Raw genomic sequence first — 144,179 nt, forward strand, 5'->3', positions numbered from 1 at the left:
GGGGAAAAGGAACCACACATAGGGCAATTCCAAGCTAAAGCAGTATTTCATTTCAAGTAACGTTACTGGCCCATTCTGAATTGTAAGTGTTCCAGATACATTAATAAATGGTCTTTTAAAATAATTATCAATGTAATGTCTTCTTGCTAAAGTGTCCGAGTATCACAACTTTCAAAGACATATTTTTCAGAAATTGTCTGCGGTGGTGACATGTCCAGTCCCCATTAGAGTTACCACCACCATGGAACTATAGACTCCATTTGGTGAGGCAGGGACAAAAAGGCAGCCAGAACCCACAAAGAAAACTTATGAGAAATAAGCATTTGTTTTTGCTGGCGAACTGCCTTCTCTGGTAGTACTGCAAAATGCATCTAAACCTTACACTAGGCTATGGCTATATCCTTCTTTTAGGGACCCTAATTGACATATCAAATTCCACATTAGCGAGCCAATGGAACTGGAGCAAAGTACTGTCTCACCCCCCCCCCTCCCAGATGTCAGCCGGTATTTGCATTCTATCAATTAGAAAAAGCAAATGTGGCTACTTGGGTAAGGAATGGTGTCCCTAGCCTGTTTGTCAGAGGGTGGAGATGGATGGCAGGAGAGAGATCACTTGATCATTACCTATTAGGTTCATTCCCTCTGGGACACCTGGCATTGGCCACTGTTGGCAGACAAGATACTGGGCTAGATGGACCTTTGGTCTGACCCAGTATGGCCATTCTTATGTTGCTCATGGGGTGAGCATTTTCACTTAGTCATGCTGTGAAATAGGGGCCCTCTGCTGCAGATATGTGCCCACTGGCTAGCTCCCTCCGTTCCTGGGTCAAACAGGAATAGTTGGAGTGGGAGGGTAAACACTCCAATCTGATACTGTGTTGACCACTGCTTTGTCTTACATTCCCACCCCACTACCAGCTTGCTCTGTGTCACCAGAATCGCAGCAGCTCATTCTGCCCTGTCTTTCTCTGATTCTTCTCTGAAAAGTCTTTAAAGTTCTACTCTTCTGCTAGTGTTCTGAGCCACAATTTTTTGTGCTCTTAATCCCAGTGCAAAACATGCCTGGGTGTCAACAGAATTGTGTAGATCAGACGTCGTATGACCCTTCACTTTCACTGTGGAGACTTGCGTTCATGAATCACGGGTAGTTTAAACTTGGGCCATCAACCTCAGCAATTTGCAGTGGCTCAGTGAAAACTCAACCAAATAACCTCAGAGCTGTTTCTTGCTGCCCCCTGCAAGCTGTTGTCTGAAACACTTCCATGTTTCCACTCTAAAGTGCTGTTTCAGAAAAAGGTCTCTGCCAATGTGTGACAACACACCTGTCTGCTTAGACAGATTGAAATAGTGATGGGTATTTCTAAAAACCATATTAAAACTGAGATTATTTAACTAACACTTAAACCTGTAACAAATTGGTTCCTTTCAAAATTTCATCTTTCATTTCCCAATATTAAAATAATTTAAAAAAACACCACCCGTCTCATCAGAAGCCAAGCGCCTATTCTCCCCTGCTGGATCTTCCAGCAAATTGCAACAGCCTCTACTTTTGGAATTGCAATCAGGTATCGGCCTAGTTTTTCAGCTGTGATATGACATAGTCTGGGTGACTTGCTGTCATAGGCCCAATCAAGCACCCCCACTTGGCCATTCACCAGGCTGCTTATCCCCATGTGTTAAGCATCTGGAATCTGAATAGAGTCCAGGCACTGTCCACTGACTTGGAGCTCCTAGGCAGGCCCTTATGGTGCAGTTCCTCTATCTGGCACCCCCTCAGGCCCTCCCTTCCATCTTAAATACAACCTTTCCCAGAATCCCATTGCAGGTATGAGCCTTCTGGTTTACCTCTTCAAGGGGGCATGTGTTAAGTGTAACTTTTAAAATGCAGATACTTTGCACAGGCTTCTAACACCACTGCTCGTGCTTTAACAAATAAAGCACAGAGTGTACAGATCACATAGAAAACATCCTGAGTGCAGTCTCGCTCATCCTTTCCTTGAGACATGGGCTGAGTTCAGCTAGGAAAGATTTCCCCTACCTCCAACTCCTGCAACAACTTCTCTCTGAGCTGGTGAAAATGGGCAAAGACCTCAAATAGATCAGCAGCTCCTGCCCTTTTATAACCTTTCAGTCTGTCAGGTGACTCCTGGATTAGCCTCAAGTGATCAGACCTTTGCCACATGACCCACCTCTTCTGACCAACCAATTCTTCTGTGTGGAATCCAGCCTGTTGTCTCGGAGGCTTGTATTTGGCTAGAAAACCATCCTGAGTTAATGTCCTCTATTGTCAGCCCTGTATTGCTACCCCTTGGAGTTTCAGTCCAACAGGAAGGCAAATAGACACTAGAGATGATAACTAGTCCCAGCATACATAAGAGTTTGCAGTCTGAAAGATGCAGAGTTCATACTCTCACACCCAGAACTCAAATTGTGCACAGGTTCCCTACATTATCACACATGCCACAACTGGAAAACAAATGATACCGTATATCTTCCGTTCTGAGCCAGGTCACAAAATGCTGCAAACCATCCTTTTTCTCCACCACCACCCCCTGCACTTTTGTTATAAACATTTTCCTTCTTTTCTAGGTTCATGCTGCTAGAAAAATTCTCTGGGTTTGCTCACGAATGCCTCCGCTGTGATTCCCAAACTCTCCTGGGGCACTAAGCCACAGCATAGAGGCTGCAATAAGTCTTGTTTACTAACAGGACCTACAAAGCCAAACTATCATGCAGATCAGCCAAAATGGCTTTTGCTGATTGATGGGCTGCCTCTCACCCCAGGGAGTGTGTGTGGGGGGGGAGGGGTTTCAGAAGATCCGAAGGATGCTTTTACCATTTTGTTTGGAATCTCACCATCAACAGTTTAATTTGTTTTTCAAACAAGAGTTAAAAACCACTGTCATACTTTTACCACACAAAAAAAAGTTATCTCCATGTGTTCTGTGCTCGATGGCCTGATTTCTGTGCAACTGTCATCACTGCCAAACCTTTATATGGTGAAATAGGGCAGGAGCCTCTTAGTCCACTCAATCGTCATTCAGGGATCGTCTGCGACTGATAGTGAGAGGTGGGGCACCGGATGCAAGAGGGCTGGAAAGCAAGTCACTTAATTCCTGATTTAACAGGCCCAGGAAGTCACAGCTTTCTGGTGGACCTGCAAGAGGAGATTACAACTGCTGTAGTTGAAGATGTGTTGCATTCTCCCTTAGCGTACCTATTAAAGCTGGACAGCATTTGACAATGAACTGCTACAATCTAGGTCAGCTTTGGCCTATTAACCCAGCTACGGCCATAAAAGAAGTTTTGTGGGCCCCCATGCTGAGGAAGACTAAAATGAAACATTGCCCTTGGTCTCTTAGTATTCTGCAAGAGAAGAGTTTGCAGTGGTGAAAGTGCTTTTGTTCTTGTATTGATAGTAGCTGGTCATTTATCTGAACGAGCAGGAGAGCCACTATCTTTGTGTTGTTGTTTTGTGGGATGAGGGGGGAGGACCCCATGCCACAGTGTGACTGATTCTAAAATACAAATGTCTTTACCACCCAAGTTCTTCTGGGACTGTGCCTGCTCTGTGAACACACACTACTCAATATCCGATGTCACATTCTCTGTTTTAATCATAGGTAGAGGCTGTGTTAACTTTTATCATTACTGAGTCCTTGTTCCTACCCCAAAGTTACGCTGCAGGAAGAAATTATGAAGTTATTTCATTGTCTGAAAGTTTTGTTTAAAAAAAAAAAAAAAAAAAAGCCTGCTGCAAGTTCATCTTTCAACACACACAGAGCTTAAACAAAGTAATGTCACATACCCACCCCTCATCTCCCCCCCCCCCCAAAAAAAAACTTAATACCCACTAACTATTATGGCATACACTGAATTTAGCTTGTTCTGTCTATGATCATCTTTTTGCTTGAAATAGACATCTACATTCAACCAACTTCCAATGAGTAAGGACTGAGATGCCAGTCCCGCAATACAGTAAATTTACTTTTCCTTAATATTTAAGTTGATATATGACTGTCTTATCTACTAACTGTACCATACCCTTAATCAATCTCTGCTGTTATTCACCAAGCAGAAGAAGTGACAAAGAATGTAATTTTTGTTGGGAGGGATTTTTCCTCCAAACCAGCTTTTCAATACTGTTGAAGTTCTTGGATCAGTCTAGTAACAAGTGACTCCTCTCCCTTTACTCAAAGCTAAGTGTAAGATGCTGGCAACTATCTGCTAGAAAAATGCAAACTCTTGTTCCGGACTGTTTCATGCTAAGAAGGTGGACTTCATCAAACTGAGAAAATAGGATAGGTAACATGACAACTGATTGTCTATTTCACAATTTGCAGCAGTTGCCTTGGGAACAGACAGTTTTGAGCAGATGGCATAGGATTCCGGTTTTGTAATTGATAGACCAAGGCCCCTGCCACAACAGGCATTAATAGTCTGATATTCAGCTCTCTATTCAAGGTCACAACACAGGAAAGGCAGCCCTTTGTTGCCACTCATGTTTGACCTCACTCTGGTAGTCTGGCTTACACAGAAATAGAATATCCTTGCTGTAAAATGCAGCTCTCGTTTGAGAAGTGACTTTGAACTAATGACATTGTGGGATTCCAGGTCCGTGTCTCAATGGCTTCTGTATCAAATGTGCTCATTTTACAACTAAAGACATTATTTTGAACAGCACAGGCAGCCCGGGCTCTGAGTCAAGCCTAGATTCTTTCCACCTCATGCAGCAGCAGGCTCAAGAAGTTCTGCTGGCCAAACCAGGACTGCTGTTACACAGAGCCAAAGGTATTTAGAGATCTAAAGACGCAGATAAGCACCAGGATCTTCAAAGGGGTCTAGGTGCCTAATTGCCATAGCTGCTTTTGAAAATCTCATTAGGCACTTTTATGCATGTTTAGACACCTAAATAACTTTGAAAATCTGACCTAAACTCCCTTGTCTTCAAATCATGCCCTCAACAACCTCTTCCTTTCCTCCAGTGACGTTGTACAGGTGTCATTAACTACAATTTACTAAGTAATATGCTGGAGAGTGGGGAAGGAGAACTGTAGAAGTAGCAAACTTTGAGCTTCAGTTAGGGTTGAGAATTTCTTTCCTTCAAGCATTATCTGTAAAAACCATCATTGAGAGGTTGCTGTTGCTCTCGTCTCTCAGGGGTTTAAGTGTTAGGGCCAGCCTCAGCTACCAAACTGAGCAGAGTACTGGGAGGTGCTCTGAGGACCAACTTTCTTAATTTCAGGGTAGCTAAAGAGATCTTCCTGCCGTAGCTCTCAGATATACAGTACCTTGATAGTGACCAAAGCCTGCCTACCCTTCTAAGAAGCTAGTGTAAAAAGAACTAGACAAAGGGACTGGATGTTTGAAGTGCACAGTAAGCATCCCTTCCATTTCAGCCATAGCATATTCATGGAGGCTTTCAGATTCTAACGGCACTTGCTGTGCTTCTGATGAGTGATCTGCAGCAGCATTCACAAGTGTGGCACGCTCACTGCTGGAAAGAGGGGACAGCCAAGATAGTGGCCGCTCAGAACTTAACTTTAGGCTGTTGGGCTTAGAAGTACAACTTCCATCTGCCCTCCATCCTTTTATTTTTATGATTGCATGAGGAAGAGGTAGAGGAAGTCCTGACTGCAGTCTAGTAAGTGTCAAGTCTGGATCTTTACTTGTGAACAGAAACGTCACTCTAACTGGAGTTGTATATTAGGTGGAAGGGAGTTCCTCTGAACTGTAACAGCTCCATGTATTCAAAGGTTCATAAAGTTTCATGCTGTGGGCCATATCTTAAGTGTCTGAGTGATGTCAACTTTTCTCAGGCATGGTCATGCAACATCCCTTTGGTTAGCGATTGCTTATATGGAAGACTTATAAAAGTGTTCTTTAAAAAATATGACAAACTCTCCTTTTGCTTTTCATCTTCCCCTCTCCTATCTTCTCTGTTCTTTCTCCATTGCACGTTATCTGGTTCTCTCACTGGTGGTTCTAGGCAACTCCAACCCTACAGGCTCCAGTTGGCCAGGGTAGCTCTTGGTTTTCACTCCTCTCCTCCATAGTGGCAAGGTACACACGACGTAGCTACTTTAGGCTGGGAGCCTTTCTTCCAATCCCTTCCACGCACCTTCAGGTTCTTGAAACAGGAGTCTGTGGAAGTGGCCAAGAAGAGGATACAGTCCCACTTGACATGGCAGCTCCTCAGGGACTAGTTGGTGAGCCTGTCAACCACCTACCCAATCCCCTTCACACACATAAGCTGATCAAGGGCATTGTATACAACGTGAGGATGCTGTCGTTTTTTTTATTCCTGCCTCCTCTCTGGTACTGCAGCACTTCAACACAGTTTCTTCTTTCTCTCCTGGACTGCTGCAGTCAGTCTTCAACTTCTTTCTCAACGTGTCTCCCTGGCTCACGAGCAGCAGGGTTCAGCTTCTTCTTCCTATAGAAACCTCTGATTCTAAGGGTTAACCATTAGGACAAAGGATGCCCAACATCCACACTGGATGCTGCTCCCACCTTTCCCTGAGTCAGTTTTCTGCCTCTCAAACCTCTCTTCCCTTCTACTGTGAGTATATTCAGAGGGTGCTCACTATGCAGCAGACTTTATGCTTCCCACCCACTGGCTTGCCTGTATGAAGTCAATCTGGGTTCTGTACCATCTCTTCCTGCCTGAAGGTCTTCACTTGGTCCTGCTTCATGCTTGACAACCACTTCTCCTTCACTACTTCCCCCCTATAGACATGCGATCAAGATTAGCTGGCCTTTTTAGTTAAGGTGCAGCTTTCCTCTTTTTACATCTCCTTTATTGATCCACAAGCTCTCTAAAGTATAAGCTCAGACTGTGCTTAAGTGAATCTAGAGTCTGTACAGCCCTCTGCTCTTAGACTGTAATACCTATGCAGTATCCCCCTCTAATCACTGTTTTCAGTCTAGTTCTCATATGGATACAGAACTCTGCTACATGTTCCTGCCAACACCAAAAGTTCAAAAAATCAGATGAATGAACAAAGTGGACAGTGAGACATGCCAAAACCCAAAGTTAAGCTTAAACCCAAATTTTAATAAATGCTTTTTGTTAAACAACTTCTACCTGCCCAAACCCCGTCACCCCCGCCTCAAGAAAATACAATCTCTCCACCCTGCTAAGAGAACAGGTTTTGTAGCTGACCACCACAATCTGACTTCTGTGAGAAAAAGGGAAATGAGCCACTAAGTTATTTCACTGTTTGTTTGTGCACAGTGGTTCCACTGACATTGAGGGGCAAAATTAGGAGACTCTGAACAGTTACTTCCACTAAATTAATGATGCTCATGATCACAGGCTGTGTCTCACATCCTGCAGTGGCTTTCTCTGGTTCTGGTCTAAGAGGGCTTTCACTTAAAAAAGTTCATTGGAATGTCATACATCCAGTAGCACACAAAGGAAACAAGTGGCAGGAAAAAAAATTAAATAGATTGTTCAGACCCAAAAGCCTCACCTGAAATCATGAGACTTGTGCTTGAATCAGAGGATTGACAGCCCTGTGTTGGCAAAATCCTCAATTATTTAAAGGCAGTTGAAAAATACTTTTTCCCTTTTGTTATTGACTGACTGCAGCACCAGAATCACCTGAGGCATTTAATCAGAATAACCTAAGGTCTCTTTCTTGCAAAGCTTCCATGTATTTTGTTACATCATTTGTTTTCCACCCACCTCCTTGGAAATTTGAAACAAATTGTCATCCCAATTTTCTTCTCCCTCATAAGCAACTGAAAGAACCGAGTCAATGTGGTCTAGTGTATAAGAGACCTGACTGGGAATCAGAAGACTTAGGTTCCATTCAAGTCTCTGCTATTGTCTTGCAGGTGACGTTGGGCAAATCACCAAAAAACAAAACTGCAAAACAAGACACTCCACTGCATACACTTCTCCCCCTGAGGAGAGGATAAGAGAACAAAACATGTGACAGTTGTAGTCATATCGCCTAATGCACGACTGGAAGTGCTCAGATAATAGTGATGAGCGCAATATAAGAACCTATATACAACAGAATTTAACTTAATTTCATAAAAGATAGAAATAGAAGGACAAGGACAAATGATTACAGCAATGAGGCTAGATGAATAGATAGAGGTATATAATATAAATGGTAGAGAAAAGGTAAGGGACCTGGTAGAACTAATGGCCACTGGATAGTGTGATTAGATATGTATATAGATAATGAACATCCACAGAACTTTATAAGGAATATAAATCCTCATATTTCAGGGCATATGCCAGCCATTGACTGATGGGGATGAGGAAGGAAATTTCCCCTGGAGTCAGGCTGTTCCACAAGCAGCCACTCTGGGATTCTTACACTGTTTTCCTTTGAAGTGTAGAGTACTAGCTACTATCATAGACAGGATACTGCACTGGATGGGCAGGTGGCTTGATCGAGTGTTTCATTCCTTACTACTGTGTTTCCCTCTCTATAAAATGAGGATAACATTCATCTAGGTTTTGTAAAGCATTTGGAGAGCTAAAGATGAAAGTGGCGTATGAAAGGAGATATTTTCTTATTATTTTTTATGTTTCTAATCCAGAGAAAAAAGTGCCCAGAGAGGTGGTAGAGGAGGCAGTGTGGGGAAGAAGTACTAACTAATCTATACTTTTCACAACCTCCTGCAGTGAACCTAAGGGAATTTAACTATTCCTTCAGCCACTCCTAGTTCTCACATTATGATCAAGCCCCACTTGTCCCTGCATTATGTTCTTATTATTCACCCTCCTGTTTCCACTAGCATTCTAACCCACTCTTTTCCCATCTTCCCTTGCCGCATCTACTGCCCCACAGACCAGGTCCTCCAAAACACCTTTGCAATTCATTTATGTGTAACAGACCCTCAAGGTGTGCACATGACTGACCAAAGTAACCACGCTCTCCTTCTTGTAACATTTGTTGTCCCCAATCTCCTCTCAGTTTTATCATTCATGTCTGAGCTTAGGAACACGAACTGTCTTATCAGTCTGTAAAAGTGCTTAGTAATACTTTGGGCACTACATAAAACAGTAAATAATAACTGCTGTGCTACCTCTTAATGCTGTTACTCAAAAGTGTTCCGTTCAATGGAATCAATGCAACATCAGCTGTACTCTGCAACCACAGGATTTTACACAGCATATGTCCATCAGCAGTCATTAGATTAAAAAATAAATTACCAATTACACCTCTACCCCGATATAACACTGTCCTCGGGAGCCAAAAAATCGTACTGCGTTGTAGGTGAAACCGTGTTATATCAAACTTGCTTTGATCCGCCGGAGCGCACAGCCCCCCCCCCGGAGCACTGCTTTACCGCGTTGTATCCGAATTCGTATTATATCGGGGTAGAGGTGTATTCTGGCAACCTGCCTCACAACACTATGTGTACGGGAGCAGAGTTCTTCCATTGAAAGTGTAAGGGAGCTCCAAACCACCTGACTGTGTCACTGTCCTCTTAGCTTGGTGATTGGAGTATATCAAACAAGAAGGTAAGTAGTTGGACAGACAGAGGGGAAATAAGTTATCTTGTTTCTTTTCTTTTTTTTTCTTTTTTTTTTAAGAAAAACAAACAGACCAAAATCAATTAAATTTCATTTCTATATTTCAGTAAAACCTACTTGAATACACTTTGAAACAAGAGTACAACAAAATAGAATATACTTCAAATGTTGAATATACAAACTATTATAGTTCATTCTGAACACTGGTACTTCCCTCTTAACTTCAACTAAGAAACTGTACAGGTTTAGAACTACCTGACAAAAATTCATGCTGAGCGTGACCTTTCAAGTGACAGAGTGGAGCTGAAACTGAAATGTATGCACAGATGTCAAGGTTAAGTGAGTGACACAGGCATGTTACAGCAAAAGGCCAAAAGCCTGCTGCTATTTTGTCCACAATTAAGAAATTTAGACAGACTTTAACTACCATACAAAATATGTTACATGTAATTCTATAACAATACTGTGCTAGGTACAAGATTTTTAAAAAATTTGTTTTAATAAAAAAGCTTTACACAAACAAGCCATTAGCTTATTTCAAGAAAGATAACTGAAAATCAGTCTAAGGCTTTCATTTTAAATCTGCTTAAGCTATATGATACAAAATCCCTCTAGGTCTCTCTGTCTTCTTTTAGAAGCTCTTAATCCTCTCCTTTAATTCACATTCTAGTATACCTAGTAGCAGAGTTTTTCACATAGCACCAGTTGAGTACTGTGCGCACACAGTAGTAATTGCTGGTATGCATACAAAAATGCATCAGATTTGCCATTTGTAACAATGAGACTCCTCTCCCCCTGAAAATTAAACCAAGACAAGCCTCTCACAGAACTCATTTTAGTGTTCCAGGTCTTAGTGTAACTTGATATCGTAGTGAACTGTTTGGTCCCTTTCAGTCCAGTCCCTATAATTTTCCATCTTCATAGGTTCAGTTGTTTCCCAACTGAAAGAGGCAGTTTTCTGTCAGCATATGAATGTGTGGTTCAATTCCCACTGAAACATGGGACAGTTAGTTAATTTCCAGTAAGTCTCTGATATACGCATGTATGTTTACATTTTTAAACTCTCATTTTTGACTTCTTGATCATGTCCATTCCCCCACCCCACCTCACCCCAAGTCTGTCAGAATGCTCAATCAATAAAAGTCAGGAAAATCCATGTTGGTAACTGCCTATTCTTCATTTCTCACATGTTACTATTCCTTCTGTTTTCATTGTTAGAGGAAGGGCAATGGCTGAGGGCGTACTAACTACTACAACATGCGTCACAGTCTTGCTTCCATCTGCTGGCTTTTCTTCTTGTACAAGTTGCAGTGTTTTCATTTCACGTTCCTGTTTTAAAGCCACTATATCTGGTTTCATCTCTGGCCCTTTTATGACTGCACTAATAACTCTGGGAGGAGTCTGGCCAGATGCCTGCTGGGCAGGCATTGATAGTCTCATTACTGGTGTCCCATGAGCTATAGACACAGGGGTAAGTGCTCTCACAGCCAATGGGGTTCCAACTATGTTAATACTTCCTGACCCAGTCAGGCCTGTTTTTGTCTGCAACTGACACTGTGCGAGTTGAGTAGCAGGGATGGTAATGATTTTGGCAGGCTGCATTGTGATTTTATCTCCATTTTCAGCAGATGCTGGCATCACGGTAGGGATTGTCTGGATTACTACCTTTGGGGTCGTTGCCGTTGTTGGACTTGTACTGGTTATTAATGGTGACCCTGCATTTACTGACTGTACTGCCACAGTTGAAATTTTCTGCCCCAGAGATGTCATTACGACAGGCACTTGCATCGCCACACGAACAGTCCTGTTGAAAGATTAATATATATGTATATACATTCATTGTGTTAAGACAGCTGTCAGGTCACCACAAAAATTAAAAGGGATAAAAATCCCAGGACTTACAGGGAGTTGTGCCAAAAGAAAACTGTACCATTTTTGATACACCCATCAATCAGAAAAAGCATTCACATCCTTTTCTTCAGTTAAATAAACCATCCGATTATTTGAAAAATGAGTCTGGTAGCAAGCATACTGATAGCAGCAGCACGATGAGTAAGGCTGTGAGTTTGTCACGGAGGTCATGGATTCCATGACTTTCCATGACTTCTGCAGTGGCTGGTGCTGGTCCAGGGACTGCCTGAGACAGGCAGCTCCTGGGCCAGCAGTAGCAGTTTGGGTGTGTAGGAGGGGGCTCAGGGCTAGGGACTGGGGTGGGGGACCCCCCTTCAGCTCCCAGGTGGCGGAGAGGTGGGGGGGCAGGTCTCCATGACGCATGCTGCCAGCGCCTGCAGGCCCTGTCCCTGCAGCTCCCATTGGCTGTGGTTCCTGGCCAATGGGAGCTGCAGCAGCCGGAGCTTGTGGCGGGAGCAGCGAGCAGAGGAGTCCCTGCCCTGACCCTGCCTCCGCTGCCTAGGAGCTGCAGGGACGCAGAGCCAGGTAGGGAGCCCTGCCAACCCCCCTTTACCCCCAGTACCAGCAGGGGTCCTGGGCCGAGCGCTGCAGCCTGGCCCCCAGTGGGGGTCCCAGCCACACGCTGCGGCCCAGCCCTCTTCTTCCCCACCACCAGCGGGGGTCCCGGCGTCTGCTGCAGTCTGGCCCCCTTCTCCCCCAGCACCAGCAGGGGTCCCAAGTCACCTCCTCCTGTTTAAATCAGTGGTCCCCAAATTGTGGAGCGTGCCCCCTAAGGCGGCGTGGAGGAACATGGGGGAGGGCGCACAGCGGGGCCCAGGTCAGCCCCCATGGGGGGCAGGGAGGGAGTGCCACGCAGCTCTGCTCTGCCCCCAGCTCCTTTCCGGCCCCACCCCCAGCAACAGCTCAGGCCCCAGCGGCAATCTGTCTCCCAGCCACAGTGGTGGCTCCTATCCTGGGCCCATTCTTAGCTCCCAGCCCCTGACCACGGCCCCCCCCGGGGGGGGGGGGGGGTGCGGGGGTGCGGACAGGTTCCATTATTGGTAAGGGGGGGGGGGTGTGATGGAAAAAGTTTGGGGACCGCTGGTTTAAATAGTAAGGCCAAAGCTTTCTAAATTAAGAGAGTCTAAAGTTTGGCTCCTAAATAAGTGGTCTGATTTTTCATGTGCTGAGTACTTAGCAGGTGAGTCTCACTGACTTGCTAGCTGCTCAGCCCTTTTAAAGAATCAGGCCACTTATTTGGGAGCCTAAATATGGACCTTGGGAGCCACAAACTCCTATTTTTGAAAAACTTAGCCAAAGGGCTTAATGACTGGAAAGCAGTTTACAACCGGCTACCGGCTCTCATTACCACAAGTATGTTTTAGCAAGGTGGTTGACACCAGGTTATCTGTAGGCACTACATTAAAACAACTCAGCTTCCTGACTGAAGGGTTCAGCAGATGACAAACAGTGTGGCACGAACCTGGGAGCTACTGTTGCTGGAACAGTGGTAGTGGTGGTGGGAAGACGAGATGACATATCATGCCCTGGAGAGGCAATATTCACAACTCGGGCGACTGCCTTCTCTGCTCTTGTACAATTTAATGGAGAAGAATTTTTTCCACCACGTGCAGATGCTGCTGCTTTCAAGAGGCTTTCTGCAGACAATGACACTCGTTCCAATGACTTCTCATCTGTAGGCATTGATAAATCTTCATTGCAGGATTCACTTTTGTCATCATCTATGACCACTATGTTTTTTGGCATCTCCTTAAACTGATATACCAGCCTTTGCCCCTCAACCTTTGCGAGAATTCCCCTTTGATAGTAATATCTGCAAGGAAAAGTAAAATTATGAAGTAAACAACACTGATGGATGTACACAGGGACTCAACATTTCAAACTTGCTTGTTAACATAGACCAAAAACACACTAATTTCTACAATAATAGGAAAAAAAGCTTTCAAACATACTGGCTAAGCATAACTATTCAAGGACCATGGCTTAAAAGTTTGGGTTATGTTTTTTTTAAAATCATGTTTATACAAAATATTTAAAAAATAAAATATGAAATGGGAATATGAAAAAGCAATGAAAATGGCAGAGATTATGATTTATAGTATACAGTTGCATTTTAACAATTGTAAAGAGTTAAAATCTAGTAGCTATAGAAAAATGTAGGTCAGATGTTTATGATCATACTTTTTTGGGGGGGTTTAAGTCTCCAATTTAAAATGACTAATTATACAATTGCAGACTATTTTGTAATTAAAGGAAAGCCCCAATATTCTTCCCCTTCATTTACCTCAAGGCCCTTCCCATCGTCTCATAGTTCATGTCAGGTTTGTTCTTGTGCTTTCCCCATAGCTTCGAGACCGCTTTGGAGTCCACAAGTTTAAAGATGCCCTTCTCTCGCTGAGTCCACTTAATGTATCGAGGACAAGTATTTTTGTCCTGAAGAAGATCCAGAAGGAACTCCCACAAATACGTTGTATTTCCTACAAAAACAGACAGCATATGAACATTAGACAACTTACACTTAAAGGTATTAAAAACTTCTCCATATATAGACATACAAAAGTGCACTTAGACAACTATCTGATATAGGAACTTTGAATGACTACATTGCATACCATCCTCTGCCTACCCTTCACTTGTAATGTGTATGTATTTGTTCACTCTGATAAATTTAGGAAAGATTTCATAAATATTTACATTCTGAAACTCAAAGGGGTTAGCACTAGAACTGTGCTATGCCACATGATGTGGGAGACTCTTCAAACCAAAATTAGCTCTCAACTGCTATAAGAAAGGGAGTGATGGAGTCCTACATCACCAACACCTCCTGGCTGCCTAGAGGACATAAACAATGCTCTGAAAGGAGTTCGGTTCAGCTCTTAAGACTGCAGATAGCAGTTCCAGAACATAGGCTGTACATTCTGGGATGGAGTCTGGTGATGGGAAGGGAAGGAGAGAGGATGGAGAGACTACTTAAGGAAAGGCAAACTTTTTCTTTGGCAGAGGAGAGGGGGGAAGATATCCCCATACACAAGCTCCTAGAAACCTCCTTCTTTTTGATCTGCCTCCATCCCTCACCTTTATTATTGGGAGTTCAGTGTTCAAAAGGTGTCTTAGCCTGTTCACTGGACTCCATTGCTTCCCAACTGTAACATCAGAGTGTCTAAAACACTTCAAAATCTCCAAGCCATTCCCCTACAGTGTATTATTATTTGTACTGCAGTAGCCCTTAGCTATCATAGATCAGCACCCCATTATGCAATTCAGTATACAAACAGAGAACAAAAAGACTGTCTCTACCCCAAGAAGCTTACAATCTAAGTAAGTGTATGCTCTCAGGTTTCAGAGCTGTGGCATATGTAATAGAGAAGACCCAGCATTGCACTAAATTTAAACAGAGAAGCTGCTTGGACTCTGATTAGACCACTTCCATCTGGGAGAAAGGGGCTACAAACAGAAAAAAAAACAGACCACATTCTGTTTATCACAGGTGGAAGGAAGTGATTTTGTGAACAAATCATCAAAAAAAGAAAGGAGAACCTGTAGAATCATGAGAAGGGAGAGCAGGGGAAGGGCTGCTGAATGCTGAAAAACAGTTCAAACAGTTTGTAAATTTTGAGATTTACCCACACCTAAAAAAATAAAATACAGGAAGCCCTTCAATGAGAGTACAGATTAAAACCTGACCATCCTATTAAAGGGGCACTCAGTCAGAGTCCCCAGATTTTGTGACCTGACCAAGTTTTCAATCCTGGAGGAATGCAGAAGCCCAAGTAAATAAACAAAAGCCCATTAAAGAATAAATCTGTTTGTGCAACATGCTACCATATCAATTAACAAATACTCAAGCATTCGCTCCTGAAACTTGGTGACAGCATCATTGAGGCTAGACTATTACAAAGTCTATGATAAAAGCATTGCAAAATACATTTACTTCCCTTATAGGTAGTTTAAAGAGTGCCACAGTCCTCAAAATTCCTTAAAATTTACTAACCCTTCTCTGGGGAAGCTATTATAGTTCCACTTTATAGATGGCTAAACGGAGGTACAGAGATTCAATAACTTGTCTAAAGCAATATAGGTCCTGATCCAAAACTCACTAAAATCAATGGGAGTCTTCTCACTGATTTCAATGAAATTCAGATCAGGCCCATAGTGAGTAACAGTCAGGAACACAACCTAGGAATCCAGTTCTCGGTTCTAACCAAGAGACCACGCTTCCTAGACATTCCCAGATCTACTGGTTTTATTCTGACTTGCCAAATGAAACTAAAACAAAGTTCCAGTACTAAGTGCTGTTTTTTAGATATTATACTTAATAGCTGTTCTATTTGCACATGATAAAAAAAGCCAAACATTAGTTTTCAATTCAATAAATTGTTCCTGCTAGAAAAAATGAAACTGTTAAAAGAATTCCAAAGAAATTACAGCAAATTAACAGTTATTGACTTCTGGTCCACCCAGATAGGATTTCTCCAACGCTCATTACCAACATGCTATCAATGCTATCTGTCTTTCTGCAACAGCTCCTGGACTGAGAAAATGAAAAACTCACAGCGTTAAGTGAGCAAGAATTTCAACATACGTTAAAAGCAACAAAGAGTCCTGTGGCACCTTATAGACTAACAGATGTATTGGAGCATAAGCTTTTGTGGGTGAATACCCACATGCGTTTCACGAAGTGGGTATTCACCCACGAAAGCTTATGCTCCAATACGTCTGTTAGTCTATAAGGTGCCACAGGACTCTTTGTTGCTTTTTACAGATCCAGACTAACACAGCTACCCCTCTGATACTCAAACATATGTTGCTTCCCCCCGCAAAAACACATTAGATCCCCAAAATGCCAGATCAAAGGAAATGGCCCTCATTTTGCTGCAGGAGGTGGTACTGGTGATTCAGTAGGTGGCACTCTTCCCTCATAGTCTGTATTGAACTAAATATGTATGTTTCCATCAGGAGGAGTTTGGGACAGCCATATTAATTACAAGGTGTGTGGCAGGTCATCCCAAAAGAGTGCCAATAAAACTAGATTATACCACTGCATATTCTGTAGCTATTACATATTTTCTAAAATAGTGTTTTTGTTAATATTTAATATAAATTTTAAAACATTTCAATGGGATCCCTTAGTGAACCAAAGCGTACAGAACTCCGAGGAAGAGGAAATAATGCCTGAAAACCTTTAAAAATGATCTAAACTAGGTTTTCTATGCACAGAAGTGTCACAATGGTAAAGCCCAATAGGGCACGTCCTCCCAGGACTAACACACATGCTGTATCTCACCGGAAAGCTATGAACATGCTCTAATGACTCAGAACCCTATCTGTGATTCAAGAAAGATTTGTTGAACCTGAGTTGTTTTCACAAAAACAGTTCAGTTTCAACAAATCAGCGTTTTCAAGAAAAACTGTTTCATCAAAATATTTCCAACCACCTCTAAGTCATTCTTTACCACCTATGGATTCCCCTCCCCACAATAAGGACTCCTCAGGGGGCCAATTAAGCCAGATTTACAGTTACTTTGCACCACCCCAGCAGCTCAAAGCATCAGGGATGCACCAGTGAATCAGTCTACATCTTTGTGTGCATATTATATGTATAATACAATCTTTGACAGTTGTAGTCCAATATGAAACTGGTTGCACACCATCTGCTGTCACTCCCCTAGCCCTGAGAACCTTGCTGTCAGTGCTGAATTGTGTAAGGAGTTCCCCAAAAGATGCCAAATGTAAAAACGAACCATAAACAAGCAAGTAACTCTTGAATACACAACAACCCCACAACACATCCCAGACAATAAACAAAATATACATCTAGCCAGGCTCAGGGGGAGAGAGAACTTTCCCCAATAAATCTTGGAAATTAAGAATCCTGTGAGATGACCCCTTCAAATAAGTACAATTACAAGTTAAGCAATTGCTCCTTCTTTAAACATTCCAGGACTGTTGAATTCTTAGTCTTGGAGACTAAATATTTTGAAAGATGTTAAGTTAGCCAATACCCAGCAAGAAACATTAATTGTTTGTAACATAAAAGAAGGGGTAAGAGACACAAGCAGAGTCAGTCTCAAAGAAAGTGTCCTCAGAAAAATAAACTTTCAAAATATTGGCCAACTAAAGAAGACGAGATCCCCAGTGGAGACAACACTCAAGGAGACAAGAGTTTAGACATTCTTTCGAAACAGGTTCTCTAAAAGGCATAGAACTAGGTCACTTCCCTAAAGTATTCTTCAGGTAATGGAAAATCAGCTCGAGTGAAGCCAGTAGAAAGGAACATAAACTACACCAGCTAAATTGTAATGGAAATTAAGAGGGCTAAGAGGATGTTGAAATGCAAAGTGCCAAAACACAAAACAAATGTATTCTTTAAGGGCAACTGAAAATCTGTGACAATCAACGGGGTTTACTGGAATACCCATAAGTAAAGGGAACAATTAAAGAGCATAAGGACACTGCAGAGAAGTTAAATGATTTATTTGTAGTGGTTTTCAGCACAGACTTACCTTGGTCACACTACTCCTCCCCTATTCTTCCCCAGACACCTGCTCACAAACACCAGGCCTCTGGAGCTCTACCCTGATAAGGAACCAGGTAAACAGGAGAGGACTCCTGGATTAGAACAGAGCATGTATCTATGGCCATTCTCAGAAGGAGGAGATTTTGCACTATCAACTACACTAGAGCTGAAAACCACACGTCTCATCCTGTATGTTACTATTAAGATCACTAAACCTTTGTCTCTCCTGAGTTTGGTTAAGACCTTTGCTACCAATTGTATTAGCGGACAGGTGTACAGGAATTTTTCTCCTTTTCTCTTCAACATAAAGAAACAGTATCCCTTACTTAGGGTGATCTTTTCCTTATGCCACAAGCAGAAGTCCAAACCACTTTTTGTTTAGTAAGTGGCAAAGGCATCCATGTTTTGTGTCTTCCACTGGAGGAAGATCTGATATATCACGCACTGACTCTGAGGCGACTTGTGAATGCCTACTACCAACCACCTTTCTGCTGACTGGAGGGAAGGGGCAGCAAGGAAGGACACCCTATGCATCAATGGAACTGATGGTGAAAGCATGGCTCTCCTGACCAATTGGTCAAGAAAGAACAACTGGAAGGCTCTAAGGTAGTGACAGTTGGCAACACAGGGGCATGTATGCATACACACAGATAGGTGATGGTGGTCGTGTACTGACAAGCATTGCCTCACAGGGCCAAACCACTTCACTTTAAAGGCGTTCTCTTCCTGCCTCATCTTGTGGACACAAAACCAAGTCTTGTGATGTAAGAAAATATATAATAATTAGTTTTCCAGCTAGTTAAGCCAACCACTGAACCTACTGCGAAGGCAGGGTACTTCCTTGTGTATATTGAAGCCACTGCAGAGGCTGAATCCACTACTAAAGCAACAAGCTTCTCTGAACATACAACAGGGAGGCCTTAAATGTATTATTATACAGCATAAGTGCACACACACAGTTTTGCTTGCTCTGCCTGACCACAGGCTCTCCAGTGGCAGCGTAACAAAGCATGTGTCCAGCAACAAGCCAACAGGGAGCACATCAGCCAGCGTGAGTGAAGTCAATATGTGCAAACAGAATTTCAAATGAAAATAATCATAACTGCAGCAGTTATTATTATTAAATATTGATATTACAGTAAAACCTAGAGGCCCCAATTGAGGCTTCAATTTACTAGACCCTGTACAAACACATACTAAAACATGGGGTGAAATTCTCGCTCCGCTGACTTCAGCAAGGTATTTACAAATCTTGGTATTTTACAAAATGTGTTTAGTACTAATGCATGAAAGATGTATTGGGATTTTTAGATAAAATGCACTATATTATTTTAAGACTTAATACATGGAAGAAATTACCTTTGCCTTCTCTGGGTTTCTTCTTTATACCTAAATCTGGAGAACCATTGGAAATGGCTGACTGTTGGGTCTTTGGTTTACGGCCAGCTGTACATGAAATTTAAAAAGAAAATTGTAAGACATACATATAGTAGAAATAATTAATATCTTATGTCTGAGTGGTAATTCATGTTTCTCATGTTATTCCCCTTATTACATTGTATGGACAAATAGGCCTTTATCAAGTAGGCTAATTTTAAATCTTATATAAGGTAAGATTATTTATTTTGCAAGTCACAAGTCAATGTAACTCAGTTCTAGATGAGCTAAATACAACGTATGCACTAAACATCAAAATTAACACACTTATAAGTTTGCATTCCTTTGGTCTGATGTCAGTAATAATTATTGCTATATTAATTTAAATATCTTGTCCATTGTATTTTATGCTTCCTTTCAGAAGAACTAATTTGTTTTACAAAAAGATTAATAAATATAAGGAAAACAATTTTTTAAGAAATCTGACCATTGAAACAGTACTTTTTTTTACCTATATGGAAAACAGTTCTTACATTAAAAATATTAACACCTTACTCCTTTGTGAAAGTACACTATGCAAAGGATCACAATCCCTTCATTACTATGCAACTGTGGAGCAGAAATACATTTTACAGTAGAAGAGCATTATGACACCATTGAAGCAGAGGTCAAAACATAAAGTGAACAGGAAGTACTGTATCCCTTCATTTCTGTTTAACCTTCTGTGCGTTAAAAGGCTAGGAGTGAGATTCTGTGCTGTACTTCTAAGAGGTGCAGCACCAAACTCACAACACAGGTAGAGGGGGGACTAAGGTGACTGTAAGCCAATTTTCCACTTTCTTGATGCTGGGCTGCTTTGTGCCTCTCAGAATTATTTAGACAGCCTTCGGGGCCGAAGTTATAGCAGCCTATCCGTGGCTGCCTATGATCCCCCTGCCTGAAATCTCTGCAGTGCTGCATGCTATGGCCATGCCCTGACATGCCTTTCCTGCCCCCAGTTATGCTCCCTACAGGAGGGCTTGCAATGGGGGGTGCCTAGGAAGGCAGCTTTACAGTTGACTTCCTCAGGTTCTTGTGCCAAGAGCAGATTTGGTGCTTTCAGAGCCATTGTATGCTGCTATGACCCTTTAACTCAGCATAAAGGGGCCAGAGCAAAGAGTGAAGATCTCCCCCTAGGTCAGCAAGCTGAAGAGAGTCTGTGTTTCTGTGTTCAAGGCTAAAGAAAATGTCAACCAATAACTCATATCTTAGGAACATGAACACAAATTGCTCCTGAAGAAAAGTGTTGTGCATCAAACATTGAAATTCAACAACATGTATTTTTATGGAGGTGGCAGTTGCAGTTCCATAGTTAAGACTGAGTTGAGTTTTACGCTTAAAGCAGGGAATCAAACTCTTTTGTAATGTACAAAAAATAGAGCATATCCATCTCAAAAACCACAAAACTTTACTCTTTGACTATAACTCTGCCTGGTAGCAACACTATAATAGGTTAGGGAAAAGTGTTTTTAAAAAAATCAGTTTACTCTAATCTGGGACCACAAACACTAAAATGACTTAATCATAAAGATTACTTTAGGGTGTCACTTCAGGAAGGAGCTACGGTTGTTTGAATGCCTTAACTCTGCATTTCCATACCATGTTTGCATTTCTGTTAAGTTTAGCCATAATGAACTCCCTGGATTTATATCGCTTTATCCCTGTACTGTACTTTATCCTAAACTACTGCTGTGTCCTCCATCTTAATGTACTTTTTGTCTGTGAATTTTTAGAAATCTCTGTCATACAGAAGCATCTCTATATATGTGAATGATTCTGGTGCCTCAATGAAAACTGCTATTTTACTAATTACCACAGGAAGTCTAGCCTGCTGCCATCCTCTGAAGGCAATGCCACTCACAGATGCATATGAGTTTGGAGAATTTCAGTGTTTTAAGCTGATTTACATTTGCTACATACATTTTTCTATTAAATAAAATATACAAAATTCTTCTTAAAACTGTGCAACTCTCCAAATTCATGTATTCCCCTGCTGAGTAGCATTTCCTTCATCAATGGGTGTCAAGCAAACAAGCAAGAAAGTACCTTCTTGCTTTAATAATTTAATTATTGTATTTTTTTTTAATTGGTGATTTATATATTTTAGAATTTGATACAATGGTTAAAAAATTTGCAAATTACAGTGCAGTTAGTCACATAATGGAGCTGAAGCTTATAGTGACAGTGGAATATTCACAAGAGTCATATACCGAGGAGGATTACTGCCCATTGAAGGGACATTTTTAAAGGAAAATAATTTGCTGATGCTATGGTTTATAGTCACGCCTGCTTCAGCCGAGGCAACAGCTAAATTACTAAATTCAGAGGGGAAGCAGGATTATTTAAAAAAAAAAAAAAAAAAACCCTGAAAAAGTGGAAGAAAGAGAGAGAGAGACATTCTGTGGAAAGCAGGAAGTCCCAAAAGGCGCACACACAATTGGCTGCACTGAAGTGCAACCAACAATTAGACATTCAAATTATTGGCACCAAAAACTTGGCCTGCTAGGAGGGTAACTGCTAAAACAGCTTTAGTAACATGACCCAACTCTGGTAAATCTGACTGTTTGATAGAGAGAGATTTTGGAGGGTTGTAGATTTTATTTTTCACTGAAGCATCAAAATGGCTGAACAGAGTATTATTGTAGCTACTGAAGAACTCATTAGGGCATCTGGATTTTGACAACGTTATTTTTCTCCTCATGGTGCTGGCAGTAAGAACAATCTTACCACTATATTCAGAAAATAAGCCATAGTTAATGATGGCAAAATGGAGATACTACTGGAAGTTCAACTACAGTGTGTCTTAGGCTTGGTCTACACTTACCCCCCAAGTCGAAGTAAGGTACGCAAATTCAGCTACGTGAATAACGTAGCTGAATTCGACATACCTTACTTCGAACTTACCGCGGTTCAGACGCGGTCCACACGCGGCAGGCAGGCTCCCCGTCGACTCCACGGTACTCCTCTCGTTGAGCTGGAGTACCGCAGTCGACGGCGAGCACTTCCTGGTTCGATTTATCGCGTCCACACCAGACGCGATAAATCGAACCCGGAATTTCGATCCCCAGCCGCCGAACTAGCGCGGCAGTGTAGACCAGCCCTAAGGTGTTGTCTACACTAAAATCATAAACTGACCTATATTAGGTTGAACTTACAGCCACCGCAGTAAATACTGTGGCTTCTTGCCCCCAGGAACGGGATCCAGCTGCCTCAGTTTCTCAGCCCCTCCCTTCCCCCGCTGGGAGCCAGGCAGCCTTGTCAATTTGACAAGACAGCCAATAGCCAGGAGCAGGCACCCAGCCCCCCAGGGCTTCTTGACCCAGCTCCCAGCTGGGAGCAGGCTCCAGCCACCCGGCTTTCTTGTCAATTTCACACTCCCATCCCATTTCTTCTGGAGAAATGAAAGCTCTACGAAACCCGTGACAAGCGATCTAACAGCCCATGTAAGTAACAGAGTGTCTACACAGACACTGCATCACCCTAGCTACACCATCATAAGCCCTACACCTCTCGTGGAGGTGGAGTTATTATATCAGTGTTGTAGGGCACTTACATCGGCAGGACAAGGCTGTAGTGTAGACACTGACGTGATTCGGTTGATGTAAGCTGCCTTACATCAATCTAACTGTGAAGTGTACACCAGGCCTTAACTTCTAATGTAAGCTGTGAACCTCAGCCATAGTAGGAGGAAGAGGAGCATGTTTCAGCCTATAAAGTCACTGTTCACAAGGACCCACCACAAACACTTTCAGTGAAACACCTGGCGCTAATGTGCATTCTACAGTTCTTACGCCCCCCCAGGCAATAATTTAAACAGATGTCATTTGCTCTCATGGTGGCCTGGACTTGTTTCTGATATACCATTTTGAATGTTTTGAAATGGTATTTAAGGCAACCATGTATTAAAAACAGTATCTTTAAAAGGGCCCTTAGATAAGCAAGGATGTCTAACACACCAAGATTTTCACAGGTTTCAACTATTAAAATGTATCAAGAAAATTAGAATGTTATTTATATTTGAGATGCTCCTTGTGATTTATGGAAGAAATTATACATATTCCAGAGAATATTTACAGACAAATTCTGTCTTGAATCCCTTAATTTTTTCAGTGTTGCCTCCTTTTCTTAACCTTATTTTTTCAATCTTTTTCCTTATGATTTAACAAACCATATTCTTTTTCTTATGCTTTCCCCCTTCTTTTATTGCATGCCCACAACTCAGAGTTCACTTTGTACACATCAGCATATGAGTGGGGATAATGTCAAAACTATCTCCACCTGAACCAGCTCCTTTGCATACAATACTTTGGACTAGGGATAAAATACACTTAAAATCTCTTACTTTAAATAAAAGTCATGTATACCTTTTTTCTTTTTCATTGGCTCACGGATATCAGGGGATGTTGGAACAGGAGACATATCCATTGGTTCAGACTCCTCGGTTGACACCTCCACTACAGTCTCTGTTATCACATCTGGCCTCATAGCAGCATGGATAAACTCTGGGGTTGACACACAAGGAGGGACAAAAACTTCCACTAAAGAAAAAAAATGCACCAGATAAAGTTTCTACCCAACTCCTTTACTATGTCATAAATCAAATTATTTACAGCAAAGAACCTGGAGGGGGCCTATGATTCAGGGACCAAATCATGCAAACTTTACATAATTTGTCACTCAGGAGCTCAATCCAGTCCCCAGAACATGCATATACAAGTCAATGTTATTAGATATATGGCAAGGACAGGTATCTAAAAGTCCAATCTAGGTCTCACTGAAGTCAGTAAGAATGTTGCTATTCACATCAGAGGGAGCAGCAACTGGTCTGAAGGGCAGAAGTAAGACTACAGTCTTAAATAAACTGTTTGCTGCAAGGTCAGTAACATTCTTTCTTAACATAGTAAGAAAACATTCTACAATATTAAAAATAAGTGAAAGATAAATGGCTGCATTTTAAGTCAGATATGTTTAAGTACTTGTGAAACTTTCCACGTTCCTCTTTAAAGCCCAAATTTAACTTTTTCAAAAATGGGTATGAGTTAAGATGTAGCACTTCGATATTTACTGATGTTAGTGGTCCACCAGCAGTTCCATCATACACTCCTATTTTCATAAGTTTATAACTTAGCCATGATTACAAATTCTACCCTAGAACTCAACTCACCATTAAGTTTAATCAAAATGTTACATACGCATATAGGAGAGTCCCCTCTATCCCCACTTCAAAATATGAAGCTGTTTAAAATGCAGCATATTAAAAAAAGAGATAAGCTTACAATTTTAGCTGTATTTTTGCACATGTATTTCAAAAATAGTTTTTTGGTGAATTTTTGAAGACTGGTCGTCTAAAACGTACACTACTCAGGCTTGTAAGTATTTTTTGTTATTTATTAAAAGTAGCCAAATTACCTTTTTTCAGCTACTGGACATGAACTATTGTCCTCACTTGATTGATTTTCATGTACAACAGTGTAACATCACCATACCACAGGTTGTATGCTACATTATATCACCCACCAAACTATATTACATATTGTCTTCAAAGGAGCCATTATGGTTTAACTGGTTGGAAATCCATTTTTTTTTAATAAATACAGATTCATCCAAGGAGCCATAACTGTTCTAAATAGGACTCTAGTAGAGTTAGGGGGCAACTATACTTTTGTTAATATGGATACATATATTTACACAATAGAAGAAAATTTCTCAAGCAAACATTAAAATATAGCAAAACAACTTAGGAGAAACTTTTAATCCTTAAATGCTATTACAGTACTTGAAAAAGGGATAAATTTAGCTACTAAGAACTATGGCCCCAATCCCACAGAGACTTAAACACATTCACAATTACACACGAGTAGCCCTACTAAAGGGAACAGGGCTAATCACGTGTAAAGTTGAGTACATGCTTATGTTTTTGCAGTATATTTTAATATTATGGATTGGATTTCAACGACAATAACAAAATTCAAAGTTAAGTTGCAATGAATTAGTTATACTTTTGATATATACATATTTAAAAAAGCAACAGAGGGTCCTGTGGCACCTTTGAGACTAACAGAAGTAGGTGCCACAGGACCCTCTGTTGCTTTTTACAGATTCAGACTAACACAGCTACCCCTCTGATATTTAAAAAAAATATCCAAGTAGTATTAAATATTTTTAAATTGATTTTAGAATGGCCTAAATTGAAGGAACCAAAAAAATTATCTCACAACTTTTGAAAGTGGCTTCTTTCCCAGGCATTCAAATGATTTCTACATTCACCAAGTACCCAAACTTTACAATGTGACAGATTCCCATTTGTTTTTATTACAGGTGGGGCTCAGAGCAATGCCTATTATTAAGGCTGCCCACACTTTCCAACTGTTTTCAGCTGCTTATAACTTTGCAAAACTAACAGTTTGGGCTGAAATTTTCATGCCAGGTGTCCAGCTCAGGCTGAATTTTTTTGGAATATTTCAACCACAACAATTCATTCATTTCCAAAAATAAGGCTATGGGCTGTTTTGCCCATAAAAAAAAAAAAATAAAAAAAAATCTGGCAACTTCTTTGTTTTCGTAGCTCCTGTGCCCACCCACTTTGGAAAAGCAACTTGAAATTTGGCAAGGGATGAGGGAGGACTTTATGTCAAGGATGTGCCTTTTCTATTCCTGTGAAAATACACCCAAATTTGGCCGTTATAAGTTTCAATAATCATGGTTCACAAAACTCAGTAGAGACTTGCTAGAGCTTCACAGTTAAATTCCCTGAAGATTCCACCTGCACTGAGCATGCTCCAACCTGGGGTCTGGCAGGACTTTCCCTGCAATTACAGCTGAGTTGCTGCTGGAACAGAGGTCACAGAATCTGTCTCTCCTGTGCACTCAATGCTCCACCTGCTGGGCCCAGGCAGCATGGAGGAGAAAACCGCCCTATTTTTCGAGTGCAGAGGAGACAAGAGCCAGAACAAGAGGAGGGAGCGGAGTAGACTGAGACCAGGATCCTGGGGGCAGGGAGAGAGCAATCTTAATTAGGCCTCTATGTGCATAGGGATTATGATACAGTCTTTAATTATAACCACATGCTATTTTTTCCACAAGATCCCTGCCTCATTCAGTTCACCAAATGGATGGTGCTCGTTTAATGAGCAGCTATTCAATATTTTTGTTTCAATTTATTGTTTAAACGAGTGATCCCATGCCTTACTTACATTATTCAAACTCAACTCTGAAGACGGAATTATCTTTGTGGGCTTTCCTATGGCACTCCTCATTATATGAGTGCTTCACAGATATTAAATTTATTTTCACAACATCCCGTAGAGATGAGGAAGTATGGTTATCCACATTTTACAGATGGGGAACTGAGGCACAGCAAGATTAAGGTCAAAAGTATCCACTAATTTTGGGTGCCCTAGGTGAGAAGCCTAGGGCCTGATTTTTCAGAGTGCTTAGCATTATATAGCATTTTATACACCTCTATCCCGATATAACGCGACCCGATATAACACGAATTCGGATATAACACGGTAAAGCAGTGCTCTGGGGGGCGGGGCTGCGCGCTCCGGCAGATCAGAGCGTCAGCGTGTCTGGCTCTGACACGCTGCTCTGAGCGGCGTGTTAAGGGTGCTGGGCCGGGGCCAAGGGGTTGGATAAGGGGCAGAGGGTCTCGGGGGACAGTCAGGGGACAGGGAGCAGGGGAGGGGGTTGGATGGTTCGGAGGTTCTGGGGGCGGGGCGGTCAGGGGACGGGGAACGGAGGCGTTGGATAGGGCGTGGGAGTCCTGGGGGTGATTAGGGATGGGGGGGGGTCTCTGGAGGGGGCGGTCAGGGGACAAGGAGCAGGGGGACTTAGATAGGGGGTGGGGTCTTGAGAGGGGTGGTTAGGGGCGGGGGGTCTCTGGAGGGAGTAGTTGGGGGACATGGGGGGGGTTGGATGGGTCGGGGGTTCTGAGGGGTCAGTCAGGGGGCAGGAAGTAGGTGGGGGTTGGATAGGGGGCGAGGCCAGGCATGTTTGCTGACTATTAATATCGGAATTGCTAGAGGCCAAAGCAAGTTCTATATAACGGGGTTTCACCTATAACACGGTAAGATTTTTTGGCTCCTGAGGACAGCGTTATATTGGGGTAGAGGTGTATATTCAAAGCATAGCTTCTATACATGCGAGCTGCAGCTGTGGGCACTCGGTACTTCTGTACATCAGGCCCAAGTGTCGCAAGTCAGGCACCCAGAAAATAAGGAACACACAATTAGTGAATACCTGTGAAATTTTTGGTTAAAGTGATTTGCCTAGCATCACAGAGGGAGGGACAGAATCCAATAATCTAGGGCAGCATTCAACTGCCTTAACCATGAGATCATACTTTCATCTCCTACAATCCTCTGCCTCACTAGCTACACACCTTCCAACTTCTTCAACAAATGAAGCAGGAGTCCTACAGACAACAGACTCCTTCATTATACATTATACTCCTGATTTATCTCCAGAGTAGGTCCATCCTGTGCACAGACAGGGGTCCTGTGGAAAAAAATAGTATGTGGTCATGTCATTAAAGACTGTATCATACAAGGGTCCCAAATTAAAATGGCATAGGCAACCTACATTCTGGCATTTCCTAACTTTTGAGTGCTTGACTTTGCAGCCTTACTAATGTTCTTTTAATGCAGTTTGTGTGGTTGTGTAATTATACTAAGATACATGGGCAGCTACTTTTCAGAGGTGCTGAGAACCCACAGTTCCCACTGAGTTCAACAGGGGATCTTAGATATCCAGCACTTCTGAAAATTAGACCCAAGGCTTCTGTGTATGATTTAGTCTCCTTTGTAATAAAATGGAAACGTTAAACTGGAATTCTCTTTTAGGAATGTAACTTGGTTCTTTATCAGGCAAATTAGGGGTCAGATTAGGGGTTAAACTCAGAACAATTTATGAAACAAACTAGACACAAAGCTGACTGGTGTAAGTTTCATATCTGCAATTTTTCACGCCCAAGAAAGTTTTATGTATGAATCTAGCTAAAAATGTCATACTTTAGCCTTTATAAAAGTGAAAAAATCATCATGTATCTCCATTGTGTGTGACTGAAAGGATAAACTATTTAAAGAATCATGGACACTGAATGGACCATGTCTAACAGAAAGCACTATTTACAATGGTTTTAGAATGACTTCAATGCTTTTGATCCTCAGCTCACTAGGATGAGAAAGTTTCTAGAAGTGAAACATTCTATCTGAAGGAAGAACTCACTGTCACTTCGTAAAAGCACCACCATGCCTATTGCTTTGCAGGGAAATAAGCACTAGGCAAAGACTTTTCAAAACTATCCTACCATTAAAACTAGCTAATATGCCAAGATCCTGCCTCAGAAGGGTGACAATTGTTAGGAGTATATCCCTTGCAGGACAGAGACACCAAATAAAACCTCTTACAAACCTGGGGAGCTAAGACAAATCAAACAATTGTTTTGAAATGAGAAAACAAATGTATTTAACATCTTACAGTCCTCAATATAAGCAAGCTCCTTGTAAATCTGGTTATTAAATTAGTGAAGGGAGAAAGATCTTATACAATATGCAACTGTGGTTGACATACCAGGACTCCTGGCATCTCTCAAGCAGGTAGGAGACTCCATATGAAGTAAAGCCTCTGCAGCTTCAATTGTTTTATCTGTGCAGTGCACATTGCTGCCATGAACTGATGCTTCCACTGCAAAATAATACAAAACACAATCATCCAAGGTTATTTATAAGAGGGTCACAGGTGCTGTAATACAACCTCCTTACATGATTCAGCACACATTTGAATTGTGTTGTACAAGGTGAAACCCAAGAGAAATCTGACAGATGTCATTACACCAAGGGCTTCATGCTAACAACAATAAAACATGTATTAGGTAAATCAAAGGCAACTAGAAACCAATGTCCCCACTTCTTAAACTGGATTTTGGTTAGTCAGTGAGAATACAGTTCATGGTAGGTAACTAATAAGAGATTACAAGATAGGCCTTTGAGATTTGACTTCTGCCTTAATTTTAAACCAAAACAAACTGATTTTTAATAAGGATGATTGTAGATGAACCGTTGTCTATGGAAGGAGTTACTATTCAGATGCATTGCCAAGCATTGTCCCATTAAAGCCCAAGGGTCACGTAGTAATGTTTTCAGTTCATTTGAGCAGAACAGGTAAACAACAAAAAATGTAGTTTGCATAACAGATCTGTCTGGTTCTATGTTCTATTACCTGACCTTAACTATAACTTCACAGAGCTGGGGGTTAGCAGTTTTTTACTATGCAGCTTTACGCTCTTAAGTGAGAGCTGGGAAGTGAGAACAAACTACTGAATATTTCACTTTCAACTTAAATCTTACAATCATCAAATTATTAAATAAAAAGTTTTAAAATTAAATCTAGCTGTAGCATACATTTCAAATTATAACTTGACACAGGACACGTGTTAACATGAGCACAGCAATAGTATTTTTTCTAATAATAAGCAAGCTGAATTTTAAGTTTAAAATATCATTACATTCAAGGCCAATTCTCTACTCCTCTCCCTTGGACAAGGTTTTTAAAACTGGCAACTCCATAAACACCTGTTGCACATCATTGACACTCTCACCAAGGTACCCTGTCCCTCTCCAGTTACTCTTTCCATTTATGGAAATCTGCTCAAAGCTAAATCGTTCCTGCCAGGCAGCCAATGTCTGAGCGAATCTATCTTTAGAGTAAGCAGAGTCACCTATCTCCAGCGTCAGTGAACTAAAGAGGATTCAACTAGTAACTCTACTGGAACTTCAAGACACCTATCCAATTACTGAACATTCTGGTGAACAACTTGACATCACTTAACTAAAAAGTAGGGAAAATACCCAAACTATGAACTATTATATCTGGTGCAGGAAAAATAAATTGTTCAGATGTATACAAAAAGTCGTGTGGTACATGGGGGGGGGGGGGGGAGGAGGGGGAAGGGAGGAAATAAAGTCTCTTTCTAGCATGGTCTCCAGTTAATGTTACTAAAAGACAGGGACTGAGAAATTTACCAAACACTTACTTGCCAAAGGACTAAACATACTAGTCCAGAAGCTCATATGAGAAGGGCATTATCAGCAAGGCTCTGGGTCAATGCAGTGCCTTGATGAGAAACCTAGCTCCCCAATCAGATGGCTACTGACATTTCTAAAAAGGAACTGACCCTGGACTCTAGTTATGGGCTTATCTTTTTGGAGTAGTAGGTGCCTGGTAAATTTGATGTTCCATCACTAATCTATAGTAGCTGGAAAGAAGAGCCCGCTCCAGAGCATCCAGATTGCTGTGAGTTGGAATAGTCTCCACTACTTACTCATCCCCCCTCAACCTTAGCCTCCGTAAGAAGAGGAGGAAGGAATTCTCCAATACCCTCCCCACCTTCCCATGGCAGCTATTTTTGGATCCTCCTGCCTCTGCTGCTGCTCCAGCTAACATTTTCCCAACCAGCAGCAACTTGAAATTGACATGTTTCTGATAGTTTCACTGGTGCCCAACATTCTGAAGAGCAGCAGTGAAAATTAACCAGTTTTGTTCTGTCACTCTCCCCACACACGCAAAAAAACCTCTAAGTAAAAGCTTCAATTATACAGAAGTTGACGGCTCAGTCCCCTCACTCAATAGGTAAAACTTTCCACCAATCAGTCATAAGTAGAAATGCTATTCAGTCAACTAATCATAGAATTTCAATTCCACACCAGTCTGGAAACTAAAAATGCCAAGTTCTATTTAATCCCGTGTTGTAGTGGTGTTGATCCCAGGATACTAGTTATATTTTATCTAAAATAGACTCTAAAAAGTTTCCAAACAAGATCTCAAAATTATTCTGATACTTTCCCCCATGGTCAGCTGTGAAATTTTCATTTTGTTTTAGTTTGCTCTGTCTTAGGAATTATTGTTTGCAGTATTGCTAGTTAGCAGCCTATACCTTTTCAAGATTTATTGTTCTGTACATAAATGCATTATATGAAGAATACATAACAATTTTTGATGGATTTAAGTTCTAAGTAAATTAATTTATACTACTTCTAATTTAATAAAATTGTGTACATCTGTATAAATTTCACATCTGAAGTTGTTAATCATTTTTTACAGGTGGTACTGGATTCTGCTCTGCAGGTGAGGAGCACTTGGCCTTTCATAGGAGCAGAGGCACAAAAAATAGCTTCAAATTACCCTTGCACTTCCCCAGTACGGGGCTGTCTGGGTGCCAGTATAGTCCCAGCTTTATGTAAGAGCAGGGGTTCTCAACCTTTTTCTTTCTGAGTCTCCCCCTCCCCCCCATAAAAATGCTATAAAAACGCCACGGCCCACCTGTGCCACAACAACTGTTTTTCTGCATATCCAGTAAATTAAAAGCTGTATTAAATGGATAGTTATACAGTTAAACACACACACATAACATATTTTAAAAATGGACAATAGAGGCACAAAAATAAAAAACAGAATTTTTTCTTTATTTACTCTCTGAAACTTGAGGGTGCTGATCAACAATTCTGTCAAGACGTGGGGGAGTATCTTTGACAAGCACAAGCACAGGTCATGGTCATTGTTCATCCTGGTTTGGTACTTTGTTTTCATTGATGTCATGGCTGAAAATCTGGCTTTCACATAAGTAGATGGTATTAAAGAGGATCAACATTATCAGCGCTGCAGAAGAAGCAGTGATGTATTCATCAGAACACTCACCACACCAAAATGTCTCCAGCAGCATGTCTTTGAACCTGGTTCTGAGGGAGCTATCTGATGAAATGTCAAAGAGCTCTTCTAACAATTTTGATGGCATGGGAATGGAAGTTTATCTTCAATGTTCTCACTGTAGCCCACATGTGTGTAGTGAGTTCAGGAAAATAAGCATTGAATTTGTTAAGCAGACCAGATGCGCTGCTAGTTGAGGTTTAATTACATCCAAGTCAATATTTCGTTCCTGAATAAAAGAATGTAAGAGCTCAAACATATCAGTAGTGCCCCCACAGACACAAACTTTCCAGAATTGTAGTTTTCTTTTGAATGCCGCAATTCTTTCACGGTGGGCAATAAAATTAATGTTCCCACCTTATATAGTCTTATTCATCTTATTAATTGAATACGTCTGTAAGGTAACCCAGTTTTGCCAGCCACGCGTCATCTTTCAGCACTTTGGCAAGTTCAGGATTCTGATCATCTAAGAAAGTACATAACTCTTCCTTGAGATTAAATATATGGGCAAGCATTCTGCCTCAAGATAGCCATCTCACCTCTGTATGCGTAACTAAGGAATGGTGCTCTGTACCCACTTCCTCACAAAGTGCAGCAAAACACCTGGAGTTTGTTGCTCTGGATTTAATAAAATTAATGAGTGTTACCGCTGTGTTCAGAACACTGTGAATACTTGGTTCAATCTCTTTTGCAGTAAGCATCTCTCGGTGTAGAAAGCAGTGTGTCCAAATAGCGCAAGGTGCAACGGCTTTTATTTTTTGCACAACACCAGACTGCTTTCCAGTCATTGCTGTGGCTCCAGCAGTGCAGACTTGGATGCAATTAGTTCAGCAGATTTCTGCTGAAATCATAAAATCATCTAACAGTTTGAAAATGACATCTGACTTTGTTGTTGTCTTGAGCTCTTTGCAAAACAAAAAGTCTTCCTTTATTTTCTTATTCCACACACACACACACACACACACACACACACACAGGCAAGTAAATGGGACATTTTCTAAATGTCTGTGGATTCATCTAGTTGTATAGCAACATCATTGTCACGCAGCCAATCAATACACTGTGAGACTATGTCTTCTAACATAGAAGTGATCCGTTGTTTGACAGTGTCATTTGACATCGGTAGTTTTGTCAGTACCTTGGCCTTCTCCTCTCCAAACACTTCCTTTGTTATTTCAATAGCACACGACATTATCAAAGTCTCAGCAATTGTTTGCAATTTTTTTGTTTTAGCAATTTTCTGCACTACTATGAAGGATGACCTTAAAAACTTTTTATCCACAGTAGTTATGGATTTCATTACTGCTTCAGTACCAAGCAGTTCCTTGGCCTTTCGCTTATTCTTATATATTTCATGTTTTGTAATTAAATGTCTCTGTAATTTGGAGGGCTTTTCAAACATTAATTGGACAGTACTTGTGCAAAAATTACACACTGCGGTTGAGGTACATCTCCACTTCAAGAACAAATAAAACCAAAATTCAAATAGCTGTCTTTGTATTTCCTAAATTTCGCAAGGCTAATAGCTTTATGTTTCTTACTCACATCACCTCATCTGTGTTCTTCAGCCCTTATGGTAGTTGAACATGTTGAAGGAAGTTCAGTATTATCACTCTGCGGGTTTTGTTATTTTGAAGCTGATGTTCAAATTAAAAATGTATCCATATTTGATATATATTGTTTACGTTTACAACAATTTCCCCTGTCCTGTGTAACTTTTCCTGCTCCCGCTGAAATAGATCCTTTACACCAGGTAAATGAAGCTACGTAACCCGCAAGGCTGGTGTTAGACTCACTCGGCCCAGGGCAGAAGCAAACTGGAGTGACCCATGCATGCTGGTCTCTGGGGGCGGAGCAAGCGCTGGGTGAGAAGGCACTGAGGCTGACCTACAGGCGGGGTTGCCCCCATTCCAGGGACTGATGGTGAAGCCTGAGCCCCATCTCCCGCGGTTGAAGTCGGGGCATGGGCTTTGGATTCAACCCAATGTCAACTGTCATTAAATGATTACTGTCTGACCTTTCCCATTGTCTGATCAGCCCCTCATAAATTCCCCAAACTGAAAATTAAAATTGATAAAAAATATAAAAATGCTTAAAAATTAACACTGATTAACACTGAAATTATAAAAAAATAAAAATTGAATTCTGCCAACCCTAAGTACACTATTTTTTTAAACTCCTCTCATCTACCTCTGCACACGTACTGTGTGTAAAATTCTGTAATGTACAGAATGTACATATAAAAACATCAGACCAAACATTACAATGTCCCCGTCTTGATGGACAAAAAGGGTGTGTTTTTCAATCATGTTAGTTTAATCAAGTTAGCTTAAGATGATCTAAAAGCCCTTTTAAACATTCATTAAGACAGAGGCCATCACCTTTAAAGCTATGTTAGCTAGCCATGCTCTCCCCTAGGCTTCAACACAGCCATCTAGCACAGCTTCAAAACTGTTAGTCTGCCAAAAGAGCATTAAGAGGGCTTTTCAAACATGGTAAGTTAATATAACTGAACTAGCACAATTGCGGGGAGAAAAAAAAATCACCCTATATGGTAATTTTCATTTCTTAATGCCAAACATGTACGATGTGCTTGATCTCTTAGAGGCACAGCCCAGGGGGAGGAGAGGTGCTTTTTGTCCTCCCTCTACCAGGCATTTCTGGGGAGTTGAAGCAGCCCTTGTCATAATTTAGATAGCTCTGAGGATCAGTCTCAATTATAGCAATGTGTCTCAATCTCTGCAGCACTCCCATTCCAACCCCTTCTTTGGCACAGGCTTGTGAGAGGTCCCAGGATGGCAGCCTTATGGCTATGTTCCACAGTTCCTGTGCTGGAGGAATCCTTCCCTTGCCTGGAACCATTTTAGAGCCCCTTTACATCTCTCCAGTCCCTTTTACACCTAGACCAGTTTTGTCAAACTCTATTCTGGAGAATCTTTTTAATTCCCAAAACTGTAGTGTGTGTCTGGCAGGAACAGAACCTGGTGAAGCTTTGTGACAGAAAGGGGAACTAGAAGAGATATCCTGGAGATTTAATTGGGGAGAAGACTCACTTTGCCAGCACTGCCATTGCTGCCAAGACAGCAGATGAGACAAATAAGCCAAGTTGGCTGACCTTGAAGATAACAAGAGATCTGGGTGATAAATTAGAGCAGGTCATTAGACTGCACTCCTCACCACCACCACCTTTTTTATCATGTCACCAGGTAAAGGAGGTGAAGAAGGGAGGAAAAGGGCTGCCCCAATAAAATCCAAAACCAGTCAAAAACAAAACAAACACTCTCACAGTGAAATATAATCCAGATGGCGCTACACAGCAAATGCCTTTCCACAATACTGAATGACTGTCTGGGCTAGCCTACTTTTATTACGTTAGAAACCTCCATTCTCTCTCAACACCTATCATTATAATACATAAGCACTACACCATATTAAGACAATCTCCTTTTACTTAATTAGAAAAATAGGTATCCAATCAGTGCAAACGGAAATATTTTTATAACTATACTACTCACTTGCATGTCTCAATGTAAAACTCAATGTAATAAATATTAACTGTCCTGATTAATCAATTCAATTCAATAAAGACTTAACTCTGATACCTTATAAAAATCACCTATGAATGAATTACTACTTACCCAAAGGAGGCAAAATAATTCACTCATGTGGAGATAAATTTTGCAAAACTGGGTAACAGAATCAGAGGAAATGACACTTACCTATTTGGAATAGTTAAAAACTAACATGACGCTCACATTCCATTCTTTAAACCAAGTTTAATCTTACTACATATATGAAACAACTTGATTCTCTGGCACCTTTTAGACAGTTTATAAAATGATGGCATCTACTGAAATGTTTTGTGGAGAAAAAAATTAATTCCTCTTAAAAAAAAAGTTATGAACAATCCAAATACAACATGCCGAGTGGCTCTTTCTAATCCCTGACCACTAGTTGGATTTGCTATAGACACCAGGAGAGTTAACAGGGTAAAGAAATCAGGAGAGTTTTAATTATTAAAAAGAAATAAGTATGTCAGTGTTTCTGTTCACTATTACCTAAATGTCTTCTTATTTCATTTCCATCTTTCTAAACAAACATTATGCACAGTAGATTATACAAGGCTCTCAACAGCTGTTATAAAACACCAAACTTGGTAATTAAGTCTGACAGTGCTGTGCTTCAGCATTACAGAGCAGAATACTGGCAACATATCAAGTTTTAAAACTAAGAGCATTGTTACAAATAAAATATAGTAACAAAATGAGCAAAAGCAAATAGAAAAGCCTGGATTTTTTTTAAGGCTAGTTTAAAAAACAACAACAATTATGCAACAGATCACTTCCTGTCTTTTTATCTTGATAGCTATCATTATCAGCATTACAAGGTCAACATTTAACTGCAGCAGCTGATTTACAATACCTTATTATTTAATACCATGTGGCAACTAGAGCAATACTTTAGTGAAGAATTCATAATTCCAAGCATTGAAACTGGACAAATACACGAATGGCAAATGCATTATAAATGATTTCATAAAGGTCTACAAAAGAACATTATTTTATTTCAATAATTCACATAAAAGAGGAAAACTAAATGTTAGTATTTAAATCATAATTTACCGTATATACTCGTTCATAAGTCGAATATTTGGTAAAAATGTGACACATCAAAGAGCGGGGGTCGGCTTATAAACGGGTCTATACCAAAATGATTTTAAACTCTATGGAATCATTGAATTGAATATCTAATACACTGTCGTTTTGTTTACCTGAAGCGTCTGCAGACATGGAGCCCCTCCACTCCCCGTGGCCGCGGTTCGCCATTCCCAGCCAATGGGAGCTGCAGGAAGTGGCGCGCAGGGAGCTGAGGGGCTCCATGCCTGCAGACGCTCCAAGTAAACAAAACGTCCCGACCCGCCAGCGGCTTAACCTGACGGCCGGGAGCCAAAGTTTGCCAACCTCTGAAATATAGGGTTGGCTTATGAAAGGGTCATACAGTTTTTGCTATTTTTACCTAACCATCTTGGGGGGTTGGCTTATAAACGAATGGGCTAATGAACGGGAACTTTCAGAACACAATATGCCCACTTGCTGAAAGCAATTTTAGACTATCGGGTGGTTCTTGATAGAAATTTGTTCAGAAATCTAAAGGGCAGTTTATTTGTAGAATATTTTGAATTCTACTACTCTGAATTAACTACTTTAAGATTATCATCTGAAAAATACTTCAGAGTGATAATGAAATCACTTCAGAAAAACAAAACTGAATAGTAGAAACAAGAATAAATGTTTCCAAACACTAATTTTTGTACAGATATTAGCAAATTATCAGGCCAACATTGAGAGAAATATTTTGCTCTTATGATCACATTTTTTTTTTTTATTTTAAGATCAATTCATACCACCAAAGATCAGGATGAACTTGAGCCTTGCCTCTTTTGGGGTGCAATGTAAGACTCGTCTTTGCCCAGGCCTTCGTGTAGTAACCATAGACTAACTAGAAATTTTTGCTCTCAGAAACACATATTAAAAGACCTCCTGAACAGAAAAGCCAAAGCACTAAAGAGTACAATCCCTTATGATAAAGGATTGCTTTTCCTAAATCAATTTTACATCATGTAGATACATTAAAATAAGTAGATAAATATGGTGTCTACATACTGTGGTGATGGGCATACTAGCATTGTACAGATAGCCATTTCCACCACTGCAATATGAGTATCAAGCAGTTAAAGGGTAGCTAAAGACAGATGTTGTGCCCACCACTTCTGCTAAGTAAGGAAATACCTTGCAAACATCTAGGCCTATTCTACTCTAAAGAAATTAAACCAGTGAAAGGTCCTAGCACATTTGTAGAACACTTTATGTCCACATACCCCATACAGTCTACCAAGATCTGGTTTAAGAGACTTTTTAGCAGGCTTAATAAAGCTAGTCAAAATCACCTGGCTGCTACTGTGGATGAACACAAACTGAAAGAATTCAGCTAATGCTCCCACTACTGTCCCAGTGGCTTTGTGAAACCCGCCAGAATGCACTACTTCTGGGAGCTCAGCTAGGATGAATACCCACCAGGCATTGAAAAATAAACTGTTTAGGACAGTCAGTGCTTGTGTAAATGCAAGGCAAAATTTATATTCAGGATGGCTAGTGTGAACACACTGTTTATGCTTAAACTGATTCAGTTACAAACAGTTCAATTCTCTAGTGAAGACAGGTTTTAGGGCCACATCCAACTCACCCTATTCACCTTCTTAAGTCCCACTGAAGTCATTCGACCTACTCTACTTGCCTAAGGCCTGGTCTACACTACCCCCCAAATTCGAACTAAGGTACGCAACTTCAGCTACGTGAATAACGTAGCTGAAGTCGACATACCTTAGTTCGAACTTACCGTGGTTCAGACGCGGTCCACACGCGGCAGGCAGGCTTCCCGTCGACTCCGCGGTACTCCTCTCGCCGAGCTGGAGTACCGCAGTCGACGGCGAGCGCTTCCAGGATCGATTTATCGCGTCCAGACCAGACGCGATAAATCGAACCCAGAACTTCGATTCCCAGCCGCCGAACTAGCGGCTGGGTGTAGACCTGGCCTAAGACAACAAGGATTTAATCTTCAAATTGCATCTTTCTAAATGATCTAACATCATTAACAGTTCTAGTATTAAGAACAAAAGATAAAAGAATACTAAATTTAAATACACCACTAGTGTTGATCAGGCAATCCTATCCCTACTATTCTTTGTATTCTCTTGGCATACTTAAGATGATTTAGATTTCAGTTGTTCCTAGTTTCATACTCTTTTTTTCACTAGCGAAAACTGTGGTAACCATGCAGATTTAACCAAATTTGGGTAATTTTATGTACAATTTTTTGGTTTGAAAGGGGAAAGTTCTGTTGGCAGGTGAGCTGCATTATTCCCTGCATTTTCTTCTTCTTCTTCTAACTCCTATTGGGGTGTCTATTGGTTTTGCCTGACAGTGCTTTTTATTTATTATGAATCCAAACACAAATATTGCTCTTTTAAAAATCTGAATTTTAAGAAGTTAAATTAAATAAACAAGCTCATCTTAAATAGTCTGAAGTGTATGCTGGGGGCGGGAGAGAAGGGGAGTTCTGTGTACAATAGAAGATACCTCTTCTCACCAAAAACATTTTAATATTCCTTTAGTACACTGATAGATGACAGAACATTTACACATCAAATGCGTCCACTGTAGTTGTTTCCCAAAGTAAACAGTAACAATTATTAAATAACATTTAAAAAAATTCAAATTAATGTTCAACTTGTCAGAGTCTGATTGAACTACATGGTGGTGTCCAATTCAAACTCAAAACTCCAGAGACTTTCTATTTAGGACTCCATCCTGCAATCCATCCTCCGTTGATTGCCTTCAGTATTAAATACTACGCTTCTATGAAACCTTCAATGTAACTACTCATATGAGTAAGGGCAGCAGAATTGTATCCTTAAGTTGTAAAGGAAGGACAATGAAGAGAGAAGCATGCCAAACCAATCTAATTGCCTTCTCCGACATTGTTAATGGCCTAGTAGTGGATGGGGGGAAGCAGTAGATGTTATATGTCTTGATTTTAGTTAAGCTTTTGAGACAGTCCCATGTGACATTCTCATAAGCAAACTAGGGAAAAGCGATCTAGATGAAATTACTATAAGGTGGATATACAACTTGTTGAAAGACCGAACTCAAAGAATAGCTATCAATGGTTTGCTGTCAAACTGTGAGGGCGTATCTAGTGGGGTCCCACAAGGGTCAGTCCTGGGCCAGGTACTATTCAATATTTTCATTAATGACTTGGATGATGGAGTGGAGAATATGTGTATAAAATTTTCAGATGACACTAGGGTGACCAAATGTCCCGATTTTATAGGGACAGTCCCGATATTTGGAGCTTTTTCTTATATAGGCACCTATTACCCCCCACCCCCATCCCAATTTTTCACACTTGCTGTCTGGTCACCCTAGATGACACCAAACTGGGAGAGGTTGCAAGCACTTTGCAGGACAGGATTAGAATTCAGAACAACCTTGACAAATTGAAGAATTGGTCTGAAATCAACAAGATGTGAATTTGATGTTTCCTTCCTCATTGAATTTCAACTACAAAATGGGGAATAACTGGCCAGGCAGCAGGACTGCTGAAAAATATCTGGGGTTTATAGTGGATCACAAACGGAGTATGAGTCAGGAATGTGATGTGGCTACGAAAAAGGCTAATATTCTGGGCTGTATTAAGAGGACTGTCATATGTAAAACACAGGAGGTAACTGTCCAGCTCTACCCAGCATAGGTGAGGCCTCAGCTGGAGTACTGTATCTCATTCTAGGCGCCATACTTTGGCGTACAAAAATGCGTACAAATTGGAGAGTCCAGAGAAGAGCAACAAAAACGATAAAAAGTTTATGACCTATGAGGAAAGGTTAAAAAACTGGGCATGTTTAGTCTTGAGAAAAGACTGAGGGGGAACCTGAGAACTATCTTCAAATACATTAAGGGCTGCTATAAAGACAATTGTGATCAATTGTTCACCAGGTCCACTGAAGATAGGACAAAAAGCAATGGGCTTAATCTGCAGCAACAGAAATTTAGGTTAGTTATTAGGAAAATCTTTGTAACTGCAAGGGCAGTTAAACTCTGGAATAAGTTTCGAAGGGAGGTTGTGGAATCCCCATCGATGGAAGTTTTGAAAAACAGGTTGGACAAACACCTGAAAAGTGATGGTCTAGATTTACTTGGTCCAGCCACAGTGCAAGGAGCTGGACTTGATGACTTCTTGAGGTCCTATCCAGCCCTACACTTCTATGATTCTATACCTGACATCACAGCCCTAATGATGAACTCAGCAGTAAAATGTTTATACTGTATCCCAGCTTTAGTTTGTTCTTAAAATGCTAATGAACATGGATTAATCTTTGTTTTCAAATATTTCTAAATACATTTCCAGAATGTTTTTGTATGGTATAATTTTGTTGTCATTCATGAAATATGTTCCAGAAGGCATGCAACACCGTAAAAATGATTTAATTTTATGTCAAAATTTGTACAATTTAATAAAAAAAAAACAGGACACATTATGTGGATTTATGCCTGACTTTGTATACATTTAGCAGCATTCCAGACAGGTGTGAGGTCTCCAGTCTCAATACTCTAACAGCAGATTCTGTCTATACATCAGGGTTTTATAAATAAGGAGTGGTTATGGGAATGAAGAAGAGAAGTGTTAATACTGTACCTCTACGGACATGCAAATACAATTTATTTTTATATAGACTTCTAATTAAAAGCACATTAGCATCCTGCAGCTAGTTGTAAAGCTAATTCCTTGGGACAGTGGTTCTCAATTTTTTTCCATTCTGGGGCTCTTTCTATGTACAAGTACACTGCCTTCCCCTTGCTTCCCAGGCTCTCCAACCCATCTGCCTGGGACCCCGTTCTCATTTAACAATATTGGAAGGGCAATGTCACAACCCTATGACACCTGTTTGTGACATACATATATACACAGGTTGAGAACCCATTATTTTGAAAAATTATAACACTGCTGTATTTATAAGTATTTGGAAACAAAAAGTAATAATTTCACTCAGGTCACCTGTCACTCTATGCAGGTCCAACCACTTTTTTCTCTATTCTCCCCACCTCCACACTGAATATACAGGATGGTGGCTTCAGTGTGTGATGACCAAATGGAATTTCCATGGGATATGCTTTAGTTGACTGGAGACATCATTGTTGAGCTACATAAGAATTCCTCTCAATGGTCTGAAGGGGGCCCCCTTGGACTCAAGATTTGTATCCAAGGGAGTACCCACCACCATCCTCCACAAAAAGTGGGAAGCAGGATAGGAATGGCAGCAGGGCAGTAATGCTAGGAGAATTCTGATTTACTGTATAAGATCCTTTGTTGAAATGGATGTGATCCCCTTAATCCATCACTGCAGGTGGGATGGCAAAACCACTCAAGTGATATTTTAATCACAGGGATGTTAAGGAGACAGCTTTCAGTTGGGCTGGACTATGACAGAGAGAGACTTCAGTTTGCAGGTTTCTCTGATAGTGTCCCTGTAGAAGCGTGTTCTGTACACTTGTGTAGTACACCATGCCCAATGTTTTCCATTAAGTTCAGTCTGCTGCAGACCACCGTAGCCCCTACCGCACATATACGCTGCTGAGGGGCGTGGCGGGAAGGTCGAGCCTTCCTTCCGGGCCGCGGTGGGAGGGTGTTGAGGCAGGAGCCCCACGCGCGCTGGTGGAGTAGCGGAGCTGCCGCCGCAGAGCCAGTGCCTGAAGCATGGGTGCATGCACCCACACCCGGGCTGGGCCCGCTCACTACAGCTCCAAGCGAGGGGCAGGCAGAAAACACTCCCATCCCACGAGGAGACTGCCCGCTTTTCTGGCCGGGGTGACACTGAACTTCCCCCGCGGCCAGGAGGGGAGACGGCTTCCAGACAGCAGAGCAGGCCCTGTCCCAACCGCGCTCCCCCCAGCACTCAGCCATCCCCATACCCGCGGCACCCATCACCCCACCCCCCACTTCCGTGTTTACAATCCTCTTCCCTCCAATTCCATGCGCGCATTGTCAGCGCCACGGGGAGCTGCCACTCACCCTCCTACCCCGCTCGCATTGGTCCGGCCGGGCCGAGCCCCGCCTCCAAAGACCTCAGCGTTCTGATTCCGAACGGCCCCGGCAGTTGATTGGTGAACTGGGCTCTCACTCCCCCCGCGCTCGGGCCCCTGAGGGTGCTCGGCGCTTCCGCTATGGGGTTTTGTGGGGGAGGGGGAGATTGACTTTCCTTTATCACCCCCGTGCACTGCCCCCCCAGGCCGCACACGTGGGCCGGGCAATCTCCCTGCAGCTCCCGAGCCTGTCCCGCCTCAGCACCACAGATCCCAGCCCCTGCGAGAGGGGAATTTAAAGGGCACAGGAACAACGGGCTCAGGGTACAGCACCCCCGGGCCGCACGAAGCCCGGCTGTCCGGAGAACGGGGCAACTCTGCCCCCACCCCGACCAATGCTGGGAGAGGACGAGTGTTTGCGCGGGGAAGCGGCTGCCCACGGCCTCTCTGCTCAGACAGCGTGGCGGCAGCGGCGGGAGGAGGGACGGCAGGGAGGGAGAACGGACAATCCCACACACTTCCTGGTTATCTCCCCAGCAGCACAAACCCCACAAAACTCCGCTGCCGGCCCCGACACAACTTCCCCGCAGGCGGAGGCTCCCTTGCGCAGGGACAGGTGCCCGCCGACCTGCTGCCCACCCCATGCCAGCCAGGTTGCTACCCAAGGTGATCACTTCCTGATTTGTCCTCCATTGCTTCAGCGCTGTAGCCGCCCCCGGCCCAAAGGGTGCGAAGCTGCTCCCGCAGCCTCCGGCGCGCACCCCCTAGGCGGAGAGGAAACTTGTGCGGGGCACCTACCGGCTCGGATGAGCAGGTCGAGCTGGTTCGTGGGCCCCTCATGCAGAGAAGTCGCCATGTTTATGGTACTGGAACGGCTTCACATTGACTCGCAGGGAGCGCAGAGCGGGCGGGCTAGGACACACGCAGCCCCAGCGCGGGGCGGGCACACGGCGCGGATCCTTCCGCACACCGAGCGGCCCGCCAGCCAGCCCAGCGCGGGTCACCCCCACAACACAACGCGGCGGCGGGGGAGCGCTTCCTCCAGCACAGCACACGCGATCCTTCCGCCGCCAGCCTCAGACAGGAAGTGGCGGGCTGCCACTCACAGCAGCAACACAGAGCAAGCGACGGAGCCCGCGGCGCGGGAGGGGGCTAGGGCAGGCCGGGAAACAGACACCTGCGGCTGGGGAGGAGACAGGGGAGTGGCACGGCTGCTGGTTGCACCAAGTAGCTAATGCTGTGCCCGGTTCTTCTCGACAGGCTCCGGCAGCCCGGGACAGGTCCCAGCATTCCCTTTGCTAACATTGCAGTCGCGGCAGAGGAGCCGTGCACAGCTCGCAGTTGCCCCTGTGCAGAAGGCAGGACTCCGCACTAACGCAGCGGCCCTGCCTTGGCTGTCTGCAGACTGCGGGGAGCGGAGGCTCGTGCCCATTGTACTGCGGCGGGAGCATCCTCTCCGCCCTTCTCAGCTCAGTTGGGAGCAGGCAGGTGAGCGGCAATCTTCTTCAAATGTCCCCGCTGCCAGCGAGGTGGCACCTGCTCGGGACGCGGGAGCCAGCCCGGAGGAGGGCCAACGGCGGGTCCCTGTGCAGGGAGAAGTGGGGCCGGCAGGAAGGATCGCGCAGAATGGCAGTAGGCTCTTCTCACCCGTGCTGTCAGCGATGCGGCTTTGCTCATGCAACGCATCTTCCTCCGAGAAGTCTAGCTTTTATATGAAAGGGAGGGAGCTTCGTCCCGTAACGTGTCCAGGGTCTGTCTCTCCATTCCTCCTGGGGAACAAGCTCCTCCGAGTTGGAGATCATGAGAAAGGCTTCCTAAACGTTCGCAGCCCGGAATCATGAAGACACATGAAAGTCGGTGGCAGGCTTAAAATGCATTCTTCCAGCACTGCGTTGTTGCCTGTGTCCACTCCAAGTAGTTTAACAAAGAAACTTTGCAAGAGATTGGTATATTAGTTTGAGCCTTATCTACTGCCATGGATGTATTCAAAAAACTAAGTTGTCCCTCAACTCTAGCCTAACTGCTAAACTCTGTTTACCTTCACCTTTAACTCAGCCACAACAGTTGACTATTTCAAGAGAACTGGGATTATATTATAATTCACTGTAGTCTCACACTTCATAAATATGCTGTTACTTATTCAGATTTGGCAGAAATATTTTTTTCTGGACCAGCTCTGTGAAGTCCATCTCTAAGACTTGTTGGTAGAATATGTGACAAGATATAGCATTTCTCCCACTGTATGTAAAATTCCTCTACCTGGCAATAATTCAATCATAGCATCTATTTAATTTTCCAGTTACTGAGAGAGACCAGAGCTACACTGAGGTTGCTAGCTTCCATCAGTCTTAGAACTGGAAGACTCCAACAGCTTTATATCCTTCCCTCTAGGAATTGTGAAAAGTTCCAGGTCTTGTCCTAGGCAAACTCCAGGTCTTAATTTAGGCAAATGAAAGGCAGCCACTGTGCATTCAGTTTTCTATGAGAAAGATCATGTGCAAACATGGGTAGGCCTAGCTACTAGATGTCTACCAAATAATGGCATGACTCTTTCTTAGGAAACTTTAACCCTTCCCACCAAATCAGGTTAAACCTCACAGCAAATGACCTGTGTTTATACCAGATTAGCAACTGTAGGCACCTTGATCCTATATCAATAGGAATTTTGACTCTATATAGTGTGATTCTACTCAAAGAACACTCAGTTTTTAAATATCTAAAGAGACGCTTACTTAGTGGCAAAATCTAGCCTTTCACTGACTGACATGAAAGGAAGTGCCTACAGAAGTGATATTCAAAGAATTTCTATCCTTTGTTTACTGATAAGAGTCCACCTATAAACTATACCGTAATCTAGCTGAAATTGAAACAGTGTGTACTGGGAGTAGTTATCAACATCAGCAAAATTATGCTACATATTGAAGTTTTTACAACAGTCTCTCACTTTGACTTTAAAAGTACCCTAATGAGTATATGCACTATATCCACTGCACTGGGACTTTTCAGAAGGAATCTTTATCTAGACCAGGGGTTCTCAACCTTTTTCTTTCTGAGGCCCCCCACAACCAGGGCCGGCTCCAGGCACCAGCCCACCAAGCATGTGCTTGGGGCGGCGCCTAGAGGGGGGCGGCGCAGTGGGGCCCCGGCCGGGCTCGCCGCCCTCCCCCCGGCGCTCCGGCTAGGGCGGCAAAAAAGCCAGAGCCGGCCCTGCCCACAACATGCTATAAGAAATCCAGGGCCCAGTAGGGGGCAGGGGGGACTCAGGCATAGGCATAGTTTGACTTCTATTTTGGGTGGGTAGGGGCCAGCGGGACTTGAGCTAGCTCTGCACAGCAGGATCTGTGAAGGGAACGCCCCTTTTTCTCCCTGACTCATCTCAGCAGGCCACCCACCTGTTGGGAGGGAACCAAAAATTATAACTCAAAAGGTGGGGGGTTCACCTCAAAAAGTTTGAAAAAAGCTCAGGCTACAGGGAGAGGGATAGCTAGGGGCTGTGTGTAGGCAGAGGGGTAACTAGGGGCTGTGTACTGGCAGAAAGGTAGCTCAGGGTGCAGGGAGGGAGGTGGGTAGGGGCTGTGTGGGAGCAGGGAGGTAGCTCAGGGTGCAGGGTAGCTAGGGGCTGTGTGCCAGGAGAGAAGGAGGTGGGGGGGAGGGCAGTGTGGAGCTGCCCCAGGACTGCCCTGCTCTTGCACTATAGTTTGGGTGTGGGGGGGAGCAACAGCCCCTGTGCCACCCAACTCTGCCCAGAGGCTCAGGGCTTCTGCCCAATGGGGAGCACTGGGGCTCGGGGCTCCAGGATTCAGCCCCGCTGCTCCCAGCTTCAGCCCTGCAGGGGATACCAGGGATTGGAGCTTCAACCCCACACACGGCTCCTGGCTTCAGCCCCACGGGAAGTGCTGGGGCTCAGGCTCTGGGTTTTAGCTGTGGGGGCCTATGGCCCCCCTGCAAGGGTTCACAAACCCCCAGTTAAGAACCGCTGATCTAGACTGTATGTTTTTTCTCAAAGCAGCTTCTTTCATACATCTGCCAGCTACACAGGGCCCCATCACGTGTAGGGTAAATGTCCTCCTATGACTTCCCTTAACTTTTTTAGAAGGGGTCTCTCTATTCCTTCTATCAAGTGTTTTGTTTTGTTTTTAAATATAGCAGTCACATCAGCCAGAAAGTTCTAGAAATTCCATTCATAGAGCCAAGTATCATGGGGTAGCCGTGTTAGTCTGCATCTACAAAAACAACAAGAAGTCTGGTGGCACCTTAAAGACTAACAGATTTATTTGGGCATAAGCTTTCGTGGGTAAAAACCTCACTTCTTCCGAAGAAGTGAGGTTTTTACCCACAAAAGCTTATGCCCAAATAAATCTGTCATTCATAGAGCCTCAGTTTTGCCTTTTTCATGCTGACAAAGCAATCTGAAGGATGAACCTATCATTCAAGTCAGTTCAACATCTCAAATCACACGCAATGGCATCATAATCCTTTTATTCCAAACCACAATGTTTGATGGGAAAACTGTCACAACTGGAACTGAAAGTTTAAAAAAAAAAATCTAAACACTAAAGCATTTAGGAAATTTAGCTCATCAGAGTTTGTATACTGGCAATGAGGGATCTAGATATTGAAGACTTTTTGTTCATCCATCAGATGACATGAGTCACACAAGGCAAACAGCTTCTCTTCTGCACACAGATTATCTATATAGTAGAGGCATTTGAGGTGGACACATCCCCTTAGCAAGCAACCTGCAATACAGGCACATGGTCCTTCATAAAACACTTGTTGAGATGCAGCCCTCATCAGGGGAGGATGATATTGCACAAATTAGTGCAGTGGTTCTCAAACTTTTGTACTAGTGACCACTTTCACATAGCAAGCCTCTGAGTGTGACCCCCCTTATACATTAAAAACACTTTTTTATATATTTAACACCATTATAAATGCTGAAGGTGAAGTGGGGTTTGGGGTGGAGGCTGACAGTTCGCAACCCCCCATTTAATAACCTCACAACCCCCTGAGGGGTCCCAACCCCCAGTTTGAGAACCCCTGCTCTAGTGTCTCACTCACTCCACCAGGAGAGCCTACATGCATTTTTTCTTTCAATTTTCAGATATGTATTAGGGAGGAAAACAATTTAACCTGTTTACACGCTGCTGCTAAACTCAGGCTCTGTGAACCTTTCTATGCTGAAGGACAGGAAAATGGGCATGCCTACAGAAACATCCTGTCTGCAATTAGTGACGTCCACATCTATGACAACTCTTAAGAAATAATTATTTAATAGCGAAGTCAATAGTTCACGTTCCCAATATGCTATAGGTATAGTCATAGATTATTATTAATATTTTACTCTTAAGAACTTCAGAGTAGTAGAAAGAGCTGGGAAATCATTTGACCAAGATAATCTCTTTCTCCCAATAAGTAGAGACCTTGTGGTTTTTATATGCCTGTTACAATCATCACTTATGCAGGGTCCAGAAACCTGTACAGCCCTCTTGATTAAGGGCCACTTTTATACAAGCAGCCCACCAAGCCCGAACATGCTGACAGCTCTGAATTCCACTCAGCCTCTAGGTATGCTCAAGGAGCTAGCAGCCCTGCTAGGTCCTACCTTCTAGTAAAACAAGTTCCTCTAGGTCTAAGCCTCTTACTACTGAAGCTGAGCCATCACCTTCTCACCTGTGTGGAAGGAAAAGATCCAGGGCAGATATGGAAAACGGTGCTCATGTACATAGAGCAGTACAGAGCATATAGCAGAAGCAGCCCGATGATACACGTTATGTTCCATATGCTGTCCATGCAAGTAAAATTCCAGTTATGCCAAAACTACAAGTTTGAAGAAATGTCCACTTAAAGCTTGAACCCAGGACAGACCGCTCCTGGAAGGTGGATTTACATCAAGTTATGTGGCAAGTAGTGCTTACACAATGAGAATACACTTATTTTCCTGTGTCTGAATACTGTCTTCCATAAACAGGAAAAGTAACTCTTTAGATAGAAGAGAATTGTTAAGATGCACTGCCTAAATTCTAGCCCCATCTATTATGATGCAGTGTAGCAAGACTTCGTTTGGACACAAGCAGGTGTGGACTAAAACTTTCACATAATAAAGCCCTGTGATTTCAACTCAGCCTGGCTGCTTACCAGAACACACTCTCCATTACGTGTCCAGTTAGAATTTAGAACACTAATATAATCATGTAGTTAGATCTAGGGACAAACAGAGTTCACAGATTGCATTTAAGCACCAGTTCAGCTAGCTTACATAAGAATGGCCATACTGGGTCAGACCCAAGGTCCATCTACTCCAATATCCTGTCTTCCGACCACAGCCAATGCCAGGTGCTTCAGAAGGAATTAACAGAACAGGTAATCATTAAGTGATCTATCCCATTGCCAGCTTCTGGCAAACAGAGATTAGGGACACCATCCCTGCCCATCCTGGCTAATAGCCATTGACGGACCTATCCTCCATTAATTTATCTAGTTCTTATTTGAACTCTGTTATAGTCTTGGCCATTACAACATCTGGCAAAGAGTTCCACAGGTTGAATGTGCGTTGTGTGAAGAAATACTTCCTTTTGTTTGTTTTAAACATGCAACCTATTAATTTAATTTGGTTCTTGCTTTCCAAGAACTGGCTCCTTGACCATCTTAAAAGAAATGGATCACTGTCCCTTGCAACTCCATAAAATAAGGTTTCCTTGTAATAACTAAAACAAGAATAGATTGTTATACCATATCCATTATTGTACTATCTGAAGAGGTACTCTGCTCCCTATAGTTATGTAAACCTTTACTATGCTCCTGCAGCTGCCTTAAAATGCATCTCAACTCTGAAAAATGATGATTTAAAATGTATTTTTATAGATCTGCTGACTTTAATAATTAGAGTAAAATTTTTAACTATTTAACTCTGTTTAGTACTGCAGAGCCCACCCAGCTTTGATAGCGAACTGGCTTTTATTCTGACTAATGCATCAATCGTTAAATAAGTTCCAAATAAAGAGAAAATGCTGCTGTGTGTTACACCTAAGAAATAGTATGGAACTCAAGGGATATGATTCAACTTGGGCAGACAGTATGAAATTAGATCGGTATAATAAAAATTTGGCTTGCAGAATTTTTTTACAGGTAGCAGTACTGCCTGAACCAAAAAGAGCATAACTTGACTTTTCAGATCGCAAGTGGAGTTTTCAGTATTTAAATGTAAAAAAAAAAAAGAGCAAGCTTATGCCCCAAACTTTGACTGGCCCACAATGCTATTTTTGCAGTTCTATGCTGGAGAAAGACTATTTGAAGAGGAAGACTCTGCTCAGCAAGAGGAACTATTAACAGAGAGCTCTGAAGCAGACATGTTATGTTCTATTCCAAAAGCTTCCTTAGAGTATCTTTGTAGGCTTTAGATTCCAAAAGTTGACTGAGGTACTTCACCATTGTTAAACAAAGACAACTATCAGGGGCTGCTTCTTCCTGACATAGAAGCAAGATCTAAAAGTTACATTGGTTGTGTTGCCCCCTTTCACTCCCATTTTAATTTACAACATGATTTGAGTAGTCATATCACAAACAGACATTTGAATGCAGGAGTTTCAGGCTTTTCCATTTCTTCTATAGCAGTTTGAATTGAATTTGGGAGTTGAGGGGGATACCTTCCAAGTTAGAATTATCTGATTTTAAGGTCTGGCATTTCAAAACCTATACAGGCCTAGTAGAAAAGACTATACACTACAAGAAATCAGATTCTCAGCCATAGAATGGCATATAGTTTCATTTTCTATCCCTGAATGCTCCTGAGATTAGCTTTTCATGACATTGCTGATACCTGTTGCCAGGTCAAAAGACAAACCCTGAACCTGTAAAAGGGATAAAAGGAAGCCTTACAGGACTGCTCCTATAAGTGCACTTCAAGTAGATGGAAAGGTGCAGATATAATTATGGCACCCAATGTCTTACTATTGCTTGTTATTTTCTCAAAGAAGGAAACATACCCGAGTTGCATAGCAGAAGATTGCATCAAAGATTTCAGTTTTAAGGGATGCTGCTGTTCATGAACTGAGAAAAGAGAATTCACCAATACATCCATCACTCCTTGGTCAGTATAACTGAAGGGTGTAGAATTAACATTTTCCTATTTGTAGATATAGGGATAGAATTTATGTTCTAAATAACTTGTGTATATACTAGGGCTGTCAAGCAATTAAAAAAATTAATTGTGATTAATCGTGCTGTTAAACAATACTTAAATATTTTTGGATGTTTTCTACATTTTCAAATATATTGATTTCAGTTACAACAGAATAAAAAGTGTACAGTGCTCTTTTATCCAATTTATAAAGATAGCTACAGCACTCAACCCAAGGTTTGAGAATCTGAAGTGCCATTCAAAATCTGAGAGGGACAAGGGGTGGAGCATGCTTTCAGAAGTCTTAAAAGAGCAACAGTCAGATGAGGAAACTACAGAACCCAAACCACCAAAAAAGAAAATCAACCTTCTACTGGTGGTATCTGACTCAGATGATGAAAATGAACAAGCATCGGTCCGCTCTGCTTTGGATCGTTCTCAAGCAGAATCCATCATCAGCATGAACACATGTCCTCTGGAATGGTGGTTGAAGCATGAAGATACATATGAATCTTTAGCGCATCTGGCACATAAATATCTTGTGACACCGCTACAACAGTGCCATGCAAACACCTGTTCTCACTTTCAGGTGACATTGTAAACAAAAAGCAGGCAGCATTATCTCTTGCAAATTGTAAGCAAACTTGTTTGTCTGAGCGATTTGGCTGAAGTAGGACTGAGTGGACTTGTAGGCTCTAAAGTTTGACATTGTTTTATTTTTGAATGCATTTATTTTTTGGTACATATTTCTACATTTCTAAGTTCAACTTTCATGATAAAGAGATTGCACTACAGTACTTGTATTAGGTGAATTGAAAAATACTATTTATTTTGTTTATAATCATTACAGTACAAATATTTGTAATAAAAATATTAAGTGAGCACTGTACACTTTATATTTTGTGTTGTAATAGAAATAGATATAATTGAAAATGTAGTAAAACATCCAAAATATTTAATAAATTTCAATTGGTATTCTATTGTTTAACAGCGCAATTAATGACTATTAATTTTATTTTTTTTTTAGTTAATCGCATGAGTTAACTGTGATTAATCGACAGCCCTAGTATATACATATGATGTGCCGTTTGGGAAAATGGGAACTTAGGCCAGTGCTGCTGCAGCATTAAGTGTTCAAAAATGTTTTGTTTTTTTAATTCAAGTTTCAAAAATTAGTTCTTAATCCCCTCTTGCATTAAAACACAATAAAAGTTTGATTTATTCATTAAAATAGATGTTTTAAAACCATGTTTTAGCCAAAGTTTTTACAAACTTTTTCTATTTATCTAAAGTACTACATTTTTGCTCCCTGATGAAGGGGAAGTAACCATAGGCGTGCGCAGCCCATTTCATTAGGGTGTGCACCCAGGGAGCCCCGCCCTAGCCCTGCCCCTGCCCTAGTCCCGCCCCCATCCCCTCCCTCCTACTTCCCGCCCCCTGACTTCCCCCCTCATAACCCCCAACCCCCCCGCTCCTTGTCCCCCCCTGACTACCCCCTCCTGGGACCCCTGCCCCTAACTGCCCCCCAGGACTCCACCCCCTACCTAAGCCTCCCTGCTCCTTGTCCCGACTGCCCCCCTAGGACCCTACCCCCTACCTGTCCCCTAACTGCCCCGACCCTTATCCACACCCCTGCCCCCAGACAGACCCCCGGGACTCCCATGCCTATTCAACTGCTCCCCACCCCCTGACAGGACTCCCAGAACTCCCAACCCATACAACCCCCCTGCTCCCTGCCTCCTCCAACCCCTCTTCACACCCCTGCCTCCTGACAGCCCCCCCCCAGAACTCCTGACTCATCCAACCCCCCCCAGCTCCTTGTTCCCTGACCACCCCCTCCAGAGACACCCCCCCACTAACTGCCCCCCCCCAGGACCCTCCTTGCTCCCTGTCCCCTGACTGCCCTGACCCCTATCTACACCCCGCTCCCTGAGAGACTCCAGGACTCTCATGCCCCATCCAATCCCCCCTGCTCCCTGACTGCCCCCTCCAGGGACCCCTGCCCCTAACCACCACCCCCCGGGATCCCACCCCCTATCCAACCCACCCTGTCCCCTGACTGCCCCCACCCCTTATCCAACCCCCCGGCCCCGGACCTCTTACCATGAGATGAGGCGCCTAGCCTCCCCGCGGAGCCAAACATTGCCCCGCAGGAGCGCGCAGCCCCGGCCCCCAAAGCACTGCGCGCGTGGCGGCATGGGGAGGGGGGAGCGTGTCTGCCTCACCGCGGAGCCCCGGCCCCCAGAGCGCTGTGCGCAGCAGCATGGCTCCAGGGGAGGGGGAAAGGCGGGGGAGGGGCCGGTGGCTTGCTGCGTTTGGCCGGGCACTCCGGCCCGGGAGCGCGGACCCTGCGGCTCGCCGCGCCGGGGAGTGGAGCCATTTGCCCACCCCTGCATTAGGGTGTGCCTGGGCACACCCGGCACACCCCATGCGCATGCCTATGGTAGTAACGGACATTAACTTTGCTTGAAAGAGCTGAGTGCTTAAGCAAGTTTGTAGAGCCAACAACTGGACAGCCTAGTCAGCACTTAGATCTTCCACAACAAGCAACAGTTGGTTTATTTTTTAAACTGTTTCCTGGAATTTATTGAGACTAGTATTTTCCTACTCTGTCCGAATTCTGTCAATGGGATACATCTCAACCACTAATTCTAAAGGCTTAAGGAAGCAAATGCTTCCTAAAAATGTAGGCCAGATGTCCACATTAGAGCCTTCCTAATAACACAGCTTAATCAAATGTCTGGACAGAATGGAGGATAATGTACTGTTTTATCTTGTCTCCTCCTCCTCCCCCCCGCAAAAAAATAAATTCCAATCAAACTACAAGGTTTAAACCTGATTTAATGTTCTAAAGTGCTAAGTGTACAACGTATCAAAACTTGACAAAGCCCTGGCTGGGATGACTTAGGGTATGTCTACACCCAGCCGCTAGTTCGGCGGCTGGGAATCGAAGTTCTGGGTTCGACTTATCGCGTCTTGTCTGGACGCGATAAGTCGAACCAGGAAGTGATCGCCGTCGACTGCGGTACTCCAGCTAGACGAGAGGAGTACCGCGGCGTCGACGGGGGAACCGCGGCGTCGACGGAGGAGCCTGCCTGCCGCGTGTGGACCGAGGTAAGTTCGAACTAAGGTACTTCGAACTTCAGCTACGTTATTCACGTAGCTGAAGTTGCGTACCTTAGTTCGAATTGGGGGGTAAGTGTAGACCAAGCCTTAGTTGGGAATTGGTCCTGCTTTGAGCAGGGGGTTAGACTAGATGACCTCCTGAGGTTCCTTCCAACCCTGATATTCTATGATTCTAATGCAGATATATCCAGACAACTGTAATACAGTTTGGAGGCTCAGATTCAGAAAGATCAAAAGGTAGCATTTTTAATTAAAATGGAAAAAGGTCTAGGAACACGAACAGGTAAAAACAATTAAAGACTTAAAGTGGATGTAAAGAATTGGTTCCCACAGCAGTAGTAGTGTAAGTAGTAATCTGAAATTTCATCTGTAAGAGAGAGAGAGAGAGAATTTGTTTTAAAATAAACAGTTTAATGTATTATATTGTATAAAGGGATGAGGAGTTCTAAGCTTTACTCCACTGTTTACTATTCCCCTCCCTTTTAAGGATAACCATGAGCATTTATATGATAACTTTAAATAACTAAACTTCCTATCTAGCTTAATTTCTAAATAAATTATAAACAAACATACCAGCATCGTTGTCTTTCTAGCTCAATATTTTTCATCACATGGTAATCCTGGAGGAGCTTCTTTTCAGATCCCAGTTTTTCAGGTAGGTCTTCTACCTCCCCATGGCAACAATATTTTTAAAATTAAAACAGACATTCACTTTTTGCCACAAGGAGTATTTCTGATGTAATGCCAAAAGCAAAAAGGAGTTGTCATAGTTCACACTGAAGTCAAATGAAATCTCAACTTCTCTTCTTTTTTTTTAAAGTTGGGTTTCCTCTTGATTGTGATCTGATTGTTCTGTAAAATCTCAAACCCATACTCACTTATATTGGCACATTTAAAAACAAAAAACAAAAAAACCCGCATGCGCACAACTGATTAGTTGCATTTGCCTTGAATTACCTGAAACATGATACGTATTAAGTATCAATGTGTTCTTAGTTTACCTAGTCCTTGAGAAGGACTTTGAGAATAAACATTTTGTTTATTCATTAGAGCAATATTTTTCAAAATAGCTTATTTAGTTTACTGCACAGCAAAAAGTATTTTAAACACAACCTGACACTGTTTCTGAAGACTCAACATGTTATAGCAAACAAATCAGTGCTGACAATATTTTCATGTTAGCAGGATCAAACAAGGTTCGACAAAATATGTAACCAATTTTCCTGAAGTATTCCCAGAGATTTTTTTGGCTGTATTTTTGAAATAACATTATTTTAGTGTTTTATCTTTATTTACGATTGTCATAACAGTGTGGCATTTTACCAAGCATCCAGTAAACCAAAAGAAATTTAGTGATGTTACATGAAAATAAACATACTTCAGCAATGCAAGAATGGTAAATTAAGTTTGGGTGTTCTACTGTTATTAAGTCTCATAGACTTACTCATAGCCACATACATATCAGCATTCAAAATATATGTACAACTAGCAAAGAGATTTAGGTAAACTTTATTTCAGAGAGTGGCTACATTTTCTTAAATGGAAACAGCTTCTGCTGCTACTAAGGGTGAACTGCAAAGGTTTTGCTGAAGGGTATACAGTTTAACAGTAACCACCACTGCATTTTAACAAAACTTTAAGACAGCAACCAGGTCCCTGAGGATATGTCTACGCTGCAGCTGGGAGTGTGCCTACCAGCCAAGGGTAGAGAGACACGCTAGATCTATTTGAACCAGAGAGCTAAAAATAGCATACCTGGGTGGCTAAAGCCTGTACTGCAACATCTACACTGCTATTTTTAGCGCACTAGCTCAAGCAGAGCTAGCTTGTGTCAGTCTACCTGAACTGGGAGGCATGCTCTCAGCTGCAGCATAGCCATACCCTGTGAGTCTAAAGAAATTGGATTGTAGACTCCCAGGTTCCTCCATTAGGGTGACATCACATCTATGGTAAATATAAGTTAAGAACTATTTCAATCTAAGCCCTACATTCTGCCTTTGGAAGCTTACACAAGGCACCTACTGACTTCAGTGGGACTGCCATGTGTGCATCAAATTTAACCCTGTTACATTCTTACGGTGTTCCTGTGGGCTGAAATTTTTCTACTCTCAGTCAATTGGTGGATGTTTCTGGAATGTTCAGAAAAAAGTCATTTGAGCTGTTCTTAAATTTTTCAACAGTATGAAATGCACGTCCCTTTTTAAAAATGAAGATGCTTGTTTGTTTTGTTTTGATTTTTTTAATACCCGATGATTTACGCTTGTCATGGACTGAATCCTTAATAAGAATTAGTATCTGATGTTTAAAGAAACTTGGTGTGGCCAAAAAAAAAAAAAAAAGAAAAGAAAAGAAAAGAAAGAACCAAAGCCAGACTGCTAGCATTAACTGACAGTTAACTACTATGGATTTCAATTCTTATGCTTTGTATAGTCGAGTCAATACTTATTTGAACCACATTCCTCAAATTCGTCAAAAGCACTAGTCCTTGATGACTTTTTGCTAAAATAAACCCGCACCATAGGCTGTGATAGTACGACTGAAGCTTCATTGACAGACCCTTGCAAGGGTCCACACAAGCAGTTCTGAGGCCTGTGGCCTCTGTCTTGTAATCATTCTTCACTACATGGTACACAAGGTATAGACTTCAAATCCTCTCTCAAGGTTACAGTCCATTGTGTAAACCTCACTCTTAACCAGGCCATTATATTTGGTAAAAAGGAGATTCCCTCATATCACTGAAAACAAGGAATTTGTGTTTTAATCAGATGCTTGTGAACAGATTAGTTTCAAAGTGGTTCAGAGCTTTTAGGATATTTGTGCTGATTTACATCTTGTGTTACCCTACAGAAGTCAATGATTGCAATGGGTTGGAATCTGGCCCACTGATTACATTAAGCACTCAGATACCACAGTGAGTACTACAGAAATAGCTACAGACAAGCTGTATAATATTCAGTAGTGCAGTTGTATAATGAAATCTGGACTTAATGCAATGTTTATTTTAAAGCCTGTATGAATTTTAAATATTGATTTTCTATCCTCTAGTACCAAAAAATATAATTGAATAGTAAGATGATAAAACAAGTTCATTATACAGTGTATTCCGCAACTGTACAAGTGATTTCTGTTAAACTTTACTCCTACAGCATTATGTTTAATTTTATCCAAAGAACTACTGTATATTTAATGGTCAACATATCACTGAGCAGTCTTCTTTGAGAAATTTGTACAATTACTAAGTTTAAATAATTTCAAAACACTAGTAAGAAATAACTTAATGTTTCAAATGTATTTGAAATCTACTCAGGCTAAATTATTCTGTCTATTTATAAGACCTGAAGTTTTATGTCTAGCATGAAAAGTCAAACCACAATAGTTGTACTCCTGGTTCAAGTACATCAGCATAACTTAATCACATGCTCCTTGGGAAGCCAACATGTACTCTTTCTTTTACTCTTTAAATTAATATTATAGACTAAATGCTGCTGTCATCTAATAAGTGCTTTCCTTGTTATTTAATGTATTGTGTTTATCATTTAGATGCCTGCTTTATCATTCAGTTTTGTACACAGTACCGGTCACCAACTCCTGCAAGCAGCTATTTTCCACTCAAAGCCCCAAATCCTATCCCCTGCACAAAAACATTCCCAAGGTTACAGCTTACTGCATCTCACTAGTTACTCTTACAGGTTACCATCTTCGGTCTACCCTTCTTCCACTGCAGCAAGTTTCCCAGGCCCTGTACACCAGTATTCTGGAAGAAGTACCTATGCTTACCTTAACCTTGGATGTGTACATATGCCTAACAGAAAAGGTTAAATGACAACAATACTGAACAGATTTTCTTTACATACAAGTTTGACAAATCTATGTCTTGACTTAATTACATGAATTAAATTTTGAGGAAGCTAGTTATTGTAAATATTAACATCAAGTTACAATCATTGGCCTATATGCATCTTAATGGGCTGATATACCCTTTGGAGCAGCTGCCTGAGGAAACTAAGGCCCAGATTCTCAAAAGGTATTTATGTACCTAACACCTACTGATTTCACTGGAAGTTAGTGAGTAAATATCTTTGCGCATCTGGGTATAAGTAACTTTGCTTTTACTGAACTACTTTAACACATCAGGGTCCTAAGTTTATTCCCACTTAAGTTAATGGAAAGACTCCCATTGACTTTAATGGGAATTGCATAGGGCCCTAGGTCAGGATCTCGTCTTGTGGGTGAATTTAAAGTCACATTCTTCTGGGAGTGCTAGCCCTGAACTCATAGGAGGAGGGGGGAAGAAAAGTTCATAAACGTTTAAAAAAAAAAAAAAGTCTACCTGTTTCCACAGTTTCAGTCTCAATTTCTTGTTCCTCTGCTACATCTTGCATCAGGTAAGTTTCATCATCATAAACCAGGACTTGAGCAGCATAACCCTGCTCTAATCTCGCACTAGGAACTGGCTCCACAATCACTGCTGGGTATTCAGAGACTGGCTTATTTTCCTATAGGGAGAGAAAAAGCCTTAAATATTGAACCACCAAATCTAAACTAATGCCTTCCCCTTCTTCTCTATTGTTTTATATATATATTGTGGAATACCAATACAAAATATTTGTAAAAAGTTTTTTTTTTGTGGGAGTTAAGGTAAAACTTTTAAAACAAAATTAAAAATAAAGGACCTATCATGAAATAAGAGATACTACCAAATCATATCATCAGGATTTAAATATAAAACAAGCTAACAGCAGAGTTTTAAAATATTCCTAATGTGAGAATAAATTTATTTTCCATGAGAATGTTGGCAAAGAGTGTTATGTTTTCCAGTAAAAAAATTCAGATCTGAGAAGTAATTCTTTCTCTCCACACCCAAAGAATTTACATGAATCAGTTTTAGACATAATGTTTCCTTTCTAGTAGTGTACCTGTTACACCACACATATGTCTTTGGCCCCTATCCTGCCAACACATATTCACATGCTTAGCTTTAAGCATCTGAGTGGTCACAATGAAGTCACCTGAACTACTCAGATGTTTAGAGGTAGGCACATATAGAAGTGTTACATACTTAAATCCTGAACCTGCAAACATACTTAATGAGCCAAATTCTTCTTAGTGGTGGTGCACAGGTATAACTGAGTGGAAAATCTGATTAATTATGAACATTATACCCAAATGTATTGCAAGCCATATGACAGTAACACACCTCGTTGCTTAACAATACAAAATATGATGATTTAAAAAGTCTTTGGAGCTGGCTAATTTAAAAAGCCTCTGGTCTGCTCTCTTTATATTATACAAATATCTAGAGACATCAAATAGGAACCCAAAACCCTTGTTTAAACTTTTAAAAATGCATTTTATATACAATTCTGCAGTATGGCAGACAGTACAACTCTCCATTTCTTCTCTGCGATAAGAGGATATCAAATAAAGGATAATTTTAAAATTGACTAATATCCTGCTCTCTTCAGCAACTTCTAACCTATTTTACAAAGCAAGTTTATAGTAATGCTTGTTTTTTACATACACAGTGATATGAAGTTTGTAGGCAAATAAGTTCTATACAGATTTCTAACCTCCTGATTTTCTACTCCACTGTTGTCAAACTCCAGGCCAGAACCTCCACTGTCAACCACTGCTGATGTCATGGTGCATTCCCTGAAGGAGCTTTGAAAGTTGTTAGTGATCCCAAAGACAGTAATGCTGAAAACCTAAGGTACCAGAGGCTTAAATTCTGTATCCAAGTAGTATGTATCCAGAACACCAGGTTTTTTGTACTGCTAATCAGAGATGCTGAAAAACAAAACAATTTGAGAGAAAGGTATAAAAAAAGGAAAATACAAGTTTTGTAAATTCTCAGTTTTGCATTGTTTAAATTTACATTCAGTGCCTTTAAATTGTTACTACTGTCTTCATCAAGAGGGCACCAGGGAGCACTCTACTTCAGACACAATGCACTGACCTTGATAGTTCTTCAACACTCTGAACAAGTAGTCATTTACCATCAAAAAACAGTATTTCCATACCAGCTTTTAATGCTGAGGGAATAAAGTTTAACTTTTAGTTCCCTGCAATTGACATCAATAGTTTTACATTTACCTTCACTGTCACTATCTACTGATTTTCTGTCCTTAGCACAATGGAAACATTCTCTCCGGAGTCCTTGAAAACCAGAGGTTCAATTTTTTTGGAGCTACTTGCATGCATCCAATCAAATATAGTTTTAGAAAGTTAATTTACTGGACATGTAACAGTTAGAACAAATATTTAATATGATTTTTCTATATTTTTTTCTTTACTGTTTCCCAATACAAAGGAAGACATTGTAAGGTGAACTGATTTTGTAGAAAATGTTATGATTTTGTTGCATGATTTTGGGAAGGAACCAAATATATCCTACTGCTCTGGAAAGTTTTAAGAGATGATTTGTGACCTCAGTAAATACTGTGATCCAAATCCTCTGGTTTGGCTAACCTTAAAGCCGGGCCTTAAAAACCTCCAAGGAAGGAGACTCCACCACCTCCCTAGGTAACGCATTCCAGTGCTTCACCACCCTCCTAGTGAAATAGTGTTTCCTAATATCCAACCTAGACCTCCCCCACTGCAACTTGAGACCATTGCTCCTTGTTCTGTCATCTGCCACCATTGAGAACAGCCGAGTTCCATCCTCTTTGGAACCCCCCTTCAGGTAGTTGAAGGCTGCTATCAAATCCCCCCTCATTCTTCTCTTCTGGAGACTAAACAATCCCAGTTCCCTCAGCCTCTCCTCATAAGTCATGCGCTCCAGACCCCTAATCATTTTTGTTGCCCTCCACTGGACTCTTTCCAATTTTTCCACATCCTTCTTGTAGTGTGGGGCCCAAAACTGGACACAGTACTCCAGATGAGGCCTCACCAATGTCGAATAAAGGGGAACGATCACGTCCCTCGATCTGCTGGCAATGCCCCTACTTATACAGCCCAAAATGCCGTTAGCCTTCTTGGCAACAAGAGCACACTGTTGACTCATATCCAGCTTCTCGTCCACTGTGACCCCTTGGTCCTTTTCTGCAGAACTGCTACCTAGCCATTCGGTCCCTAGTCTGTAGCTGTGCATGGGATTCTTCCGTCCTAAGTGCAGGACTCTGCACTTGTCCTTGTTGAACCTCATCAGGTTTCTTTTGGCCCAATCCTCTAATTTGTCTAGGTCCCTCTGTATCCGATCCCTACCCTCTAGTGTATCTACCACGCCTCCTAGTTTAGTGTCATCGGCAAACTTGCTGAGAGTGCAGTCCACACCATCCTCCAGATCATTAATAAAGATATTAAACAAAACCGGCCCCAGGACCGACCCTTGGGGCACTCCGCTTGAAACTGGCTACCAACTAGACATGGAGCCATTGATCACTACCCGTTGAGCCTGACGATCTAGCCAGCTTTCTATCCACCTTACAGTCCATTCATCCAGCCCATACTTCTTTAACTTGGCAGCAAGAATACTGTGGGAGACCGTATCAAAAGCTTTGCTAAAGTCAAGGAATAACACATCCACTGCTTTCCCCTCATCCACAGAGCCAGTTATCTCATCATAGAAGGCAATTAGGTTAGTCAGGCACGACTTCCCCTTGGTGAATCCATGCTGACTGTTCCCGATCACTTTCCTCTCCTCTAAGTGTTTCATAATTGATTCCTTGAGGACCTGCTCCATGATTTTTCCAGGGACTGAGGTGAGGCTGACTGGCCTGTAGTTCCCCGGATCCTCCTTCTTCCCTTTTTAAAAGATGGGCACTACATTAGCCTTTTTCCAGTCATCCGGGACCTCCCCCGATCGCCATGAGTTTTCAAAAATAATGGCTAATGGCTCTGCAATCTCATCCGCCAACTCCTTTAGCACCCTCGGATGCAGCGCATCCGGCCCCATGGACTTGTGCACGTCCAGTTTTTCTAAATAGTCCCGAACCACTTCTTTCTCCACAGAGGGCTGGTCACCTTCTCCCCATATTGTGCTGCCCAGTGCAGCAGTCTGGGAGCTGACCTTGTTTGTGAAGACAGAGGCAAAAAAATCATTGAGTACATTAGCTTTTTCCACATCCTCGGTCACTAGGTTGCCTCCCTCATTCAGTAAGGGGCCCACACTTTCCTTGACTTTCTTCTTGTTGCTAACATGCCTGAAGAAACCCTTCTTGTTACTCTTAACATCTCTTGCTAGCTGCAACTCCAAGTGTGATTTGGCCTTCCTGATTTCACTCCTGCATGCCTGAGCAATATTTTTATACTCCTCCCTGGTCATTTGTCCAATCTTCCACTTCTTGTAAGCTTCTTTTTTGCGTTTAAGATCAGCAAGGATTTCACTGTTTAGCCAAGCTGGTCGCCTGCCATATTTACTATTCTTTCTACACATCGGGATGGTTTGTTCCTGCAACCGCAATAAGGATTCTTTAAAATACAGCCAGCTCTCCTGGACCCCTTTGCCCTTCATGTTATTCTTCCAGGGGATCCTGCCCATCTGTTCCCTGAGGGAGTCAAAGTCTGCTTTTCTGAAGTCCAGGGTCCGTATTCTGCTGCTCTCCTTTCTTCCTTGTGTCAGGATCCTGAACTCGACCATCTCATGGTCACTGCCTCCCAGGTTCCCATCCACTTTTGCTTCCCCTACTAATTCTTCCCTGTTTGTGAGCAGCAGGTCAAGAAAAGCTCTGCCCCTAGTTGGTTCCTCCAGCACTTGCACCAGGAAATTGTCCCCTACACTTTCCAAAAACTTCCTGGATTGTCTGTGCACCGCTGTATTGCTCTCCCAGCAGATATCAGGGTGATTAAAGTCTCCCATGAGAACCAGGGCCTGCGATCTAGCAACCAGGGCCTGCGATCTGCTAGTTGCCAGAAGAAAGCCTCGTCCACCTCATCCCCCTGGTCTGGTGGTCTATAGCAGACTCCGACCACGACATCACCCTTGTTGCTCACACTTCTCAACTTTATCCAGAGACACTCAGGTTTTTCTGCAGTTTCATACCGGAGCTCTGAGCAGTCATACTCCTCTCTTACATACAACGCAACTCCCCCACCTTTTCTGCCCTGCCTGTCCTTCCTGAACAGTTTATATCCATCCATGATAGTACTCCAGTCATGTGAGTTATCCCACCAAGTCTCTGTTATTCCAATCGCATCATAGTTCCCTGACTGTGCCAGGACTTCCAGTTCTCCCTGCTTGTTTCCCAGGCTTCTTGCATTTGTGTATAGGCACTTAAGATAACTCACTGATCGTCCCTCTTTCTCAGTATGAGACAGGAGTCCTCCCCTCTTGCGCTCTCCTGCTTGTGCTTCCTCCCAGGATCCGATTTCCCCACTTACCTCAGGGCTTTGGTCTCCTTCCCCCGGTGAACCTAGTTTAAAGCCCTCCTCACCAGCCTGGTGGTGGCTGGTTAGCCAGCCTGCTGGCGAAGATGCTCTTCCCTCTCTTCGTTAGGTGGAGCCCGTCCCTGCCCAGCACTCCTCCTTCTTGGAACATCATCCCAAGTGACTCTATTCCACCTGAGAATTCTCTTATGCAGCTGGAATCCTCCAGTGGGTAGAGCCACTGGATTTAGTGCTGCTTTGTATTACCCAAGTGATACAAAGAAGCCCTATCACTCCATAGAGCTAGGTCTAGTGTGTGTGTTTCCCTTAAATTATTATGATATCAATAATCAAACCCTTACTAAATACATAAACAAAATTCTCTGACATGGGAAGAACACAGACTGCCTGGTTAGGAAAATGGATCTTACCAAGTCACCAAGCATTTAATCTCTCACAGAAGACACATCTGACAGCATTAAAAATACGGAATTACCAACTCCCTCCATTTATTAATTTCCATACAACATTTTTAAAGATTAGTAGTGAGCAATTATGGGAATTAAAGATAGATAAGGAACATTGTATTCAGGTGCAATTACATCTCAAATGGAGGATGAGAATTTTTTTTAAGTGCCTCTGAAGAAGTGAATAGATTAAAAATAGGATTCAGAGGTCATTTGAAATGGATTGCATCAATTTTTGAGTATTTAAGGTTATGTCTACGTGGAGGATTTGCTCACTCTACTGTTGTTGCTCTAGATCAGTGATTCTTAAAACTTTTGTACTGTTGACCCCTTTCACGTAGTGCGACCCCCCCTTATAAATTAAAAACACTTTTTTATATATTTAGCACCATTATAAATGCTGGAGGCAAAGCGGGGTTTAGGGTGGAGGCTGAGAGCTCGTGACCCCCCCATGTAATAACCTCGCAATCCCCTGAGGGGTCCCGACTCCCAGCTTGAGAACCCCTGCCCTAGAGCCAATGCATCTGCAGAGAGCCCTAGCAACAGCAGAAGCACTAGTCTCAACTGACCAGAATTTTTAGAACTGTCACCTAACTAGGCTCAGAGAGGGTCTAGATGACAACAGAAGTAAAGACACCAGTGAGTGGGTCTACATAAGTGGAGCACTGGTTTGCCCCATTAATATTCACCAAGTACTGATATGGGGGAGAGGCAAATATATAACAAATTAGAGTCCAGATAGTTATTTGAGATACTCAACAGGAAGACAGTTATCTCAATTTTTAAAAAAAATGTTTCCAATTTTGCAAACTTTATCAGGGCAGGTTTTTTGATTCTGGGCTTTTTTTTTTTTTTTTTTTTAATTATCTATATACAACTATGTATTTCTCACTGATATTTATCAAAGACTAGTCCCTACCTGTGAAAAAAATCTAATCTACACAAATGCAGTGCTCAAACAGGTGTATAGTACTCAACACCTAATAAAGTATGAAAGAAGATATATACTTAACTTCTACTAACAACATTGTTTGACTTTAATACAGTTAAATACTAAATTACTCCTAAACATAAATTAATGCATTAGCCTTAACATATGTTTCTAGGAATATTGTAGATGGGAAGTCAAAGTTTAAGGCCAGAAGGGACCACCAGATTATCTGATCTCCTGTATATCACAGGCCACCAACACCACCTGAACATTAAACCAAACAACTGAAATGAGACCAAAGTATTAGAGCTCACAGGAGACTAGACTATTCAGTGACCAGCTCTATTTTTTTTTTTCTGTGCCCCATCTGCTATAAGAGGAAACATTTCTACTTTAGAATTTGTTCTTAATCAGTCCTATAACACTGATCTACGATTTTTGAGAAGTCGTCCGCTTCAGAGATAAAATGTGCTATTTATTATGTATTTTGATGTGCTGAATTCAAATATGACAATTTATACAACTGATTGGCTACTGTTTCTAAGATATTTAAGTTTTTACATTTTATGTCTATGTATATTGTGTAGATAGTAGAGTTTTAATCATAAATTGTAAACCTAGGTCTTTTCATGTGTTTATGGTTGCTTTACATGATAATATTTCACCTGTCCTGTTTATGTAACACTTTAAAAATCAGCCAAAGGGTTCTCTAAATCAAATTTATTATGAAACAAAAGGCAAAAAACTATTATGTACATAGTTTAGTCCTATTCAGTGTCTACTCGGCGCTTCTTGGCTTGTCTCTTGTATTCATTAAATGGAGCATCTCTTGTCACTGTCCAGCAATAGTCTGCAAGCATTGATGGGCTCCATTTGCCCTGATAGCGTTTCTCCATTGTTGCAATGTCCTGATGAAATCGCTCGCCGTGCTCGTCGCTCACTGCTCCGCAGTCCGGTGGGAAAAAAATCTAGATGAGAGTGCAAAAAAAATGTATCTTTAGTGACATGTTGCAACCAAGGCTTTTGTATGCCTTGAGGAGGTTTTCCACCAACAACCTGTAGTTGTCTGCCTTGTTGTTTCCGAGAAAATTTACTAACTGGAAGGCTTTCCATGCCGTCTTTTCCTTGCCACGCAGTGCATGGTCAAATGCATCATCTCCAAGAAGTTCACGAATCTGAGGACCAACAAAGACACCTTCCTTTATCTTAGCTTCACTTAACCTTGGAAATTTTCCAAGGAGGTACTTGAAAGCTGCTTGTGTTTTGTCAATGGCCTTGACAAAGTTCTTCATCAGACCCAGCTTGATGTGTAAGGGTGGTAACAAAATCTTCCTTGATTCAACAAGTGGTGGATGCTGAACACTTTTCCTCCCAGGCTCCAATGACTGTCGGAGTGGCCAATCTTTCTTGAGGTAGTGGGAATCTCTTGCACGACTATCCCATTTGCAGAGAAAACAGCAGTACTTTGTGTATCCAGTCTGCAGACCAAGCAAGAGAGCAATAACCTTCAAATCACCACAAAGCTGCCACTGATGTTGGTCATAGTTTATGCACCTCAAAAGTTGTTTCATGTTGTCATAGGTTTCCTTCATATGGACTGCACGACCAACTGGAACTGATGGCAAAACATTGCCATTATGCAGTAAAACAGCTTTAAGACTCGTCTTCGATGAATCAATGAACAGTCTCCACTCATCTGGATCGTGAACAATGTTGAGGACTGCCATCACACCATCGATCTTGTTGCAGGCTACAAGATCACCTTCCATGAAGAAGAATGGGACAAGATCCTTTTGACGGTCACGGAACATGGAAACCCTAACATCACCTGCCAGGAGATTCCACTGCTGTAGTCTGGAGCCCAACAGCTCTGCTTTACTCTTGGGTAGTTCCAAATCCCTGACAAGGTCATTCAGTTCACCTTGTGTTATGAGGTGTGGTTCAGAGGAGGAGGATGGGAGAAAATGTGGGTCCTGTGACATTGATGGTTCAGGACCAGAAGTTTCATCCTCTTCCTCATCTGACTCAAGTGAGAATGATACTGGTGCATCAGGAACCGGCAGTCCTTCTCCGTGGGGTACTGGGCGTATAGCTGATGGAATGTTTGGATAATGCACAGTCCACTTTTTCTTCTTTGACACACCTTTCCCAACTGGAGGCACCATGCAGAAGTAACAATTGCTGGTATGATCTGTTGGCTCTCTCCAAATCATTGGCACTGCAAAAGGCATAGATTTCCTTTTCCTGTTCAACCACTGGCGAAGATTTGTTGCACAAGTGTTGCAGCATATGTGTGGGGCCCACCTCTTGTCCTGAGCTCCAATTTTGCAGCCAAAATAAAGGTGATAGGCTTTCTTAACCATAGTGGTTATACTGCGCTTTTGTGATGCAAAAGTCACTTCACCACAAACATAGCAGAAGTTATCTGCACCGTTCACACAAGTACGAGGCATCTCTGCTCACTTTGGCTAAACAGAAATGTGTCCCTTTGCAAAATCAAACACTGACAAATAAGAGAGCACGACACTGTATGATTTCTAGAGCTGATATAGGGCAATTTGTTCAGCAGAGTGATGTAAGCTTCGTTAGGATTGCATCATCCATGACTTCTAGGAATAACATGATGCAATTCATATCATGTATGACGCAATACCAGCTTCAGATTGCATCCTTCATTGTTTTGCCTAAAAAGCAAGTACTGTCCAAACCCAGTCATAGATTTATTCATAGATCCAGTCAAAGATGTATTTTAGTCATTTCTGGTTTAAATTGAGATCCCTTCCCTTTATAACTCACTTATCCTCCGCCATTCCCAAATCAAGGGTCGTATATACTGACCCAATAGCATATCTTGAAAACTAGAGCCAATCAACAATTTTAAGCATCATTTTCATTCTCAGTGACCCAGAATTAGTAAAGTTTGACTACATTTATTTCAGAAGCATTTTGGCTGTAGAGCAGTGTAACAAAGGAAGTTTCATATCTCAGTTATACAGTCAATAATATCAAATTCATACAGGTATGAGAATGTATAACCTCCATTTTTGTAAATTTCTTTAATCAAAATTGAGATTAGAAATTTGTTTCTGAAGAACTGCCATCTTAAAATATTCTTATAAATGTTACTATTGTTCATATCCAGTCTTCCCAAAGAAGAAATAATCTGTATGCAAACACAGTGTTTATGAAGGGTGGTTTATTGCTTCAAGATGCAAGCTTTTGCTGTTTATTTAGATTAACGTATCTTCTTTTCTACCGCTTTGAACTCAAACACAAAAATTCAAATCCGGTCTCTACTGCTAGTAATAGTGCAGAAAGCACAAATTCTTAGGAACTTGAGATGCGTGGCATGGGCTTGTTCTGAGCTCAATTATCTTGTAAGTAACTCCATTAAAGTCAATGCCCTGTAGGGGAGATCAAAATCTGGCCTAAGGTCTTAGACTTTATTCCATTTTCAGTATAATGCCATCCATACAAAAACCCGATAGAGTCACACAACAAAGTTAGTTCTGCAAAGACAACAGACAGAACTACAATATAGGCCAGAGCCTGTAAGGTGCTGGACACCCTGGTATGAGCTGCTGATAGATCCTCAACCCCATTGGGATGGGACCCTAATCATATCAGTAAACTAAGCAAGACTGTGCTAATGATTTCGCTCCATTTTCATGGAGCAGAGTGTAAATACTTCACCACACTTGGATAAAAAAAAATTGAGAACTTATTCTGATGTCAGTGTTCTGAGCAATTAATCTTAACTGAAAACTAAATAATAGAAAATTCTTTCTGGAATAAGAATTCTTCATATTCTTCAGTAATTTATGTAATTATTATGGCAACAAAAATATGGCAAAATAATTACAGCATAGAGAAATACTCCAACACAAGATAACAACAATATTTCAGTTGTTTACAAAAAAAGAGTATTTTTCCTTAAATGGACAGTGAACTTGAAGAAAAAAAACATGCCTAAACATGTTTCACGTACTGTAATAACAATACCCACTATTACTGTAATTTTAAAAAAATTTCAATGCTTGATTTGTATATTTGACAGCACATTGTGCATAGTCAGTTTCACTGGTTCCCTGGATAGTCAGTCTTTCCTTTTGTGAAGAAGAGGTGAGCCTCCAACACACAAGCAGTCTCCACTAGGGCCATGCACATCTCTTCACCACCCAGGTTCTGTGAATATAAAAAGTGCCATATCCCCACCTGTCTTTCAGCTCCTTCACTATTCAGAAATCCTTAACTGAACATTTTGAAAAAGTGGCCAAAGTGGATGAAGAGTGGATCCATTAACGCAGTCCTCTAGGAGAGCTACATTTACTAGGTAAACAACCATTTTTAACTTTTCTAGAATTTCCTGTATGGATCCACACTTGGGAGATTAACAAGCAATAGCGACCCTCAAGGAGGGGTCTGAGTTTGAAATTGATTGATCTGGGCATCAGATCAAAAAGCCAAATTGAGGAAGCAATGCCATGTAAAGGTACACCTCTACCTCGATATAACGCCACCCGATATAACACGAATTCGGATATAACACAGTAAAGCAGTGCTCCAGGGGGGCGGGGCTGCGCACTCCGGTGGATCAAAGCAAGTTCAATATAACGCGATTTCACCTATAACGCAGTAAGATTTTTTGGCTCCCGAGGACAGCGTTATATCCAGGTAGAGGTGTGTATATATAGAGCGCCAAGTAGAAACTTTGCATATTTCAAATGACACATGCATCATGAAGACATGCCATAAATCTAGTTATTTGTATTAATTTAGTGCCTAGAAATCCCAGTCATGGACCAAAACCCCAGTGCTGACGGTACTGTAATCCCCCACAGGTGACTGAACAGCTGCCAAGTTCTAGCAATCAAGAATACACATTTGGACAACGTAAATTGAGATACTGACCCCACTCTTTTCCTTCTATGACATAAGTAGTCTGGGGGACTTCTAGATTGGTTTGGTCCTAATTAAATAACTAGGGCCCTTCTTAAGATGCACCTCACCTGGCTGTCAATAAGGTGAGAGAAGAGGAGGAGAAATGGCAATGGCCTGAGTGTGATAGTCTCCGGTTTCCATCTCAATGAGAAATTCAGGGGGAAGACACAGGACCACCTTATTCTTGTTGAACACAGTGTACAAAGAAATCACTCATCAGGCCCTGGATCTCACTAGCCCTTTCCTGGGTTAATTTATAGGTATGATGAATGCCATCTTCAGAGAGACAGTAGGGAGAATAGTGAATGAACAGTCAGGTTGATAGACAGATCTGACTGTTTTAAATCAAGTAGAGAGACCAAAATTAAGAGACTACAGGACTGTTGCATATCTATCCATTTCTGAGCTGGCCTGATGAAGATTTTTTCCATTTCCTTAAGACACATTTTCTTGTAGAACACTTCTTGCTTTTCAATAGAATTTTTGGACCTCAACAGAACACTCAATCTAGTGACCCCACCAATTCAGAAACTAAATTGTCAGCCTGCGACTATGGCTCCAAGAACAGAATCTCATTCCAACCCTGAGATAAAAGATCTGGTAGACTGGGAAGCAGGACTTAAGGCTCCAATATGAGTTCCACAAAGTTAGAGAACTCAGACTGTCAAGCCCAGGACAGGGATATTAACAGCAGAAGACTCTGTCCTGTTTGGCTTTCTGAACAATAAGGGTCAGAGGGACTGTGCAGAGCAAATTTTGTCCTCCACCTAGGAGAAAGGCACCTATTAGAGATGCTGGATCCTGCCTATCCCTGAAACAAAGATGATTTGGGTATTTTCCTAGCTGGTTTACAGATCTAGTTGAGGCCCTGCCCCATTTACAGAACATATAACAAAACTAATTTCTGAAAACTCATCCCCTAGATTATAATTTCTGCTCTTGATGGAGAGCTATCAAGGTGATCCAATAGTCATTATTTTCCTTCCAAATCAAAATCATTGGAGATGGCTGCTACTAAAGACCCTAGAGTCAGATGTGGATAAAAGTACTCAAAACTTTCTAAGGAACTTTATATTAATGGTTTGCCTTCTTTGAGACAGGAGGCAACAAAGAGCCCACACATTCCATCTCCTCTATTACTAACCACTCAGTCTGAGACTACAGCTACGGAGATGCCAAATTGGGAGCATACGATTAAAGGCTAGATCATTTTCTTAGAATGATTCTCAATCTTTTCAATCCCAAGACCACCCCAAGACCCTCCTCATCTAGCCAGAACTCCACTTCCTATTTAACAATATGGGGAAAGCAGGGTGATTGCAATGCCCTAACACCTGTTCAAAACTCCAAGGCTGAGAACCCCTGCTTTAAAGGAGAGGCATCTAAGTAGAGGAGAATTCTGCCTATTCCTCTTTAGAGATCAGCCTCCTGGCTCTCACTCCCGAAGACTGAGAAGGTCACAAAAGCCAAACAAGGCCAAAGGCTCATGGCTCCATAAGAAAAAGGTGGTGCAGAAGGTTTATAAGAGTCCAAAGAACCTCTAGAGATACAGTTCAGACAGGGTAAATGCTGGTCCAGGATAAAAATTGTGTTGAATTCAGACACAGTGCAGCCAGAAAGATAAGGCAACGCCTAATTACTCAGGTGTGTGCGCCAAAGCCTAAAGTGAAGTAAAAAGGGGAAAATCCATGCTAGAGTCTATGGAGGAGGAAGATGACAAAACCACTGTAACTAATATCAACAAAGGCACAACCGGCTTCAGCTCCCCGATCTTCCTGGTTTACAGAATATCAGCAACACTGAAGCTCCCAGAGCCCTTGGCATCAAGAATACTAACATTGAGGGAGCAACAATGAGGCATCACACCTCCTTGGTAACAGAAAGCAGCTAGGAGAATGACTTGGTACCATGCCTTCTGTGACCGGAAAGTAGGAATGGGCATGGGAGAAACACCTGTTACCAGAGCCATCCCTTGGGTAGGGTGAATCGGGGCGACTACTCCAGGCCTCGCGCTTTGGGGGGCCCCGCCGGCCGGTGCGATTGGCTGACGCGGTCGGTCCCAGAAGAGACTATTCCATCATTTCTGCCCCAGGCCCCACACCCCCATAGGGATGGCCCTGCCTGTCGCACTCTACCTCTTCAGCGTCTCCCTCTTGCCATGAAATGCTGAGTCTAGATACCAAGAAACTGAGTTGGAGTTGCAAGCCCATTTAGCTGGACTCATCATCAAGGAGCTGCTGGCACTGACCTTTACACTCCTCATAGACAAAGACGAGACTGTGATCTTTGTTACTTTTGGTGGTCCAAAAAACACTTCTGGCAAGGAGATGAGTCTTCCGAGACTAAGGCTACTTGTCACAGATGGTGTCAGATGCTAAGTACCAGACTCAGTCAACTAGGCCTATCTAGATATATTTATGATCCACATCACTATAGTATCCGAGCATCTATCCACAGGAATTTGAGACAGCCCTAATAATCTTTTGACTACTGTTGGAGAAGATGAGAAATTTAGCAAGTCTAAACACTAGTCTTCTCCCAGTCACTGAAGGCAATGAATTATCAGTGACCAACATCACTGGGTCACATAAAGCCCAAGGCTTTCAGTCTATCCTGGTAGCCATGATTCTACTTGGCAACAGACCACTAACAAGGCCTAATCAGCCCAACAGAGCAGAAAAACAGAAGAAAAAAGGAGACTAAGAGGAATGGACCCTGAATAACACAGGTACTTCAAAACTGGGTTGTTGGGTTTAAAAACAAAAACAAACCACACAATCTAGACAAAAGCAGTGCTTAGAAGGGCAGAAAAGGAACAGCAGCAGCAACAAATAAATTAAACAAGGGAAGCTTTAAGGATACTGAGCTGTGCTCAGATATCTGCTCCTGCAGGAGAGAGAAGGAACTTAGGGTAGTTGAAACATTAACTTCTTTTATACCCAGAGTGTGGGAGATGGATTTTGATAGGTGCCCATATGGATGAAGTCAGCAGAAATGTACTATACTACTTTTCAAAACAGCAGCAAAGCCTTCCACAGATGCAATACAGAGGATGGGGCAGTCAGCTAGGAAACTGAAGTACCGGTAGTTACAAATTCAGGCCCAAATCCTGCACTGGAATCCACTAATCCAGACCCCTGGAAGAGTCTCTTTACCTGTAACAGGATTTCACATCAGCAAAGGGGCCCAATTTAACAAATATAGTGGCTTCTGTATCTCAGCAAATTTTCACTATTACTCTCTGCTACACCTGCTATAATTAAAGTACTTATGTGAGATTTTTCCCCAGATGATATTCAAACCCTGGTTTAAAAAAAAAAAAAAAAAAAAAAGGCATTTGCAGATGAAAATTTGAATCATTGTTACTCCTTGTCATTTGCTGTGAAACTCAGAGTCATTACCCAGAAAGAGAAGATTAAGGGTATGTCTTCACTACCAACATTAAAGCGCTGCCTTTAACGTGGCTGTGTAGTCGCAGCATCAGCGCTGGGAGAGAGCTAAAAAAACCCACCCCCACAAGGGGAGTGGCTCCCAGCGCTGGTGCACTCTCTACACTGCCACTTTACAGCGCTGAAACTTGCATCACTCAGAGGAGTGTTTTTCACACACCCTGAGCAAGAAAGTTTCAGCAGTGTAAAGTGGCAGTGTAGACAAGGCTTTAGATTCAGGCACAGATCTTCAGTTACAGTTGCTGAACACCCACCACTACTGCTTAAGTAGGGGATGCAATGGTGGTTTTTGCAGTCCCTGGTCCAAGGCCATCTGTCCGCTGGGTCGGTCCCTCAGTGAATTCAGAACAGCCCAACGAGTTGCCAAATTATACCAGTTGCCAGTTCCAACTTGCTAATAGAAGCACTAAGAATCACCAAGGCAAAAAATCCTGGCCACATTCCCCACACCAGAAGCTCTATACTACCAATGGATCCCCCTGCATTGGGGTAATCTTTCTGTGGCCAGTTACATAGGAACTGCCATACTGGATCAGACTACCAATCTGTCTCATCTAGTAACCTGTCACTGACAGCGGCAAGTACTAGCACCTTCAGAGAAAGATGAAGGAAACCCTGCAGTGTAGGCAGAGTTTCCTCCAAAATCTCAGTAGTTAGAGGTCATCTCAAGCTCTGAGCCATGAGGGTTTCTATCCCCTGTAAAACTTTTTTTTTTTGGTCAGTATTTACCATTATCGCTGGATATTTTTGTTATCCATACCAATGACTAATCTCTTTCCAAAACCTGCTAAACTCTTGACCTCCATTATGTTGTGGGGCAGCAAGTTCCACAGGTTGTGTATTGTGTGAAGTTATTTCCTTTTAACTGTTTTGAGTTTGCCACTTGGCAATTTCATTGAATGTCCCCTAGTTCTTACTTTCTTAGATAGATCTAAAGCTTTGATTCACTCTACCTTTTCTACCCTATTCATTATATTGTATGTTTTTATCATGTCCCTCATATCTCCTCTCTAAGGTAAATAATCCCAATCTTTTCAATTTCTTTTCATATGAGAGTTTTTCCATGCATTGACTAAAACTTTCTCTGACCCCCCACTTCAGCAATATTCTTTTATACTGATCTTAGAGTTGTTTTGGCATCCGCAGTGTGGTACAAAATGGCCATATCATAGCATTTAGGCCTATACTGCTTAGAGCAAAAGAAACAGCTTTGAAATAATACTAATAATATTATTAGAATACTAATAATCAAGTGTTTTCTGCATTTCAGATTTTCATATACCAGAATATCTACATTTGTGTCTGAATCCTGCTTTCATGCCCTTTGTCTTGACGAATTATCATATCAACATAGGACTTTGAGACTATGTGTGCATCAAGAAATACCTAATAACTGTAGGTCTGATGTTATGATCCAAATTTACTGTAGCACCGATAGTGGGAATACTAAATTTAAATTCTGAATAACACTCAGCATACATTTAAAAAGTTCACTGTTAGATGGCACAACAAGGACATAATACAGTATATCCTCTGGAAACAAGTAGTATTCCACAAAAATGAGGATCTTTAGACTACTTTAAAAAGTTGTTGTTGCTGCTGTTCTATGTTAAAGGGGTAAAATAGTTAAATAGTATTTGTGGAGGACATGGCAGTGACTAGTCATAGGGAGGGACTAGGAAATGAGGAATTAATTAAATTATGTTAATAAAAACTTTAAAGGGGCTTAAGTAAAAACAAATACAAAATTGATAGATTTTAATATATTTTACAAAATATTAATATATACAGTTATATATAAGCAAGAGTTCAAAAAGAACATAAATGGACAATCTTAGAAATGAGCCATGATAGTTTAAAAACAACAATACTTAATTAATGTTACAATAAGAGAAAAGGATTAGGAAACGGACAGTGACAGAAAATAAATGTTTTTTAAAAGTAAACTTGGGTAATGGCTACCAGCTAGCCAGCCATCATAGGGCAAGCTAAGGCTGCCATCTTACTTGGCCCATCCTATGTAAACAGGAGAACATTTCTATAATATTTTTCTAATACTCTTTCAAGTTACTATACAAACGTGTAGATGGTCATATTTATCAATCTGAAGTTCTCCTTCTGGACTTGCAAGTAACATGAAGAAACATAGAATAGGTATTTTCATGAAAGTAGGAAACTAAACACACAAAGATTCCTGAGGCTATGTTTATACTGACAGCTAAAGAGAACTGCCATCATGCCTGGCTGGGAATCTCCCCCCCCCTTCCAGGATCTGAGCCTCTGGTGATGACTCCCTAACATTTCTGTGTTTAGTAGGTCATCTAAACGACAGGACGGGAATCCCCATGAACAGCACGACCATAAAACCAAGTAAGGCACATCAAAGAGCTAGAGCAGCACAGGAATTAAGTCACAGGGAAAAACACAGACTAGATGGTCTCAGTTACTGCGCTCCTACCCTGGAAAACATTCGTGTGTGGACTGCAGGCTGATTCACGCCGCTGTTCTCAACAGAGATGAAAAACACTTCCAAGCCACCAACTCCTCCGCCCAGCACGCACACACTCACTGTTTAAAAACTGACTCCCAGAACTAGTAACACACAATCCACAGCTACTCACAGCCACGAAGAAAGGCAAATGTGATTATCAAACCCTCTGCCTGAGTGACGCTTCCCCGAGGAGTTACACGCAACGCCGAGCAGGGAAGGGGCGAGTAAATACACATGAAACTGAAAGTGCAGGCTCCTGCGGGGGAGGGGATGGTGTTGGTGTAACGCCGACAGCTCATTCGCCAAGGACCGATTCAAACTGCTCCATTTCAGTCCGCTCAGCTGCAAAGCAACACGATGGCCTCAGTCAACCCCAGCACGGAGCGGGCAGGCTGTTGCCTTGCAGATCGCCCCTGCTCTCCGGAGACGTCTCCCTCAAACCTGTTTATTTGCACAGCACCGAACTGCGTGAGTGAGAGCGGAGCAAGTCCCCCCGCCCCCGGCTGACAGCCCTTCCGCGGTGGTAAATACCTACAGCACCTGCCCCCCGCCCCCCATTATCTCCTATTACTTCGGCTGGGGGAGGAAGCCGGGGCGCTGCCCGGGCAGGTCCTTGTTCCTGCCCAGGACACACGCCCGTAGCGGGGGGTTTACCGAAGTCTCGGGATAAACAGCGGCGGGGCGAAGCACATCCCAGCCTTCCCCCGGCACTCCCCCCGGACAGGGCGAGGTAACAGCCCAGCCCCGCTGGAGAGGGCCACAGAGAGACCGCGCCGGGAACCGGCTGGGCTCAGCCAGACACCAATCGGCCACCTGAACCGGCCCCTCCATCCCGCCCGCCGTCAGCTCGCTCCGGCCCGCCACGCAGAGCGGGGGAGAAGGACTCGCCCGCCCGCACCCAGGCCGGACTCACCCCCGAGTCGCTGCTGCCAGGTCGCTGTCGCCAGAAGAGCGGAGCGGAGGTGGCAGGGTCCGGCCCCCTGGCGCACACGGGGAGAAGGCGGCAGCAACACCCCTTCTCGCCTACCTTGTTCGTGTGTCAGGGGCTGGCGTCACGTCACCCGGTCTCCCCTAGGCCGAGATCCCGCAGCCGCCCGGAGCCTGAGAGCCGGGGCCTCCCCAGCAGTAGCAGCCGCCCCGGGGGGTGGGAGGGGGCTTGGCCAGTGTAACAGCAGAATCTGCCCTGCCTCAGAACGTGCCCCTTTCCCTTCTGCACATGCTCGCACTCCGAACGGGGCCCCAGCGGGCATGCGCACAGCCTCTGCACATGCCCACTGGCGACGTGAAGCTGCTGCCCGCACCCTTTGCTCTCTAGGGCTCCAGTCTCTGGCCAAGGGAACGCCCGCAGAGGCCTGGGCAGAGGGGCCGGGGAGCCGAGCGGGGGAGGAGCAGGCAGGAGGGATGGAGCAGTGAGCACCCAGCAGCTCGCGGGAGTCCGGCCAGATGGGTGAGTGGCTGGGGAGAGGAACAGATCAGGGGAGTGGAGGCGAAGGAGCAAATAGGGGGCCGGGAGGATGAAGGAAGAGGTCGGGGTAGGGGTTTAGGAAGCAGGAGTGGATCGGAAGGAGAGGAGGAACAGATCGAGTTGGGGGACGGAGGAGGCTGGAGCAGATCTTGGTGAGAGAGCAAAAATTGGTTTCGGGGTGGGGGGGGCGGGAGAAACAGATCAGGGATCCGAGGAGAGAACAGGAGTGGGGGACAGTGAGGCAGATTTTGGAGAATGAGGGTGATGGAAGAAATCAATGGGGTGCAGAGGTGGGTGAGCAGATGTAGGTTAAGGGAAGGAGGAGCAAAGCAGGGAGAATATAAGAATAATAAAAGGATTTTATTGGATTTGGATGGTCATTACTGGAACAGAAAGAATCTAGATTGACAGAGAAAAACTAGAATACAAGTATTCAGTGTCCCCAGCATGCTTGAGCAGTTTGCTCATTGCTGTGATTACTTGATAATCTGTGTATTGATGTCCATGATTTCCCCTGAAGATTACCCAGAATTATGTATGATTTCTGTTCTGAGAACTTTATAATCTACATTGTCAGTTAAAACATAATAAAGTGTCTCACTTTCAAGTGACTTTCAAATTAGATTTTGCTGTGGATTTTTTTCTTTCTATATTTCCATACTTATTCGTTTTTAGTCAGATATTTTCTCTCTTAAATTAATAGCCCTCCGTTTTCAGAAGTAAAAAAAAAACTTTTAAATTTCAGTAAGTACCTATCATAAATATTAATAGATCATAAATTGTCTTGCTGAAGAAGTACTTTGGCTTTCCTTCCAACTATTTTTGCAAAAAAAAATCAGTAAACATGTTTTGTTCTGGTAATGTGTAATATTATAACATGTGTTGTTGTTTCTTTGTTTTGTATAGCTGCCTTCTGTAACAATGTCATATTAATGGAAATGGAGATGTACTGGTAAATTTAATTATATCAATGTAAAAAGAAAAAACTCTGAAAGACTTGTATGGGGTTTAAAGCTTTGATGTTTGGGTACCCACACATTTGTAGAAACTGATTTCTGCTACAATAAAACAATGATTCTTAGTTGCAAGAGCAGCTGTCACTTGCAAAATAGAGGCTGTACATTAACAGTCCACTTACTATTCATGCTTGTAACAATGAAAATCATAACAAGAACACTTTCAGTGACAGTTTCTGTAAACATAGATGAATCAAATAGTGACTACTTGCACTGGTGAAGTTAAACACCTCTATATGTTTGCAGGACTGGAGCTTAGTCAGTTTGCAATAAGATGACATAATAACAATATCAAGTTTGGTTAGCATTCAACCTAAAATAATGAGATTTGTTGTTTTGTTGGTCAACAGCTCATAATGAAAAATTCCTAACTTTCTCTTCTCTCCCCTCTTCCTCTCAAAGCAAGTCCACAGAACTTGAGTTGGTGGTTAGTTTTCCATTTCTGCTGTGGTGCACGTTGATCAGACTTTACCCTGGATAATTTCCAATGTTATAACCAGGGGAGAAAATGAGATCTTAGTGGAGTAGTATGACATTACAAAATTATTGCATTAAGACCCTTGTGGCGATTCCCTCTCAGAGATCTCCTCCATGTCATCCTGGCAAGGAAATGGGGATTCCCCTCATTCATGGGAAAGGTTGTAGGACTGTCTCCAAGCCTGGAGGTTCCCCAGGATCCACAGCATGCCTCTGCATCAGCAGCTTGGCACTTCTGAAAACCAGGCCACTTTCATTTAAGTACCTAAATATGGATTTAGGTGCTTAACTTTAACGACCAAAGTTTGAAAAAGTTGGTCTTAAAGAATGAGTGAAATGACGATATGAAAAGAAATGAGCACTTAAGGCTATATACTTTCAAAATCTTTTCTGTCAACATTTTTATATTGTCAAAAAAATTTCTGAATTGGCTGAAAAAAATGTAAAAAAATTAATAAATACAGAACTAATGTATGCTTGTTTCTGAAAATGAAGGGAGACACACAATGTAAACACAAACACACATACTCATGTAATAAGAGTTCCTTTTGAAAACAGTTATGTTAAAAATGGCTTACCAGATAACATGTAGTGACAGTGTTGACATGTCCATTCAAGTTTTCTACAAATAAAAAAACCACACGATTGTTAAAATAATCCAAATGTATAATACATTTATCATCCCTTCAGTGATGTGGCATGTAAATTCTTGGCCTCATTTTGCTTTCATACTAGTGTGTATCAGGAGTAACTCCACTGATGTCAATGAGTTACACTGGTATAAAACAGCTGTGAGCTCCAAATTGAACCCTCTGTTTGCAAATATTAAGCTTTAGCCATGCTAAAATGCCACAGTGTTGGCTGTGATTTAAGATCTTGAATAGAAATTTATGTACAGATTACACACAAAAAACTGTATTAAAAGAACTTTATTAAGATTTCCTGTGAATCTTAATTCAGCCTCCTTCTGTGTTTGCATTATGATACAGTCTTTAATTACATGATCACATACTATGTTTTCCACTAGTCCCTTCCCCTTCCTAGCTCCTTGTCCTAATCCCATTCTCCTCACCTAGCCAGTCCCAATCTAAACTGTTTAGACTTCTCATCCCAGTTTCCTTGCCCTACAAATCCTAGTCTCCCATTGCAGATTCCTGGTCCCCTTGCCTAGCCATTCTCAGATCCCTTTCACCTCCAGCTCCCATTCTCCTTGCCCAGACAGTCCCACTTCTCCTTTTCAGCTCCTCATCTGATCTGTCTTTCTCCCCATCCCTGGTGTCCAGTCACCCTACCCCAGTAGCTCCCTCTCCCAATCTCCCTCCCCTGGCTCTTTGTCCCAGTCTTGTTGCCTGGTCAGTCCCAGTTTTCTCCCCGCAGCCTGACTCCTTGTCAGATCTGTCTCTTCCCCTCAACTACTTCCTCCACTCCACTGGTTCTCAGTTCCAGTCTTCTTGCCCAGCCAGTCAGAGTTTCCCCCTGGCTCTCAGTCCCAGTCTCTACTCCCAGCTCCCAGTCTCCCCCCACTTCAGCTACCAGTTCCAGTTTCCCTCACTCCTGCCGACCTCCAGTCCCAGTTGCTTCCACTCAGGCTCCTTTTCCCTTACTCCTACCATCACTAACCTCCCACAGGTCCAGCTCTTGGACTCTACATTCCAATCCAGCAGTTTCCTCCTCCACACTGCTTAGGCATCAGTGGGGGATGTTTTTTGGGAGCACAGGAGAGACAGGCTCCTTGTTCTCAGTTCAGGTGCATGGACCTGCAGCTGCTGAGAGCTGCAACTGCAAAATTGTTGCTGCTGGAGTGTGCCAGAGGGATTCTGTGGGGTCAGCAGTTGAACTGATGCTGGTCTGACGCTCTTCCACGTGGGAGCTTGCAGTCCACATTGCTTTTAAGCACTATCCTCAGATGGTGAGGCATATCTGAATCTGCCTGCAGTGAGTTTACTGTCTTTGTCACTCTGGTGAAGGAGAAGAAATTATATTAATGAAATGACACAGAAGCAATGAAGGAGTTTAAGTCCCACCAACACCTCAGTGTCAACTGGTCCATTTTGTAATTACTATTAATGAATAGTGCTAACTCTTTAGACATATTTATTTAACGCCTTTGCTCATTGGGTAAGCCTCATGAGATGTGCCTCTCATTTTCATGAAAGTCCCGGGGGACAGCAGTCATGCAATCATTCAACACTCAAAATTTAATAGTGGCAATAATTTTAAAAATAAACAGAAAATGGAAAGGGGGCTTTCAACAGACTCCACATTCTGCTCACAACATCTGCTGTAAAGTACCCTGTTCTTGCTCTCCACTATTCACTTTGTGGTCTCTCTGAGTTACGCTTGGTTACATACAACATGGCAATGTAAGATGCACACAAGGAAATAAGACTGTTTTAAAGAGCTTTTCTGAGTATTTTCTTTAAACTTTTGTGTTTATTTCAGTCCTAATGAAACAATTGATTTAACCTCAAAGGTACACTGGTAACAATTTCAGTATAAATCTAGAAAAGCAGATTCTTCGGGGAAACTACAAGCACATACCTTGTCTTTATCTGTGTTCACCGCTACCTTCAGTTTAGTTTCAGTGAGCGGGATTTTCCTACTCTACCTTGGTAACATAGAAACATAGTACTGGAAGGGACCTCGAGAGCTCATCTAGTCTAGTCCCCTGCACTCATGGCAGGACTAAGTATTATCTAGACCAGTGGTTCCCAAACTTGTTCCGCCGCCAGTGCAGGGAAAGCCCCTGGCGGGCCAGGCCGGTTTGCTTACCTGCCACGTCCGCAGGTTCGGCTGATCGCAGCTCCTAGTGGCTGCGGTTCGCTGCTGGAAGCGGCACGGGCCAAGGGACGTACTGGCCACCGCTTCCAGCAGCTCCCATTGGCCTGGAGCAGTGAACCGTCGCCAGTGGACCCGCGATCGGCCAAACCTGCGGATGCAGCAGGTAAACAAACCGGCCCGGCCCGCCAGGAGCTTTCCTTGCACAAGCGGCGGAACAAGTTTGGGAACCACTGATCTAGACCATCCCTGTTTGTCCAACCTGCTCTTAAAAATCTCTAATGATGGAGATTCCACAGCTTCCCTAGGCAGTTTATTCCAGTGCTTAACTACCCTGACAGGAAGTTTTTCCTAATGTCCAACCTAAACCACCCTTACTGCAATTTAAGCCCATTGCTTCTTGTCCTATCGTCAGAGGTTAAGGAGAACAATTTTTCTCCCTCGTCCGTGTAACAACCTTTTATGTACTTGAAAATTGTTATCATGTCCCCTCTCAGTCTTCTCTTTTTCAGACTAAATAAACCCAATTTTTTCAGTCTTCCCTCATAGGTCATGTTTTCTAGACCTGTAATCATTTTTGCTGCTCTCCTCTGAACTTTCTCCAGTTTTATCCACATCATTCCTGAAATGTGGCACCCAGAACTGGAGACAATACTCCAGTTGAGACCTAATCAGCGCAGAGTAAAGTGGAAGAATTATTTCTCATGTCTTGCTTACAACACTCCTGATAATACATCCCAGAATGATGTTTGCTTTTTTTGCAACAGCATTACTCTGTTGACTCATATTTAGCTTGTGGTTCACTATGACCCCCAGATCCCTTTCCTCAATACTCCTTCCTAGGCAGTCATTTCCCATTTTTTTATATGTGCAATTGACTGTTTCCCCGTAGAGAAGGGGGAAAATATTTCTTTCAATTGCTGTGCTACTAGTATTGTTTTGCCTGTAAATGTGATACACTGTAAGGCAGGATAATTTAAATTTAAATTACTGGAGGCCTGATTCAGCACTGTTACTCCGATTGATTTCAGTGGAGTTACACAGCATTACAGTGGAGTAATCAAGCCCCAAAGGAATAATTTTGCCCTGGCCTGAAGTTAACTCATATTGCTTCTGAAATAAAGGAGCCACATGAGTGCATCCAATGATATTGTCATCTGGAGTGTTTCTGTATTTTAGAAGAGAGAATACCAAGGTAGAGCCATTTGAGTGACAGGGATGCATTACACCACTTTTACATTCAAACTATTTTAAAAACACAGATATGTAGGATGCAAGTATTATTAGACTGAGTTCCTTAATCTGTGACATAGAACACCTACCAGAGTCCCTACTATTACTCCTTTTTGGTACATTATATGGAAAGTCGTTTGTAAAAAGAGGTTCTTTACATAAAGAAAATCCGGTCTAGATCCAGTTGGTTTTTAGCCATTTTCCTTTAAAGGGAAGTGGAAACAAGATTTGGCCTGGACAAGACAAATTATTTTTCACAATACATTATTTTACCCCTTGCATTTAAAAATGCTTTTCAGATCTATGCACCTACCGACTCTGCTATTGATAAATGTCTTCATCTGGACTGTACAAGGGTGAAGGCATCTTGAAATTAATACAGAGAATGAGGTCTTGAGAACAACACACCAAAAAGCAAAAAAAATAAAAATGGATTAAAATATCTAAGAAGGGCTTTACTTATATTTACAAAGGGATTAAAGTAACAACCTTAAACACTATAGTAATTCTATACTGTGCTTGTCTTCTTTGTTTACATGACTTCTTTGTTTACAGTCATAGATTAACACTGCCCATCGTCTGCACCTCCTTTTAATTCCATTAAATCAGCCCTGTTTCTGTCAGCGGACAGGGGTAAAACTGGAGTGATTTTGGTTTATTGATCACTTCAACAAAAACCAAGATGGTTCAGAGTCAGGGCCCATTTTTCCCTGTCCTCAAAATTCAGTCAAGTCTGGAAAAATGACTCCAGTTTTGGCTCATCTCTAGTCACAGTATAACAAATTCAAAACCAAGCACTTTGCATTGAAGATAATTGCAACTGTAGAATGAAAAGGAACAATATGGTTTGCATTTCCTTCAAGGTGCAATTAAGCTTCAAAATCAAGCCAATTTTCTCCAATAGAAAACATAAATTATTCATTTTTGTCTGCATTGTTCAGCTTCGGGTTTTCTGTGTACTGGAGGGATCCTCTGTGGTACATTTCAGGAACCTTGATGCCTTTGATTTAGTGCCCTCTTCTGTTTGATAGTGTCAGTACACACGAAGCCAATGGTTTGTTGTCTTCATTTAGCCTAAACAGAGACAATGCTACTAAAAACTATTGGGAGTGGAAACAGACTGAAATGTTTTAGAAGTTGAAATCTACAAGAGCACTAGACATAGGAAGAAAAGCTCCACTAGAAAATTCTATTGTGGAAAAAGCCATGAAATCACTGCAAGCATGTATGTGCCTTCCTTTTAATGTAATTACAGTCCTTCAGAAAATGCCCTTTTTTGGAGTAGTCCTTGTTGGTTATATATTGCATACTTGACAAGTGTTTGGGCTTTCTCCTTTACCACTTGGTCTCTCAAATTTATTCCTATGTCATTTCCTTTTGTTACTGGTTTGCAGAACTGCAGAATTTTTGCTGAGACAAATTACAACTGATACCACCTACTGAGCTGAGCCAATAGAACAGTAGCAACATATAATGCTTTCCTTGGTGAGAGATCTGGGTTCATGTGTATATCATAACTGAGGTAAGAAGGTCACAGGTATTTGGAATGGGGAAAGCTAATCACCAGTACACTACCAACCCTTTGAGATATTTAGGAACACTTCATCTGTACATGAAGCTGATAACTTTGGCTTATGTCCAGCAAAATATAATTAGTTGGCCAAGCACAGCAAAGTCCATGCAACTTGATGATATTTTTCTATTTGTCTGTATGTAACATGGTAACTTTTGAACACTGCATCTGATCAACTACAAAATTTCAGGAAATGTTCTAGGCATCAATGGGCAGAACCCTATTGAATTTGGTAAAAAAACAGATGGGGAAAATGTGGGGAATCACACAGAGCTCCTTGTGTCTGGTTAGCAGACCAAGCAGTTTCATCCACATCTGTAATTGTCTATAGATCAAAGAACTGGTGCATGGGATCTATTAACAGTTTCTGGCATAACAATACTCCAGATCAGCTCTCCTCACCATCCCAATGTTTAAAATGTTGACAGGTAAAAAGAAAAGAAATAAGAATGGTGGAGGAGAGGGGGGGGGACATGGTGGAAACCCAGGAATAGGAAGGCAAAAGGGATAGGATCCACAAAGGTACTTAGGCACCTAAATCCTGTTGTTGGCGCCACTATAATCCACAAAACTCCCTCCTGGCTGCTGCCTAAACCCTGTAGATGCCTAAATTCACTTGGTGTCTAAGTTTTTGCCTCTGGGCATGTGCACTGCAGTCTCACTCTAGATGCCCAGATGCCTATCTCCTGCCACACAAACCGGGAAAGATAGGCGTGCAGCTGCCCAAGTTGTGGGGGGTGGGGGGAGAGCAGAATCCACTAGGCTTGCTCAGAGGCTGCCTATGGGATTGGGCCCCTCACTTGAATTTATACAATAGCAGGTGCAGTGAGAAGGAAGGACCTCCCTTGTAATCTTTAGTGAACAGGATACATACCCAGAATGTGTGAGACTGTGGTCCAGAGGGGGAAGAAGGGATTGGAACAGGGATCATCTACCTCTCAAATGGGTGTCCTAATCACCAAGCTAGATAGTCATTCAAATGGTTTACCCCAGTTCCCTAAATGGCCCCCACAAGGATTGAACTCACAACGCTGGGTTTAGCAGGCCAATGCTCAAACCACTGAGCGATCCCTCCTCCCCCCCCATCCTTTAGCCCAGTTAATGTTTAGGTATTTAATTGTTTAATTTAAGTGTACCAACTTCAACAGGAGAGATTGAGGGAGCCCCACATCAGAATATCCTATAACCTAGTGGGTAGGGCACTCACCATACTGCAATGACTGATGTGTTTAAGACATACAAAAATCAAGGCCAGATAAGACCACCAAACTTATTTGGGCTGATGACCTGACTTTAACTTTGAGGAGATGAAAAGCTAATGCATTAATCCACACCAAAATATGTCCCCGGCTATTTTTTAATATTTTTGGCTATTTTAAGGATTAGGTCTTGGATGACCTCATTCTAATTGCTGCCCGCAGGCCCTTTTATAGGCACAAAATGGATCAATTCTTGGTGTTCATGTTATATTGATCCTAAGGAATAATGAAATGATGCTGATATATGCCTGAACATAAAGAGTAGACAGAGTTATAATACAGTATTTGATTCTGTTGGTATTGGAAAAGTGATGGTAAGAGAAAATTTTTCATACAACTCCCAGTACAAAGTACTATCTCATTATTGCTTGTAAATCTGCTAATCATGTCATTTTACCCTAGCTGAATGCCTTTTCTATTGGTATGCATGAGATCTAAATTTGATTCTCATTTGACCACCAAAGAACTCAGAATAAAGCAAGGAAATGCACTCTGCCCCTTTCAAAGAATGTTTTGTGTTACTAAAACACTAACCCTTCCAGTTAAACAGTAGCATTGATGAGCCCCAAAGGCAATCCCATCCATCCTTTCTTAGGGGGAAGGATGCTGGGTGAGATTCAGGGCAGCAGATTCTGTGCTTCCTATTAGCCATGTTGGCATGCCCTAGAAAGCTGCCAGATCTGGCCAGGCTCCTTTTTCCAATCTACTCCCTCCCCTCCTCCATGCTGCCTGGGCCTAGCATGGGGTCATTGCAAATACAGGCGAAACAGATTCCCTACTCTCAGTTCAGGTGCCCATGCCAGGATCTGAATCTGGATCCAATACAGCCCATAGCATTCCAGGGCTTTATTGCAGGGAAAGTTCTGCTCAGCCCTATGCTGGAGCATGCCCAGCGCAGATGGAATCTTCAGAGAATTTAGTTTCTAAAATCTAAGGTCTGGATCCATAAAGGGACATAGGCGTTATAATGCTCAGTGTCACAATGCTTAATTGTTAGACACCTAGAAAATCAGAGGAACAACATTGTGATCCACAAAACCTGAATTAGGCACCTTGGCTCCCTAGACAATGAATGGGGAGAGATAGGCACCTTAGAATGTGATCAACAAAAGCCAGCGAGTCATCTAAATTAGTCAATGGGAGATGCCAATCATAGGGGGAATGCTGTTCCATTGTGTATAAATACTTAAATAGTCATGGGCCGAGAGAGAGAGGCACCTGGGAGGTGGGATACCAAGGTCCAGTGACCCCTACTCCAATCACTCTTTCATTATTTATCCACAGTGAACAGCTTACACAGGAGAGATTGACAGAAACGCAGATCAGAATAGCCCATAGCTCCATAGTTAGAGCACTCCTGAGTGGTGGGAAACTCCTGTTCAAATGCTTTCTCCCCATCAGCCAGAGGGGGCAATTGAACCTTGGTCTCCCACATCCCAGGTGAGTGCTCTAACTACTGAGCTAAAAGTTATAGGAGGACACCCTCTCCACTGCTGAGCACACGTACCTGATCAGGTGCTGCCTGGGAGATGGGTGAGTGAGTGAACACCTATTTCCCCCCCGTTTTTGGATCACTTTGGGGCTTAGGCAGGAAATAGGCATCCAGATGCCTAGAGTGAGGCAGCACCGCGTGCTCCCAGAGGCAGAAACACAGGTGCCTAGGGAACTTTTACCCTGAAAACTTAGGCACCTGGAGGATTCAGCAAGAGTTTTGTGGATCACAGTGGAGCCTAAGAATGGGACTTTGGAGCCTAAACCCAAGATTTAGCTGCCTAAGTAGCTTTGTGGATTGGTGCCTGAGTCATGTGCAAACTATGACTTTTCAAAGGCTTATAACTTGGCCAAATTTGGGTGGGTTTTCACAGGGGCTGCCAAAGGCACATCCGTCACACAAAAGCCACCCCCTGCCAAATTTCAAATCTTTGCTCCAAGGAATGGAGATGCTAGAGCTTTTCAAATAAAACTTTACCAGAGTTTGTTTAGATGGAGAAAACAGCATGTTTTCCCCTGACCTCACTCTTGGAAGCAGTTGAACTGTTTTGGCTGAAATTTTCCAAAAATAAATAAATAAATAAATAAAAATAATCAGCCTGAGACAGACAACTGGAATATAAAGTTTCAACCCAAATAGTTATAGTTTGGCAAAGATATAAAGCCACTGAAAAACAGGCCTCAAAGTATTACTTAGAAAGACTGTAAGTTTTCTGCAGCAGTGTCTGTCTTTTTGTTTGCTGTCTGTACAGCGCCTACCACAATGAGGTCCTGGTCCATTACTGGGGCTTGTAGGCAGGGCCGAGGGGGGGTGGGGGAAAGCCGGTACAAATTACCGGGGCCCGGCGGTCCGGAAGGGGGCCCGGCTTCCCCGGCTTCCCCCCCGTCTCGTCGGCCCTGTTTAGCAGGTCCGCCCTTGCTGGGGGGCCCGAAAAAAAATTTTCACCGGGGCCCGAACCCGCTCTCGGCGGCCCTGCTTGTAGGTGCTACGGCTGTACAAACAATGAATGTCTTCACTCCAGAGTTAACTCAGGTCTGGGCAGTCAGGGAACCTGGGTTAGCAAAGCCTGGGTCTGAGTGTCCACACTGCTAAGCCACCGGTCCTACCTGCGTAGTCACGTCCCTACCGGCACTGCCCTAATCCAGGCTAGGACTTATGGGGGCATATCCCATGGCTCTTAGCGCTGCACTAAGCTGCATCACTCTATGAATTGTTTCACAGTGTATTGTGGGAGAACTTGTCTGTGCTTCCCTACCCCCTGTACGGAAGGACTCTTAGCCTGTTAACTCAGTAAACTGAAATACTTCTAGACACTTGGAATGTGGGGTTTAAATACTAAACTGGTGTACATAAACTGATAGGTGACTTCTAGTGCAGAAGAAGGGAATAGGTAGAAGGGCAGGAAAATATGGCCCAAGAGAATTGTGGGAAGGGATTGGAAGACTATCAGTACCCACGTTAAATAATTGGTTTACAGCCTGCATACTGCAAAGTACATGGGTTACAGCCCAAGTTCAAGCAGAACCCAGGCTCTAATCTATACCCTCAGCTGGGTAAGTTAGCTCGCGTTCAAAGCACCTCCAAACCCAAGTAAAAAGTTTTTGTATGTGGATAGTTGGAGAGTCAGGTCTAAAGCCCAGGCAGGAGCCCAGGTTAACCCTACAGTGAAGGTACACTCAACACTTCCCATTATAAAGATAACCTTAATAATAGGCAGTACTACCAGCTCCACCTATAAGTGTTTTTAAAAATAGGTGGGGGAAACCTTGATGCGTTACTGTGGTATTAATAATAGTGCACTGTTTTGATAGAGAGGTCAAAGACAACGATTAAATGATTCTGACATTAACTTTCACTTTAGTTGAGGTTTCTCCAGAATCTCATTGTTAATGATGTTTGTGGGGTTTTGGTAACTGACTTATCAAAACATACCAGTGGAAGTCATCTCTTACACAGCAGCTCAGCCAGTATGGACACCAGATATTAATGATTCAGCTAACTGCACGTCACCGTGGTAATTTGCACATGTATAAGTAAGGAAATTTTATAGACATTCTAAATTCTCATAAGCCATCATTTTTCAAGGCCTAGTTCATCCTTTCTTGACATTTGGCTACAAATGCACAGACGTATACAGAATATCTCATATATTTGTTAGAATTATGGAAATGCCTGGTTACGGAGACTCCATAGTTAGGGTGATGGTCTAAAATAGGGCATAAATTCCTGTTTTCCTCCAAAAGTGTATGGCCAGTTAATGTGAAATTTCAGACTGGGTTAGTGTTTTTTCTCTTTGAATTTTCTATGTAGTTTTTGGGTTTTTTTTTTTTTTTTTTTTTAATGGTTAGGGTTTGAAATTTGGGCTCTGGCTCAAGATCTCCTTGGCAGTTCTACTTACATAGTTTATCCACACAAAAACTTGGCAGAGATGGATCCTGCAGAGAACTGGGGCAACAGAGAAATTTTTTTAAATGAATGTTGGATTTAGGGTCATTTTTAGCTGCTACTAACATTGTAACTGAAAGTTCATATATATACTGTGCACGCAAGCATGATTGATGGAGTGCAAGTACATGATAACACAATTGACTGTGGCAGTGAGGGTAGGATGTGCACAAGATTAATTAATTGATGGTGGGGCATGGAAGCCTGATTTTTCTGAGGAGGGGAGGGGGGCATGGGGAGCTCACGCAACCCTACTTGGTTAATGCGGTAGGGCAGGAACACAGAAAGCTGATTGGTTATTTGGGAAGGAGTGAACGCATACAAAACATGATTGATTGATTGACTGATTGATCAATTGGTGTGGGGGCATACAAAAGTCTGATTAATTAGAGGGGATTTTAGGGGTGAGCACATGCTAGCCTGACTGATGATGGGGCAGCGGTGGGAGCAAGCACACCCAAACCTGATTGGTTGATGTGAGGGGAGACCTAGAAGCCTGCTTGAGTGAGGAGGAGCAGGCACATGCAACCCTGACTGATGGGGTCAAGAGTCCAGACGCACTTAAAACTATCTCCAGGAGGAGCGGACTTTTCTGTCAGATTTTTGTCCTACAGCAGAAAAGGGTTTGTGCGCACAACTGCTGATATGGGAGGGTTCAGGCAGAGCTGCTGACAGATAAAATATTTTCCCACTTCACTTGTAGCCCCCCAGGCCCACTCCTCTCCGCTCATCCACTGCCTACCCCTTTAAGTACAGAAAAAACCTTGGACATTAATACACAGCATACTTATTGTCAAGTATCTGGTGTGTTGTTCTTATTAAGGCATAAAGAGCTTAATAGTTAAGTTAGTTGTATTTAAATGTTCCCTAACAGCCATGTGAGCCAGCTGTAGGCTTCAGCCTGCCAGGCTGTCTGCCCTCTGGCTTCCAGATATCTGTGTTCTAAAACCTTAGGGCTCTGGACTCACTCCCACATCCTTATATAACCATGGCAGCTACTCCGTACACAGCACAACTGATTCAAACCCACAAGATGAAGGTCATGAAAGTTAAGCCACCTGACAGCAACCATTACTCTGTCCCCTAGAGATGCCAGCCTTCCATTACCCCCTTCAGCTGCCCATCTGCACACAATCCTTTACCAAACTACCTTCTCCTAATGTAATCACCCACTACATCACACATCCACAACTACTTGTGTTGCGGGAAAATAAGCTGGCAGGGACGTGTGCAGAAATGTGAAAATGGAGCAGAATTACAGCTGCTGTGCATGGTTTGTGGTGTACAACAGTTGTCGTAATGATAAAGTGAGTGCTTGTGAGTGGAGGAGTAGAGGATATGTACTGTTAAGTGGCTTATCTTTTGATTTCCTGCCTTTTGTGTGTATAGCAACCCTGCTTCCCAGTGAAGTTTTGTGTATTAATATATTAACAATGCTAGCCACTTTAGATTCTATAAACAGGTAGAAGATTGGAGAGCGGGGGGGGGGGGGGCGGTTTACAGGACATAAATCCACCAGAATACTCACAGCCATCAGACCCTTGTCTTAGCTGGAGATTTGTCCCTTGATAAAAATATTAGATGCTGACAGCTAGCCAAGGCCCCCAGCACAAGCGTATGGGCCCCACTTCTCTGACAGCAGAGGAAGCATTTACATTAAAATGGTTCAGTTATGTTTATAAGGGGGGGGGGGACAACAATTTGTCAGACGGGTCATCCTAAACTCCCAAAGTCAGCTCTGGGAGCATCACAGGATTTTGTGAACTGTGAACTGCTCTTGCTCTGTACAGACATAATAGAATTTTTTTGCACCGTTCAGATTTGTTGAGTCTCAGGTATTACCATTTTCATGAAAGCACTTGCCTTCTGTTGGAGGGGGGAAAGCCCTTCCTTCTTCTCTAAATGTGTTCTGTAATACTTATCACCAAAACTAATCTCATGCAACCAAAACTACCTATATGCTAAGAGAAGCCCTTAACTGGCTTCGCTTGATGCCTAAATACTACAATAATGAGCACCCTCCACATACTCAGAATAGGTATGGATCTTATCTGGAGGCAACATGATCCAAAACCAACAGGGACCTGGACAGGAATCGGTAAACCTGTGTCCTACTCCCTGCTCTACTATTAAGCTGTTGTGTAACTTTGACAAGTTACTTCAGCCACCTCAACCTCTGTTTTCCTCGTCTACAGAACAGGGATAATATCATCCTTTGTAAAGCACTTTGCCACCTTCAGATTATAAGCGCTAATTATTATTCTTATTGTTATAAAGAGTGGTGTGATCATAGACAAGGATACATTTTATCTTTACATTCTCAAACTTCTTTTAAGTACTTTGCATGTTGTAGTTTGCTATTCTACGTAGAGCACCACTGTACATACTACGAAATACCATCACACGTCAAATCCATAGCTATCCAGTAGGCAGTACTGTATATTGTGCTAACATGTAGTCTCAGCAAGAGTTTACAGTACAACGCTGGATTTCTTGTAGCGTAGGTTGCAGAAGCACTGTGGACATATTTTTTAAAAAAAGAGCTATGACAAGAAGCAGCTGTACAATTTGCACTGGAGTGATTAGATTCTTTAGTTCGGTTAAAAAGCCTCTGGAAACTCTAAACAAGTCCTGGATTGAGCCCTGCTTCTAAGGACCTTTCTTCTTGGAGGCTGACAGACTTCTCACTCTTGTGAAAGAGCAGCTTCAGAAAGCAACTGGGCATTCTCCAACACCCACTTTTTGAGAAGTACAGTCAGCACTTGCTGAAAAATAAAAGTATAAAGTCTTTTTTTCATTGGGAATGAATGAAAAGGATAAGACGGCACAGTAAATGTAATGTTTAAAAATAGGTGCAGCATGTTTAACATTTGAAGTAAGTTAGGTAGGGTACAGATCACAGCCACAGAAATATCAGATTAAGACTTTTATTCAAAACACGTCTTCCCACAATAGTATTTGTTTCTAATCAGAATAGCATTGTTTTAAAGTGAAAGTTTGGGGTATAGATTATTGAAGTTCAGAAGCCCCATTCTGCCGCTGCATTATACAGGGTGCGGAGACTGAGGCCATCTATTCATCTTGACAACATTAGAACTTGCTGTAGGATGGTCAGGGAGGGAGGATACATTTGTATGTAATCGGAAGGAAGAATTCCACATGTAAACTACACTACATTAATTTTCTTTTAGGAGTTCTCCATCAGCTTTAGAGAAGAAATACTAGTACTACTTGTAGGATTCATAGTTGCCATATAAATTGTATATGGTATATATTATTTTTGGTCTAGCTTTAGTACTATCATCAATAATAATCCTTGGCCATATTATTAAGTTTTGTGTGTATTTTTCAGGCTTTTCTGTAATTTTTCTATGGTGTAACTGTTGTTACACCTTGCCAGGAGTTTTTTTGTTTGGTTGTCTTTTATTATATTTTGTAAACAGGAGCTTTAAAAGTCCCACTGCTGTCTGCCTCTAAGCACTTCCAATCTTGAATTATAGTTTTTTATATCTTAGTTTGAAAGTTTAGTTCAATCTATTTAATAGAGACAGTGTACAAATGTGAGGGAAAGGATAAAATCTAAAATGTTTATGCAATAAGAACATAAACACCTCATTATATATAGCTCCATATGCCAAATATCAATAATGTTCCTATTTATAATATAAAACTTGACTTGTGGCCAAGATTTTATTGTGTTTTTATAAAAATATTAGTCACATATATGTAGTTTGTATGAGATTATGTCCATGAATATTTTTACTTCAATAAAACATAAATAAGATGATAAAGCGTTTTTCTGATGAGTGTGGAATATTGCAATGTTATAATCACCTTTCACAGCTTAGAATACGGGTAAGGAGTCAATGTAAACAACTAGATTTAAACAAAAAACTTAAACAAAAGTTCACCTGCCGTGGATTTAATTAAATCTACTGTTTTCTTGATAAATAGATTTAGTGTGTACTATATGGTACCTTGACCTATATTACTGTATGTTGTGTCTCTGATTCAGAAAGGAGCATACCCACTGCAAAAGCTTATTTCTCTCTGACAAACTACGCCATGTTAGGTTGTCTGTTGTAAGGAATGAATACTGATCAAAATATCAAATGCTAGCCCTAACAAGCAGTTTTAGGTGCAACAACCTGCAAGATTTGTTTTACATCTCCAAAGAAGAACATTAGGTTTCAGAACATCAGTCAGCTGGTTGATTGTCATACATATTTCTGTGAAACTCTTCAAAGGCGTCACTGTTGCTCACTGGGGAGAGAGAGAAAAAAATACACTGATGTTTTAGAGAGAATAGTAACTTATGTTTAATGGTAATAAACCTGATGCACCATCACTTCCTGTGCAGCTATTAGAAGTACCGCTATATGTTTAATTAAACTGACTTAAGAACATAAGAACCGCCACAGTGGGTCAGACCAGTGGTCCATCTAGCCCAGTATCCTGTCTTCTGACAGTGGCCTGTGCCAGGTGCTTCAGAGGGAACAAACAGAATAGGGCAATTATTGAGTGATCCATTCCCTGTCGTCCACTCCCAGCTTCTGGCAGACAGAGGCTAGGACACCCAGAGCATGGAGTTGCATCCTGACCATTTTGGCTAATAGCCATTGATGAACCTTTCCTCCATGAACTTGTCTAATTCTTTTTTGAACTCAGTTATAGTTTTGGCCTTCACAAATCCCCTGGCTATGAGTTCCATAGGTTGACTGTGCATTGTGTGAAGAAATATTTCCTTATGTTTGTTTTAAAACCTGCTGCCTGTTAATTCATTGGATGACCCCTGGTTCTTGTGTTATGTGAAGGAGAAAATAACACTTCCTTATTATTTTCTCCACACCAGTCATGATTTTATACACCTCTATCATATGCCCCCTTAGTCATCTTTTTTCCAAGCTGAAAAGTCCCAGTCTTTTTAATCTCTCCTCATATGGAAGCTGTTTTGTTGCCCTTCTCTGTACTTTTCCCAATTCTAATATATATTTTTTGAGATGGGGCAACCAGAACTGCATGTGTGGGCGTACCATGGATTTATATAGTAGCATTAAGATAATAAGACAGCAAATATCAATCTCTTTCCTAATGGTTCCTAACATTCTTTGACTGCTGCAGCACATTGAGTGGATGTGTTTAGAGAACTATCCACAATGACTCCAAGATCTCTTTCTTGAGTGGTAGCATCTAATTTAGATCCCATAATTTTGTATGTATAGTTGGGATTATATTTTTCAGTGTACATTACTTTGAATTTATCAACATGAGTTAGCTTGTACAAGCTAATTGACTAAGCAATAACTAAAGCAATCTTGGGACCTCATATATCAACCAGGAGATAGCTACACTAAGGATTTGCAGGGAATAGGTGTACGGTTTGGTGTACAGATGGGCTCCACCTAAACCAAAATGGAACCAGATTGATGGCACTTAACATTAAAAGGTCGTAGAGAAGTTTTTAAACTAAGGGCTGGGGTAAAGCCGACACGTGCGGAGGAGCACATGGTTCGGACATCCCTTAGGGGAGGCTCTATTCATAGACAATCTCTATATCCTAGTGAGGACAAGAGGATGGAAAATGATAAAATACAGGCAGGGTCTGATCAGAAACAATCAAATAAAAAAGAGTCCCATTCAATTACATCATGTAATGGCAGACAGCCAAAAGGAGATAAGTTTTTAAAGTGCTTATATACCAATGCTAGAAGTCTAAATAATAAAATGGGTGAACTAGAGTGCCTCGTATTAAATGAGGATATTGATATAACAGGCATCACAGAAACTTGGTGGAATAAGGATATTCAATGGGCTACAGTAATACCAGAGTACAAAATATATCGGAAGGACAGAACAGGTCGTGCTGGTGGGGGAGTGTTATTATATGTGAAAGAAAGCGTAGAATCAAATGAAGTAAAAATTGTAAATGAATCAAACTGTACCATAGAATCTCTATGGATAGAAATTCCATACTCTAATAATAAGAATATAGCAGCAGGGATATATTACTGACCACCTGATCAGGGTGATGAGAGTGACTGTGAAATGCTCAGGGAGATTAGAGAGGCTATTAAAATAAAAAAACCTCAATAATAATAATAATAATAATAATGGGGGATTTCAATTATCCCCATATCGACTGGGTACATGTCACCTCAGGACGGGATGCAGAGATAAAGTTTCTTGACACCTTAAATGACTGCTTCTTGGAGCAGCTGGCCCTGGAACCCACCAGAGGAGAGGCAATTATTGATTTAGTCCTAAGTGGAGCACAGGATCTGGTCCAAGAGGTGAATATAGCTGAACCGCTTGGTAATAGTGACCATAATATAATTAAATTTAATATCCCTGTGGCAGGAAAAACACCACAGCAGCCCAACACTGTAGCATTTAATTTCGGAAAGGGGAACTACACAAAAATGAGGAGGTCAGTGAAACAGAAATTAAAGGGTACAGTGCCAAAAGTGAAATCCCTGCAAGCTGCGTGGAAACTTTCTAAAGACACCATAATAGAGGTTCAACTTAAATGTATCCATGGTGGCTAAACAACAAAGTAAAAGAAGCAGTGAGAGGCAAAAAGGTAACCTTTAAAAAGTGGAAGTTAAATCCCAGTGAGGAAAATAGAAAGGAGCATAAACACTGGCAAATGAAGTGTAAAAATACAATTAGGAAGGCCAAAAAAGAACTTGAGGAACAGTTAGCCAAAGACTCAAAAAGTAATAGCAATTTTTTTTTTAAGTACATCAGAAGCAGGAAGCCTGCTAAACAACCAATGGGGCCACTGGACGATCAAGGTGCTAAAGGAGCACTCAAGGACAATAAGGCCATTGTGGAGAAACTAAATGAATTCTTTGCATCGGTCTTCACGGCTGAGGATGTGAGGGAGATTCCCAAACCTGAGCCATTCTTTTTAGGTGACAGATCTGAGGAACTGTCCCAGATTGAGGTATCATTAGAGGAGGTTTGGGAATAAATTGATAAATTAAATAGCAGTAAGTCATCAGGACCAGATGGTATTCACCCAAGAGTTCTGAAGGAACTCAAATGTGAAATTACAGAACTACTACTGTAGTCTGTAACCTATCATTTAAATCAGCTTCTGTACCAGAAGACTGGAAGATAGCTAATGTGACGCCAATTTTTAAAACGGGCTCCAGAGATGATCCGAGCAATTACAGGCCTGTAAGTCTGACTTCAGTACCGAGCGAACTGATTGAAACTATAATAAAGAACAATATTGTCGGACATATAGATGAACATAATTTGTTGAGGAAGAGTCAACATGGTTTTAGTCAAGGGAAATCATGTCTCACCAATCTACTAGAATTCTTTGAGGACGTCAACAAGCATGTGGACCAAGGGGATCCAATGGATATAGTATACTTAGATTTTCAGAAAGCCTTTGACAAGGTCCCTCACCAAAGGCTCTTATGCAAAGTAAACTGCCATGGGATAAGAGGGAAGGTGCTCTCATGGATTGGTAACTGGTTAAAAGATAGGAAACAAAGGGTAGGTATAAATGGTCAGTTCTCAGAATGGAGAGAGGTAAATAGTGGTGTCCCCCAGGGGTCTGTTCTGGGACCAGTCCTATCAACATATTCATAAATGATCTTGGAAAAGGGGTAAACAGTGAAGTGGCAAAATTTGCAGATGATACAAAATTACTAAAGATAGTTAAGACCCCGGCAGACTGCAAAGAGCTATAAAAGGATCTCTCAAAATTGGGTGAATGGGCAACAAAATGGCAGGTGAAATTTAATGTTGATAAATACAAAGTAATGCACATTGGAAAGCATAATCCCAACTATACATATAAAATGATGGGGTCTAAATTAGCTGTTACCACTCAAGAAAGAGATCTTGGAGTCATTGTGGATAGTTCTCTGAAAACATCCACTCAATGTGCAGCGGCAGTCAAAAAAGGAACAGAATGCTGGGAATAATTAAGAAAGGGATAGATAATAAGACAGAAAATATCATGTTGCCTCTATATAAATCCATGGTACGCCCACATCTTGAATACTGTGTGCAGATATGGTAGCTCAAAAAAGACATATTGGAATTGGAAAAGGTTCAGAAAAGGGCAACAAAAATGATTAGGGATATGGAACGGCTTCCGTATGAGGAGAGATTAATAAGACTGGGACTTTTCAGCTTGGAAAAGAGACAGCTAAGGAGAGGTTTGATTGAGGTCTATAAAATCATGACTGGTGTGGAGAAAGTAGATAAGGAAGTGTTGTTTACTACTTCTCATAACACAAGAACTAGGGGTCACCAAATGAAATTAATGGGCAGCAGGTTTAAAATAAATAAAAGGAAGTATTTCTTCACACAACACACAGTCAACCTTTGGAACTCCTTGCCAGAGGCTGTTGTGAAGGCCAAGACCATAACAGGGTTCAAAAAAGAGCTAGATACATTCATGGAGGATAGGTCCATCAATGGCTATTAGCCAGGATGGGCAGGAATGGTATCCCTAGCCTCTGTTTGCCAAAGGCTGGGAATGAGCGACAGGGGATAGATCACTTGATGACTACCTGTTCTGTTCATTCCCTCTGGAGCACCTGGCACTGGCCACTATTGGAAGACAGGATACTGGGCTAGATGGACCTTTGGTCTGAACCAGTAGGGCTTTTCTTATGTTCTTATGTTTGAAGAGCAAACAATTAGTTTTAGCAATAGTACTGGATTCTGAAAGGATGGATAAATCTAGCGAAGATATTTCAGTCTTATATTAAAGCACATATTAAAAATTCCTGTCACAATTGAACTCCATGCATTAATAATTGAGCTTTCATTTTATAACAATATCTTATTAATTAGTTAAAAACACATATAAACATTATATAACAGTCACTAAGTTGTAAACAATGCCTAGAGTTTCATCAGGTATTTAAAAGAACTTCAGTATGCATTATGTTAAATCAAATCATCATGTATGTTTTCGGAATTTACAAGCCACCACTTCCTGTCAACCCTGTTTTAGATAGCTGATAGGGAGGATTTTATCCAGCAGTAGTGTTTGTATGCTATAGATCTCTTACATGCTGGTTTACAAATACTTTGATGGTTAGCACAATTAAAACTGCCAGACCTTCAAGGAATCTTTATGGTTGATAAGACATTCATGTATTTTGATGCACGGTATTGGCATGCCACTTAAGCCTAGATCCTGCAACACACACAACATTAAGCATTTAAGTAGTCCCATTGTCTTCAATGGGACTATTGATGGGGTAAAATTAGACATGTATGTACGTGTTTGCTGGATGGGGCCTTATGCAATAGCCCAGTGCAGTGATGCCAGTCAGTGACCAGTGTAACTACCACAAACCCCCCCTCCCCTCCTCAGATTTTAATTTTTAAAAAATAACTTTGTGGATTCTAACACCTAAAATCAGTGGTGAAGCTACTGTTCTGCTGTGTCTCTATAATGTGCTTCTGCAAAGCTAGATAAAGCAGATATTATGATACCCTTTTTGCTGGACTTAAGAGACACGATTGTTGAAGGCCAAAAGAGAAAGGTCCACCATTTCCCCTGTCGGAATTAAAGTAATTGGGACTTTGTGCCGGGACCTGTACAAGGTTAGGGGGACTGATTCAGTCTTAGACCCCAGATAGGCTGTGTTGCTGCAACACCACCCCATCACGGTGCCTGCCCTCCTTCCCCACCTCTTAAGCCACAATTTTGGGCCACTGGAACCACTGAGTGTGGAGCCACAGGCTCTTCTCCATTACACCCTCTTTGGCATCATCCTATTGGGAGACAACACATATTTCCCTCTGCAGTGTGCAGGGGTTGTGGATGCATGCCTTGCCCCAGAGCCTCTCCACCAGTGGTGTCCTGCATGGATCCATCCACCCTACAAGGCTGTGATAATTGGGCCTACACATTAACCCTGATTGTGAGCTCAATTGCAAAAAGTGAAAGTTCATAAAATGTCACAATAACCTATAATAATAAATGCTGGTGGGAAAAGGTGCAGAAAAGAGACAAAGACTGAATTAGTCCAAACAAAAAGGCCTACTGATAAAACTCAAGCACAGTGTGAAAATCATACCTGATAACAAAAACCAGAACAGTGTGATACTGGAAATCAATGACCCAAAACTGATGAGTCTGACATTAGGCCTAACTGGTTAACAAAATAATGAGGGAGATGAGCTATTCCACACATCACTCCCTTTTGGGGTCCTTAGAGACTTTGCAGGGAAAACTGGCTCCTGCAAAACTGGCTGACAAAGAGGAGAGAGGATGAAGCAAACTCCACCATGATGCTGCCATCCCCACTGCATCCTGGACCTTCTTCATCCTAATCCTGAATGATGTCCTGACCAGACCGGGGAGAGGGAATCAGATGACATTGCCACCTTCACTGGCTCTGACTAAGTCCTGAATACCACTTGGAATGTGAGACTTTGTCACACACCTCCCGTGTGTGTTCCTTTCCTTTCCCACCGTATTTCTTCTCTTTCCTATCCCTCTCCTTTTTCCTTCTGTCTAATAAGGGTTTGGCTTAGTCAGTCAAGCCTGTATATTGTGCAACACTGCTGAAAGCCTTAAGCCTGTGACCAAAAAGAGACTGCTACATGCAGTGCCCTAAACAGCCCAATGCTGGTACAAATTTGCCAGGTCTCGGAGTGGCTAAGACCCGTGTGCTGTGCCTGTGTTTCTCCAGCAGTGAGGTTGCAAGTGAGAGTCAACGTCAGAGACAGAAGTCACACTGTCTATCTTCGCAGTTCTTTGCCCTCCCCCTTTTAAGTGTGTTTGTCTTGTTTTGTCTTCTAGGAAACAGGATCGGACTTCTAACAACAGCAACGCCAGCCCATCTCAACTGCTTCTTCTCTTTTCCCCAAAAAGATAGTTATTACCATCTAAGACGGTCGAACACAGGGGATTTTTCCTTCTAAAGACTCTCTCTAGCTAAGTGGAAAAGGAAGAGGGAATGTTGTTAAAATTAAAGCCTTACTTAATACTTTACATTTCAAAGGCTTGAAGTGTTTTTCTTTCCCCCTCCTCAACCCTCCCCAGAATCTTTAATAAAGGGTTTAAAAGATTTTTAATAATGTGTTTGCCAAGGCAGGCTGCGGTCTCTGTATACCAAACCCCAAACTTTGTTTAAAAAACAGGCCTCATATAGGCCTCCTCCACACCTGAGTGATTTCACCTTAGGGGCCAAACTCTCAACCACCAGACATATATTGAAGCATGGCTCTACTTTGAAAAGTGACTGTAAAAATTGAATCTCTCAATGTCTATTCAGAGTCATAGCTAATGACTTCATCAATTAAAATAAGCTTTTGCTACTTTTATTCCTGCCCTGGAGAACAGGTATATCTGTGGGAGAGAGCAACTCTATTCTGGATGACACATCATTAACAGAATTGCTGTCCTTATGATGTATTACTTTGAACACCCCAACGTGTGCTAATAATTTTACACACACTGGTAAAAGTATGGTCCCTGCCCCAAAGAGCTTACACTCTGACGTATAATAAAAAGCTTACCATCTTGTTAACTATGTCCCGAGTGGAGAAGCTTTATTGCTAGTGATGCATAAGGCAGAAAAATCCAGCTTGCCTTTCACATTTCATGCTGTGTTTGCAGCACTGGCAGTTAGAAAAATACATCCTTTTATTTGTAAACTAAACAGGATTATATATGGAGTCATTTGGAACCCCATGATGCTATTTTGTAAAAGTTGCTTTTCGGAGTAGCAGCACATTTTAACCAGTAATATTTGCAGCCATATTCTAGTTGGTAACAACCACATGCACAGACTCTCCCTTACTGCCCAGAATATTTTTTTCTTTAAATTTGCAGTTAGTTCAAAAATGGATCATTTACAGTTGTGTGTGTTTATTATTCCTTAACTAATGAAATAATACTGTTACTACCTCTACATTCATTAAGGTGACTATGTTTCCAAAATCAAAATCTGGGACACTTTTATGGGAACAAGTAGTTAGGATTGCAAAATCTTCATGTAAAAACCAAAAATACATTTCCTTTTTAAATCTATACTAGTGTTGTTGCTATCGCCTTATGATTCAACAATATGTTCACATTTCTCGGATTGCAGGATAAATTCCAGTAGCTTAGTGTTCTCAATGAATTTGTCGTGACACACTGTCTCCACTTTGAACATAAGAACCACTTTGACTGTGTCAACACTCATTCAGCTTTTCTCTGCACTCCCAGCATGTGCATCAAACAGAATACCTGTTCCACTGCACCATTTTATTCCTGGTAAGTACAGAGCAAATTCTATTTGGAACAGTAATATATCTTGAACAAACATCGTATAGTTATTAAAAAATGTTTGGATCGATGAAAGGAAAAAAACAGAACATTTCAGATGATCCAAAAGAGGTTTTCGGGACATATCAGATGAAAAACCAGAACATATGGCCTCTCTATTAGTACAATACAAAACAATATTTGCCTTTTTAATCACAAGATGGTGACAGGTGTTGAGTGATATTACATAGTACCATGTAATGGACTGAGCAAATTAGCAAACAGATAGAGGAGAGGAATCTATTTACCATTTTGTATACACACACACACACTTTGACAGATCCCTGGTGAACAATTAGTTCATTTCTGTTCAACTTCCCCCTCTTCTTTCGCAGGTGCGCTAGGGAAGTGCTACAAGAAGGTTGCTTGAGAAACTAGTAGGGAGACAGAAAATGACTTTGGGAAGGGTTGAATCCTAAGCTGGGGAGTTTTTCTGTTTATGATTATTTACATTTTTGTTGTAAACCTTATGGAAAAAATCTTGCAATGGACAATTTTTTCTGCAGATTCATTTCACTATCTTACGCTCTCCTTTAGGACTATATAAAACCACATGGAATGGTAACACTTTCTTCTGGAAAGCCAATTCAACAAGGTACGTAAGCACATGCCTAAGTTTAAACCACATGTTGTATGCACTGAAGAAGAGCTCTGTGTGGCTTGAAAGCTTGTCCCTCTCACCAACAGAAGTTGGTCCAATTAAAGATATTACCTCACCCACCTTGTCTCTTCAAACTACATGAGTAGTTCCATGTCTCCAATAGAACTACTCACATTATTAAAGTTAGGTATGTGCTTCAGTAACCTTGCTGAATTGGGTCTGAGAAAGATATCAGACAAATTCAGCAGTTGTATTAAAGGCAAGTTGAAGAGTCCTAAAAATTGAAAAGCTGATCTTGGTCAATGACTGTACTTAAAAGGAACATATTGGGCCTGATTGTGTTTACACAGGATAACAAGAGAGGAGCTCAGTTTGATAAGGTAATAATCCAGGGATCCAATATTTGTTCCCATTTAAATCAACATCTGAAGAACTCATTATCTTGAACGAAATTAGGATTCCACCAGCTCCTAAGTGCTTGATTCAACTCCCATGAAAGTCAGTGGGAGCTGAATCAGATAAATGTGTAATCAGAAGTTTCACTCATTTTAATAAAAATCACTAGAAGCAATATCTCCTGGGGACTGTAATGATGCATATTTGGTAGCAGGGCAGCACCATGTTAAATAGAGATTTGATGGATTAAATTACTGCATAGTGTTTCTCTAAACAAAAACTCACTGTTGTAATGAATATCATTTTGTCACTGACATATATATAGCAATGATTTGTAAACCTGTTAAAACTTGCTAAATAAATAGACAAAAAAATTATGAGACCATTGATAGTGTAATAAAGCTATGCTTCCTCTGGCTCCAATAAGATGTCAATAGAACCACTGTGATTCTTGAGCTATTCAAGACACTTCAACTAAGTTATTTTTTACCATTTTCTTTTATGGGGGATGGAATGTGAATTCACAGTCACAATCTGTGTGCAAAGTTTCAACATGGACTGATTGTAAATAGCTGAGAAAGCTTGGAAGTTGGAGGTTAAAATGAAAATGGCATGCTTGAATGTTCAATATACCTTTAAGAATCCTTAGGAATTTCTTGAGATCCCGTTGTTGCCGAAGAAGCTGGAAGACAAAATACAAACAGTTGGAAATATTTCTGTTCAGTGGTTTAACAGTGTAGCTACAGAATAAAGCAAACCCTATTTTAGAAATAAGAGTGGTACTTTGGGTTCATGGGTTGAAATTTTCAAAGACATCTAGGGGATTTGGACACATATTGGTCATTACCTTTATTTTGTTTCTAATTTTAATGGAAGATGTGTTTAAATCCTCTAGACTGCTCAACCATGACCCCTTCCTTCTAGTTTAGTTATATCGTATTACTGCTTAAGATAAATGAGAAAATAAAAGTACCATAACTGTATTAAACATTACATTGCTTATAAACAATAATAAAATACCACCTTTAGCATATTTCATCAACTTCATATCAGAAGATTCCTCCTTTCAAATTCAGGTAGGCTAAAAATTCTTTGTCACGGCATGTGACAAAAGTGGAAGTTTTCTTTAGGCAGTAACTTTTCCATCAAATAATTTTGCTACCTATCATGAGACAATTGCAGTATAGTCCCCCCCAAAAGCCCTGTGGGTTTAACATTAGCCAAAGCTTAATAAAAGCTATTTTCAATGTGTGGTGATGATTTAAAAATTTAATTATTGACCTAGAAAAGACATTTTAAAATGTATGGTATATTCGTTAGCATACTTATGGCTCCACTTATTTTTTCTAGACAATAGTGCAGCTAACCCAAAGCAAACAGCCATGACTTTATTTTAGAAATAAAACATTTTAGATTAGACAATACTCTGCACCTTCTGCATCCTGCCCAGACTCATCCGCAACAGCCTCCTGGTTCCTTGAGGATGTGTCAGGCATCTCTTGAGCTGCTGAGGCTGTTCCTTCTTGAATACTGTCTACGTTGTCCTCATGAGCAGAAGCTGCTGCAACATCCAAGCCTTCACCCACAACTTCTGTGAATTAGAGAGATAATTGTCTTTTCTTTTTTCTCCATTTGCCAGTATAAATGAAGCGCCATTTGAGCCCCAATTCAGTAAGCATGATTCTAATTTTAAGCAGGAGCCGTTGAAGTAAATAAGACTATTCAAGTGCTTAAAGTTTAAGCATGTGCGTAAGTGTTTGCAGGACTGGAATTTAAAATACTATCCACTGTTTTTTGTTGAATCCTCCTATCCTTAGGGCAGAGAATTATAAACATTAACTATTTTGCTAATTATTTCTAATATTTTTCTAGCCTGAGGTGTGTACTTTTGAGAAAGTGTCTCCTGGCTGGTCATTTTTATATTTTATTTTAAATTTTTTCTAACCCACATTGCACAATGCTGATACTTAATTTGGGTGTAGAAGGTTCAGTGCAAACTGGGTGGGATAGGATAATCTATTGTTTGGGGATTATATACGATGTGTTTATGGAAAATGAAGATACTGTTGAGCAGTTCTTTATGTAAAACTAGCCCTTTTAACAGCATGCTTGAGTGATTGGTTTGAGATCTGCCATAGCATGAGTGCTATTTAACCTTACTTGATGGGCTGTATTCCTTTGCCTCTTTCAGGCTTGTCCACATGGAGACTTACTGCAAGGCAAGCCAGGGTGTAAACGTACAGCACACCAGCCTGTCAAGCACTAAATCACCATGTGGACCCTGATGCCATGCACTGAAAGTTCTGTCATGCGCTTTGACCTACTGTTTGAAACAGCAGTACATCAGTGCATACTACTGAACTTAATTAAACACCAAGGCCAAGATGTTTAACAAAATACGCTCTAAGGGCAAAAGACCCACCATTAAACTCAGCAGTATAAGCTAACTTGAAACACCTTAATTCACTGTATTGACTGTGACGTTGCACCCCATAATGCTTTATGGAAATACGCTTATGAAAGTAAATATAACTGGAATATGTTTGATACGAGATAGGGCATGTAACACATCTCTGCAAAGGTTATGATCTACTGAATATATTCATCCTCTTTGTATGCATGTATCATTTTTGTACTCAAAGTTATGCATATTGGCTGTGTTCTTGTTTGATTTTAAGTAGCCTTAGTAAGGCATTTGGTCAGCTTCTTTAGAAAGGAACTTTCAAATGGGGCTTCATTAAGTGCCCAATCAAGAAACACTTAACAGACAATGGATCTTGGAAGACTCCAATCCACATAAGAAGTCTACCTGAGGATGTTCCAGGTAGCATGTGAACAATGGCTGCTACCTGTAAGTTCTGAGTCATGCATGGACATGTGACTTGCCCATGTGACTCCAAAACTCCATTTTGTAGCTGGATTCTACACAGGGGGAGGGAGGGGTGTCCACCCACAAGAGAAAGTCTATTTAAATCCCTGGGAGACCCCTCCATTTGGTCTTCAGATGGCTCAAGAGACAGTCTCTCCACCCCCAAAGGGTACCTGAAAGAAACTGGAACAAAGGACAGTAACCATGGGGGTGTGAGTGATTGCTGGACCCAGACTAGAAGGCGGCTAGTCTGTAAAAGAAACTGATTGGAACATCTCTGAGGGTGATAGTTTATGTGTAATCACTTTCTTACTGTATTAGGCATAGACTTGCGTGTTTTATTTTATTTTGTTTGGTAATTAACTTTGTTCTGTCTGTTATTACTTGGAACCACTTAAATCCTACTTTCTGTATTTAATAAAATCACTTTTTACTTATTAACTAACCCAGAGTATAGATTTAATACCTCGGGGGGTGGGGAAACAGCTGTGCATCTCTCTCTATCAGTGTTATAGTGGGCGAACAATTTATGAGTTTATCCTGTATAACCTTTATACAGGGTAAAACAGATTTATTTGGGGTTTAGATCCCATTGGGAGCTGAGCATCTGAGTGTTACAGACAGGAACACTTCTTAAGCTGTTTTCAGTTAAGCCTGCAGCTGTTGGGGGACATGGTTCAGACCTGGGTCTGGGTTTGCAGCAGACAAGTGTGTCTGGCTCAAACCAGGTAGGGTTCTGAAGTTCCAAGCTGGCAGGGAAAATGGACTTAGAGGTAGTCTCAACACATCAGTTGGCAGTCCCAAGGGGGTTTCTGTGATCCAATCCATCACATTGACACCTTAAATGAAAAGGTTCATTATGGAAAATGGGAATGTCAGATTGCTGAAAGCTAAAGTATGTTTAAAGCTCAAGAGCCTTGTGTCTTTTCCCCTCCGTCTCCATCCCCTTCCTTATGGGCTCATCCCCAGAATGACAAAATACATGTAACCATTCCAGATTTCCATGACTTATCTCCCTAGTCTCTTACTAAGACTTTTTCTCCCACATGAAACTGTGCAGTTGGGTGTGACAATTTGAGGCTACTTGATCACATTTGTTTCTTAAGAACATCACATTATAGATAAGACTTTAACAAGTTCAAGCAAGACAATAAACATCACTGGCATCTGCTTTGTAATTGCAAGTACTGCATTCCTATAGGCCACTAGAAAATTCACAGTCTCGTGTTGTAAGGTATTTTTATCCGAGCTATAGCACAGTTCACTTGCTTGAGTATATCTGGATAAACTTTTCCAGTAATCCATTTGTGGTAAGATGGCAAGGAGCTAATGTAATACATTTGATACCATTTCTTTTGACAAACAATTGAAACTCTTCAGATGTGAATTGCATTCCATTGTCACAGTCTGTTAAGGAACTCCCGCACATGAAAACAATAGTCATAACACTTAACCCATCTATGCTGATCTAGTTGAATTCAGACAGAATACTTAGAATCATAGAATCATAGGACTAGAAGGGACGTTGAGAGGTCATCTAGTCTAGTCCCCTGCACTCATGGCAGGACTAAGTTTTATCTAGACCATTCCTGATAGGTGTTTATCTAACCTGCTCTTAAAAATCTCCAATGATGGAGATTCCACAACCTCCCTAGGCAATTTATTTCAGTGCTTAACCACCCTGACAGTTAGGAAGTTTTTCCTAATGTCCAACCTAAACCTCCCTTGCTGCAATTTAAGCCCATTGCTTCTTGTCCTATCCTCAGAGGTTAAGAAGAACAATTCTTCTCCCTCCCCCTCGTAACAACTTTTTATGTACTGAAAACTGTTATCGTGTCCCCTTTCAGTCGTCTCTTTTCCAGACTAAACAAACCCATAGGTCATGTTTTCTAGACCTTTAATCATTTTTGTCTCTCTTCTCTAGACTCTCTCCAGTTGGTCCACATCCTTCCTGAAATGGAGACAATATTCCAGTTGAGGCCTAATCAATGCAGAGTAGAACAGAAGAATTACTTCTTGTGTCTTGCTTACAACACTCCTGCTAATACATCCCAGAATGATGTTAGCTTTTTTTGCAACAGTGTTACACTGTTGACTCATATATAGCTTATGGTCCACTATGACCCCCAGATCCCTTTCTGCAGTACTCCTTCCTAGGCAGTCATTTGCCATTTTGTATGTGTGGAACTGATTGTTCCTTCCTAAGTGGAGTACTTTGCATTTGTCCAGGGGTGGCTCTATGGTTTTTGCCGCCCCAAGCACGGCAGTCAGGTGGCTTTCGGCGGCATGCCTGCGGGAGGTCCGCCGGTGCCGCGCCTTCAGCGTCCCCACCGCCGAATTACCGTGGAAGCCGCGGACCTCCCGCAGGCATGCCGCCGAAGGCAGCCTGACTGCTGCCCTCACAGTGACCGGCAGGCCGCCCCCCACGGCTTGCCGCCCCAGGCACGCGCTTGCTGCGCGGGTGCCTGGAGCCGCCCCTGCATTTGTCCTTATTGAATTTCATCCTATTTACTTCAGACCATTTCTCCAGTTTGTCCAGATCATTTTGAATGACGTTGAATTACTTCAGGTCATTTAGAATGGGCATCTATTGCAATCATAGATGTCCCAAAAACTGTCCAACCTTGGCTATGTGGATTCATTGCCACTGCATAGTGTGCTGTCAAGGCTGATGCCCCACTCTGGCAGTTCGAGTGCAGAAGGTGGAGGCCCACAAGGATTCTAAAAATTAATACTGGCCACTCCAGGCTTGTATTAAACTCCCAAGGTTACAGCTTCTCTCTGACCTTGGATGGGTAGATGCTGCCACCACCCAAATGCAAAACCTCTGGGAACCCAGAAAGGCGCACTTGGGAATTCCTTCCTGTGGGGTACCCTCAAGCCCTTTCACCCACCATCCAGGGAAGAGCTGAGAAAGAAAACAAAGGAAATTAGCCGTTGCCCCCAGCTAATTAAACAACATATGCACAAACCTCTTAGGACACCAAAAATCCAATCCTGTTCTTAAAAAAGGTAAATTTTATTAAAAACAAAAAGAAAGAAAATACACCTGGAATTTAGGCTTTGCTAGATTAAAAAAAAACCCACTTACAAAAATTAACATCGAGAATAACTTTTTTGAGGTTCAGCTTAAAGGTTACAAGCAAAACAAAAGCATTTGGGGTTAGCACAGAGGAGTCCACAAGCCAATAAGAAATAAACAGAAATAAACCGAACTGCGTCTTTCTAGACATTTTCTGATTTATGAGTAGGTTTTAGGTATGATCTGATGATTTCCATACCTGACAAAAAGCTTTTTACAACATAGTCCCAGCCCTGTCTCTGCTCTGTCCCCTCTCTCTGGAGAACAACAGCAAAACAAAGGGAAGTTTTTCCCAATTTTAAAAAGTTCTAGCCCTCCCATTGGCTCTTTTGGTCAGGTGCCCACTCCTTTCCTTTTACCTGTGGGCTTTTTAACCCTTTACAGGTAAAGCAAGTAGAGAACAGCTAATAAGAGGGATTTTATAGCTAACTGGTTGGCTGGGTGTCCATAAAAGGGAGATTCCTCTCCCCCTCCCCCCCATTTATCACAGATGCAAAGGAGCACGTTTAGGCATGTACTGACAATCTCATCGGTGTTTTCACCATTTCCTCTATTTGTGTATCAGTCCCTGGCCACCACACAAAACTCCTGCCCAGGACTTTCATTTTAACAATTCCCAAATGGCTTTCATGTAACTCTCGGAATACATATGACCTGAGATTCATAGAAGTAACCATGCTGGTGCCACAACTTAGGGAACCGTGATATACACTTTACTGTTCTTTTTAAGAAAAGAAAGCTGGGAAGAGTTGTTTGTAGGCATAAGTCCATTCATTCATTATAATGTCATATATTTCAGCTAGCAGTGGATCATTTTTTGTTTCATGTTGCACCATGGCCTTTGTGACTGCCCAGGATTCAGTTTGTTCCATAGAAGTCATATCTGGTTCCACTTCAGTATCCTTGCCTGCTATTGCCAATGGTAGCCGTGACAAGCAATCTGCATTAGTTCTTTGAACTCAGTATTGTAACAGTGAGTGCCCAATGTATCGCCGAGCTCTGTAACTCTGCTGCAGCCATTGCCAGTACTCCTTTCTTTGGGTTAAAAATTTAAAGCAGCAGTTACGCTCTGTCTGTACCCAGAGTAAAATGTTTCCCATACAGATATTGGTAAAATTTTGTAACTCCCCAGACAAAACTCAGAGCTTCTCTGTCAAGTTCAGTATAGTTACATTTGACAGAGGTTAGAGATCTAGAAGCAAAGACAATAGGCCTTTCTGTACAACCTTCCATCACATGAAACTATTGCTCTTATTCCATGTTGGGAACTGTACCAAGCTAACGTTTTATGCAAAGATGCGTTGTGGTATGTAAAACCCTTTCAGATGCTAATAGCTTATTGGCTTCATCAAAAGCCTTGGTTCAGCGTAGACCAATGCCATTTCTGTCCATTGTGTAACAGTTCATTCAGAGAATGTAATGCTGTAGTAATAGGTAATCATTCACAGGAAGGAACGTAATCATGACATGTTTTGTAGTTGTAGTGCCCGGATGAGTGCCTTCAGCTTTATCTTGCAATTCATGCAAACCATCTTTGTCAATGGTACAGCCACAATATGTAACAATCTTTGAAAAATTCACATTTTTCCTTATTTGCTTTAAGGCCACACTCAGCCTTGCAAGTGGAGATTCTCAAGGTGTTCATCACTAGCTTCTGTGACCAATATATCATCCAAATTAACACCGAGTGCCAGGAATACCCTGTAGTACCTGGTCCCTGGGTCACTGCCAAATAGTGGGTTTGGATGCAAGCCACATGCTAGCCTGTTATATTGAAATAAGTCCTTTCGTATGTTAATCACGAGGTTGTACTTACCACTGTGTTCAATCTCCATTTGTAGATAGCGTTGGGCTAGGTTGATATTGGAGAAATGCTTTCCACCAGCTAATGAGGCAAATATAGCTTCTATTTGCAATAAAGGATATTGATATTCATGCAACACTGGGTTAGTGGTAACCTTGAAATCACTACCAGTAGGGACAGCCACATTCTTTTTCATTACTGGTACTATAGTGATGTTCTATTCTCTCCAGTCAACCTTGGAAATAGTTCCAGAGTCTTGTAAATGCTGATGCTCTGTCTCTACTTTTGGCTATATAGCAAAAGTACTGGACAAGCTTGGTGAGATTTAGGAATTGCTCCTTCTTCAAGCACAATTTTTGCTTTCATACGTTTTAGGGTTCTGATACCACCCTGAAAGACATCAGCTGCCTTGTCCAAAAGTTCATCTAAATTTTTGTTTTGGGCTGGAGTTTATAAAGTTAGGTTTGGTTTTGTTAAGCCTGCAGACAATGCAGGTGTTTCTAGACCAGCTGAATCTCTCTCAGCCATTCTCCATCAATACAGCAGCCCTTCACTTCACAACATAAAGGTTTAGCACATACTTTTTATAGTAAAAGGTTACTTTTACTGTAATAACACCCAGGGAAGCAAGGATTTCCCCTGTATATGTTTTTAGTATCAGTGAGATTTTCTGCAACTTTACCTCTCAGTAGCCTGTGATAATCCTACAGGAACTGCAGATCCTGTGTTAAGGTTTAAAATGGAGCTGATTCGTTCCACTTGTAATGAAATCCAAATGACACTTCATTTGTCTTAACAGTTGTAGAGATGCTATAACATTCTCTGTGGACTCTATATCAGTGGTTCTCTAACTTTTGTACTGGTGACCTCTTTCACACAGCAAGCCTCTGAGTGTGACCCCCCCTTATAAATTAAAAATACTTTTTTTATATACTTACCACCATTATAAATGCTGGAGGCAAAGCCTGGTTTGGGGTGGAAGCTGACAGCTCGCGACCCCTCATGTAATAACCTTGTGACCCCCCTGAGAGGTCCCGACCCCCAGTTTGAGAACCCCTGCTCTATATTGTCATCTGCCAGCTGATGACTTTGAAATCCTCTGATATTGCCCTTGTGGGGAGGTGATTATGCTTTTCCCCCAACCTGCACATTTTCTGCCTGCATGCCAATTTCTTCCAGTTTCTACAGCTTGTGTCCTTAAACTAACAATCATTTGCATTGTGAGACTGTTTCCCACAGTGAAAGAATACAGGCTTTGAGCATTTTCTGTGTTGTGCTTTCTATGACCCTCAGTTTATTTGTTGCCCATATCACATGATGCTGTTACAGCTCCATGACATCTTTGATAGCTGTCTTCAGCAATTTCTAGCATGTTTTAGAGTCAAATTAGCCTTGGTCAACTAGTGTTTTTGGATTTCTTCATTTTGAACATCACATACAGTACTAACAGCTCCCTTAATTCATTATTTACAGTCTTTCCAAACTGACAGTGCTTTGTTAGTTTCCTTAATCCAGCCTCAGATTCAGAAATTGTTTTATTTTCTTCTTGAATCAGTTTATAAAAGCAGAAACACTCTGCAATCACCAGTGGCTTTGGGGTTGGGTGATTTGATGGAGTTTCCACAATCTCAGCAAATGTTTTGTCCTTGAGTTTAACAGGACCTGTTAGCTTACACAGCAGATTGTAAAATTTTAGCCCTCCATTACACTCCATAGAATTGCCACCTGTTTTCCCATCAGGTATTTCATTAGCTATCAGTATAGTTGGGCCAGTCCTCCACTGAGCTATCAAAGAAATCTGTTTCCCCCAAACAGCCAGATATTTCAATTTTTCTCAGAGTGAGCAATTAACTCATAGTCCCAGCAGCTGCAGTTTCCATCTCAGTTTCATTACTTATTAGGCCCCTGTAGTCACACTTTGTTTCACTGTATTCCTGGACTAGGAGCTTGTCCTCATCCCCAATTGACTTGTGTGCTTTAAAGAACAGAATGTAATCTGAAGGAACCACAGGGCTCAGTGGGGTCCAAGTATCTGTTTACTAACGACAAACAAGGCCTACCTACTTCTACACGCGGCTGCTCAGTCTGGCAGGGTTCCAGTGGCTTTTAAAACACACAGGTTAGAGTGCTCAAACTTTTTTAAGGGATATCTACTCTGTTCCTCTACAGTATTTCACAATTTAACTAAACTCCTAAACTAAGCTAGGTCTCAGAGTAGCAGCCGTGTTAGTCTGTATCCGCAAAAAGAACAGGAGTACTTGTGGCACCTTAGAGACTAACAAATTTAACTCTAATAAATTTGTTAGTCTCTAAGGTGCCACAAGTACTCCTGTTCTTTAAACTAAGCTAGTTGCTTACATATCACACTGCTGACATCTAATGAAGATATTTTCTATACCTTTTAAAGGCAATTATAGGCACTGTTGACTAAGACAGACACAATTTTTTTGTTGTAGTATTGTCCATGCTGACTAATTTCTGTCCTGTTCTTGGTATAAAAGGACAACTATTTTGGGAAGAAATATGTCCTTCCAAGCTAATTTTATAAACCTATGATTGCAAACACAAAACGTGACTGAGCAAGTGCCATCAGTGCCCTGGGACTGCTGTCAAAGCAGAGGATATCAAACTATTTCTGTTATAAAAACAAAATTCTGTATGTAGTTATGTGGTGGAGAGGAAATTGCTTATGAGAACAAAAGGAAATGGCAGATTATGACTGAATGCTTAGGAGAAGGGAATTGCGATGCTCCCAATAGCTTATTTCCAATGGACTGAACATGGTATGAATCTAAAGCCTGCTTCCACCCTGAGAGGTGGGTTTATAAAAATGCCCCTTCTTACTCAATTGAAGATCTACTCCCTGGATATATTAAGAATCACATCTGCTGAATTTAAAGACATTTTTACTCCTAGAAGCATTGAGCACCAGCACAGTTAAAACTGTGACAGAACAGGCTGCTCTACTCTTATGTAGCACCAATAGAATTAATGTTTCAATCAGCCATAACTGCAGTCCTATTGAAAACAATGGGACTCAGGCCACGATCTCAACAGAATAGCGGTAGAGGTGTAAATTAGAGGGCCTAATTTGACCTGCAGAACCTTTATTACTGGTGATGACATGTGAGAAAGAAAGAACCCAGACTACCTTTTAGAGTCAAGGTTGAGTTTCGAGGGCTAGCAGTTTGGAAATAGATTTACTCAATTTATTAGTACAATATGAGATATGGAAATTATTGTCAGCTCTCATATATCAACAACATCCTTACAGCCATGCTTCAGGTTACAGACATACTTTAAACTGGCAAAGATTTCATTCCTGAGTAACCTGTGTCATTTTACCGATGGGAACATGAGGCAGAGAGGCAAATTGACTTGCTTAAGGTCACACAAGAACAGGATTGTGAAAAATCCTCTCTCTCAGGTTTTTCCCACTTTTCCCTTCATTTTTTTAACTTGTCCCTCTGAAGTATTTACGTGAATTGTAATATTCTTGAAAGTTTTTTTTACATTAGAAACAGGCTGGAATTTCTATCCAAGAATGAAAACTTTATTCTACAGGGTTAAAAATAGGAAGTGGTGAGGACAGCAAGGGACTTTTACCTACTTCAAAACAGTGAGTTATAGAATTGTCTATTAAGTAACAGGGAAGGGGGATGGATACAGCGAAGGCCACGGCAAGCATGTGGAACAAACTCTCAATGATGTTGTTGGAAGTGGGTGGATTTGGGAACTGTTAGAGACTTGGTTTAGTTAATTAATAACTTTCCTGAGTGTCCACATCTAGACGAGCCCTGAGAGACCACAAAGAATAGGAGTGCTCAAGGTCAACTGTGCTGTTTAATGAAGCTTTATACATTAAGCAGAAGAGTAGAACATTGGTGAGTTCAACAATTCTGTAAGTGAGCTGTTTTCAACAGCTATGTTGTAATTAAAAGGTATCCATGATGCTAATTTAAGACACTGTTTTAAGCCTTGCAGCAACTATTCAACAACAGCCGCAGCTGTATTTAGGGGAGGCTCTGTACCTGTTCAAATACCCCGATTCAAAAAAAAATTTTGATTATGCTATAAGAAAAACTAAAAAGGCAAATACTTGAAGGTTTGAACTTTCTTTTATAAACAACAACATTACCTTAATTTAAAAAGAAAAAAAAGGTGATACTTTGTCTTATGGAATTAATAATGAATTCCTTTCCTTCTTAGCATTTAAAATGGAAGATGGTAGCAGGGGAGGTTGTGTCACAATTAGTTGCATCAAAATGATGGAAAATTATAGAAGTAAAAATAGGACTATTGAATTCAGAATTGTCATATTGTAAAAAGTACTCAGCATTTAACAGTTCTGCCAGCTCAGTAACAGTTCAGCATGTTTATAGCACATTGGGATTGGTTTGGTTGAAACTTGGTAATAGTTTAGGTGCTGAAAAAAGCAAACAAGTTGGTAAAAGTATTGCTTTCTAGGGCCAGATACAAAAGAGCAGGAGGCCTAACTATCTAACTTAACTCGATTATTGTGTTCTTGTATCTTACTTACAGGAGTGTGAGCTTTTCAATTTGGCCTGTTGTAATGTTTGAGGAATAAATATATTCACAAAATGAATATTATGTATTTTCTTCTCCCACCCCCCCTTAAAACTTGTGGTTTATTCACACATTTTCCCCCTCTGAGAGAAGAGAGGGAGATTTTTTTGCAGATTGGGGGAAGTCACAAACAGCCAGAAGTAGAAGACTGCAAATAATTCAGAAATAGAACTCATATACTTCAGTTATGCCGACCTGTACCTGAATCACAAGTTCTTCCTGCTACTACTTGTAAATTCTTCCTAAATTTTCTTCGTGCTTAATAGGGGAAGCAAGGTTTAACTGTTAAACTCAAAAAGTGATGTTAAGCTAGAAATAAACCAGGGACACAGAGTGGGAAAGGAATCTTTTCAAAAGTAAGAATTTACACTGCTTAGGTATATAAAGCAATATTTAAAAAGCAAAGGAAACTCTATGAAAGAGACTGACTACTTCATTCAGAACCACATCTTCCATTTAATCAGTTAATTTTTCAGCCAAGAGAAGTCTGCTCTTTCTAATGCAAAATGTCATGTTCAAATAGTTCTTCAAAGAGTCTTTGCAGAACTTATGAAGCTAAAATAATACAAGTTGGCCAGCATAATACAACTGGAATCTGCCTGGAGCTATGCATGTGAACAAGAGCAGGAGTGCAATGCAATGTCTTTCATGATTTAATCTACCTGCAGTGTATCCAGTGCATGCTGCATAGAGCAATGCAAAAGAAAAATATTCTCTCATAATAAACACTCATGAAAAGAACAGAAGAAAATATTTTGTTAACAATTGTTGAACTTTGTAGCTAAAAACATCACATTCTAGTGCAACATAGAAAACAATCTATCAGTCTAATCTCAGGCCTGAAATATGAGTTTGCTGAATATATTAAAGGGGCAAAGCCTCAGAGTAGTCTCTATTTATGAATGAAAGCTTCATATAAATTTAGTATAAATAAAATTTACTGCACAGCTCATTAAAAAAGGGAAAGTTTTCCCACCCTATCCCTTAAAAAAAAAAATATTAAGAAAACTTTAGTGCACCCTTTGAATTGTAAAGGCCTGCAAATATTATGGTAATCAACTTTTTTGGAATACACTTTTGTTCTTTTTTTAAAAGGTAAAGCCATGTCTACACTATGGGTGCTACAGCAAGATAGTCACGCTGCTTTAACCCCATAGTGTAGATGCAGACTCCAGCGACAGAAGGGGTTTTTCCCATCTCTGTAGGAACTCCACTTCCCCGTGTGATGATAACTAGGTTGACGAAAGCATTCTTCTGGTGACCTAGCTGCATCTACACTGGAGTAATTATTTTCAGAGTATCCTACTATTCTTGCCAAAAATATGCCAGATGTAGTTTAGGTAGAGGGATCCCAAAAAAAAATCCTAGCTCCAAACACCTCCCAATGCTGGATACAGTTGAAACTTGGAGTCTCCTCCTTTTGGCACCACACTAATTTCATAACTCATCCTGAACATAATGCTCAATTAATGTCCAAGGGGTTCTGAGGAAGTGAAACCAGAATGGAGAAGACTTGGGATTCCTAACCGTTTGTGCCCCTATGTTATAGGTTTTACCCTCACTCTGGACTTTAGAGTACAGATATGGGGACCTGCATGTGAACCCCTAAACTGAATTACCAGCTTAGATCTGGTTTTGCTGCCACCACTCCCAAGTACTAACTCCCTTCCCTGGGTAGACTTGAGAGACTTTTTTACCAATTTTCTGGTGAACACCGATCCAAACCCTTGGATCTTAACACAAGGAGAATTTAACCATTCCCCCTCCTTTCCCCCACCAATTCCTGGTGAGTCCAGATCCAATTCCCTTGGATCCTAACACAAGGAAAAATTAATTAGGTTCTTAAAAATAAGACTTTTAATTAAAGAAAAGAAAGGTAAAAGAAAACTCTCTGGGCGATAGCATACAAGCTGATTTTCAGACAACAGATTTAACACACAGATGATGTTCCCCTGGGCAAAAACTTAGTTAGGTAATTAAAAAATTACCCAATTTGATTATTCCCTAATGCCCAAGATAAGTTACAAAGAAAATAAACATAAACCTATTTATTCCCTTCACTAATACTCACTACTTGATAAGAGGCTGATTTTTGGAGCTTTCCCACTCCGGTTAAAACTGAAAACTGACTTAGACAAAGGGAGCTTCCCTCCTTCCTTTTGAAACATTTTGTTCCCCCATTGGTTTCTTTGGTCAGGTGTCAGCTAGGCTAGGTGAACTTCTTAACCCTTTACAGGTAAAAGAGGCATTAACCCTTAACTATTTGTTTATGAGACCCTATAACTGAGAAGGCCAGCCTTTTCTTTTATAATTCATCCATAAACCCTCCGAACAGAAACTTGAGAAAAGGCTCCACCCCAGAGACAAATATCTCTGGATCGTAACTCCAACAGTTTAGAAGTACATTTAAAAATAACAAGCAAGTATTTCTAAAAGTTTGCATTTCTAAATCCCTGTGTAACAATGAAATTGGTTTTCCAAGCAAACATCCTGCATGTTATTCGTCCCTAAGGTAGGTCATTAGCTCCTACACACATACACAGCCCTCATTAATTCACATGAATGACTAGAAGACCCATGGCAAACTGGTGAATTTTGTGAGTTAGCAAGTGAGCAATTAAAAACCCAAGGATACAGCATTGTAAGAGATACTTTATTAATTTGACAAGTGTAGTTTAATGTTATTGGTGAAAATTCATATTATGATCACAAATTTAGTAAAAGTAGGAAGTGTTTTCATTGTTAGGAATTCAGGTTTTTAGGTTTGTTATGTTTTATAGAAATATGAGCGCCAACTCACATCTTAGCTATTCTTGTTTTAATAAAATGTTTTCCACAGTGGTCTATTCTGATCAATTACTGACAACTTAATATCTAAAAATATTAACTAAAATTCACGTTGCACTAACAATCAAGTTAATGTTGCATAGTTTACATATGAAAGTGGTCAGTAAGAAATAATAGGATTTATGAAATCTTTCAAAAGTTTTTATACCATATTTCCCCTACCACCAAGACACATTTATTTTCTATAGTATCAGTCAGACTCAAGATATACAAATGAATCCACTGAATTATACTAATGTGGTGACTGTTTCCAAAGGAGCAACCAATGTGCACTTGTTACAGTAGCTCCCATGCAGTTTTGAAAAATAACATTTACTGCAAGGAGAAATGTTGGCCCCAAGTATGTTCCCCCAATTATTTAGAAGAAATATGGGATTTTAACTTGCATTTGAACAGCCACTAGAAATTAGCAGAAAAGAACTGGTTTTAACATTGTCCAAAGAGTAGCATCACTAATATTCCCCAAACACTACCTTAGGGACTAATAACTTGCAGTGCAATATAGTCCCTAGATGTAGCCCATGTACTGTTCAGTGTAAGGTAGACATTAGCAGAGTTTAGGTTCATCCAGGATAAAACTGTTTTCTATTCTTTAAAATAGGACAGTTATCCCAGGCTCAGTCTTGGAAGGAGGGTCTACATCTTTTATAATTTCGTTAACCTAGATAACGTAACTGCAGATGATCATTTTATCATTAATTATAAGCCATTTGTCTCAGTATGATTCATGGCCATGAGTTTCACATGTTAAATCATTTTGTAAAGCTATTTCATGTACATTAAATTATTGTCTTTTAATTTCACTGCCTGTCCCCTTGTTATAAGAAAAGATAAATAGAAGCACCCAAACAACCATCTCTATACAAGTCATGATTTTATACCACTATCATGGTACTGCCTATTGTCTTTTCTTTAAACCTGAAAGTTTTGCCTTTTTAATCTTTCCTCACATATGGTTTTCCCCATACATCTAATATTTTTATTGCTTCTCTCTGACCCTTCTCACTTTCGATTATATCATCCTTTTCTGAATCTGTTCAGTTCTGGGCCACCATTCACCCAACTTATAACTTCAGATTCTAACAAGCTCTCTGTTTAAAAAAGCTTTCCCTAGAGTCCTCCCCCAAGGATTTGGAACTTGGTTATACTACAAGCACTATTACTCAGTGGCTCAACTACAAGGGAAAGGGAGAGAAAATAAATAGGTAAGCAGTGGTCAGTGTATTGCAGTAACACGGATGAAGTATGAAGGTGGCAAGAGACGAGAGGGGGCACCTGAAAAAGAAATAGCTTAAAAACAGAAAAGTGCCCTGAAGAGGTGAATATTTGGTCGTCTTTTTCTTTATTATTTGTGTTACAGTAACACCTAGAGGCCTCAACTGAGATCTTGGTGCGACTGTACAAATAGTAAATGCCAGCCCCTGTCCTGAAGAGCTCATAATCTGCCTAGACAAGACCTTTGGTGGGAGGAAAGAGAGAGGCACAGAGAGGGGAAGTAACTCGCCCAAGGTCAGACAGCAGGAATTGACCCTAGGTCTCCTGAGTCCCAGTCCAGAGCCCTTTCTGCCTCTCACCATAACATCCAATGTGGAAGAGATCCCAAAGGGCAGGCAAGTGGGTTTTCCCCCAGGTAACACTCACCTGATTAGGAAGACACATCATCATTCTATTGAGTAGACTGAGGTGGTTTTTTTAATTGCTATAAAAGCCATCAATAGTTTCATCAACTAGCATTCTTCAAGCAGTTCTCAAATGCCAGTTTATCCTTCTCCCATTATTAGGGTCGACATTAAAACAAAGGTGGACATGCACACGGGGTTGACATCACACCAGACAAAAGGATAACATTGTACTCAGATAGGTTTTTTGGGCCATTGTGTAAAGAGATTTTGCTGAACCTTATTACAAAAAGCAGTGACCCTCCTGCCTAGTGCAGTCTAGCTCCGTTGCTTTGAATGGAATCAGTGCAGAAACATTTAACATGGAAAACACTGGCACATTCACACACTAATCCTCTCCAAACCCATTTTACACACCCTCGCTAAACCTCTTCATGCCAGGACAGTACTTGAAACACCAAACTGACAAGAGAGTCTGTACACAAAGGTTTGCAAGATTGAAAATTAAATCACTTTCTCTGTCTAATTCAGTGGCTCTCAACTTTTCCAGACTACTGTACCCCTTTCAGGAGTCTGATTTGTCTTGCCTAACCCCAAGTTTCACCTCACATAAAAACTACTTGCTTACAAAATCAGACAAACATACAAAAGTGTCACAGCACACTGTTACTGACAAATTGCTTACTCCCTCTTTTTTACCATATATAAATCAATTGGAATATAAATATTGTACTTACATTTCAGTGTACAGTATATAGAGCAGTATAAACAAGCCATTGTATGCCATTTTAGTTTTTACTGCCTTCCCTAGTGCTTTTTATATAGCCTGTTGTAAAACTAGGCAAATATCTAGATGAGTTGATGTACCCCCGGAATATCTCTGTGTACCCCATGGGGTACACGTGCCTCTGGTTGAGAACCACTGGCCTAATTTACTGCTTTTGAACTCATAAATTTTGCAAAAAGCCTGTTCCAGGGGAAATGGTTTTGCTGCTGCAGTCATTAGCTCTACAATTCCTCAATAGCACAAAGCACATAGACAGCAAGAAAGAAGTGTATAAACAAGATGTGTTGCGCAATATTTTCAGTAAGTTATAATTAAACTGTACTCAAATTGGAAGGAAACATAAGAGGGATGTACCTACTTCATTTATACTTTCATAAATATTTTGCGTGCTGTACAAATAATTATAATAAGCAATTCTTAGAATTTTTCCTCCTATTTTCAGTCAATGAAAGTAAGAAGGAGTATAGTATAACTACCTATAAGCCTCCCCCAACCCAGTTCAAGCACTTTGAAACATGCCAAAGCCTACAACCCATACGATATTTAAAACTCTTAGGGTAGTCACCTTTCAAGAAGAACATAAGACTGCTCAATCTTAACAGGTAAATTCAGATTAAAACATTTAGCTTTTGTAGTTTACCTTTGCCATTTTTGCCAATTTTTAGAAGTATGCTCTCAAGCATTTCCTACCCCATAGCCCATAGTTAATCTTGTCCTCCCACTTGATCCCAGATTGAGAGCTGTCCTAACAATACTTAGTTACAGATATCACAATCATTTCTATGGTAACAAATTGAGAAGCCTGAAACACAGGATTACAATTCCGTGCAAGATCAGGAAGTCAGGTTAAGAGCTCTTATGTAGGTCTGCAACAGCAGCCAAGAACAAAGTATAAGAAAAAACACTTTTTATTCATCAACTTTTTGCAGTTTTGTTTCACAGTGAAAGTACTCAAGTGTATATTTTTAGTTAACTACTTATCCTAAAGCCCAGCACACTGTTTATGCGGTTTTCAGTTTATGTTTATTTTCAATCTATTTAAGAATCAGGATTTTGATTAAAAAAATAAAGTTTAGAGATCCACTGATGAAGAGTGCTAGATAATTTTTCTTTATACCATCACATTAAATATATGGAAGAGCTTTTTACTATCTGTCAATAAAAGTGGTGCTAAACGGGTATGCCTACAAGCAGCTGTGCCGACATTAATTATCTGACTCTGAATCTACAGATAAATAATGGGAAGGAAGTAGGTATGTCGAAGCCTAAAATACATAGTAACTAATGTCTGTTCTGAGTTAACAAAACATGTTTCTGCTCCTGTGCTATTAATACCAGAGTGGAAGTAAATATTTATTGCATAAAAGCAGTCCAAATGCTCTCATAAATAATGAGACTCTTAGTACAAATGGTGTCCTATCAGTTCATGCATTGTTTAATATCTATACCCCAGGACTAATGGACCTTATTTAATGGCCTCTGAACACCTAATGCATGAACTGTAATATAGACTGATACTAACAAGTTTCACACAACAATATGGCACTTTGATCGCTCACCTTCTATGATCAGCCATTACTATGCAGAAAACTGGAGTTCAGAGTAACCTTCAGTCTCAGAAGAGTAACAAGGAGGCAGCGATCGTGGCATCTTTAAAACGTTAGGCCCAGACCCCAAAAGATTCCTCTTGACTTCAGTGGAACTAAGGCCCCCATCCTGCTCTCATTGATTTAAATGAAACAGAATCAGCTCTTCATTGTGACCAGAACTGTTTGCAGGGCTGGGCCAGAGAAAGCAACACTTGGCAATGTGAAATTAGAAGCAATATATTTCACAGAGTTATCTTGTTAAATATACAGACTGGCTGTCCAATCTCCATGTATCACAGGTACCAGTGAAAGGTTACGTTGGAGGTGTGGAAAGAATTCTGACTAGTAACTAGCTTTGATTTATTTGGTAAAATAGTAATTATCCTAATCAGTTGAATCTAGCCCCTTAAATATCCCTTTTTACACCCTGGAATAAAAGATGGATGTTCACCAGCTGGATTCTTTATATTTCCAATTATATGGCCGAAGAACTTGATTTATCCCATGGTAAGTAGTGAAAGTTTGTTTGTATTTAACCTCCTAGAAAAAATACTTGCAACACTATGCAGGAGGCATGTCGAGCTACCAAACACAAGCTTTGAAAAGGGTACTTCTTACAAATAATTTTTACAAATGCAAGTATTTTAGTAAGTCTGCCTTTTCATTATAATTATCAGTAGAAGACACCTAAACATTTGAAAGGAAAATATTGCTATATCTGACTCCGCAAAAGCTTGTCAAGATCTAAGTTGTTTGTTTTTAAATAAAGAGGCTACATTAAACACTGCAGAGGATGGTGTTACCAGAACTTGTTTCATAAAGCAAAAGAAAAATTAATGTTAAAAAATGCAAACTGTTTACGGAAGGTAAGTTGCTTGAAAAATAACGTCATTATCCAGTCCTTGATCAGAGATCTGTTTGAAATTGACAGCTGTTAACATGAGTTAGAATACCTTCTCCTTGTATCATTTCAAATAAGGAATCAGTGCTTTCTGTATTTTCTGCCAGGAAAGAGGGAATTACAGTTTTCATACAATTTCAAGTTATGTACTCAAAGAAGAAACTAATATTTAACCACTGAATATGCTTGTGATCCAGTATATAGTTCAGCTATATTGGCTGAGACTCTACATAGTGACCAGTGGAGTTTGGCATTATCTAACAGTATGCAGGTAAAACTGGTCTCTAGAGGTGCATTCAGTGCCAAATTATAGTAAAGGTAAAGATCATAATGTATCAGATTCAAGAGGGGACAGGCAGTTGCTACACTGGACAAGATATACCCTTCTATGAGAACATGACACTATTCATGGGGAGTGTAAGTACATGGTGGTGAGCTAAACCTTCTGCTATGTAATATTCTGTAATTAGAGTTTAGCAGAGAGCTGGCTGAAAATGGTGAAAGGCTTTTTGTTGTTGTTTGTTTGTTTGTTTGATTGGTTCATGCAATTTCACACCCCAAGTTCTGAAAATTTTGCAAAAACATTACATTTTTTCAAAATTAAACAAAATCTCAGAGTCCCTCTTAATCAAACATTTGGAAGGCAGGGTTGTCATTGGTACTGTTCCGCTTTAGACTCTTGAAAAAGATAGGGCTGCAAGTCAAGAATACTATCAACTTCTGATCAATTTCAATAATAATTTGCACTTACACAGTACTTAAACATTTAAGTAGGTCTCATAACACACCATGAGGAACCCAAAATTACTATGTCCACAATTAGACCATCAAATTCCAGTCTCACGCCACATTCACTAGAGAACAATGCCTCCCAGATAAGTACCTGGATCTTAGCTTCCACATCTATAGTACAGTGGCAATTACACAGGATTTAAGATGTCTACAGCTATACATAGGTAGGTAAAACAGGAAAATGTATGAACTGCATCCAGATAAAGGAAACAGCAGAAGAGTCTTAAGAGAAGTTCTGTAATTTTTCTGCAACAGGACAGGGAATTGGCTAAAAGGGAGAAAAAAGTTATACAGCTTCTAAGAAGAGCTGTGCACATATTTTGCTGATCCCTGTGCATCTGGAGCTCTAATCTGCCTGCATTATTATAGGTCGGACTGTATTTCCCATGGAAATAGAATAGCTGTCTGCTAGGATTGTATAGCAATGGAGATTTTGAAAGATTCTCTGCTATTCTTTAATTCTGCTTTATAATGTCCTTAACTTGCTACTTCATATGCAGAATGTAAAAATCATTGCAGACATATTCATCAGATGAGGAAAAAAACTTAAAGACAAGCCACCAGTGACACAGGTAATATCTAACAGTACACAATTATTTTGAGAGCTTGACTACCCCACTGAATTGAATATGAATGAGTAATAGAAGACTGCTTTTTTGTTTTAAACTACATTTATTACTCTATACATATACTTCATAACTGATTGCTTTGCAAACAGTTGTCTGTAGAAACTCTTTTTAAACATGAAAGAAAAATCCAAGCAGATCCAGAGATTTTATAGAAGTCTGCAATTTGAAATCCTGTGCAAAATGTACCTCCCTAGTTTATTTAGTAATAGGCAGTTGACACACACAAATTCAGCATTCTGTTTGCCAGTAAAAAATGCTCTATGAGCCAAAGTGGGTAAGCAGATGCAACTCAGGGCCGGCTCCAGGCACCAGCTTAACAAGCAGGTGCTTGGGGCGGCCAAGGGAGAGGGGCGGCACCTGCGGCAATGCGGGGGCGGCAGGTCCCTCACTCCCTCTAGGAGCGAAGGACCTGCCGCTGAACTGCCGCCGCCGATCGCGGCTTTTTTTTTTTTTTTTTTCCCAATTCCCACCGCCGATCGCGATCGCGGCTTTTTTTTTTTTTTTTTTTTTTTGCTTGGGGCAGCAGAAATGCTGGAGCCGGCCCTGATGCAACTTATGAGGTCAAATGAAGTTGTCTGCTTATAGCAAGGCTGAAGGTAGCTCTGGTGTTATACTAGTCACTTCAGTATTGTGAATGCAAGACTTAGCCAATACACCTAATTTATGGAGGGTTTTTCATAGTCATTACTAAAAGTCCATTTCAAATCACCACAACTGACAATTGACAACATGGCAGTCATTTTTAAAAAACCTCTAAAATCTGCTTTAATGTATTCCATTAGGCTGATGCTAGCTCGTTTGGCTGAAGAGGTATCATGCATACTCACAGTACAAGGTAAGTTCCAGGATCAGTACATTAATACTCACGTCTCCTATCCACCCAAGAAATTCCTAGACTACATTCAAATCATATTGAAAGCTGTATTGATGTATTTTTCTTACACGTTACATACACACTAAAGACTTTAAAAAAAAATTCTTCCCTTCAAGACAGGAACTGAGACACTGCACAGCAGATCAAGTGCATATGTCTGTTTTTTACAAAAGACCTTGGATTTAAGTGGATGTTACTTTCCTATCCACCATGAAATCATGATTCCTTTATGTCTCCCTACTGATATTAGCTGTTCCTTTCTGGAAGAACAGGATGAATGGATGCTCTATATTTCCAGCCCAGTCACAAGATTTATGTTGCTAAAATCAATTTAGATTATTTGTGTAGTCTTTAAATAAAGTCTCATTTTTAAAAAATTGCATTTCAACAATGTACTTGTAGGTTTGCTTTTATATTGCTTTTATGATAAAGAAAAAAAACATGTTAAGTGAAAAACTACTATGTCCCAAACAGGGAAAAGCTTCAGAAGACTTGAGACATAACTAGACAAACAGCCTCCAACAAACCTTTTTTTGTCATCTGCAGCAAAGCCGTATTAAATACCTAATTCTGATTTTTTTTTTTTTACTGCACTGTAAAATATGATCATCAAACTGACAGTTAAGTATCAGAGGGATAGCCATGTTAGTCTGGATCTGTAAAAATTCCTTATGAGGGGGCACTAACACGTATATTCCTGTCACGCTATTTGCCAGTGTTACTTTAAAAACATGTGGAAGAGACATGGAATGTAGAAGTAGTAAGGACCATTCATTCTCATGGTCTTAAGCGCCAACTTTGGTGCCAGAGATGCTATGCTTTTAGGAAAAAAGATTACTGTAGTACACTTCTTGAGAGTACAATTAACTTAATGCTCGTGATTTGTCAAACGGATGATGGAATTAGTTTTCACTGCAGGTTAATTCCACTAGGAATAGTGCACTATTTGTTGCAAACAGTGTAGAACTCCCTGTAGTAAAAGATTTTTTTCTTTGCTTTTGTTTTAAAAAAAATAATAATGAATTAACCTTGCACTTGGGCAGCCTCCAAACTAGCAGTGGCTTCATGCTGTGCTTCTTCCACAGCAGAGGATGCATCTGCAACTGGTGATTCTTTTTCCACTTCAGCTTCTGTGGATACCATAGACCTCTCATTCTGTTCTGTAGATTCATCAGCAGTTAGTGCTTCAGCCTCTTCTGTAAGTGCCTCTGTGGCCTGCTCGCTTGCTTCAGTGACTTCAGCTGTCTCCAGTTCATCACCTTTTAAGGATTTAGTTAATACAATAAAGCAAGTGTAAAGTGTATGCATGCAACAGGAAAACAAGTTCACCAATTGCTTTCACCATCTTATTTAAACTTACAATGAAAAAAATTTGTTCATTTTGTAGTTGAGATTTTCCATATAAAAGTCAAGGAACTCAAAGTCCCCGCATCAGATAATGTTTAAAATGTCATTAAGCCATATTCTCAATCATTAGCTTAGCTTTACTACCATGTCACTATAATGGAAAGGAAAATATGGCTTAAAGCAAGTGGTTGACAACAAAGAAAATAATAGAATGAGTGCGCACACACAAAGTGTGTCAGAAACCATGCCAGAGGGATGTAAGATTTATGGGTCCAAACTGGATCTCATTGAAGGACTCAATAGCAAAACAGATATTGACTTCTTTGGGAGTAGGATCAGAGTCCAGATTCCAGCTGTACCCACTGGTGAAGTTATCTAAACATGGAATACAACACATTAACTGTCCTGCTTAGAAGCTCTTATGCAGTTTAGCACCATGTCAGAGTTGCAGTTCAAGAGTAATGGCATTCATAAATAATTAAGGAAAGTAAAGCCCACTCTCTCTATATATGGGACAGAAACAAAAAAAACAGAAGACGCTTATTAAAAAACTAGGTGTATAAAATAGAGAAACAGTTTGTAAACACTAAACCATAGTTGATCATCCAGAGACACTGGAGATGCATGCAGCCACTTACGACTGATCATTTTCTTGTTTGCAAACCTGAGCTCTCTCTGTTTGAGGTTTGCCTGCATCTCTGTGTATAAAATTGTTCAGCAGCAGTGAAACCCCGTGTTGTCTCATGAGAATGAACTAGTTCAGACTCAAGTGGAATTAAAAAAAAATAATTAAAATGAATACAGTCCAAGGCAAGAGGGCATGCAAAGAACACACACACACACATAAAAATCACACAAACATCACACAAGTTGGCAAAATGAAACAGTGCGCCATGTGTTCATTGTTAGTTAACCCTCATACCAAATTCACCAGGTGAAGAACGGAACTGGAAAGAGTTGTATAACAGTTGCAGGCAGGCAGAGAGAGAGAGAAAATAAAAAAGCTTAAAGAGATATTGTCAGGCTAAAAAAATAATCCTGTTTTTAAAGATGTTAGTACTTTGGATTAAAAGGGAGGGCCATATGCCATTTACTTACTTTTTGCATTTCACTCACTTAGGGGAATGCAAATAGATGGGGGGGGGAGGGGGGGTGATGAAACTGACCAGTCAGTTTCACTCCCTGGTTCTCATGCACTAGCACAGGGCTGCATTGTTTGGGTTTAAACTCAAACAAAATCGGATTCCATTGGTTAAAAAACAAAACAAAAAAAAACCCTTCACACTAAATAGGATCAAGTTACCTGACTGTGTCCCTTTAAGTGTCCCTTAGTATCTTTCCAACAAACTAAGCTTTATCACACAAAGACCAGAGTAACAGGCAAGCTCAACATTCAGTACACTTTATTGGACAGTCAAATATACAAGTGCATTCATTCAAAACAGCCAGCTCCTTAAAAATCTCAAAGTTGCCTTCTACAGGATATATTCAGTAGCTCAATATGGTTTGGCCTTGCAAATGTAAAGATAGTATTTTTTAAGTCTCACAAGTGTGAAGTTTTACAGTAGAAGGCATAAAGTCATCCCAAGGTAGGCTGCGAGGTATGCAATGGTGAAGGATTATCCCTTTGTTTGTATTTTACATCCTCAGGTTTGGAAAGACAGATTTCCCTTGTATTTTATTCTGGAAAGTGTAAAAGTAGAGTAATGATTAGAAAGGCTGAATCAGCTTTTACAATTAAAAGTTAAATTAAGAGAAAATTACCACTAAAAAGCAGATCAGAAACAAGTTTGAAGAGGGGGACACAATAGAACAAGAAAGGAGGACACATAAGCAAATACATGCACTCAAAGGATAAAAAATGAAGTGTACTCTGTTGCGGCAAACATTCATTTTACAATAAGATAATTCCCTAAGATTTTCCACCTCTATTTCTATTCATGCTCCTCCCAGAGACTTTAAAATCCACTATTACATTCTGTGTTTGTTAAAGTCTGGTTTATAGATCGATAGGAGTTTAAAAGGTTTGTTATTAGAGCTGGTTGCAATTTCTGAAGTTTTCAAATAACCAAATTAAAAATGAACTTGAAAAAAGCATTTGATATTTCTTCCTTTTTTGATCACTTCTATTTGCTGTATGCTGTAGTTCTTTTGTATAAATTATTTTTGGGAGGGCTGTGTGCCTTCTGAGAATTAAGTATTTTGTGGAAAAAACATTTAACAGGGAAAATGACATTGGTTACTTTAAGGAAAGGAAAGACAAATGACTGGTAGAAAGTGAAGGAAATTCTCCCTCTAACCTAACCATCTATTCCCTGGTTGTAAATTCCAGTCCTTCTAGCCACATGGTTGCCTCCTCTGTGTTACATTAATAATAGTAAGTAAATATAACTATTATTTGTATCATGCTAAGAGTGTATACTGGGATGTGCTTATCTCTGTCCACTGTTTCTGTTCCTCAACATCCCAAAAAAATCAGAAATTTCTCAAATAAGTCACTACCTGTAGCATCATCTAGCTTTAAAGGATTAAATTTTATGTTCTTCTGAGTGGCAGGTTCACCAGTTCTCTAATTAGTTATTTCCACAACAAACACTGTGAAAAATAAGTATGATGACTAACTGCACTCAAAGGAGATGGGGGTGGAGAAGTTGTGGGCATTGATTCTGTGGAGGTAGGGAGGGGAAGCCATGTAGCACTGCTCTATGATGAGACACATGCTAAATACAGAATTAGGACTACACATAGAAGAAAAAAATAAGAGGGAGCAAAGATATTTGTGCTTTTGAGAAAATGAAAAATGTTAATCTAGGGGGAGATAGAAGGGAACAGAAGCCAGTTTAGGGAATGTGGGAGGAGAATTTGGGGAGGGTTGGGGGGGGAGGACAGAAGGGGAGGAAGAATTTTAAAAGCTACAGAAAGGGTAGAAATGCGAGAGCTGATTCAATGGTGGATTTGTATTATAAATTGAGGTTACAGCTATTCAAATGTCGAATTAAAAGTGAAAACCCCCAAGGCTGACATTCAGAGTCAGGAGTCTGATCCTGGGAAGGAGGTTGGAGAGAGGTTTCAGAGTGTAAGTTAATTTATTAACAGGCATGGTCATTAAAGAAGAGCGCTGGAGGGCTGTGGATAGTGGTGAACTGACAAAAAATAGAAAAGAAGGTATCTGAGCATCCTCCATTGATGGTCGCTTTACTGCTTCATCAGATCTTTGTGAAAGATCATGCGGGCAGGGGACTGGACTCGATGACCTCTTGAGGTCCTTTCCAGTCCTAGAATCTATGAAATACATCCAGGAGATGAAAGATATTAGGTATTATACAGTACAGATATAAAGCTGTGGGAAAGGATCTTGAAGATCGTTACAAAATAAAGGCTTGATCCTACATGGTATAAAGTACTCTGACCCCAATCCAACAAAACACATAAATACATGCTTAACTTTAAGCATGCAAGTGGGCCCATTCACTTCAGTGGGATCACACTCAAGCTGAAAATTAAGCACACGCATGCTCTGCTGGATTAGGGCCACAAACCTCAGCACCTTGTAAGATCAAATCTCAGAGAAAGAATCCAATTAACTACCTTACGAAGTTCTACTTGCCACTGGTAGACTTGTCTACCCCTCCCTACAAATATCAGGCTCTTCAGGATAGGATTACTCTAAGACCATCCCAATATTGTACTGCATAGGCAAGTGTCAGGAAAAGGCAACATCTTTTTTGGTCTCATCACAGAAGTATTTTAAATTCTCACACATTTATCAAATAAAAACTTACATTTTGGGAAGAGCCAGTCAGTGTTTGTTTGCTTTTTGTATTTAAACTAACAAGTCCTAACACCTAAAGAGGAAATTAAAAAACTTACAATTTCCAGCTGTTTAAGAATAGGAAAGAAATATACATATTTTATCATTTATAAGAGGAGTGTTAAAATCCTTTAATCTTAAACTTTAGAACTAGTGAAGGAAGTATGATATAACTTTCCCTCGCAAAAGTAATAGCAATCCAGTACAATTTAAGAGGGGAATCAACCTTTACAGAAGCAATCAGTTTCAAGTATGCCTCTGTTCTGAAATGGGACTTTAAAGATGATGCTTTCTTATTCCAGAAATCTGCTCCCTGTATGTATTCAGTCGTATTCAGCAAACTTTAGCCATAAAAATCACGTATACCAGCTAAGTGCCATCTCTTGATTTGTGAACTGAGCCCATTTGATTTGGCAATTGAAGCAATATATATATGGATCCCTACAATGCCATTTTACAGTTACTTTTCATAATGGAACTGCATTTAATGCATTTAAAACCCTCAGGTCACTTTTAGCCTAATTTCCTTCCCCACCATCTTTTTTTTTTTTATGTTAGTAGTGTTAGGTTGCCATACACATTGTGTGAACTCTGGCACGTACAAATAGACCAATATCTGAAACAGCACACATAAATATGGGCAAAGTACACACCAGGGGGAAAACATAGTTTTCCATCTATATTAGACTAACTGATTAATTAAAAAAAGACTGTAAACTTCTGTACAATAATAACGTTAAAGAACAAGAAGATTCCATCATGAGTATTTGAGCTAATGATGTCTCTGCTCAACCTAACAGAGCTCTGTAATCCTCTAGTTCATTTAATTGGCTGTAAATTTAAATTATGTCAGTTAATCTTAACGTTAAACTAATGCTTGGGAGGCGGGAGGGCAAGAGGAAGAAATGGGTTTTATACACAGTATTTTGAAAACTTAAACAAATGTCCCTCTCCCCAGACTGCTGAGATTGGACTGTACAGCAATTGTGTTCACTAATGCATGGCCTGGAGCCAAACTGTTGACCAGGACAAAGATATAATTTCGCTTCACAAACAAACAAAAGGACAGAACTGGTTTTGACAGCGTTATTCATTTAGTCAAGTTTAATTAAGCTTTCAGTCATCAAGTTCTATCACCCAATCTGCTATTACTGGTTCATCTATTAACCATTTCCTTTCAAATGGATTTCTTCTAATTGGGTACCTACCAGATTCAGTGTCTTCTCATTAAGTTTTTTTTCTCTGCAATTTAAATGGCAGCAGAATGATTTAAACTGATAACGCAAGTAAAAAGCTACGGACTGTGGAAGAGACAGAGTATGGTAAAGGTCTGACTGGCTAGTCTAGAAATAAACTCCATTTCTTGTAGAATTCTTGTGTGCTGAAAGAAACGTGGTAAAAACTAAAACAAAACAAAAACACCACAACTTACACTGGGGTGGCCAGGGTTTTGGTTTCCACTCAGCTGTATTACTCTGCTGAATAGCATGAATACGTTCGTTGTACCTCTTTTTGTCTGACGTGATTGTTCTGTAGGCCTGAAAATAAAATTACATACCTGCACTTATTTCCACAGTTCTACTAATAAAGAGTTAAAAAAAAATCCTATGTTAACCAAGTGTTCTTCCCTATGTTGAAAGGCCACCTTAGATTGTTAACAAAAAAATTAAATCTACTTTAAATTTTAATCATACAAACTTTTAGTTTTAAATTTTGCCTCTCTCTCCTCTTGCAAAGTGGAAACAAACTAGTCAGCCTCACATTCACACAATACTGTATTGTTTAGGAATTGGAGGTGAATATTTAAAAACAAAGAAATATTTCTGTTAATCTTTATGCTTTATAAACCCTAAATGTGGGGGTCAAAATTGACCCAATAGTCTTCATTTAATAAAAAATACTTGTCAATCAGCAGTAGAAATCGTTACAAACCAAATGCTTGAAGTAGAAAATTAAGCCTAATGAAAATAATAAAATGAGTATATTTTTGAATACTCATTGAGTGATAGATTCCATTCACCCACTAGAAGGTGTTATTTTTGGAGGCAGCAATTAGTGGCGGAAGAAACCTAGAAATGAAGGATTTAGCAAGATGAAGTGGAAGAAAAAAAGTGTGAAAGACTTAGGGGGAGGGAGGAGACTGACTTTGGAAAAGGGGGAATAAAAAATGCATCACTCCATCATGAAAATGCTACACATTCACAGAACTGAAGTATTTAGAAGATGGGAGTGTTATAGTCTGACATCTGTGCTTCAAAAAATATGTTCGCAAGGAGCAATCTATTCAAAGGAGAACGGGTCTTGAACTGGGCCCAAGCATGGTTTGTTCAGACATGCCTGTAATCTTTATACCTGTTTTCTTATTAGCCAAGAACACAGAAAGAGGAAAAAGCTTGGTCTCTCTATTTCTGTACACCTCTTTTACATTATCTCACTGCCAATGTAGAACAGCAACATTTGGTGTGAAATTCCCACCTCAAGAATCTCCAACATTGAAATTCAGCTTTACTTTGGGATAAGGGATTTCCGTCCCTTCCCTCCGCCAACTTGAAATGTAATTATCCAGAACCCATCATCTAATTTCCCTAGTATGGGAAGAGAAGAGGAGCTTGAATCACCAAGGAGCAATGTTTCCATATTTTAAGTCCATGCTTGATTACGTGATCATGCTACATCTCCCCCACATGCCACTGATGTTAACTGCGTCTTTCATATACTCCTAAAACATGAGGCACTTACATAATATCCACCAGCAGTGCACGCCACACCAGCAAACAGATAGTAAATCAGGTTCTCCCCAGAAGAGCCAGGGACGCTGCCAGATGACATCTGGCGAAAAGGTGCTGTATAAAACATTAAAATAACGTTAAAATAAAGTGCTAATAAAATAACAGAAAATATCTTCTAACCTGAGATGCAGAGTGATGAATCTGTAGAAAGTTGAAACAAAGTCAGCTGGCAAAAACAAAGAAAATTAAGCAAGTACTTATTTAACTAAATGTAGCTCCGCACTTGCTAAGTGGAGTATCTCACCATGAGAACATTACACGTGTGGTCCATGATGTGCACTGGCTGTCTATTAATTTAATCTATAAAGCCCTAAATGGGATATACCTATGTGTGAGAATGACTCTGTCCCTGTGTGATTCTGCCATAGTTGTGATCAACAGAGGCACTTAGCCCTGTCACTTTAAAGAGGAAGGATTACTGGCTGGGCATTCTCTGGGAGGAGTCCTTGGCTTTAGATTTACATATTCCTGGTCCCAATAGCTCAAACTTGGAGGTCACTCCAAGGAGTCCTGGTCTGGGACATCCCATGAGGCCCTGTCTCTCAGGCATTTGGGAAGGGTTAAGAAAGGGTGGGGTATTACACCGCGTTATCAGTAGTGGTTGAAATGTATTTTGTTTTGGGGCACAGTAGCGTTGTTGGCTGGGTTTGTTTTTGTCTGATTCTGGTGGTTTGATGCTCACCCAGATGTAGATCCAATAGGCACTGCCAAGGAATTCTATTGCACTTCAGTTTAAATGTCAAATAGAGCTTAGAAAAAAACATACACACTACTGTGACCTAATGAAGATTTTAACTGCACTCTGTAACTGCACCCCAAATTAATAATGTATACTAAGTGTTATGTTCCTGAACGATCTTTCATTAAATATAAAGCAGGTCTGTCATCAGAGTTGTAACTAGGGTATTTAGGGAGGCAAAACGGACTCCAGCCCGCAGCAATTTAATCATATATTCATAGGATATATTGCAATTTAAAATATATGTATATTGTCCAGTCGTTTCTGCAGCTGTATACACACCAGTGGCTGTAAGAAGACTCAATAGCCTCATTCTATAATAAACTATTACCATCATGTGCCAGATTATGTCTAGCAGCATCTGTCTCATCACATGCTATTCTGACTCTTCTCTTGGTGCAGGAATCTGATGGATATTCTTACTTTGCATAAATATTGATGAAGCACCGTTGCAGCGGTTGCTGCAGTGTATTAATCATTACTTTTAAAAAATTAAAACAAGTTTTGTTCTTCTAAGATAACATTACATGGACTTTAGAAACATATATGGGGGAAAGATAAGGTTACAAGGCCCAACTATAACCTAACAGAGTAAGTACATACACTCAGATAAACACACAGCTTATTGCAATGCGTTTAAATTTTCAGGAACAACAAATGAAATGGATCAACAGTGACTGGAGGCAGCAGCTTTTGGTGCTGAACCACATGAAAATTCCGTTCTCGTTCGTTATTCCAACCCAGCCACATTCAGAGCTCCAAATTATTCACAAAATCGTTGGACCTTGTTTGCGATCTCCTGTATTTGTGTCAGCTGGTTACATGCAGGATCCCTGTAGGGCGCAGACTGAGGACGTCTGGCTTCAATTGCACAACACGCTCACAATGCTCAGTTGGCATTTTTATAGACTCGTGCCCCCCCCCCTTCTTCTTCAGCAAAAAATAGCCCACCCCCAGTGTTCAGCACGACATAGAAATAAAAATCAGCGCAGAGGGATCCGGTAGCTCAAGATTGAACGACACCTCTTGGTCAGGCAAATAGCAACGGTACAGAGAGAGACGGGCGACACCTAGATATGTCAAAGGAGCAGCGTCCAGGCCTGGAGCCGGTTGTTTCGTTCCTGCCTCTGCCTGGCATTCCTCCTCTGCAGGACCTGGCAGGGGGATGGCCAGGCTGAGCTGTAACTTACCCACGGCTGGGCTGGGCTCCATTCCCCACCTGTGACCTTCACTTCTCCTCTCCCAGGGCATTTCAACAACAGGCACGCGCAGGGCGCCCTTCACCAGCGCGATTCCACCTCCTCGCCCAGCCGGGGGCTGCAGGTGACCTAACGGAGCCGTGACCATGAATCGCTGCTGTTTGACCTCTACCCCCGCCTGCCCTGCAGCTCAGCCTGTCCGTGCCCCGTCCCCACGCGCTCGGCTCCCCGGCTGCCTGTCGCTCTTACCATGCTTTCTGAGCAGGGTGGCAGTGGAGGACACGCTGGCCAAGCGAGCGGCTAGCGCCTGCCAGGCAGCCCTGCAGACGTACATGGTGGCTGCGCTGCGGCGGCTGCACGAAGCGACTGGACAGAGCTCACCCGGCTGCCGAGCGGAGCTGCGGGATCAAGCGAGGGAAGGAGGCAGCGATTCCGCGTGAGTGGGAGGGAGCAGGTGGGAGGGGAGAGAGAAGGCAGACCCGGCCCACTCTCCTCCTCCCGGGGCCAGGCCGCACCTCTCCAACCAGGGCCCAGCATCCCTTCCTTCTGACTCGGACCTCAGGTCCTTTCCCTCCCATTTGCTGTCCGTGAAATGACCCCAAGAAGGCTGAGTCACGAGCCACGGACTGTGCAGACCTACCAGTCCCCGAGGAATTACTAAAGGGCTGGGGTGATTAAAGGAGAGGTTAAAAAAAAAAGTTGTAATCTGAGTAATGCGCACACACAAATCCTTCGGCACACAAGGGATCTCTCACGTTTGCGCTGAAGGATTTTACCAGTCGGGTCTAGCTGATTTAAAAGCCAGGAATGCAAGATACTTGAAGACCATAGGTTCTCGTATCGTGAAGAAGGGTTTTGCTGTCTTTCCAGTTTTGTGTATCACTTTATTTTAATCCTCTGCTGCAGTTAGTGCTAGAGAAACAAAACATACTGTTTGAAAGTTTCCCACCCTGTGATTGCTATTTAGGCCACAGTAGGATGAGCAGTACTATGTTCCATCAGCTAAATCAAAGGTAATCAATTATTTTTTGTCAAGGCCTAAATTTCTTGGTCAAGGTATAGTCAAGGTTCAGACTCAGAAAAATAACAAATAAATAAAAAGATTTCATGGTCCATTCAAAAGCATCTGTCCGTCCAGATTGGCTATCCTTGAGCTAAATATTGTCACAGCAGAACTTCAAGCTGGGCCCCATACTGCCAATTCTCAACCCGCATAGTCAAACTTTTATTATGTTTGAGAACTCCACCCCTTCAGCAGAAGTCAAATTTATTTCTATCACTTTAGTGTAGGGACCAATGCTGCCTCATAAACACCGACCTGTAATTAAAAGGAATAGAATATGATCTAGATCTGTGCTCCAAAATGCATACAAGATTAATCCCTGCTAGCTCAGGCTTCTGTGAATGCTGAAAGAAATTGATGGTCAATTTTAGGGGTTGATGCAGCAGCCCTTGCAAATGGCCCAAAAGGGAAGTTCATTTGAAGATTTTTCACTGGAGAATTATCTTTCCCCAATGTCCCTCATTTTGAGTGATATCACTCATTTTAGTCCCATTTTCCTACATTTCACACAAATTTGGTGTCCTCTCTATTTGTAGAAAATGTACATAAAAATAAAGGTTATTTTAGTAAAGTAAAGAATCCCATAGCACTTTAAATTTCATGCATAAGTATTATATTGCAAGTCTTTGTCACACATTGTGTCCCAAGTTTGGGTCTTGGCAGGTTCAGAGGTATGTTAGGAACAGGGTAACAGCTGCTGGTTTCTATGCCTGTATCTGATTGAAAGAAACAGGGCACAGAAGAAACAGAGATTAGCTGGATAATCACAAAGGAGTTGCTGGAATTTTCAGTAGGGTTGAGTAGTCTTCATTTAAGGCAATAGAGCTTCTCACACAAATAAGGGCCACAGGATCAGGTCCTTAACTATGACCTGCAAAGGAAACAAAATAGTTCTGTACCCTTTGTTGCTCTGTGATTAATCAAGCAAACTTAAAGCCCTTTCCATACCCCCAAAAAGGTTTGTTCCTCCTACAGAAATTCAGGTTTTGTCTGACAATTTCATAAAAGGCCTGGCAGCTGACTGCAAAAATACACCTCTACCCCGATATAACACTGTCCTCGGGAGCCAAAAAATCTTACCGTGTTATAGGTGAAACCTTATTATAATCGAACTTGCTTTGATCCGCTGGAGTACACAGCCCCGCCCCCCCGGAGCACTGCTTTACCGCGTTATATCCGAATTCATGTTATATCGGGTCGCATTATATTGGGGTAGAGGTGTAGTAGGTATGCCAACAGAGGTTTAAAGGAAATAAGAACCTGATTGGCTGAAAGGGGAAATTATTTTAATCCGGTCTGATTAATTTCTTGATGTTAGCACCTATTTAGCTTTTATTCTAGCTGTTTGAGTTTTCTCTGAGACTCAGCATCCTTGCTCCTTCAAGTGCTTCCACTGCAATTCTTTTAAGACTGGACTAGTTTAGATGTATACACTGGTGTGTGACCAGATAGATTTTAAATCTAGTTACATTGGTTCAAACCCTTAGTAATATCAATGCACTTAACTAGTTTAAATCACACTTAAACAGATTAATTGATTTCAAATGGTTACATGCATCTACAGGTAGCATGATCCACTGGAATAGGTGCTGGACTAGGACCCTGGAGCTAGGTTCTATTCCCTACTCTGCGATCTTGGGCAAATTACTTCACCTCTCTGCCTGTTTCCCCATCTGTAAAATGGGGATAATGATCCTGTGTAAAGCACTGTATAAGGTCTAGGTATTATATTAACCATTTGCACCCCAGTCTAATAGATAAATTAAAAATTGATGCATTTAACCTACTGTAATTTTTCTAAGAAAGACAAACCCTTAATCATCAAAAGGGAGAGAAGACTTAATTCAGTAAAGAAAAATCAAGTAGAAACCATAACCCTACTCCTTTTTTCTCTTTTAAATGAAAAAAGCATTTCATACTTTCTCTACATCATAAATGTGTTTTTTAAAACAAAAAACCCTCAGACCCATTTTTACCCTTTCTAAGCAGCCTTTAAATAGGAGGAAACCATTCTCTTACATATATATTTAGAGGTCGTGAAATGTTTTATCATTTAATGCAAAAACATGTTAATTACAGACCACCAAATATCAGTTTAAGACTTCTGAGTCACCATCCATCTCAGGGAACATGTGATATCTTTAGGGGTGGACTGGTATATAAAGGGATGAAATAGCGTAATACTTAAATAGACATAACTCACTAAGCATATGGGATGAAAATCTGTTTTACAACAGCAAAAACTGGACTGTGGGAACATTTAACTATATTACCTATCAGAGAAAATTACTCTCAGAGAGCCAAGTAATTATTTGAAAATAAAATCACTTATTCCAGAATAGTGTCCACAGGAGGAATTATTCCAGAATAGTTATGCTGGTCAATTTCCTCATGCAAAGACATAATTCCCATTGGCGGTTTCAAAATACAGTACTTACAAAGACTTAGTATAAGCCATGAGGTCAAATACCTAAACCACAACCTTCCTTGTTAGTAAAAGAGAGGCTGAAAGGGGAAAGGGACAAAGGTACGATAGCAATAAAGATGCATGACCGATGAAGTTTCAGGGTGAGAGTTCTGGAATCCTCTTCTTTTTCTTTGCTGTAAACTAAATGACCACAGAATCATTAGCTCACACATGGAATCAGTAACAACAACAAATACAGAATGGACAATGACCAAGTAGTGGCAGGAAACTGAATCCTAAACGTACTTTCAAGTCCCATCCTAGGAAGATGCTTGGTATATCACATATACCTTTGAGAAATTCTAAGTATTTCTGCCTCATCAGCACTTTGATTAACTTGTCATGATAATGAAGTATTTTGAATTGACACACGAGCAGTGGGGCACTACCTTCGTCTGCAGAGGTTCAGTATCCTATTGATAAGAGATCATTTGTAAGAACGGAATTGCAGTTTATTATCCAACCTCAAGGCATAAAACTAACAATCTACCATAACAGTATTTATCAGCTACATGTTTTATGGCCCAAATACTATAGGGCAATGAACCCAGTGTGCATCTTGCAGAGCAGACAGGACTGGAGAAGCACACTAGTGCTCTAGGAAGGACTTCAAGCTTGCATGCAGATGTGTAAACGTGAGTTGCAGTAGCTCCTGAAGCAACTTTTCCAAAACCAAGTGGAATTTCAAACAAGACTTATAAGAAGAAATTATTTTCAATGTACAATATTCACAAGGTAAAAACCCAGAAATGCACATTTTAGCATTTATATTTAGATTGCAACTGTAAGTGCTCTTCTTTCACGAAGCATGATTCACTTTTTCTAAGTGAACTCCCTACACTTATGTAAGTCATATGGTTTATTTTCTCTACTTTTAAAGGTTAGTGACTGAAATGATTTAGTTAATGACTTCAGCAATTTGCTACATATAAAAATTCAGAGACAGTGCTATTTGAACTCCACCTTTCAGAGTAACTGAGAATCTCAAAAGCACAATGATTTGTTAAAAATGAAAAATCATTAACTCTGAAACAGTAACACTGATTTTATGCAAAGGTGAGATATCAGTTAAACACACTTTCTGCCAGTCTTCAGAATAAAACACGTACAGCAAGAAAACAGATTCAACCACCTTCTTCCATATTAATTGCTGTTTATTTCACAGTGCTTTGTACAAAACATTGAGAACAGATAAATATCCAGATATTTTCTGATACCCTGTTCATCATTTCCTTGTGGATTACAACTATCGCTCAATCACTTCTTCGAGCATATCTTCAACCTAGGAAAAAAACATACTTGTAAGGTTGACATGGAAAATGAAATATGTTCAATAAGTGTGATTACATGTTTTCTCTGTGTTCATTCCATTTTTAGCTGCACAGTAGAGACATTTATAGAAAATTGAAAAGAAAGTGACCATCAACTGTGGGGTTTCCCAACAACAAATGTTCTTTTAAAGCTGCATATTAACTGCCTCTGAACCCATATCTGTCAGTTAATTATATGTTTTGTAACAGTAAAGTAAATAAATTACATTTAAACACAGATAATGAGTGAAATATCCATTTCTGATTGGCATGATGAGGGCTATTATCTTTATATTTCAAAAATCAAGTGGCCCAATTAATATGCATTGATTTAGAGTTGTGGTATCCTCTATGTAACCAGGGTATATAAAATACAAGGCACAGGAATACTCTGATATGTGAAATTAAGAAAATAATGATTTCTATTATGGGCCTAATCCTACAATAAGCTGAACAGCTCCTTGAGACACCTTATCATCAAAACATATATATTATGGTACTGCCCATAGGCCTCAATAAAGGACTGAGGCCCCGTTGTCCTGGCCATCATACAAATGCTCAGACACACACATGCAAAAAGAGAATTCAGGCCTTGGTGGGCTTACAGTCTAAAAACCAAACAAAGGCTTGGGAATGGTGATAAAACATACATGTAAATTAATATAGCGATGAATTGGCACAGTTATCTTACTTATTATTTGTGTTGGCCTTTTTTTCTTTTTTAAAACTTTTAACGAGGGGTTGAGTTAGGGAAAGGGGGGATAGTGAGTAAGGGGTAGGAAACAAGAAGAGGAAGAGTCAACTCTCATTGTTTAATTGGCAAGACAGGCCAGTAAGCACCTTGCAGGAGGTAGGCTTGTCTACAAAGAGATAAATCAGTCTATGTATTACCAGTCTGTATTTGTATACTTACTATGAACATCCTGTACATGCATCATGTTTCTCCCTCTCTTCTCTTCTCCTTTCATATTCCATTACATCTTCATTATGTTGCTTGAAGAGCTAGAAGATGACAGTATGATTAAAAAAAAGCCATACAGGGAAGCAGCAAGCTGGAACCAGCATTATTGTAAAAAGAAATAAAAGTAAGTTTTAAAAGAGAGAAAATCTCCTGATTCAGGATATAAGCCAGTGTTTGACAATCAGAAGTTAGGAGGAGACTCCCTAGGAGGAAAGTTTACCCCACTACTACCCACAGGGAGGTTTCTTACACCTTCCACAGCAGCATCTTGCGCTGGCCACTGATAGAGACAGGATACCGGACAAATTGGGAACAGTGAAACATTCTTCTGACTGCTGCTTATTCTGCATAACATTTTCATTTTACAATTATTACATGCTCTCTTCACCTGTTATGTCTTGCCATTATCCTGGGCCATGATGTCTCTCAGGCAGAGAAATTTTATTTAAGAATTTGCACAGTGCCTTGCACAATGGTGCCCTAATAGTTGACTGGACAAAGCTTTAAACTAGCAAAAAATATGAGTGTCTGATCCAGTCATAAAATTATGATTTTCCTAATATATTCAAAAAGAAAAATAAGGTTTTATTACAGCCCCTCCCTAAAGCATGTCTAGTTTTTCTTAGAGCAGAAAAGAACATACTGTTAAACACTTCTACACATAAATATATACATGCCCACCCCTTGTCTGGGAGAGAAGTTGGTAGATCTGTAGAAAATCAATTCTTCAGTGTATGGTGGTTTGGAAAGTTGTAGCAAAGAGGAATAGCTTAGTGAATTTCTAGTTTTTAAAGGAATATTACAAACTACCTGAGGCTTCAGAGAGACATATTTGATCTATGTGTATTTCTTAAATCTTGACATTCCCTTCAGTTATCCTATCTATTACAGCAACTTAATAGGTATTTATGTACAACCTTCTCTTAACAGTAGCCACTGTTAAGATTTCTCTAGTGACTAGTTAAGTATAGCGTAACAACATGAGAATACTTACTAGGACCCACAGAGCTACAGTGGTGCCAAAAGTCAGTCCAATCTTTCCCCAGTTTGGTTTTGTATAGTCAGGTTTTCTTGCAATGAATGCAGAACGAGTCAATGCTAAAATATAGGAATTTTATACACACACACATTAGTTTCTGTCAAGTCTATTTAGATTATCAAACCAATTCATGACAGTCTTGTCTGATCTGTATTATAAAAGATTTTCTGACAAACTATATTACTTGTGTAAATGGTCTTCCAGCCCTCTCATTTCACCCATTTCTGCAAAGATCATTCATTGAGCACAGGAATTCATCAAGGGAAGGATGAGAAGCAACAATGATAGCACAATTCTCACTATATTACCTATTTCCGTCCCTCTGGGAATATAGGATTGTACCCTACTATATTTTACTCAATTGGTTGTCCCACTTTAGAAGTCCTAAGCAATGGGTCTTCCACCACTTCCCTACATATATCATCACACTGTGTATTAGATCTAATCATCACAAAGAGGAGAAAGGGGAAAAGTCTTTATTATGGTGAAGGTTATTTAATCAGGACTTCAAGAGTCAAAAAGTAAAAATACAACAAGAGCGAGAAGATGGGCATTTCCTGGGGGAAGCAGCTTAAGATACTCAGAGAGAGGTTAACCAATTATCTTTGATGATAAAAGTAATAAAACCTTTGTTGTCACCCTTTAGCTTAGCCAGAAAACCTTCCTAGAGACTATTATGTGTGTGAAATAAAAACAGCTCCATGTAATACAGGCAATAATATTGTGCATTTCTATATAAGTGCCTTGTTGCTATTAGGGTGACCAGATAGCAAGTGTGAAAAATCGGGACGGGGTGGGGGGTAATAGGCACCTATATAAGACAAAGCCCCAAATATTGGGACTGTCCCTATAAAATCAGGAAATCTGGTCACCCTAGTTGCTATGGTGATTGGTGCTCAGAACAAAGTAATAAAGACAATAAATAAGTTGTTATAACTTCTTTCATACAATTTTCTCAAAGCACCTTAAGTGTTTCAATATAAAGGGGGATTAGGATAGGGATTTTCCACTTATTATAAGTGTTATATGCAAAAATTAAAAATATTTTAAAAACTTAATCCTAATACTATGAGATAGGCAGTATTGTTAACCTGAGCCTGCCCAGAGATGGCAGTAAGAGAGGCTGAGGGCAAAAGCAGGGTAGGATTTGCCTCTGCCTGTTCCAAGGTATGTGTGAAAATATAAAGGAAGGACAGTCTGGCAATGAGTTGGTATAGAACTTCTCTGGGATTTAGAGGCAACAGAGAAGAAGGGTCAGAAAAGGTCATTTGTTTGTTTGTGTCCAAGGCTGGCCCCGGCTAGCCCCATTTAACAGATGGGCTCATGGACATTGAAACTACACACACAGAATATGACGGGCAAATCCCGTCAGTGCTCCCCCTCTCCAAACCTCTTCCAAAGACCCAGCTCCTGGGGACCAGCAAAACCCGCTCTCTCCCCCAAGTCTGATCACCTACTTTCTGAGGCAGTAAAGGGCAATTATATGCTAAATCCAGGCCAAATCCTATGTCGCGGGCGAGCACCTACCGTGCAAACCCCTCCATGTGTACCAGCGCCTGCCAGCCTTTGCCGACATTCAAGACAACGCGACCGCGCTCCGCTGAGCCGATGTAGTACACGGGGAACGAGGCATCAAATGAGGGATCTCCCCGCACCGATCCTGCCAGCCACCCCCCGCCTCGGCCAGGGACAGGGGCGCGCACTGGCCCAGAGAGAGGCTGAAGGTCACTCGCAGCGCCAAGCCGGGGGGCCGCCAGCCCTCCCCGCGGAGACAGTGGGCGGGGAGGGGAACATTACCGGGCGCTGCTGGAGTTGGGGCCCGCCGCTCCCCTCCTCGCGGCTGCGGTCAGGTCTCCCCAGCCTCCATCCCCACCAGGGCGGGGCCCGCGCGCACTCACTGTGGCTCAGGCTCCCGGACGCCAGGAACAGCCGCTTCGCCAGCCCAAACGGCGGCGCCATCTTCCCGGCCCAGCTCCGCCCGCGCCGCCGCAGTCCGGCCTGAGCAGCCCGGGGGCGGGGCTGTGGCGCTTAGGGCTCCCCCTGCTGCGGAGAGGCCCTGGCGCAGTACCAGGAAGCGGGAGACCTGTAATGCTCCAGCCCAGCCCGTCTCCTTTAGCAGGGACCCTCACTCCCCTCCTTGCCGGGCTGCCGAGGCAACATCCTGCCACTCTCACTGAGGGGCTCGCGGGCTGCCTGGGGGCCCTGCGTCACTCGGTGGGTGCAGTACTTAATTTGTGCCAGGGCTTGGCAGTTCATAGCCCCACCACCTCTGGGCTTGCTGCAGCAGTTATGAATGTAAAAAAATTGCTTGAGCCCTGGCACCTGTTTCATTACAAATGAAGCACTTGGTAGGTGTCCAACAACCTGCCCACAGGAACGCCCCTCGCTGGCTGCACACATGTATAAAGCAGCATTGATCCACCCAACCCCCCTTATATTGTCTACCCTTTCATTTACCATTCAAAGCAAAGGGACAAATCAGTGTTCACTGCACCCTTCCTACTTCTGAGTATCTCTTCTCTG

The 144,179-nt window shown here is 41.2% G+C and overlaps 3 protein-coding genes and 1 long non-coding RNA gene across 8 annotated transcripts in view; 1 reads left to right on the plus strand and 3 right to left on the minus strand.

The window, feature by feature from the left end:
- NOCT (nocturnin) overlaps positions 1-111 on the plus strand; it is a 19,685-nt gene extending 19,574 nt beyond the window's left edge. For both annotated transcript variants that reach the window (XM_065404745.1, XM_065404746.1), the window contains exon 3: positions 1-111. This exon is cut by the window's left edge and continues 2,189 nt beyond it. The gene's annotated coding sequence lies outside the window, so the exon portion shown is untranslated.
- A 10,560-nt stretch (positions 112-10,671) lies between these two features.
- On the minus strand, positions 10,672-76,503 carry ELF2 (E74 like ETS transcription factor 2). 4 transcript variants are annotated; one of them, XM_065404888.1, is made up of 9 exons: positions 76,429-76,503; positions 59,504-59,720; positions 58,264-58,429; positions 28,920-29,033; positions 23,711-23,884; positions 19,290-19,376; positions 13,698-13,890; positions 12,876-13,226; positions 10,672-11,306 (listed from the first exon to the last, which is right to left on the minus strand). In XM_065404888.1, the coding sequence occupies exons 2-9, from the start codon at positions 59,573-59,575 to the stop codon at positions 10,679-10,681; spliced, it is 1,785 nt and encodes a 594-aa protein (XP_065260960.1). In that variant the 5' UTR covers positions 59,576-59,720; positions 76,429-76,503; the 3' UTR covers positions 10,672-10,678. The 4 variants fall into 4 exon arrangements, with proteins under 4 accessions (XP_065260960.1, XP_065260959.1, XP_065260962.1 ...); XM_065404887.1 differs by lacking the exon at positions 76,429-76,503 and adding an exon at positions 75,646-75,757; XM_065404890.1 differs by lacking the exons at positions 58,264-58,429; positions 59,504-59,720; positions 76,429-76,503 and adding an exon at positions 43,487-43,631.
- Positions 54,158-56,250, minus strand: LOC135879071 (uncharacterized). Its single transcript, XR_010561436.1, has 2 exons — positions 54,507-56,250; positions 54,158-54,300 (listed from the first exon to the last, which is right to left on the minus strand). It is a non-coding gene; the product is annotated as an uncharacterized LOC135879071 (long non-coding RNA).
- A 15,706-nt stretch (positions 76,504-92,209) lies between the features above and the next one.
- MGARP (mitochondria localized glutamic acid rich protein) lies at positions 92,210-135,248 on the minus strand. Its single transcript, XM_065404855.1, has 7 exons — positions 135,066-135,248; positions 132,829-132,932; positions 131,522-131,627; positions 125,960-126,190; positions 103,984-104,142; positions 103,185-103,233; positions 92,210-93,516 (listed from the first exon to the last, which is right to left on the minus strand). The coding sequence occupies exons 1-6, from the start codon at positions 135,148-135,150 to the stop codon at positions 103,187-103,189; spliced, it is 732 nt and encodes a 243-aa protein (XP_065260927.1). The 5' UTR covers positions 135,151-135,248; the 3' UTR covers positions 92,210-93,516; positions 103,185-103,186.
- Between the last annotated feature and the right edge of the window lie 8,931 nt (positions 135,249-144,179).

The sequence above is a fragment of the Emys orbicularis genome, chromosome 5, assembly GCF_028017835.1.
Source record: "Emys orbicularis isolate rEmyOrb1 chromosome 5, rEmyOrb1.hap1, whole genome shotgun sequence".
Classification (NCBI taxonomy): domain Eukaryota; kingdom Metazoa; phylum Chordata; order Testudines; family Emydidae; genus Emys; species Emys orbicularis.

Coding starts and splice junctions, on each gene's coding strand:
- ELF2 (XM_065404888.1), bottom strand. CDS start 59,575: ATGACATCAGCAGTGGTTGACAGTGGAGGTTCTGGCCTGGAGTTTGAC. Junction 13,891..19,289: donor GAAACCCAGAGAAGGCAAAG/GTAATTTCTTCC, acceptor CTGTTTTTGTAG/GAAATACAACGTATTTGTGG. Junction 11,307..12,875: donor CCAGCAACAGTAGCTCCCAG/GTTCGTGCCACA, acceptor ATCTTTCAACAG/GACTGTTCGTGTGGCGATGC.
- MGARP (XM_065404855.1), bottom strand. CDS start 135,150: ATGTACGTCTGCAGGGCTGCCTGGCAGGCGCTAGCCGCTCGCTTGGCC. Junction 132,933..135,065: donor CACCCTGCTCAGAAAGCATG/GTAAGAGCGACA, acceptor TGTTTTATACAG/CACCTTTTCGCCAGATGTCA. Junction 126,191..131,521: donor AAAACCCTGGCCACCCCAGT/GTAAGTTGTGGT, acceptor AATCCTTAAAAG/GTGATGAACTGGAGACAGCT.